Source organism: Amblyomma americanum, chromosome 2 (assembly GCF_052857255.1).
Source record: "Amblyomma americanum isolate KBUSLIRL-KWMA chromosome 2, ASM5285725v1, whole genome shotgun sequence".
Taxonomy (NCBI): Eukaryota; Metazoa; Arthropoda; class Arachnida; order Ixodida; family Ixodidae; genus Amblyomma; species Amblyomma americanum.
The window spans coordinates 102965102-103109280 of NC_135498.1; the positions used below are offsets into that span (position 1 = coordinate 102965102).

Genomic DNA, 144179 nt, shown 5'->3' on the forward strand with positions numbered 1-144179 from the left:
AAATCTGGAAAGTGGCACCAGCCTGTCGTTGCTCCCTCTGAACGGGCTTCAGCATCCCCCTCATACATCTACATTTCGTTAAGCCGGCCCGCTTCTCGGGACCCGTTGGTATGCCCCGTCCTCTGGCTTCGGCGTCTGCCAGCCACATCCGCGCTGACCGTGCATCACGCTTAATCATTCTCACGCGAGCGTCCAGTCCTGTCTTGCCCGGCGGTGATGACTCCTCAAACCTAGATGGGCGGGGGGGGGGGGGGGGGGAGGGGGGTGTGCGTATGGCGGCTACAACTGTCACTGCTCCTGTCTCCCACGCTCAGCTGCATTGTCGCCGCAAAACGGGGACCTCGGTGGCGTTCCGGGTGGCGTTCTCCCTCCTTCTCTCTAGCTTGGTCTGCCTTGGCCGGTCAACGCCCGCTTTCCTCGGCCTGCACGCTTCATGCCGACCTACTGACGGGGATTAACAGGGAAATCGCCGCATCTCAGCGCTGGGCCGCCAACAAAAAGATCGATGGTTCGAACGAAGCCGCAGGCATCCACAGATCCCTTAAATGCCCTTCCCAAGATTCTACCTGGGGCCCAAATGGCACCTGTAGAATTATAACACATTGAGGGATCCTTTTCGCCCATAAAACTGCTCTGAGGGCGACCTAAGTAGTGCAAGTACTACTGCAAACACATCACAAGATTGCAAAAACATTGCGACACTGCAAACACATTGTGACACCGCAAACACATGTTAACCAGCTGCACATATGCCATGGAAACATAGGGCGCATACATAACACGGCTAATTTGGTTGTGCTCATGCTGACAACCGACGCTGGCACATTCAGATTTGTGGAGTTCACCACAGTTCCTATTGCTGCCACATTTCACCTCACTGAGTTTCTTCTTTGGTACACATGTCCTCTCTTCTTTGCCCCTCGGCGTGATCATTGCTATCTGTCTCCCAGCTGTCGTTCGGCAACCTAGACGGTGCATCAGCATTACCGTGAGCGCTCCCTTTCCTGTGTTTTATCAACATATTATACCTCTGCAGGGCAAGAGCCCAACGCTTCAGCTTCGCTCCCTGAGGTGTGGTCAGGGTAAGAAAAGAGAGGGAGTTGTGGTCAGACACCATGGTAACCTGAGCGCCGAACAACCAGAGGTTGAACTTCCCCAGCCCCCAGATCACTGCGAATGCCTCTCTTTCTATGGTTGACCATTGAGCCTCCGATGGAGAAAATATGCGACTCGCGAATGCGATCGGCCACTCTGAGCCGTCCACGGAATATTGGGAGTGACAGGCTTCCACTGCAACCGCTGAGGTGTACAGCCAAAATGGCTTGCCAGCATCAGGTGTCCCAAGAGCTGTGGCTTCACAGAGTGCCGCCTTGAGTCGCTGAAACGCGCTTTCAGCTTCTGTGGGCCACGGAATTCTGTTAGGAATCCTCTTCCCCGTGAGCTCTGTCAGCGGCACTGCCACCTCCGCATAGTTGGGCACGTAGCCGCGGTAATAACCGCACAGCCAGAGCACGCTACGGAGCTCTTTATTCGTTTTCGGTGCCTTCAGTCCCCTAATGGCTTTCAATTTTTTGGGATTGGGTGCGTGATTTCCCGAGCCCATTATGTGTTCCAAGTAACAGGTTTGACCCTCTTGCCACCTGACACTTCTCCAGCTTAATTTTCAGGTTCGCCCTCTCTGACACTAAGAAGATGGCGTGCAAGTGTTGCATGTGATCAGGCAATGCCTCGCTGAACATCACGATGTCGTCCAAGTACGCACACGCATAGGCAGAATGTGGGAGTAAAAGCTCGTTCATGGCTCTCTGAAACGTCTGGGCCGAGTTCTTCAGTCCAAACGGCATTATCGTCCACGCAAACTGCCCCGTGGCAGACGAAAGCAGTGATTAGCTGTGCCGACTCTGCCAGAGGCACCACCTGCCAATACCCTCTTCTAAGGTCGAGGAGTGTAATGTAGTTAGCCCTTCCTATGCTCAGAATGAGCTCCTGCTGCAACGACATCGGGTAGGCATCCGCCACTGTCCCCGCATTGAGCTATCTAAAGTCCACACACATTCTCAGCGATCCGTCCTTTTTGGGGACACAGACCACGGGATGGGCGTGGGGGCTTTTGCAGAGAAAAATCAGACTCATCTCAAGCAGCTTGTCTACTTGCTTGCCCACTTCGCCTTTTAGGCTTGCGGGTATTCGATAAGGGTAACCTGACTTCGGTGTGAAGCCCTCCTCAATTATGATCCTGTGCTCTACTATTCTGGCTACCCCTGGCTTGTCGTCAAATAGGCTTCGGTGTTCGGCGAACTCTTTGCAAATGAGATCGCCCTCTTCCACCTTCAGATGAGCCGTCATGTCCTTGGGGAGGTCCGATACTGTAGCCCGTGACGACACCGATCGAGGTACGTATTCTACTTCTCCAAACGCCATGTCCTCATCAAATATCACCCCGACTGTCATTACACGCTTCTGATACGGCTGTAGTTTGCTGGCATGCACCAGCTTCTGAGCACCTCCTGGCATCTGCACAAAGTACGAGTGCTCGCAAAACTTTCCGTCAACACTTCCCGGCCCTTTCCACTGCAGGAACATTTTTCATGGGTGTTGCTCGTCAAACACCAGCACACTGTCTCCTATCTGAAAGGTTTTGTCCTTCGCCCACTTGTTATACTGGGTTGCGTACGCATTCTGCTGCTTCGAGCTCACTAATTCTGCCACCTCCGCTGCATGCTCCAAGCGCTCCTTCAGCTCCTGCATATACTGTGATGGGGATGGCCCCAGCACCGCTGGTACACTTACCTGTCCCGCCCAGCTGCGCTTTAAAACAGCTAGCGGACCGGTTGGCCCTCGCCCGTACAGCATCTGGAATGGGGCGACGCCCGTCGTGTCATATGGTACCTCGCGGTACGCCCATAACAGGAAGGGCACAAATTCGTCCCATTCCTTTCCTTCCTCCTGGATGATATTGTGATTAAGAAGACCAAGCTGGCAAGTGCGTGAACCAGGCGTACGTCCTTTTCAGTCAGAGCCCACTGCTTCTTGGAACTCGCATTTGATGGAGTACGAGTGCTCGCAAAACTTTCTGTCAGAGCTTCCCGGCCCTTTCCACTGCAGGAACATTTTTTTTGGGTGTTGCTCGTCAAACACCAGCACACTGTCTCCTATCTGAAAGGTTTTGTCCTTCGCCCACTTGTACTGGGTTGCGTACGCATTCTGCTGCTTCGAGCTCACTAATTCTGCCACCTCCGCTGCATGCTCCAAGCGCTCCTTCAGCTCCTGCATATACTGTGATGGGGATGGCCCCAGCACCTCTTGTACACTTACCTGTCCTGCCCAGCTGCGCACAAATTCGTCCCATTCCTTTCCTTCCTCCTGGATGATATTGTGACTAAGAAGACCAAGCTGGCAAGTACTTGAACCAGGCGTACGTCCTAAATAACTGAAGGCTGCACTTCACTTTGAAGTCACTGATTTCAGTTTTCACTGTTTCACGTCAGCTTTTGCACAGTAGCCTTGTCGTTACGTATTATGCAGTAGTTGTTTAACATTTTTGTCGAGCACTTGGCAATCATACTTGTTAACAAACATGGGCCGTGCCCATTTAACATGTCGTGAGGTCATCGAACTCTGGCAGCGATTCGCTAACCAGTTGTCTGATAACATTCCTCTGGTTTTGTTGCAGAAATTTTATGGCATTCTCTTCAATGCTCGGAATGCGGTTCAGCAGTACCCATGGAGACATGAGTACCGTCTTCCACATTTGTGGCAGCTAGAAATTAGGTGCTTTTACAGCGCATTTTCCACATTTGAAAAAATAACACAAGTGTCACGTATGTGGCACTTGGGATACAAAGGATTAATTGTGTACGTTGCTGGCTGTTGACTGCAAACACACTTTTATGTGCTGAAGTATGTACATGGCTTTTTATAACACTGGTGAAAGTAATTTTAGTGCACTAGCACTTAGAGTGGCCATTCTTCGCATTTCGCCATTGTTTGTTTGTCTGAAGCTGCTTTGTGCAGGCTGCCTACTTTGTGGTGGGCAACCTGCCATCTGCCCTCTGTATTGTGGGCAACCTGCCCAGGTGGCACGCACACACAAATCTTGGGACTTCATCGAGGTATAGGATGCTCTTGCACTAAAGAGGTGAACCGGTTGAGGTATTGTTATCAAAATATTCATCTTGGTAAAATAGTAGGATGTACAGGTGTTTGAAAATTTCGCATGACTAATTGAATATTCTTCTGTCCAATTCCACGCTGAAATTGAATTGTGGAAAACGGTGTCCGTTGTACTGTTGTTGACGAGTTTGCTTGGTGGTCCCACTGCAGTACTGAGAAGTGGGCTTTGGACTCTGCTGTTCTTATCCGCCTTTTTCACGACGCGGCTGCGCATGCGCCTATCCCCCGGCGGCGGTGTCGCGAAATGTATTGGAAGTATAAACAAACTGGCTTCCTGCGCGGGGTCAGCGCTGGCGGGGTGCGTTGCTGCAGCCGTCAGGCATTTTTTTTTTCATAGTTTACTCTCGCCCCTTCTGATTCCTCTTTCAAGCGATGCGGCAAGAAAAAAATGTTTTTTCGTGGTTCATGCATCATCCATCCTGCCTATCGATGTCTCAACTCTGTTCTTTTTTTGTGCTCCATGCTTTCCTTCTGTGAAGCCATCGCTTACCTACGCTCACTCGCTGTGGTGGCTTTGCCGTCTGGTCGCTGGTCTCAAGATCGCGGTTTCGATGCAGACCACGACAGCCGCATTTCAGTGGAGGGGAAATAATTCCAGGTCGCATATATTAATACGTAGCCCTTCACTGCAGCGTCCCACACAGCCAATGCGTCAGATGTTTAAGTCCACGTATCAATACCATGGCATGCACTTATCGCAGGCAACTGTTTTTCCAGCAACAAGCAAAGGCGCACTGCGGCGGTAGCCGAGCAGTATACTGCACCTCACACGCTTCCATTTCGTCACCAAAAATGGGTTTAGGTTTGTATCTCGGCAGGGCAAAAAACTGAATCGAGCATATTTAAGCTATCTCTAAAAGCTTTTCAGCGCGCACATCCGTACGGATCCATACGGACGGGCGGACGGTTGAACGGAAGAAGAAATAGTGGAGACTCGATGCAAAAATGTGGCCATTTCACCATTTCATCTGTTCCTACATTAAAACACTGCAAACTGGAATCGCGCAACAGCAAGCACATACGAGGCTGCACATTCAGTATTGCGACGACTGTATGCAGATTGGCCTCTATGCAACTAGGCTTGGCACGATTTGATAAAGCTAAACAGCACTACCGCCATCAAGCGCGAAATGATGCTAATAATGTAGAATGCAAGGGGGGGGGGTGCTATCCCGGAACGGTGCCGAAATTCAAGATCGCGGCGTCATTTTGCCACCAGAAAAAAAAAACGAATGCTGTTCTTCTCGAAGAACTCGAGCGCATCATACACACATTCTCTAAACACCGGCGCGCCGTTAATCAACTTTCTTTGATGTTTTGCTTTCCCATAGGTTTGCTGTAGCAACGTCTCGAAATTCTTGTCCTATTCCCGTATCCGTTTCTGGTTGAGCTTGAAGTAACGAGATGTTTGGTACATGTTCATTCAGTTTTGCTGATGCCATTGTATGCCCTCAATTTTCTTTGCCACTGTGTACGAATGCATTGCCGACTTGACAATGCCAAAACAAGACGACAAATGGCGCGTGCCGTACCGACATTCGAATGCATGGAGTTTTCCTTCCTCCATGTGCGAATGGCTTAAAAAGCAGGATTGGATTGGATTCTTGGACTCGATGGAGCAGGCCAGTGTTGCCTGGGCGTGGTGCGTGTTTGTTTGTTTATTCATTCATACTGTCAACCTAGGTAAGGGCCTTTACAGGAGTGGAAAAAAATACAACAAAGAAAAGATGTCTCGCTGCAAGTCGACAACAATGCAAAACACAATGACGATACAAAACAGCGGCAGTATCTATAAAAAGTGACATGCAGTGAACGCAGGCAAAAATACGCATTCATATCAGGGACGATGAGAGGCTCTAAACCAGCAGTAAAAGCACTGACAGGTGAAGATATGGCAACTGGATATGGTAGTTCATTCCAGTCTTTAATCACCCTGGGAAGAAAAGCTGTATTTGAAGGTATCATTCCATGTAACTGGTGGCTGTATGTATAAACTGCACGTATGTCTAGAGCGTTGATCTGGTGAAATTACACACAATTCAGGCGGAGCGGGCGTGGGGGGCGCTTTCCCGGAACGGCGCAGAAATGTGAAATTAACAGTGAGGTTAGGGGGGGCCCTTGCGTGGTGTGAGGGCGCTTGTTCGGAATTTCACGATATATATGGCACACCATGCAACTTGGCCGTTAAGACGCATGATTCCATCATTGAACAGTGCAGTTATACCACCTTTATGATAAGTAGCGACATGTAGGGAAAAATAGGAGGAATTTTATGGCAGCGGATAAGCACAAATAAAAGTGCTCATTTTCTTTGGTTCTGTGGCACAGTTCAATGCATTAGTGCTTCTTTGATCCTCTTCTTCAAAATAAGTTTTCCTTTCTTTTTGTATAGCTATGAAAAATACAGCAAGCAAACCGTTTACTATATCCCCTGGATGTGTACTACCTTTTAATTTGCAAAATGACATGCTTCACCCTTTTAGTCAATATATATGTTAAGCTTCTGGCCAAAATCCACATTTAAAAGTTGTGAAATGAGACTGGAGACGAAACTGGAAGTTTGGTGTATGGTACCACTGAGAGAATGGAATTAGCCTCTATAGATACAGCACATGCTTCTGCTTCAGAAACCGGACTTATGCCATATATCTGCTGTTTGTCTTGCAGGATGACTTTTGTTGCATGCGGGCCTATTCATAAAGGTTCATAATACGGTGTGTTACCTTTATTTGGCTATATTAATATTTGTAAGCTACTTGAACAAAGACGATGTTCCCATGAGTCTCGCACAGTATACTCTACTGCACAATGTGCCATGTATGATGAATGGCACAAACTCAGGTTTTCTAAGGATTTGAAAAATATTTTAGGCAAAGCTTTAGCCTTGCAATCTGCAGAACATTTTTGTCAAAAACTTTCATGTGGTATAGGGTTAAAGATGACAGAAGTAAAGCAAATGGGCAAAACTAATTTTCAAGCATTACACAGATATTAGGAGTCTCAGATGACAAAATGTGTCCATTATGACACTGTCAGTTGTGTTTTAACAGTCAGTTGTCAGCTGTGTTTTAGTTTGTTTTTTAAGGATAGCTGCTAAGGCTGCCTGGCCTTCTCTAAGGCTTTTTCCATTAGCCATTTCCAAATTTCTTCTCTGTTATTACTAGGCAGTACAATCTTTTTAGGCCATCTACACCATCGACGGTTTTTCATATTCCTAAACATTCTACAGGAAACCAGTTCTATACCTTGAGCTTGGCGCATGATTGCCTTAGCTGCCTATGTGCCATAAAACCCAACACAACACAACACAACAGTGTTTCATCTTATTTGTGTGATTGCTTGTAGCGGAAATCTGGACAAGCTGTGTGAACACAGCCAACAGTTGGCTGCTGCACAAGTGGCAACTTTGCTTGCGCCCGCATTTCCGCATTCAACTTTGCAGTGTGCAAACGTCCAAAAAACGTATATGGCTGCAGCCTCTGCTCTGTCGGTGCCATGGTAACCCGTATCCTGGCTACCCACTTGAGGCATGAGCTGGAGCCTTGCATGCCCTGCTGTACTGTCAGCGCTTGATACTTACGTGGCAGTTCATTCAGCACTGTGCTGAAAGTGTGATTAGGAACAGGCTCTGGGTTTTGCAGCCTCCGATGGCAGCGTGCCGGAGAATACAAAAAAAGGCAAAACAAGTGAGAAAGCTGTCCGTTACAGAAGAGGGCGCGCCGAGTCATTGCCATTTTCGGGGTTTCGGTGAGTGACACGGCGGTGCTGGTTGAGGGCGCTGCTGGTTGCGAACGCCTTGGGACAGGCAGTGCCGTACACGGTAGTGGTGGCAACTAAAGAGAGGCAGTGGCAGGTGTGGTGGCTGACTGCACAGCATGGCGATGTGGTCTCAGAGACACCGGAACTGATAGTGCGACCTGCAGTGATGCCAGCTCACAGGGCGCTCAGTGACTCGCATGTGTGCAGTCAGCATGCCCCTCTCTTTCTCTCTCCTACCCCTCCCCATTTTCTCCCCTTCTCTTTTTTCTTTTCTGTTCCTTCTTTTTTTCTTTGTAATGGCTAGGGGCAAAGACAGTCTCCCGCCTGATGCAAAGGGAATAGCTTCATAATCATTGTCATCATCTGCTGTCTGCTTTGGATGTCTGCGCCTGCTCCGCTCCGCGCATGTGAAACTGTTCTCGTCAGTATGGTGGCTAGAGGTGCAAAGTGTGCACATTGGAGCGCCGGAGAGAGTAACATCAGTTCAGGACAAGGCCTGAGCACTTTTTCACTAGAACCAAATCCACTCGTACTTTGCAGCGTAATATGCAGGCAGACTTGGAACTACCATAATTTTATGCTTTCGAATGTGCTCGTACAATCACGGACTCATGTGCATCACAATACATTTAAGTATCCAATCTTGCTGAATTTCATTCCATTTTGTTCTTTTTTTTGGAAGCCTAAAAACTTGCATTTGTTGTATTCTTAAGAAGCCATTCAATTTTGCTTCAAGACAAGTACTACTGACAGCTTCATTGTCCCGCTTCATTTTTCGAAGGTCTTCGATTGGAATGCTGATGCTATTTCTCTTGTCTGCGAAACTGCCTATTTTTTTTATCGGCTTGCATGGCACATCAGCACTGTACCAACTGGCCCAAAGGGGCTTATACCGCGTTCAGCGAGCAGTGGCACCTTGACCCGAAGAGACACGGACTCTTCATGACTTCAACCCTCGAGTCCAGGAAGGCCTCAGGGCCTCTCACACCATGACCAGCCATGCCGTCCAAGATCTGGCGGGCGCATACGGCCTGCTTGCTCCGGAAAAAGTCCTGGGTCTTGACGAATTCTACTGACCGGAGGAGTGGCGGGCCCAGCAGGGGCCCACCGGCGTTGTCTTCCTACATAGCTATGATGCAAACAACATCGAAGACATCGTGGGAGCCAGCACGGGGCCCTGTGCAAAAGTGCCCAGCCCACCCCCGGTGGCAACGGTTTCGCCGGCAGTGGTTGTGGTTTTGATCAGGTAGTGCTGCAGATAGTCATCAAGGCCGCAAGTAACGTCTTTGCCATGGGTGAGACGCATTGCCACCTTCTGTAGAGCCGCGGCCGAGGAAGCTGGGTCTGTTTGCTGTATGCTGTGTAGAAAGCTTGCGCACCAGTTTATGAAGTCTTTCTGGGAATTATTTTTATTAGCACTGGTGCTTGGTCTGTTGCAAGCGCTGGCTAGAGGGGACACACACTCTGATTCTTGTAGAACATTGCCCAATATATTTGGTGATGCGAGTTTATTTACATTCAGACAAGGACAATAAGCGTACTACAGAAATGAACACTATAAATAACTGAAGGCTGCACTTCACTTTGAAGTCACTGATTTCAGTTTTCACTGTTTCACGTCAGCTTTTGCACAGTAGCCACGTCGTTACGTTGTGTGCAGTAGTTGTTTAACATGTTTGTCGAGCACTTGGCAATCATACTTGTTAACAAACATGGGCCGTGCCCATTTAACATGTCGTGAGGTCATCGAACTCTGGCAGCGATTCGCTAACCAGTTGTCTGATAACATTCCTCTGGTTTTGTTGCAGAAATTTTATGGCATTCTCTTCAATGCTCGGAATGCGGTTCAGCAGTACACATGGAGACATGAGTACCGTCTTCCACATTTGTGGCAGCTAGAAATTAGGTGCTTTTACAGCGCATTTTCCACATTTGAAAAAATAACACAAAAGTGTCACGTATGTGGCACTTGGGATACAAAGGATTAATTGTGTACGTTGCTGGCTGTTGACTGCAAACACACTTTTATGTGCTGAAGTATGTACATGGCTTTTTATAACACTGGTGAAAGTAATTTTAGTGCACTAGCACTTAGAGTGGCCATTCTTCGCATTTCGCCATTGTTTGTTTGTCTGAAGCTGCTTTGTGCAGGCTGCCTACTTTGTGGTGGGCAACCTGCCATCTGCCCTCTGTATTGTGGGCAACCTGCCCAGGTGGCACGCACACACAAATCTTGGGACTTCATCGATGTATAGGATGCTCCTGCACTAAAGAGGTGAACCGGTTGAGGTACTGTTATCAAAATATTCATCTTGGTAAAATAGTAGGATGTACAGGTGTTTGAAAATTTCGCATGACTAATTGAATATTCTTTTGTCCAATTCCACGCTGAAATTGAATTGTGGAAAACGGTGTCCGTTGTGCTGTTGTTGACGAGTTTGCTTGGTGGTCCCACTGCAGTACTGAGAAGTAGGCTTTGGACTCTGCTGTTCTTATCCGCCTTTTTCACGACGCGGCTGCGCATGCGCCTATCCCCCGGCGGCGGTGTCGCGAAATATATTGGTAGTATAAACAAACTGGCTTCCTGCGCGGGGTCAGCGCTGGCGGGGTGCGTTGCTGCAGCCGTCAGGCATTTTTTTTTCATAGTTTACTCTCGCCCCTTCTGATTCCTCTCGGCGATGCGGCAAGAAAAAAATGTTTTTTCGTGGTTCATGCATCACCCATCCTGCCTATCGATGTCTCAACTCTGTTCTTTTTTTGTGCTCCATGCTTTCCTTCTGTGAAGCCATCGCTTACCTACGCTCACTCGCTGTGGTGGCTTTGCCGTCTGGTCGCTGGTCTCAAGATCGCGGTTTCGATGCAGACCACGACAGCCGCTTTTCAGTGGAGGCGAAATAATTCCAGGTCGCATATATTAATACGTAGCCCTCTACTGCAGCGTCCCACACAGCCAGTGCGTCAGATGTTTAAGTCCACGTATCAATACCATGGCATGCACTTATCGCAGGCAACTGTTTTTGCAGCAACAAGCAAAGGTGCACTGCGGCGGTAGCCCAGCAGTATACTGCGCCTCACACGCTTCCATTTCGTCACCAAAAATGGGTTTAGGTTTGTATCCCGGCAGGGCAAAAAACTGAATCGAGCATATTTAAGCTATCTCTAAAAGCTTTTCAGCGCGCACATCCGTACGGATTCATACGGACGGGCGGACGGTTGAACGGAAGAAGAAATAGTGGAGACTCGATGCAAAAATCTGGCCATTTCACCATTTCATCTGTTCCTACATTGAAACACTGCAAACTGGAATCGCACTACAGCAAGCACATACGAGGCTGCACATTCAGTATTGCGACGACTGTATGCAGATTGGCCTCTATGCAACTAGGCTTGGCATTATTTGATAAAGCTAAACAGCACTACCGCCATCAAGCGCGAAATGATGCTAATAATGTAGAATGCAAGTTAAGCAGAAGCAAATTCCTAGTCGTCAATGACCACACAATACCAAGAATATTCACTTACCCGGCCGGGCAATGGCAGTTAGTCGTTTTCACTGCTACGACGTGCACGATGTAGTATCCACCTTTCATGGATGGCAGGCATATACAGCGGAAGACGCCAACCTCACTGATGGGGGACATTTCATTGAACATTATGTTCCGAATGTAGCCTTCATCTTTGAAGTGGCAGCCCTTGCTTAGCTGGCGATCGCCTTGCGTGCCGGATGATCGGAGATACTGAAGAATTTGCTCTTTGGTGGGCACAGCAGCCTGCCTCGGGCTTTGCACCCAGCCATCAGTCAACCCTAGAAATCCTCCAGGTACCAGGTGCTGCTCAAGACACGCCATTGCCGACAGATTCGAACAAAACGTGCTCCGGAGCGGCACTCAGTCCGGCCGGGTTGGGCGCGCAGTACTTTTCCAGGGAGCTTCCAGTGTTGTACGTGAGGTGGCAGCACAGGAAAATGAAAAAGGCCAATTGCTGACAGTGCTCCAGTACAACTGTCAGTCTGAACAACTGCTGATGTGCGCACCTTCACACCGAAGTGCGACTTTGTGGCTGCATAAATTTTCTGCATCATTGAAGTGTAATCATCCGATCAACTCAGATATTCTTTTTTTTTATAAACGAGAGCATAGTAAAGCACCCCTACCGATTCTTGTCTTCTTTAAGCACTATCCTGGCTGCATTGTCTATTTCTCTTCTGATCGTAGAGAAGTAAATACAGTAAGCTCGGTATTTCTAACTTTGTTAATTTGAACTTATGGTTAATTCGAACTCATGTCCGGGTCCCGGCACAGCCCTGTGTATTTCAATGGGGGGAAGACTCCCGACAATTCGAACAAATCGGCATCCGCTAAGGTTAATTCGAACTAGGAGCCACTGGCTAACACTGCTCCTTGAAGATAGAAGTTGACCCATAGCGAGTTAAACACACTTCAAATTTACCACAAATGTAAAACAATTTAAAAGAAAAAAATCCCAGTGAACGAGGCTCACGGAGCCTGCGTTCCGGTGCATGCCGTAGCAGGTTTTCGCTGCCGGAGCACTCGCCCACGCCGCTGATGCTTCGGGGTGGGCTGTTCCAGGTTTTCGTTGTGCTGCGGTCGCTGGGTTTCAATCACTTGGTGTATACAGCACATTATGGCAGTTCAGGCGATGACAGCTTTTGTTGGTGCCACGAGAGCGAGCTACGCGGACAGCAGCGTGGAGACGTTGGAGTCCTTGAGTGACGCCGATGTAATTGAATCTGCATGCTCCCAGCAGACGTCACAGGGCTCACGTGCAATGAGAACAGCCGACAGTGACGATTCCAACGGCAGTGACAAGACAATGCCACCGCTGAGCGCACATGAAGTAGCGTCGGCGCTCGATGTTGCAACACGCCACTTCTGTGTCAATGAGAACTCTGACGTTGCACAGGAGCTTTGGGCAATCTGCAGATGATGCTGATGGAGTCTCGGCAGAAGAAATGCAAGCAAATGCACTTCGCTGATTACTTTTAATTTTGACAACCCTTCCCTGTAAATAAACATATTTTGGAGCATAAATAGCATCATATATTCCAGCACTAAAGCTCGCTGCTCACGTGAATGCATTCCAGTACTTGTTTCTGATGCATAACTGGCAGATCAATGTATTTCATTTGCAATTAGGACTAAGTTAGGGTTCGTTCTTCGGGCTCCATAACAGGTGCCCCACCGTCCGAGACGGTATAACAGACGAGATCAGGCAGCACTTGACTGAAGGAAGGCAGACTGAAACTTTATACAGGAATTCACATATTTACAACAGAATAAACGGCAAACATGATTACATGGAACTGGCTAAGGGAAAATCTTCCCTCCTTGGCATCATCGAAGATACAAGGGATCTAAATCTAGCTCAGGACAATTTTTCCAGGCTCCGGGCCCGGTTTCAAACACCTAGAAGCCTGGCCCACCCCTTGCATCACCCAATCACAACAAACTAACACATGATTGGTTTACAAATTGCATGGCATGCCTTCCAGTTTCGGCAAGGTTCAAAACCCTCTCCTTAATATACACAGCACGAAAAGAACATCAAAATTGCTATAAGAAAATTGAATTCCGGGAATTGACCCTCGAAATGATTGGGCCACCAGGTTTACGTGCCACGTTCTATACTTCCACAGTAGTACTCAAACTTTCTCTCTTACAAAGTAAAAAGAAAAACATGAAAATACACCGAAACATTCCCACGGGTCGCCAGCTCCTTGGGAACCTGTGTCCCTATCAACCGAGCCGCTACCGCCGCGAGTAGCAAATTACTTGTCTTTTTGTGACGGCTGTTGACAGGCGTCCCCACAAAATCTGGAAAGCGGCACCAGCCTGTCGTTGCTCCCTCTGAACGGGCTTCAGCATCCCCCTCATACATCTACATTTCGTTAAGCCGGCCCACTTCTCGGGACCCGTTGGTATGCCCCGTCCTCTGGCTTCGGCGTCCGCCAGCCACATCCGCGCTGACCGTGCACCACGCTTAATCATTCTCAAACGCGAGCGTCCAGTCCTGTCTTGCCCGGCGGTGATGACTCCTCAAACCTAGACGGGCGGGGGTGCGTATGGCGGCTACGACTGTCACTGCTCCTGTCTCCCACGCTCAGCTGCATTGTCGCCGCAAAACGGGGACCTCGGTGGCGTTCCGGGTGGCGTTCTCCCTCCTTCTCTCTAGCTCGGTCTGCCTTGGCCGGTCAACGCCCGCTTTCCTCGGCCTGCACGCTTCATGCCGACCTACTGACGGGGATTAACAGGGAAATCGCCGCATCTCAGCGCTGGGCCGCCAACAAAAAGATCGATGGTTCGAACGAAGCCGCAGGCATCCACAGATCCCTTAAATGCCCTTCCCAAGATTCTACCTGGGGCCCAAATGGCACCTGTAGAATTATAACACATTGAGGGATCCTTTTCGCCCATAAAACTGCTCTGAGGGCGACCTAAGTAGTGCAAGTACTACTGCAAACACATCACAAGATTGCAAAAACATTGCGACACTGCAAACACATTGTGACACCGCAAACACATGTTAACCAGCTGCACATATGCCATGGAAACATAGGGCGCATACATAACACGGCTTATTTGGTTGTGCTCATGCCGACAACCGACACTGGCACATTCAGATTTGTGGAGTTCACCACAGTTCCTATTACTGCCACATTTCACGTCACTGAGTTTCTTCTTTGGTACACATGTCCTCTCTTCTTTGCCCCTCGGTGTGATCATTGCTATCTGTCTCCCAGCTGTCGTTCGGCAACCTAGACGGTGCATCAGCATTACCGGGAGCGCTCCCTTTCCTGTGTTTTATCAACACATTATACCTCTGCAGGGCAAGAGCCCAACGCTTCAGCTTCGCTCCCTGAGGTGTGGTCAGGGTAAGAAAAGAGAGGGAGTTGTGGTCAGACACCATGGTAACCTGAGCGCCGAACAACCAGAGGTTGAACTTCCCCAGCCCCCAGATCACTGCGAATGCCTCTCTTTCTATGGTTGACCATTGAGCCTCCGATGGAGAAAATTTGCGACTCGCGAATGCGATCGGCTACTCTGAGCCGTCGACGGAATATTTTGAGTGACAGGCTTCCACTGCAACCGCTGAGGTGTACAGCCAAAATGGCTTGCCAGCATCAGGTGTCCCAAGAGCTGTGGCTTCACAGAGTGCCGCCTTGAGTCGCTGAAACGCGCTTTCAGCTTCTGTGGGCCACGGAATTCTGTTAGGAATCCTCTTCCCCGTGAGCTCTGTCAGCGGCACTGCCACCTCCGCATAGTTGGGCACGTAGCCGCGGTAATAACCGCACATCCTAATGGCTTTCAATTTTTTGGGATTGGGTGCGTGATTTCCCGAGCCCATTATGTGTTCCAAGTAACAGGTTTGACCCTCTTGCCACCTGACACTTCTCCAGCTTAACTTTCAGGTTCGCCCTCTCTGACACTAAGAAGATGGCGTGCAAGTGTTGCATGTGATCAGGCAATGCCTCGCTGAACATCACGATGTCGTCCAAGTACGCACACGCATAGGCAGAATGTGGGAGTAAAAGCTCGTTCATGGCTCTCTGAAACGTCTGGGCCGAGTTCTTCAGTCCAAACGGCATTATCGTCCACGCAAACTGCCCCAGATGGCAGACGAAAGCAGTGAGTAGCTGTGCCGACTCTGCCAGAGGCACCACCTGCCAATACCCTCTTCTAAGGTCGAGGAGTGTAATGTAGTTAGCCCTTCCTATGCTCAGAATGTGCTCCTGCTGCAACGACATCGGGTAGGCATCCGCCACTGTCCCCGCATTGAGCTATCTAAAGTCCACACACATTCTCAGCGATCCGTCCTTTTTGGGGACACAGACCACGGGATGGGTGTGGGGGCTTTTGCAGAGAAAAATCAGACTCATCTCAAGCAGCTTGTCTACTTGCTTGCCCACTTCGCCTTTTAGTCTTGCGGGTATTCGATAAGGGTAACCTGACTTCGGTGTGAAGCCCTCCTCAATTACGATCCTGTGCTCTACTATTCTGGCTACCCCTGGCTTGTCGTCAAATAGGCTTCGGTGTTCGGCGAACTCTTTGCAAATGAGATCGCCCTCTTCCACCTTCAGATGAGCCGTCATGTCCTTGGGGAGGTCCAATACTGTAGCTCGTGACGACACCGATCGAGGTACGTATTCTACTTCTCCAAACGCCATGTCCTCATCAAATATCACCCCGACTGTCATTACACGCTTCTGATACGGCTGTAGTTTGCTGGCATGCACCAGCTTCTGAGCACCTCCTGGCATCTGCACAAAGTACGAGTGCTCGCAAAACTTTCCGTCAACACTTCCCGGCCCTTTCCACTGCAGGAACATTTTTCATGGGTGTTGCTCGTCAAACACCAGCACACTGTCTCCTATCTGAAAGGTTTTGTCCTTCGCCCACTTGTTATACTGGGTTGCGTACGCATTCTGCTGCTTCGAGCTCACTAATTCTGCCACCTCCGCAGCATGCTCCTAGCGCTCCTTCAGCTCCTGCATATACTGTGATGGGGATGGCCCCAGCACCGCTGGTACACTTACCTGTCCCGCCCAGCTGCGCTTTAAAACAGCTAGCGGACCGGTTGGCCCTCGCCCGTACAGCATCTGGAATGGGGCGACGCCCGTCGTGTCATATGGTACCTCGCGGTACGCCCATAACAGGAAGGGCACAAATTCGTCCCATTCCTTTCCTTCCTCCTGGATGATATTGTGATTAAGAAGACCAAGCTGGCAAGTGCGTGAACCAGGCGTACGTCCTTTTCAGTCAGAGCCCACTGCTTCTTGGAACTCGCATTTGATGGAGTACGAGTGCTCGCAAAACTTTCCGTCAGAGCTTCCCGGCCCTTTCCACTGCAGGAACATTTTTTTTGGGTGTTGCTCGTCAAACACCAGCACACTGTCTCCTATCTGAAAGGTTTTGTCCTTCGCCCACTTGTACTGGGTTGCGTACGCATTCTGCTGCTTTGAGCTCACTAATTCTGCCACCTCCGCTGCATGCTCCAAGCGCTCCTTCAGCTCCTGCATATACTGTGATGGGGATGGCCCCAGCACCTCTTGTACACTTACCTGTCCTGCCCAGCTGCGCACAAATTCGTCCCATTCCTTTCCTTCCTCCTGGATGATATTGTGACTAAGAAGACCAAGCTGGCAAGTGCTTGAACCAGGCGTACGTCCTAAATAACTGAAGGCTGCACTTCACTTTGAAGTCACTGATTTCAGTTTTCACTGTTTCACGTCAGCTTTTGCACAGTAGCCACGTCGTTACGTTGTATGCAGTAGTTGTTTAACATGTTTGTCGAGCACTTGGCAATCATACTTGTTAACAAACATGGGCCGTGCCCATTTAACATGTCGTGAGGTCATCGAACTCTGGCAGCGATTCGCTAACCAGTTGTCTGATAACATTCCTCTGGTTTTGTTGCAGAAATTTTATGGCATTCTCTTCAATGCTCGGAATGCGGTTCAGCAGTACACATGGAGACTAGGTACACATGGAATCTAGGTCCACAACATATTAATATCCTGAAGCATTATTAAACTTTTCGATGCGATTGCAAGCAGGCAAATAGACTCTCGGGAGGCATCGCAGTTGTCATTCAAAGTGGCGTCCCTGCTTGAGAAATCAAAATCAGAGAAGACTTGAAGCCGTTGCAGTCAGCATCGTCAGCTATAAAACAACTACTATATGTTCTGTATATATTCCTCCACATTTTACATTAACAGTTCATGATCTACAAGAGTTCATCCATGAGCTTCCAGAACCATATCTAGTAGTTGGGAATTTTAACGCTCACTCCCGTTATTGGGGAAGCGAGCGCTGTTATTTTAGGGGCGAAATAATTGAAGATTTTATCCTCACAAGTAGTGTGTGTCTTTTAAATACGGAAAAGGCCACATACTGCTCTCCTACCTTCAAGGCAAATGACCTGTTTGGGTTTGTCGTTTACTTCACGTTCTGTTTTTAACGATTTTAAATGGGATGTCATTGACAACCCTTATGGTGGCGATCACTTCCCTATACTGATCACTTTAACATCTCTCTGATGCTGGAGTAGGGCAGGAAATATTTGTAGTGCGTCTTGCAATCGGGAAGTAACACCGAAGCATTTAATCACTATGCAGCACTATTTTTTTTTACTGCATACTGCACCATTTCACACAAGTGGTCGCATCACCACAGGCATTAGCAAAACATTTTGCATGGCATAACATGGACAGTAAATTCCATGTCTTGTCAAGTGAAGCACAAACTGTCATGCAGACATGATAAAAAACGATGTCAAGACTACAAGCTTGTGCAGACAGGAAGGTCACTTGTGCACATAAGCGTACAAACATGGTATGCAACTAGTGCAATGTTCAGTAAGTAGTGCATAATACATAGGCTGAACATTGACCCTGCAGTTCTTAACTGGATCTGTGGATTTCTTCTTGAATTTGTCAGCATTAATGATGCTGATTCCTCTACTGTTCTTGGTGCTCGGGTTCCTTAAGGGTGAGTACTTGTACCCTTACCTTTTATTTATCTTCTATACGGCAGTGAATTGCCATTCTTGTCCGGAATGTACACTGTGTCCTGAGAGTAAAATAAATATCTTTTGCCGAGGAGCATGCCTCGAGGAGGGGGGGAAAGCGAGTGAAAAAAATAGGATGCTAACTGGGCTCCACCCTCCCTGGTAGATTGAAAACTCGGTGCCTATGACATAATGCATTTTACAAAATACAACTGGAAATGTACAAAAATGTGAATGTTGGCCATAGTAGTGCAGTAGTTCCGATGAAAATGGTGCATGGCACCTAATGCAAGTCGCAGTACCTGCAATGATTGCAGCATGAGTAGAAAGTCCTCGTACATATATAGACATGTAAACATCACAGTTGCATCAGTGAGGTGGTGTGCGATTAGATGTTTGATGATGATAGCGAATTATTTTACACAAGGGCATCTCAGCCAAAGAGAACCATGCCACAAGGTGTTTTCATTTGCTCAAGGTGGGGTCAAACACTCGTTTCCCAAGCATTTCACCCTGAATAAACGGAGCACCAGGCCAGGGGAACCTTGTACCCGTTGTATCACCGGTGGGTACATGGAGGTGCGGGGATCGAACCCTGCATCTCCCGCATGTTAGGCGGATGTTCAACCAATAGGCCACCGCTGCGGTCACTAGACGTTTTCACTGAACAGCAAAACATGAAGCACAGTCATGCAGAGCTTTACAAAATCTGCAGGCAACACTGCATGAAAAGCCCCATTACAGCAGGCGTATGGTTTGGACACTAACACCTCTGCGTATTCAGAACGTCAAATGGTAACAAGAAAAATGCAGATACAGACTGACTAGATATTGTACATCTGCGTATTGCACTGTAAAAATGCATCATTAGAAATATGCATAAACATACAGACGAGAATATCACACACCTGCATGTCGCAGAGGGTAAAAAGGTACAGTAACAAAAACTACTAACCTTCTGCGACTTACAGAAGACTATAAAAAACAGAAACAAAAGCTACAAACCTTCTGCGACTTGCACAAGGCTATAAAACAACAAAAACGAACTACAAACCTTCTGCGTCTTGCAGAATGCTATAAAAAACTAACAACTACAAACCTGCGACTTGCAGAAGGCTATAAAGAACTAACAAGAACTTCAAACCTTGTGCAACTTGCAGAAGGCTATAAAAAAAAGTACGAACCTGCGACTTGCAGAAGGCTGTAAAAAACTAACAAGAACTAGAAACTTCCTGCGACTTGCAGAAGGCTCTACAACTAAAAAAAAAAACTGCAAGCCTTCTGTGACTTGCAGAAGGCTGTAAAAAAAAAAGGCTGCACAAACATGACGACAGAAAATTAGTGCGGTGGTGGGTGCATCTGGTAGTGTAGCTTCAGCACCAGGAAGGAGATAGTCACCACGAGCTGTTCGTGCAGGCGCACGGACTCCTTCCTGGTGTTCCGCACTGTTGCCACCAGGTCCAATACAGCGGCTGTTAATTGTCGCCTGTTGGCAGCACTGAGGTGCTGCACATACAAAAAGTGTCGATTGCGAAATCAAGGTCCATTTCTCTTTCATGTTATCTATGACATACTGAAATATGCTAGGCCACGTCCCACAAAAGGTGATCATACAGAGTTAAGCACAGATTTCAAGAGGTGAATATGGCAATATTATGTTGCATGGAGCTGCATCTGCTGTACAAAATGTGGTGCATGCTGTGAGCACATACCTCCAGGAGGCGTGCCTGAAATTCAGCATCCCTTATGTTGCATGCCTCAGCTAGGTTCGCTGTGCATCATGTCTCGCGAAGGAGTTCAGCCACCTCCTCGTCCCGCTGCCTCCTCCGCCGCACCGGACGGCCCGGAACTGGTGGTGAGGGCGGTGGGGGCAGTGCAGTCGGCTGCTGGGTGCCTGCCGTAGGGAAAACAGACTTAATGCGCACTTGCCATACAAAATACAGCACAATGTGCAATAAACAAACTGTTCGGTGCAATGTCGAAGGGAAGAAGAGGAGAGTACATACCTTTCAAAGCTAATAATACTCAATAACTCGTGGGAACAGCGTTGGTCAGATGCTTGAATTGAATAAGATATGCTACCTAGCATAACGCAAGAGGCACCCTCTTCAACCAGATTTTGCACCACCTGTCGAGTGGGATGCAATTCATGGCCTTCTCTGTGCTGTGATGGCTGGGAACATTGGGCTGACGATGCGTGGCATTCTGGGGGAGATACAAAGATCAATTAGCGCACTAAATCAATACTGGAAAGCATACTGGAAAGTATGCTTGCAGTGATTGCCAAGTGGTTGAGATCCGCCTCGCATGCAGGAGGTGCGAGGTTTGATCCCCAGTGCGGCCAGGTACCCACCTGATACAGTGGGTACAAGCTTTCCTCTTTTAATAAACTGCACATCTCCAACCAAAAACTTCAATTTGAAACCCAACGTTTCAAAGCCGGCTCGGCTCCACCATGGATGACTGGGGGCCTCATACAAGCCTAGCAGCAAAACAACAGGGTGGCAGACGGTCAAGTTGGTGATACATGCTTCTGGGAAAATAGTGCAAAAGACGAGGATAGCAAAGAAAGGAAACAACATTACAAGCGCTAGTCCTGTGAAATAGGAGTTGTCTTTTCAGCTCCTAAAAAACTTAAAAGGGTGTGTGCTATGCTGGAAAGAAAGGTTGAAAAACAAAATGAATTCCAAAGTACCTGTGGGATCAAACATAACACTAAGTATGTCCCGTGCTCTGAAGGAGTTGTTTATAAAATACCTTTATCCTGCATCCCCGCAGGGGGCTGTCTGCAGCTTGCAGGCTTTGGTGAGTGGCGACACCACGGGTTCCCGAGCATCCGCAGGGACATTCCCGCATGGGGATGATGGTGAACAGTGCATCACCACGGACCCGAGCACCCGCGCCTAGCCGTGCGTGGCATCGCCGTGTCCGGGGAGAAGGGGATCCTGGTGGTTGAGCCGATGCCAAGAGATGCCGATCACTGAATATACTCAGTCATTTCACATAAAATACTTACATAGAAAGCACTGTTCTGCCTGTAGAATTCGTGACAAAAAGTAGTAGTCATGGACATCAGTTAGTTCTACTCATTTCATATTCCTATATTGCATAGCGCACTCGAAAACTCGCCACGATGTCAGTCTACCTGACTAAAAGCATGAGTTGAAAAATAAGCAGCAGTTGTCATCAACAGCCCATGCTCCACAGTGCTGTACTGCTCTGCTAACCAACCACAGCAGTAAACAAAATCAGCCATAACCTTTTGTTCCACTTCATTAAACAGTTTATGGCTTCAGTGGCTGCCACACCTGTGATTCCATTGTCCAATATATTGCCACCTAGTGTTGCCAGGTGGCGCAAGCTGTCCGCGAAGACGATGAGGTTGCGATCGTGCTTTCGCGGATCGGCCGCCATTACCGTCTCCTCTTGCCGACTCCAGCTGTTGAAGCGTCTCTCCGTGAGAACTCCGTGACAATTTGGTGGAGGTGCTGGGTAAGAGCGCCTCGGTGAGGGTGAGCGCGACTGCCGCTGCGCTCGGGATGGATTGCGCTGGTCCGCAAGGAATTCTTCAATTTCAGGGGGTCGTTCACCTTGACGGGTTCTCGGTGAGTCGGTGCGGAAGCCTTGGATGCCGATGCGTCGGTAATAACAATTTCGATAAAGATGACCTGGCTCTCCGCAGTGAAAACAGAGCGGTCGTCGGTTAGGTGTACGCCAAACGTCGGCCTCTTCGTCGAAGTGTGCAAGAACGGGAGATGTCTGAAGGCGTTGGCGGAGCGAAGAGAAAGCCGTCTCTTGGTCTATTGTCCAAACGAAGGAGGTGTTGCTCCTGGTGAGGCGCGTCAACGGCTCTGCAATCTTTGCGAAGTCCGCAATAAACCGTCGGTAATATGCACAGAGACCCAGAAAACGCTGGACAGCTTTCTTGTCAGTCGGAGTAGGAAAATTGGCGACGGCGGCTGTCTTGTCGGGGTCGGGTCGAACTCCGTCGGCGCTCACAACGTGACCGAGGAACTTGAGCTCTGTGTAACCGAAGTGGCACTTCTGGGGCTTCAGCGTAAGGTCAGCGGAATGGAGGGCTCTGAGGACAGTTCGCAGGCGCACGAGATGCTGTTCAAAAGTTTCTGAAAAAACGACAACGTCGTCCAGGTATACAAGACAACTTTGCCACTTGAGGCCGGTGAGGACAGTGTCCATCATCCGTTGAAACGTCGCTGGCGCAGAGCACAAGCCAAAAGGCAGCACTTTGAATTCATAGAGGCCATCTGGTGTAACGAAGGCAGTTTTTTCGCGGTCCCGTTCGTCCACTTCAATTTGCCAATAACCGCTCTTCAGGTCAATGGATGAAAAGTACTTAGCACGCCGTAATCTGTCCAGGGAGTCATCAATGCGGGGCAACGGGTAGACGTCCTTTTTAGTCACATTGTTTAATTTACGGTAGTCCACGCAGAATCGAAGTGTTCCATCCTTCTTTTTAACAAGGACAACAGGCGAAGACCATGGGCTTTGGGAAGGTTGAACTACACCGTCGTCAATCATCTCCTGAACAAAATTTCTATAGTCAGGTCTCGGGAGAATGTATACAAGATATGGACAGATGAGATGAAGCGTGTGTGTAGGGATGGAAGGCGGTCTTGTAAAGTAATGATGAAACGTTCAGGGAACGTGTATTTTTGTGTGCCGATTCCAAATATGCCGTTTGATTTCACGTGTAACAAGTCCTTGTGCACTTATGAGACATGGTATGTGAATTTTTTGTGAACAGCTTATAAGAAATTTTGCTACAGATAACTCGCCAATATTCATGCCATTAGTTTTTGGAACATCAAGGAATGCAATATAAGGGTTATATTACCATCCTACCTATCATAAAACCTGAGTGACAAGGTTTTTAATTTGCTATTTCAGAAATGGGAATAAAAAATATACTTCACGTTTCTGAAGTGGCAACTTCAAAGCCCTATAACTCTAGTTCTTTGGTAGGCAGGATCATAATTTTACCCTTATTGCGTTCCTTGACACAGCCGCCGCGGTGGCTAAGTGGTTATGGTGCTCGGCTGCTAGCCCGAAAGATGCGGGTTCGATCCCAACCGCGGCGGTCGAATTTCGATGTAGGCGAAATTCTAGACGCCCGTGTACTGTGCGATGTCAGTGCACGTTAAAGAACCCCAGGCGGTCGAAATTTCCGGAGCCCTTCACTGCGGCGTCCCTCATGGCCCGAGTTGTTTTGGGAGGTTAAATCAACATAAACCGAACCATTCCTTGAATATATCTTTAAATGCTGTTGACAAATATTTACATAATATATTGCACAATGAACAAAATCCTCTTTTACAAGAAACCAAATGGTATATTTGGAGTCATCGCACAAAACTGCAGTGTGTTTGCAGAAAATTTGAAGTCGACTTTGTCAATAAAAATTCCACCAGCAGTTATATGTTTGCATGTACAGGGAGACAGTGATAAAAAAAAAGTCAGTCTGAGAACTGCACATACTTTGCTGCTGTCGCAAGCACATCGGCATGCATTTGTACACGCAGCCTTTTTGGGCACTGCCTGGCATTGGAAGCATTCCAAAATGCTCAGCCTCATCAGCTTCCGTAGCTATTATTTTTGAAAGGGCATTAATTTCATCGTCATAAACCTTTTTTGGCTTTCTTTTTGCGATGCCGCTAGGGCCAGCACCACATTCCAATTCCATAACTAACGGCTGTGGAGTCTGCATCACTAGTTGTGGAGCCTGCATTGCTGTCTCCAGCACCAGTGTCCGTGCATGTTGCATCGTCTGCATACATGCTTGCAAAAATCTGCTGTGGTGTTACACTGCCATTGGCACAGTCGTCAGCTGGCAGCGGCTCCAGGTTACCTGAAGTTCTGAAGACATACGAGGAAGCAAAGGTGCTCAACACTAAAGTAAACAATCTGTATGCCTTATGCTTCCTGACAGTATGATTTTGTGATGACCAACCGAACAGCTTCTTGATCGCAGTAGAGTAATAACTGTCCCAAATCTATAGCTATAGCTGTATCATGCAATATAGATGCCACTTCTTCATGACTGCAGTGTAAAAAGGAACAGGTATGAAAATGCACATAAAGGCTTTGAGTGATAAAAGCAGCTTACAGATTAATAACAAAATCTTTACATCACTGTCCAGCATCTTGTAGTTTGAAAAGTAAAACTCGGCATACTTACGGACGGCCAGTCACTGTGTCTCTTAGAAACAGCAGTCGGTCATAAAAAAACCATTTTGCAGCAGCGTCGTCGCCATCAAAACAGTCTTTGTCGTCATCTTCTGCAGGAGCACCACTCCTGAGTGTGGGGTTGCGGGCCTTATACAACCTCCGGAACGTATCTCGTAGGTTCTTCCAGCGGGCCTTCACGTCAGGAACTGCGAAGTGTAGATTATACTTATAACCATGCAAGTGTGCGCTAAACAGAGAATGCTTCAAGCATTAATTAGGAAGCAATGATTACAGTACAAGTCAGACGTTTCATATGGTTCGGAGCCGTAATTAACGCGTTTGTCCGGCCACGCGCAGTTCTCAGTCATGTTCACGATCCACAAACTAAACTCCAGGCTGTCAAGTTCTATGCCGTGACCGCGGGCGATAAGCACGCTACTCGCTGAAAAAGCACTCGCATACCATTCACATTTAAACGAAATGCCAGCAGCCGAAATATTCCATATCTTTGCATTCCACTGAGCATCATGAACCAAACACACTGACATTTCAGTTATGAATATAAATATAGACACATAATTACACAGGATCAACAAACGCCAGCGCACAAAGCGCATGTGTAAGAAGCGACAATGATAGCGGAAGGTTTGCGACTCACCAGTGGACCCAAGGGTCGCTGCGATGCGGCGCCAGGCGACATTCCTGCGCTGCTGCGATTTATAGTGCGTGTAGGACATATCCCACAGCACCCTTTTCTCTTGGACTTCATTAATAAGCCTTAATAAGCATACCTGCCATGGTGAGGGATGCATCGGCTGCTGCTCCGCTGAAAGCCCGCCGGAAGAAAAAAACTTTCGCACGCAAAATGGATCGGAAGGTACACACCCGCAAGGCCTACCATCATTGTCTAGACTCGCACGGCACTTCCGGGCAATGGGCGAAATTTTCTGAAAACCCAGAACCTTGGCGACGCGATGAGTTACAGCGCTTTGGCAGCCCTCAGCCCACGTGCGATGCCATCGCGCGGCGTGTCACCGCGAATTTTTGCCTCATGCGGCTACCGCTTTGGAGGATGTAAAAATGTTAGAACTTCTGTGCAGTGTTTTTATATGTTTCTTTTCCTCTGCTGAATCTAAAAGAATGGCAACCTGAAAACATCTACTTGCAAAAAATGAGCTTCCTCAGTCGGAGGGCGTGGAACACCTCCTTCCCCTTGGTTCCGAACATGCTGAAATGCGATGGTGCATGATCTGTCAAGATGTGCGCAGGCATTGTGGATGCAGTTGCCTTAATTGTGCGGGCCTCAAATGAGGTTAGTTCAACAACCTGGGAAGAGAAATGATTTGGACGCTTTACATTGAAGAGATGATACAGTAAAATTGTGAGGTAAAATCAACTCGTAAACAAACATAAGAAATAAAATAATATCCACACAAAATGTAACAATTTTAAGCACACAACAAGGGAAATGACCGTTTTTTAATATTTTGAGGCCTACAGATTACCAAAAAGGGTGGACAGTGAGCTGTCCTTGTGAATATGCTTGCAATCTAGACCATTGCACTGCTACAATCAAGGTCAACAGCCTTGGCACACAACGGCTAAATGTAGGTTAGCATTTACCGAAGTATCGCAGCAGTGGCCAAGTGGTTGAGCATCCGCCTTGCATGCGTGAGGTGCGGGGTTCGATCCCCAGCACCCCACGCATGCTGGTCTGGTGCTCGGTTTATTTAGGGTGAAATGTTTGGGAAATGGGTCTTTGACCCCACCTTGAGAAGTTGAAAATACCTTGCACCATGGCGCTCTTTGGCCGTAGATGCCCTTGCGCTATAAAAACCCACAATCATCAATCAATCATTTACCAAAGCTTCACTCATATCGTCCGTGCGCTCCGCATCAAAGGCTTGCACAGCCTCTGCTGAACTGAGAGGACTGTCCAATCCTGACGGACAGTTTTCAAATATGTGCACAGGGTTGGCCCTGTCCAGAAGTGCTGCAATACTATCCAAAATTTCTGACTGGGCATGCCGTAATCTATTTAACGAATTCAGCACTGCGCTGAAAATCTGCAAGAAAAATAAAGTCTCAACCTTTGAAAATTTGCTGCAAGTGAAATGGAACTCACCAGGACAGCTCAGACTTGTGCTGCAGCCTGAGCTGTCCAGGAGAAAGGACTGTGAACAAGAATTGGCACACACAGTGCTATGTGTGTGCCAATTCTTGTTCACAGTCCTTTCTCCTGTGATGCACTATAACTCGAAAACATGAACAAACAAGCCAAAGGCTCTCTGTTACGTGTTATGTCTTTTATTTCACATGCCAAAGCACAGTGTATAGCAGTATAAAAGTCATTAAAAGCAAAAAGACATGATACAGCGCCGCAAGTGCAACATTTATGTATTAAAATATTTACAAAGCATTTGAATAGCCACTACCATCACACTGCATACATGGCTGCAATGTTGATAAGCATGCGGCACCACCTGCAAATGGAGCGGCTGAACATTGCCGAGCAATACAGATAATGGCTGTATTCCATGCTTGTATTGTTGTACCATAAAACAACAAACATAAATGTATAACTGTTTTAGCTATGAAAAAAAGACTGAAGAAGTCATGCCAAACCATTGCCTTGCATGTCCTGCCACCTGTACAGTGGTGTGAATGTACTTAATCCTTCAATGCAGTGCCAAATTTGCACCAAAACATGTTTTTCTGAGATAAAATGCCCACTATCTCCCGCTGGTTGCCTATTGAATAAGAAAGCAATCCGAACTGTGCAATGGCTTGGGCCTTCCATGCATGCAAGATCTCTTGTAGAACTTTTGAAGGGGCTAGGATAAAAGCACAATGTGCCTTCGAAGACGACCTCCAGCAACAGTCGTGGAGATGATGAACAGGTCATGATTATACATAGTTCAAACAGAAGGTTACTTTCAAGTGAGGCTACTGGAACCCCCACACAAGCACAGCTACTGCGGCGAAGCAAGTTCAAGACAGGATCAGTAAAGAGATACTGCTAACAGAATTTGTAACTGCCATTTTCAAATAAAAGTTGCATATGCAGAGAAAGGGTGCCCGTGTGCTATCTTGGCCGTGGCAGTCGAATTTCAATGGAGGCGAAATGCTAGACAACCATGTGCTGCATGACATCAGTGCACGTTAAAGAACCCTAGGTGGTCGAAATTACTGGAGCTTTGCACTTGAGCGTTTCACATAGCCGCAGTCACTTTGGGACGTCAAACCCCATAAACCGAACTAACTGGTATACTATGCGACATCAGTTCACATAACGAACCCCAAGTAGCTGAAATGAATCCAGAGCCCTCCCCTATGGTGACTTTTAGCCGATATGCAGCTTATGAGAATTTTAACCCATATATGCCCAAACTTCATAAAATTAAATTTATGTTCAGAGTCGTCCTTTTATTGATAGAAATATTTTTCTCAATACGAACTTTTGAGCCATCTATGCAGACAGCGTAGTGTGGTAGAAACAAATGTACACAGCGTTCTTGAGCTGCCGTAGTGGGCTTCCTATTCTTAAGTTTACTAGTTTGCGTCTACAATCCTAGTACATAACACTGTAGCAGGCGAAGGAAAGAGGTCAGGGTACTAAGCAAATGTGCTATCTGTTGCGTTTAGTAATGTTTGAAACATTTGACGTCAGCTCAAATGTCACATTTCTCATCATATATGGTGGTTTTCCCATTACACTGTGCAAATCTTGTATGCTTTTCTTGCACTCACAATGTTGTCGGTGGGGTTGTCAGCTTGCTACTTTCAGAGAAGACTGGCGGCTCTCTCAGAATGCACACAATGTTACACTTGTGCGGGAAACTTTAGAGGCTCTTGAACATATACTAACGCTCAGTGGTTATGGTGCTCGGCTGCTGACCCAGAAGACACGGGTTCGATCCCGGCTGCAGTGGTCGATTTTTGATGGAGGCTAAATTCTAGAGGCGTGTGTACTATGCGATGTCAGTGCACGTTAAAGAACTCCAAGTGGTCGAAACTTCTGGAGCCCTTCACTACGGTGTTCCTCATAGCCTGAGTCCCCTTGGGACATCAAAACCTCATAAACCATAAATAAAACCAATGGGTACAAGCTTTTACACAATGAACCTTTAAGCTACTGTGCACAAAAAACTGTCCCACATGTAGCACCTCAGGCATATATGGGTTAACCCAACTTATACAATGCTGAAGATGGCACTCCACAGACCTTGCATTATGGCCGCAATCCAGCAGACGCACGCTGCCATGGTACAGCACCGGCAGCACTCGCAAAATACGAACAGAAAATATCCCGTGCTTTGGCAGCTGCCCTGGAGAAGTTGTGTCCAGCAGGAGGCAGCAGGCCAAGCATGGCTGAGCCTCCATCAGCTGCCAGGGTTGAGCGCCACTGCCCTTTGGTTACATTCCCAAAGTGGTCCTCTTGGTCCACATACTGCGCGTCCATGTAGCACTCATCTTCGGTGAGGAAGTTGTGCAATGCGCATGGCGCCAGCACCACAAAATCCGCATCTTCCAGCTTGAGGTTGATAACACGATGGAAAATGCGGAACCGTGAGGCCATCACTCCAAAGGCACTTTCGACGCACCTTTTGCAAATAAATAGCATAGATTAATACATGTTCTGAAAACAGAACTTCAGACGATAATTTACCTTGCCCGGCTCAGGCGATAATTGAAGATTCTTTTCTCTTCATCTTGGCACCTTCCAGAGTAGGGCCTGTGGAAATCGGGTTGAAGCTGAAATCGTCCCCAATAAATACATTGGGTGCAATAATTTTAGAACCGGGAAGCTGCTTGGGGGCTGGCAGGCCAAGAACGCCCTGCTCGAGGCACTTCCCAAACCGGCATGCACTTAGAGTGCCGCCGTCGCTCTGCCGACCATAGCCACCGACATCAACCATAACGAATTTAAGGTTGCTGTCGGCGACTGCCATCAGCACAATGGAGTATGTGCCCTGCAGGTAACCAAAACAATGAGGACTACTGGTGAAACTTAGCAGAGCACAGTTAGTACCTTGTAGTTGTAGTACAGGCTTCCAGAATTGGGTGGAGCCTGTATTTGTACACGTTTTCCATCCACTGCGCCGATGCAGTGGGGGAAATTCCACTTCTGGTGGAAGCCGTTGGCAATCTCTTGCCTCCTTTCAGTTGTTGGCATCTGGAATAAAAATTTGCCATGCCATGATATGCACATTTATGTGCAGAAGTGGTGTAAAAGAGATCAGCTTATCACATGGAGGCGGTGATGGTGGTGGTGGCATTTATAAACTCAAGTGCTAATCGAGATTCCAGCGGTTTCTTGAACTCAGATATCAAGGCAGTAAAGCCAGACTAAACATTTTTCTTGCACCACCTTATGACACTATTCAACTGAATTGTTTAACATTGTATTGTATTGTGTTGTGTATTGTAGTTCATTAACAAACAATGCTATTTTATGAAATCATTTTCAGTGTGTCTTATTATTCACATTTTTTTAAAACGTGAATAGTGATGCAATGCGTAAACACTCATATGAAGCTGCATAGTCTACTGTCACATTCCATAGCAATATTGTAGAATTGAAAACAAAAAAACTGCCATACAAAACTAGACAAAGGTGGAGTAGACAGGACGAGCGTTACATTCAGGTTTCCTACTTGAAAGTCTACGCTTGTCTCTTACTGGCACTGTTTAGTTTGTTTTTATTCAGGCCATGCCCACTGGCCTCTCATCACACGTTCTTGGGAGCCTGGATACAGCTGGAACCACTGACTTATGTCTACAGTCGGTGCATGCCAATTTCCTTACGAAATGAACGATGAAAGCATGGGTCATATAGCCATTACCTCTAAATTAAAAATGCACACATGATAACTAAAGCATGTACAGTCTTTAGGTAGGCATGCAATAAAGCATACCTTTAAGCAGAGAGGTTGCAACACCTTCCACAGGAGCCGACATGTAAAATGAATTATCCCGGCTACAGTGGAGATGCCTACCCTGAAGGCTAAGGCAACCCCCTGCATATGCATCCCCGATGCCAAGTATCTAAAGGCAAAAGTGGAAGAGATGGGGAAAGTTAATGCAAGATTTGTGGCACTGAGCAGTCCCTCCAAATACAGGACTTTCTACACACAAAACAATTCTTTTCCTCACAGCTGTGTCAGTTCAATGAAACAGTTGTGGGCCTACCGAAGCAGTTGCCACAAAAACACTTTTTGCCCCCATATTGTAGCTCAGTCTTACGAATGCCATGTAGCAACAAGGTAAAGGGACACGACCGTTTGTCCGTTCTAGTATGGGCGGCGACTTTCCAGACTTTGGTCCACTACTGATTGCAGGAATGGCAAAATTAGTGTGATGCGAACAAGAATCTGACGCAGACGAACAGACACCCCACGAACTTGCAAGCAGTCAAGCCACTGACTTGAGGGTGATCGCCAGCCTCATTCGTGAAGGGAGCGGCTCACGTGTGAGGTAACGTTTCATCAGTGGACCCTCCACCAGCGCGTGCAGCTGCTCAAAACAATCCGGCGTCATCCGGTAATATTTCCGGAAGTAGTCTGGGTCCCCCGATATCACTAGAGGCATCTGCACATCATGATTATGGGTAGGCTACTTCAGTAAGCAGCAAATATGTGAAAAAGCCCACCAGGCGACATTTAAGAAATTTCAACTTACGGCTGTGTAGAATTCGGATTCTGTGCTTCTATTCTTCCACAGCGGCCGCATCCACCAATGCCTCGGTGTCTGCATGTCTTCCAACAACTTCTCGAGGAGGAAGTACTCCTCGAGCAGCAGAAGCCGGTGGTTTCCACGTTCGAAGCAACCGGGAAGCGCTGGCGTGTCGATGTCTTCTTCACAGACGCTCTCTGGGTGCATGGCAAAGACTATCTTTTTTTTTCAAGGAGGTAGTACTCCTCGAGGATAAGAAGGCACACGCGTTCAGGATTGGAAGCACTAACTCCCGCCATTGCCAAAATGAACGAGCCGGAGATGTCGGATCGGAGACCCTGAGCTAACTTGACCGTTATATCGACGCACTGGTGGGCCGCGCTGTTTTCACGTCCAATGATTTCATTCAGCGCACCAACGTACTTTTTGAATAATTCAGAACTGTTTAATAAGAACATTCAAAATATTTTTTTGTGTCTAAAAGCACGCATGAATACAACACGACCACATTCCATGTTGCATTAATGCCGCGTTTATTCACGGGTTCCATGAGCAGTCATCTAGCAACCCTTCTGTCACACCGAACGAATTCGCAGGTCCTGCGTTGCATGTGAAACGACTGAGCGGCAATCACATTGCGGCGTCAACGGCGGGACCGAATTCGCAGTGCCGGTGTGGCAAAATTCGCAGCATGTGAAACGGGCCTTAGGCTGTACAGCTGGCGTGGGCAGGCCTTGCTTTCAAGTTCCTGTCCTATCCCCTAGTTGGGCTCCATGGTGGGCGGCTGGCACCATGACCGAAAAACTTAATTTTTTATGGCTTCCTTACATTGAAAACCTGGTCGCTCGCTGAAAAGAGGGTGGAACGAGGCAGAAGACTTTTTTCAGAAAAGAAAAGTAACCTTTCCCAATTCCCATGTGATTCATAGCGAAGTGGAACATAAACAGGCAAGAATACGATCCCCTTTCCTTGTGTCAAAGTGCCTGACAGAGACCTTGGGCATTGGATACAAGGTATCAGAAATGGCCAGCAACAATTTATTGCTCAAACTGCGCGACAATGTCCAACACTATGCTCTCAAACCTAGTGTCCATAGGGGAAATCTCTGTCTCACTGACTTCTCTTCGATCACTGAACACTGTCCGAGGCGTAATATCTGAAACTGATTTTGTACACATCACCGGAAAAGAAATGCTCGAAAGGCTCAGCGACCAAGACATCATAGATGTCCACCGAATCAAGATCCGGAAGGGCAATAAGGAAATAGGCACAAAACACTTGATCCTTATGTTCAACACCAGCACATTACCCGACAAAATCGACGTGGGATATTTGAAATTAAACAACATACATACCAAACCCTCGCAGATGTTTAATTTGTCAAAGGTTCGGCCACTGCTCAAAGTTGCTGCCGTAGCAAAACTTGTGCAAAATCTGCTTCGAAGGATCATCATTCTGATGAATATGACGCAGCCCCACGCAGCGCAAACTCTGAATGAGACCATGCTGCATACTCCAGGGCTTGTTTGTCTTGGAAGAAAGAGAAAGAGATAATCATCATAAAGACAAAGGAAAACATTTCATTTAAAGAAGCGAGAAGGCGTTTGGAGCTTACAAACACATTCTCTTTCACAGCAAAACAAAACTTCGCTTATGTGGTGCGCAGGGGCGTAGCACCACACAGCACGCCGGCACCTGCCGAGGCCACTTCCACCGAGCCTATGGCAGGGCCATCCACGTCCCAGGCAAGGACAGCGAAGGCTGCTCTGCCACCCCCAAAGCAGGGAGTGCTGGCACATGGGTCGGCGTTCCGAAGGACTCCCCCCCCCCCCGTTGGGGGAGGCATGAAACTAACAACCGTGACTTTGCGGTCCTTTAGCACCTCTGGCGAGGTGATGGATGTAACTCCCAGTCCGCCCGCTTTGCAGCGTCGGAACAGCTCTGTTGAGCGGAAAAGACAGAGCCCTCACAACTGGCCCAGAACATAAGTAAACACCTTAGTGTTCTCACCTTAAAGCATAAATATGGCTTTCTTAGTTCAGTGGAACTGTAGAGGTCTGTTAAAGAATAACAGTGGCATAACAGGTATTTTAGGGCCAGTGTTTCCCGTAGCCTTATGTCTTCAGGAAACCAATCTAGGTCCAAAACGTATAAATATCCTGAAACATTATAAAGCATTTAGACGCAATTGTGAGCAAGCAAATAGACTCTCGCAAGGCATCAGGATTATCATTCAAAGCGGCGTCCCTGCTTGATAAATCGAAATCAAAACAAAACTTGGAGCCGTTGCGGTCAGCATTGCCACCTATAAAACAATTACTGTCTGTTCTGTATATGTTCGTCTACATTTTACATTAACAGCTCATGATCTACAAGAACTCATCGATGAACTTCCAGAACCATATTTAGTAGTTGGGGATTTTAACGCTCACGCCCCTTTTTGGAAAGCGAGCGATGTGACTACAGGGGCCAAATAATTGAAGATTCTTTCGTCACAAATAATTTGTCTTTTAAATACGGAAAAGGCCACATACTGCTCCCCTACCTCGGGGAATATGACTTGTTTGGATTTGTCATTTACTTCACATTATGTTTTTAACGATTTTAAATGGTATGTCGTTGACAACCCTTATGGTAGCGATCACCTCCCTATACTGATCACTTTAACATCTCCACTGGAAATAATGTCAACAAAACCGTGACGCTGGAAGCTGCATCTAGCAGACTGGCAACTTTTTAGGGCAAAAGCCACTTTACAAAATATAGATTTAGAAAATCTGAACATTGATCAGGTAAGCGAAAAGTTCACCAAATATATCATAACTGCTGCTGAGTTAGCTATTCCACAGTCTTCTGGAGTGGTGCGACAAAACCAGAAAATGTGGTGGACAAAAGACTGCAAGGCAGCAAAAAAAAAGTAAAGCTTGGGGTAAATTTCGCTGGTATCTGACGCATGAGAAAATCTTAAAAAGGCAAAAGCTAAAGCTCGGTACGTCCGTCGCAGTGCCGAGAAAGCCTCATGGCAGAGTTATGTTTCATGCGAAAAACAGGGACCTTGGGATCATTAGCCGAAGGCCATAGCCACTGAGCCACCGTAGCGGGTTTGTTTTTGTCAATCCCTCGGTCACTTTTTTAGGGTGGTGGATATTCAAGGCTCCTTAATCGAGTTGGAGCCACTTTGTCCTCGCAGCCTTCCTAATCTCATGCACCTTCCTAATGCCTCCTGCCTTTTTGTTTCCCTTTGGCATCCACTCAGTTACCCAAAGGGACCATCAGATATGTTTCCTTTTAATTACGAGCCCTGCCCGTTTCCTCTCTTTGAATTCAGCTAGGGTATCAGTAACTTACATTTGTTCTCTTACCCACTTTACGCTCCTCCTGCTAAAGGTTAAATTGACGTCAGTGGGAAAAGTCCAGCCTTGTGCTTTTGTTTCTCTGCACATTGCCAAGAATGCAAGTTCAGTGAAATGTTTGCTTCAATAAAGTTTTTATTCCATAAAGTGTTTGTACAATAAAAGAAATGATGATTTATTGCATTCTGTAGCTTTTGTACGAAACATGTGTGCTCCTTTGCTGTTTTTAGCTCGCACTTTACAATCTTTAGAATTCTCAATGCCATGTGCTGAATAAATACAAAGGGTTTTTGTTCCGACAACAAAAATTCATGTATTTTGCTGGTTCTCAAGGGCGGGCAAAAACCACTTAAAGTAAGAATCTTCCAGGACGGGAATAGCCTGCTGGAGAAAAGTGTCGTCTCTGCTAACAGGAACACTGAGACTTTGTTTCCTAGAATAAACAAAGAAAAAACACTCCTTCGCGTTAAGTAGATACATGAGGATTTGCACCTGTGTGTGGTGTCTGTGGAACTTCTTGAGCATCAGCTGGCCTCCAGTGCACTGTAAATACTCAACAGCACTGTTTCCTGACGCATCTAGAATGTCCTTATCTCTGCACTTATGCGGGCATTTAATCTCTAGCAAGCAGGTCTCCTTGGATGTTTAAAAAATACCATCAGGACTTCCACAAAGCCATGGTTGCTCAGGATGGAGGGGCAGGCCCACCTGAAAAGAGAGCCCAGCAGTTCACCAATTGTTTGAATTCATAGCATTGGATCCTGCCTACTTTATAGAGGCCTCTGAACAATACTTGACCACTTTGTCAAAAAGGCGCCCTTTATTTGCTTATGACTGAAGTTACACAATATCTAAGCAAGGATGAAATGTTTGCTCCCCTCAGTGACTTCAACACCATGATGTTGCTCGAAGTCTCTCCTTGCTTGTGGCTTCATCTGCAGCCCTAAAACAAAGCAACACTCGAAAACAGAGCAGTAATGTCTTTTACATACCATATGATGTAGCTTCTGAAGAAAAATGCCTCTTCTGCAGTATGCTAGCAAGGACCTGTTCCGGACATCGTCAGGTACGAAAAATGGAGTGTGCCACCTGGAAGCATGTACAGAACCAAACAAGTAGGGAGTACAGTGTACAAGGTCATGCAGCATGTCCAACACAACGCAGCGGTAAAAGCAGGGGGACCCGGCCCACGGGTCAGCACCCCGCAGGACTTCCCTACAACGGGGAAGGCCTGAAATGGAGAACTCTGGAGTTATGGTATTACTGGGGCGCTGTGTCGTCAATATCGCGCTGCAGTTTTTCTTTTTCCTGTAGTGCATGTGTAAGCAACCGTTTCGCCGCTTTGTATTGGTACCTAAACTGGAAATTAGATTTTTATAAACATAAAGGGACAAAGTTTACATGCGTGGGACCCGTGAATATGTGAATTTTCCCCGTAGTGTGTAATTGAAAGCACAGTAAACAGTGGTGGATTTACTGAAAGAATTTCGTCTGTCGAGCCCAGCCTGAACGTCCAAGCAACTACACAGTGAGCCTCTTTATGACTCCCGCGGTAGCCAGGTGTTTCCAGCTGAATTCAGGTTGTTTATAATGTTAGGGCAGTTTCGTGCATGACCTTGCTTTTTCTGCAGTACTTTAAGTTTTTGGCCGTTTTTCCTGCCGGTACTGTGGCACAATCGCTGAACTAATTGCCCACTCCCACCTTTCTGTTCACTTCTTGCAAAGTACCTTGACGCATGGCACTGCATGTAACTGACTAAGTATTGCAAGTGCCCATTTTTAATGTGCCACTGTTTCCCTATTTCCAGACTATACTAGCCATTTTATTAAAAACAGGCCACCTACAATGTTCTCACCTTTTCACATACTTGAATATTTAAGTGCAATTGATTCGCCTTTCACTTAGGTGTTGCAACAAATGCAAAAGAGCGAGGCCGAAATCATTTGTTCGGAGATTGTTGACGATGCCCTGCAAGCAGGAGTCGCAATTTCACAGTGGAGGCGTATTGATGCAGCCGTCATGCAAACCGCTGCATATGCTTGAAGTGTCGGGCATCTTTTCGACTGTACGCATAGCGCCAAAAAACCACTTGCAACAGCTGACAGCCGAGGAAAGGGATTTTTAGAGAGCAGCCTTCCCTGTCCCCGCCTGGGGTGTGGATGGCCCTCTCTAAGGCTCGGTATAATGAAACACACATCCGTAGCTTCGCGGTCCTCCAGCACCTCTGGTGAGGTCATGGGTATACCTCTCACTCCGCCTGCTTTGCAGCGATGGAACAGCTCTCTCGAGTGAAAAAAAGACAGAGCCCTGATAACGGACCCAGAATAGTAAATTCCTTCCGTTCCATTTCTACCCAAAAACACAAACGTGGCTTTTGTGGTTCAATGGACCTGTCTAGTTCTATTCAGGAATTACAGTGACAACACGTATTCTATGGTCAATGTTGCCTCTAGCTTTGTGCCTTCAGAAGACTAATCTTGGCCCGCAACATGTGAATATCTTAAAACACTATAAAACCTTTCGATGCGATCGCGAGTAGGCAGACTCAGGAGGCGTCGCAATTGTATTCAAAGTGGCCTCCCTGCTCAAGAAACCAAACTTAATACAAAACTTGAGGCAGTTTCGGTTAGTGCCGTTACCTACAAACCAATAACAATATGCTGTGTATATCTTCCCCCACACATCACATTAACAATACAAGATTTAGAAGGCGTGATTAATTAACTGCCAGAGCCATATCAGGTAAATGGGGATTTTAATGCTCACCCCCTTTTTTGGGGAAGTGAACGCTGTGACTCTAGGGGCCAAATAATCGAAGATTTTATCCTCACAAATAATGTCTGTCTTTTAAATGTGGGAAAAGCCACATATTGTTGGCCAAACTCAGCAAAAATGAGCTTCCTTGATTTAGCTTTCGTATCACCATCTCTTTTTAACGATTTTACATGGGATGTATTAAATGACCCTATGGGAAGTGACCATTGTCATCAGGCTCTCATCTTCAACTCCAGTCATCCCCACAAGATCATGGCGCTGGAAAATTCACCTCACCGACTGGTCACTTGTTACAGAAAGTGCCACTCTAGAAAAGAAATTTCTGAAGACTTCAGCATAGGTGAAATTGATGAAAGGTTTACTACATGCATAATATCGGCTGCAACACTTGCTATACCACAAACGACAGGACTCATACGAGGAAACACGAGGTATGGTGGACACAAGAATAAACATTGACAAAAAAACAGCAAAACAAAGCATGGGGCACCCTCCGTCGGTACCCCACTGCAGAGAACTTACCTTTAAGAGGGCCAAAGCGAAGGTACGGTACGTGCGCAGGAATGCAGATAAAACCTCATGGCAGAAATATGTGTCCTCAATAAGTATTTCAATACGCTCAAAGAAAATGTGGGAAAAAGTTCGTAAATTCACTGGTGACCATACTCCTTTTACACTTCCGCTGTTGACAACACCCGGTACACAAACATCGTAAGAAGAACAGGTCAATTTATTGGGGAGCACTTTTCTGAAGTCTCAAGGTCATCCAACTACACAAACACATTCCAGAAACACTAAGCTGTATCTGAAAATCAAAAACTTCCATTTAGAGCAGGCATGCATGAAGACTACAACGAACCCATCACACTGCAAGAATTAAATAGGTTATTATGTACTTTCCATTTATATGTTTTATACGTACGTTTTAAAATTTAAATTGTTTTTCTAATCTGCGACATGGGAACGAAAAAAGCACGCATGCGCCATATATGCGAATATCCGAGAAATGTCCGGCAACGGACATCCGCAATTGGACGTCCATCGGCGAGACAAACGTATACCTTTGGACGCCTATTGGATGGCCGACGGACGTCCGCTGGCCGTTTCTAGATGTTCAGCGGATGTCCGGAACATCCGAAATGGACCTCCATCGGCTGTGCAATGGTACCTGTGGTTGCTTGGGAAGCGCCTTCGGATGCTTAGGATCTTAAATGAACTGCGTGTGTAGCTGCACTACACAACCACAAAGTGCACAAAACATCAGTAAAAATTACAGTGCTGAAAACGAAACTGAACAACCAAAAAAGTCCAATTCATAGCAGTCAACAGGCCACTTGCTGTCTATCTGGTGTGATGTCTTCCCGGCATGCCTCAGGCATCCATGATGGATGAAGTGAAAAGCAGCCAGCTTTCCCTCTAGTGTACAATAAGAAACATGTTTTTCCTAGACTGCATCCATTTCATCATCGCTACGCAACACGATGTTTCCGCGACTTTCTGTTTCCGGTTTTCACGGTACCCTGCCCAGCGCTATTTGGTCTTTATTATCCGGTGCTCTGTTCGGAAGTGTGTGAACTGCTTGCAGAATCTGTTCTGTTGCGTGCGCCGGAATGTGAGAGGCTGCGTGCTTTTGAATGCGAACAAAAAGCAATAGGGAAGCGCAGGCGGTCCTACACTGCAGGCTTCAAACTTCAAGTGGCAAAATATGCTGAGGAACACGGCAATTCGGGATGCAGCGCGCAACTTCGACGTCGACGAAAAGCGTGTTTGCTGCAGGTGTACGCAAATGCAAGACCTCGCCAAGACTACCTGAACCCGGAAGGCTTTCCGTGGGAAACTGCAAGCTCCACAGACACGTGTGATGTTTGCCATTTTCAGGTTCGTGCACGATATAGATAAGAAGTTGTATGTGATTCCTGCAAAGGCTGTTACGAATTTCAACCTGAAAAACAACACAGACTTCAATACGCGGTCTGTGTATACCGCGTTCTGGAGAGATCCGCTGGACGGAAAGGACAGCGGTCACTAGAGCGCCCAAGTCCTGATGCTAGGAAGTAATGGCTGAGCTTTGTGCACCTTAATTGCATGAGATTTTGCCATGAGAACTGGGTTACTATAATATATGTGTGTGTATGTCTGAATTTCTCACTGCAGAGTCTGAGAAAGAAATCCAGGAAAGGATGGAAAAAATGACTTGTGATGCCAAAAACTCCAGATTCACATGATTCGTCAAGTGAGACATGTGAAGAGGAAACAGCAGCCCAAAAGAAGAAGGTGTGCTTGTATTGTGCAGTATTATATCTTGTTTTATTGTGCAATCTCATGAAATTTTACCTGCGATGTGTTGTAGTGTATGCTTGTTGCAGCACATCCTGTGTTTTTTGTTTTTTCGTTCTTTAGAAGCAAAGGCGAACTCTGCTGGCATACAAAAAAAGCAGAGTATGAGACCATACTAAAAAAAAAACATGGACAATGCCAGAAGCAAAACACTGGTAGCTCAAAGCTGCGACAGCCGCCAAGTGGTAAGCAGTACGCCTGCTTAGCTATAAGCTGCCTTATAATTATCAGAAACCATTAATTGTCACAGATTAAATCTGAAACCGTGAATAATTCTTTATAGGCCAAGAAGCGAGCACGTCGTGCATCCATGGAGTCTCCGTCTGAAAGTGAAGATTCACTTTGCGCGGGAAGTGAGCTACGGGAAGCTATAAACCAGAAAAACTTCTGGAAGAAAAGGGTGAAAGAGCTAGAGCAGGAGAGATTATTTCTTCGGGAACAAGTCACGAGCCTGGAGTGGTGCCTGGAGAGAAAGATTTTTCAATGAATGATGCTTCGCTTCCATTTTACTTTGACAATTTACTACTTCAGTGCTTTTCATTATTGCATTTGCAGAAATGTGCAATTTAATGCAGTGGACACAAAACTGGACGGAGCCATGCAAGCAGCTGGCGAGAATGCAGCAGGTCTGGTGCAGTTTCAGCCTATCTTAATGATCTTTCACTCGGCTATCATGGGCACATATATGTCAGCCTTTCATGGAAATTGTGGCTAGCGTGATGATGTTACGATGTTGGAAATGCACTGTTCTGTGTCTTCCCTTTCTCTTCTGTCATCTCCTTTGCACTGTTGCTAACAGTATGTTTCGGCAACTAACCCAAGCTTTCACTCAAGTACCTGCTGAGAATTTTTTCGCACAAAGAAAAACGTGAAATGTTTTAACATATTCCGCCATTTTAAGGCTAAGTCTGCTCAATATTTTTGTCGCAGAATTATCTTCCAGTGTCCCGGAACATATGCTGCCACCTTCAGAGCAGGCCACAGCTGTTTGCACACGTAAGTACCCTATGCCTGCTTGAGTCACGAAAGCTAGCATTTCAAATATAGCAGGCTTATATTAACTGCAATGTGGTTCAACTGCAGAACCTACAGCCGTTGCAAGTACTTCACAGGATCAAGAGAAGGCTGCATGCTGTAAGTTTTTCTTATGCTACAATTTCTACTACAAAACATGACCTTTCATAACGACAAAATTCTATCCATCGCAGCTTCAAACCAAGCAGAAGATGCACAGCTGCCTCATTTACGTAAGTTTATTACTTCATATAGCATTTTATCGCTCAACACCTCAAAGAACAACGTTTAAAAATTCATTTGTAATTTCAGCAGCAAGGGAGGACTTCAACTATCTGGATGATGGATCTATGAGTGGCAGTACTTTTTGTTTCGGCTTCCAGAAATCATTCCTAGCAATGATATCTTTGCGAACGATGTGCATAGGTTATAAGCATGCATTTGCCTTTTTCTTTTTGTTCTCTCCTTCTGTTAAAGGTATTTATCGTCTCTCAGTTTTTTACATGAGAAATTCTGTAAGGCAGAAAAGGAAGGTGAACACTACAGTATGCGCTCCTTTTATTTTGAGCTGCATTCCGTGTCGCATGGTGAAAGCTTGTTTGTCATGTGCTTGCTTTTGTTGTCATATTTTTGTGCTAAAGGCACAATCTAAACTGTACCCTATGTTTCTCCTGTCCAAAGACATAATCATTAGTGCAGCTGAGGCTGCAAAAATACTGCAGAATAAAAAAGGCCCCTTAGTATGTAAAGATGCTGCCCACGCCATATGGGGTCCTGAAACCCTGGCAGTCCGCAGCGTGAGAGGGGTTGTCACATCCACAAAGAAGGCTTCGGGCGAAGAGCCCAAGCAACCCCTTACTCCAGAGAAGATTGGGGTCTCGTAGGTATGTTTCAGCCAAAGTTTTCAGCTAGTTGCTGCATCTTCATCGCAGTGCTTTCATTTTGGAAGAACATACAACCAGATATAACATCTGCACATTGCACGTCATCAAAATAATGAAGGTATAAGTAACTGTGAGAGATAGAGAAGCCCTTTAATGAAATGCAGAAAATTTTGCCCACGATATGCTACTCTGCATGGGGAAGGAATTGGGAAGAGAGACCCAGAAAATGGTAAAGTAGAAGTATAAAATGCTAAAAGGAAGGGAGACAAAATTGGTCATTGATTTTTTTACTGATGTGCAACAGTGGGTAATGTTAGTGAATATTGAATGAAGTGCGCGATCCTATTATAGGCTGACAAAGTTCACTGCGTGAAAAGTCCACGAGGGTAACATAACTATAAACTGTGCTGTACTGTACAGATATGTGTTTACCTGGGAAACTTGTTTTGCACCGTGTAAAGTGACACTGATTATTCATTATACAAATAGCTTGGTCTACCATAAATGACGCACATGAATTTTAACAGTTGGCTTAAGTTCTTTAGTTATTATAGCAAGTTGGGAATTATGTGCACTATGCCCCTGCAATCACCTGCTGGATCCTACTGTGTCACACCCCTCCTTCCTTTCATATGGCAGCTTTCTCTGCAGCACCTTATTAACAGTTGTAAATACTTTTTTGCAGCTAAGGTCAAGCACTAGGGTTTACAAAAGGGCGTGGACCTGGACCCCGTTGTAAAAAACATCAAAAGAATCCTCAGCGAGAAGATTCAAGATGTAAAATCCAAGAGGAAGGATATGCAGTGAACTGTCCATTCACTTGACAATAAACATGTTAAACTGCACAATACAAGTAGATGTTCTTGCCCAGTCCTGCTGTTGAGAACATGTAATGCATTAGTACGTGTCAAAGCAGCAATTGGGAACCTTGTCCAATGGGCTGTGTTTGCTCGGCAGTCTCGGATGAGCAGAACTGGCATGTTGGTTTAGCTTAGGTTCCTTAAAATCTGCGTGAAGGAACTAGAACAATAGAAGTGATACAAATACCAGCCAGCACTGTATTTGTGATATTTGGCTCGTTTCTACTGATGTTATTCTTTCACGAATTTCGAGAGGTCAAAGCTAATTTAAGTGCCTGCTGGTCCCAGCAGCACCTGCTGGGAATCTGCGAAAATCCCAGCAGTGTTGGGACCGGCAGATTCCCAGCAGGAAATTTTCACTTGGGTCCCAAAACACTGAAGAGGACTTCGTCGAGTACGTTGGCACTGCTAGGAGCAACGGCTTCGCTGTGTTTACGGAAATGATCCGCATGAAAGCAATCGCTACCGCTCGGCACATGAACATTCGACCTACGGACTTCAAAGCCAGTCGAGGGTGGCTTCAAAATTTTATGAAACGGCACCAACTCTGTCCGCCGTCGAACGACGTTGTGCCAGAAGCTGCCAGCTGAATACGAGGACCAAATCTTGAAGTTTCATCACTTTGTCAACGCACTTCGGAGGGGGCATGAGTACGACCTCTCACAGGTAGGCAGTGCTGATCAGACCCCTCTCTTGTTTGATGCCCGTGAAAATTGTACAGTGGAAGCGAAAGGGGCAAAAAGTGTCTTCATGCGCGCTACTGGCGCCGAACGGCAAATTTGCACGGTGATGCTTTGCACCACCGCTGATGGAAGGAAGCATTCGCCTACGTTGTCTTTAAGAGAATGACTGCCAAGAGAGAAGTTCCGCCAGGGTATCGTAGCCCGCGTGCAAGAAAAAGGTTGGACGTCCGACGAAATGGTCATAGACTGGCTGAAAACGAAGTGGCAGGACCGACCTGGAGGCCTACTACGCCGCAGAGCACTTCTTGTGCTCGACAGCTTTCGAGGGCACCTAACAGACCGAATCGACTCGGCTGACAGACTGCCGATCGGACTTGGCCGTATTTCCTGGTTGACAAGTGTGCTGCAGCCGCTCGATGTTTGCGTTGACCGACCATACAAGAAGGAATTTCGGCGGTGCTACACCGAGTGGATGGCCGCGGGCAGCCACGGAACAACTACGACAGGGCGGCTGAAGAGAGCGTCCCTCCAGTAAGTGCGCGCTTCGATTCGGCACGCGTGCAGCGGACACATCTCAAAGAGTTTTAGAGTCTTGGAGCTGTCAAAAGCCATGGACGGCACAGAGGACGACCATGTTTAGGCGCACGCAAATGAGGCGAGCTCGTCCGACACCGGTGAGGGTGCTGATGAGCTGAGCTTGTCCGACAGCGATTAGCGCGAAAGCGGCGATGAATGGCGAAATAAAATGTTCGTATCTATCGCCAGCTTTTTAATTATCTGACAGTAGTCGCAGTGGCACCTCAGTGCGTTAATGCATAGCTATATGCCTGATGCGTCTATAACCCGTACCTCATAAAATTTGATGAAAAAAGTACGGGCTGTACACGCGTATATACGTAGGTTTTGTCTATACGTTAATGGGAACAGCTAGTATCGAGAAAAAAATTCGAGGGGCCACTTAAGCTCCGTTTTAACAGTATAGCGCGATAGCGTAATGGATCAATTATGATATATGCAGAAGTTCATTCTCTGCTTTACATTCATTGAGCACTGGCAGTCCTGATGTCACTCCTGGCGCAGTGGTGCAGCAGTTAAGCGATGCGCCACGGCCCTTCGACGGTAGGTACTTCCAGCGCTGGGACTTGGGCGACCCAGGTTGCTCTTCCCGAGCGACCAATCATTAATTGAACTGCACCTGCCTCCGTGGCCAGGTTGTGATGACGCCGCATTGTCACGTGACCTAGGTGGCCCACCTGCCTCCTGGGTTCGTTTTTTTCTATTCAAAAAGTGTGCCATGAGGCATAAGTTGAAAAAATGGGGAGGAAGGCGGGAGATAGAAAGTTAAAAGAAGGAGTGAAGACCCGTTGCGCTCAGGTAGCCGCAGAGGTTGCCGATGAAATGATTGTTCATAGTCCACCTCACAAAGTCAAGTTCGCAGTTCCACCGCAGGCCCACCTTGCAGAGGAGCCGTTTTATAGCAGCCGTCGCTGGGCACGTCCACAAGTGCCGCACATCACAAATGTTCGGTGCAGCGCCACAGTGAGGGCATCTGACAGTTACTGGCAGATCTTTTGCACGCCACCGATGACGGACAGATGGTGTCAGAGCCGCCCCTGCCCGAATCCGGTGCACGGATACCTCCTCCCGCCGAGTAAGAGTAAGGGGGAGAGGGTGCGAACACGGAGGAATTAGTGCACGTGTTCGCTGGCGCAGAACTTCGGAATTGGAAACGGGACAGGAACGGATCAGGGGGAAGAGGGGAAGGTGGCGGGTTGTCTGATGTGTGAAGGTGAGTCATAGCATCCACTTGAACGTTATGTGGATCCTGAGCATGGCCGCGAATCCAGTGTATGTGCACAAGACATGGGTACTTTGCGCAGAGCACACCAATTGATTGTGTAATCTGGAATGTGCGTCGAACAGCCTTAAGCTGTTTAAGGGCGGCGAGGGAGTCGGTGTAAATGTGAACTGTATTGAATGCTGGAACGAGCGGAAGAGAATCAATGGCATTATAAATGGCTTGAAGTTTCTGCCGGGGGAGTGCACGTATCCGCGGCATACGTCGCGCGAGAGTTGAGATGCGGATGGAAGCGACTTTACCCCCCTACAGCAGTAACTCCTCTCTTGGCAGTATGTGATGCATCCGTGTAGAATATACACCCTCCAGGCAGGTACGCGGCTGATACCAACGGGGAATCAGTGGGGCTATTGTCTGTGAGCTGGCAGTATGACCACGGAGGAAGTGTCTTTAAACGATGAAGTTGGAGAGACTTTTCGAGCTATTTGCCACCCGTTGGTCGATGAGTTCACTGAGTATTAAGCTGTGCGAACTGCTGTAGCACAGGTCTGGGTGTGTTAAAAAAGATAGATATGTTATGGCGCGCATAGCCTCACGATTGATAGCTTCAAGGGTGTCCCACTGCCTGCGGGTGAGACGTTGAAATTGTGCCTGATATATTATCCGTCGCTGAAGGATAGAGCTTACTAGCCGGCGGGCTGTATGAGCACGTGCGCCACCATAGCGCATAGCTATGCGACGAATCAGACCTAGAGTAACGTGAGCCGATTTATGGCGGGGTGCCAGTCCCATATTTATGAACGAGAATGCCAAGAATGCGAACAGTTTCTACCTGAGAAATCAGAGAATTATCTATTTTGAAATTTAAAACGGGAGATTTCTTTCAGTCGGCTTTATTTCCAATCCGAATGACACATGAATTAGTAGGACAGATTGTTAGACCCGGAGGTGGGAGGCGAGATGTCAATACACCAAGCGCCTGCAGGAGGACCGACTGATAGACGCATCTGGATGACAGCTTCACAAGGTTATATCTTCGGCATATGCAAGCGCACGGATAGAACTGATGGTCTCTAGGGTTCAAACAAGAGGCATTAAAGACATATTGAATAATGTGGGGGCGAGAACGGAGCCCTGGCGCACTCCTCTATTGGAAGTGAAGTTACCAAAGGGCTTTCCGTGGACGCGCACACTCAAGGTTCGATTTGCTAAAAGGCGTGAGTGGAGAGGAGAAACCGGGGAGGGAGACCAAGAGTTTGAAGGTAGGCAGGAATGGCAGAGTGAAGGATGTTGTCATATGCCTTTGTTATGTCTGTAGCAATCGCGGTTCGAACAAGGTGCTCGGCGGAGAGTGGTCAAGCACGTCAGCAGCCGAAGTAGCAACGCCGTCCTCCGTTCCGATTTGTGAGCAGAAACCAATTTGGAATCTGGGTAACAATCATGGGATTCCAGCCACGACGACAAGCGTGCAGCGAGAATGTTTTCATAAAGCTTGCAGATGGTAGGTGGGAGGGAAATTGGACGAAGGGCTGGGAGAGATACTGGAGGCTGACCTGTCCTGGGTATTGGAGCCACAATAGAATGCTTCCACTCTCCCGGCATGACGCCAGAATGTTACACTTCATTTAAACTATCAAGTAGGGTTTGCAAAGCCGTCCCTTACAAGTTACGGAATAAGGAGTTAGGCATGCCGTCGTGTCCGGGAGTAGTGGTAGTTTTTAGGCGTTCAGTGGAGGCCAGCAGCTCTGCCATGGGGAGGTCAGAAGTAATCCCATCGGAGGGCTCTGTAATCTATAAGTCAGGACATAGAGGTGCAGTCATGATGTGGAAAAAAACTGACGGGCCGCTTGTTGGGCAAATGTTTCCTCATCCACGTTCAGCGCGAGACGAATGCTCTCTGTATAATCTGCAACCTGAGAAGGGCGCTCCATGGCGTGAAACACTCTCCAAAGATGTCGATTGCCCTGCGTAGAGGACAGGCGGGCACACCATGCAGCTCAGCGTTGCCTGCCTAGCCACTTTGCATAGAGCCGCGCACGTGCGATAGAGTGGGAAGAGCCGATTAGTCATCCCGGTGACGAGTAGCATAAAGATCCGCCTCGCGACGAAGAGCCCATAGATTCCGAAGGTGTATGTCCGGATTTGGGTCGTCTTCATTTACAGTAGTGTTAATAGTGTGAGTCGCGAGAGCAGCAGAGAGAGTAGAAAGTGCTGAAGATGGGTTGAATGTAGATTAACGATTGTCTGCGCGTACTGAGTCCCATAATGTTATGCCTACGCTGCGGCGTATTTTCCGTAGATGCGTAAGAGTGAGGGACACAAAAATAGGGCTGTGATCCATACCACAATTATCTGAATCAACAGCCCAACGATGGTTACCGGGGCTTAACCAACATGCCAAATCAGTTGAATACGGGCCACCTTGGCCGGTAAAGGTATTCGGGTGGTTTCAAAGTTGAAAGGAATGATCTGAAAAGCAGCCTTGGATGTGTGCGCCCCTTGAGGAATCCGATGGGTAACCTCACGAAGTGTGTGCGCCGTTGATGTCTACACCAACTAGAATAGAGATACCCGATTCAGTAGAATGTAGAAAACGAACTCACCCAAGATTTAGAGGTGTGGAGCCAGGACGGCCATAAAAAGAAACTATAATGAGGGGTGTGCGTGCAGGTTTAACAAGAAGGGCGACAACCTCTTGAAGTGTGTTGCACCACCGTGAAAGGTTGAGTGGCATATGCGGAACTGAACTGAGGATATAAATTGCAGATTTATATGGGCTGAGGTAGGAGGCGGTGCAACGACGATCAGGGATAGAGGGTGAATGGTATGCGCAGAATCCTGAAAGGTGTGGACGTGAGTCGCTCTTGCAGTAGGAACTCCCATGCCTTCAGCTTTCCGTCGCGAAGGCGGATGTTCACTTCAGAGGCCTTATTAGCGAAGCCTGTACAGTTCCATTGCGCAACCATGCATAGTTGATACGCTATCCATGACGCACTGTACCCCTGCTGCACTCTCCCGATCCAATCCAGAAATCACAGCCTGAATTGCCGTGCCACATCTCTCTCCCAGCCACCAATCCTTACAATGAAGAAGGGGATTTCACTCTCTCCACTTCGCCACCTCCCAACTAAAGATACATACGGACGGACACAATTTTCCGACATTCGGTTCTAAAGCTATCGCATTAAAACATTGAGCAGCTGACACACCGGGTGCAACGAGCCATCAGCGCTAGCCGGTGATAACCACCGCCACTGAACTCGTTTGCTCCTGCCAGATAACTACCGGGAACAAACACAAAAAGCTGCAGTAGCCAGCGAATGACTGGGCGGATTTGAGCCTGCGTTGAAGAGCATTATGACATTACGACCTGGGCAAGGCATTCCGAATCGAATTTGTTCCTCAGGTTGGCCTTCTACCCCAGACAATGGAGTCCAGGGCAGAGTGGCGCCGTAAGGTGCCCGTGCCAGAGCCTCTAAAATTGTACGGTTGTAATGGAAAGGAACGCGAGCAACGCAGAGCCTACGCGCTTCGGTGCTCGAATTTCTTTTCATTGCAGTTTTAACTGAGTGGTATGAAGATGTTAGAGTCATCCTGGAATGTGTAATGAATGACTAGCGTTTTTGTAGCGAAAACTACATTGGCCACGAATTCGCAGTTTCGCGGTGCTCGCAGTCCCACCGGACCACGTGACGAACCACGTGACCAGCCACGGCGCCGCGCCGCTGGCAGCTGCTCCGCACCACGTGACCGACCACGCGACCAACCACGTCCACCCCTGCACACTCACTGAATAAAAACAAACCCTGTGTAGAGGCTCTGAATCGAACCAGGGCCTTTGGCGTTTGTGGCGGAGACGATACCACTCCACCACGACAGCTTTTTTTCTTTAATGCATGAAAATACTACTGAAAAGAAAAGTCTAAGCACGCTGATTCCACAAAATACCAGGCCACCTTACCCGTGCAAGACCCCTCCTTCCAAAACATCAAAAGTCTGGGAGACACACATGCATCCAGATAGGGGAGCCAGCTAGGCGGCTCTTGCATTGCAGCATATACTCCCCGCACCAAAGTGCATTGTTCACGAAACCAAGGTTATGGCGATCGTGGTGATTCGGCGTGACAGTTCATCATGTGGCTCTCCCAGAGACTAAATAGTCCCAGCAACATGAATAGATCATTTGGCACAACACAGTTTTCCTCCACAGGCAATGAACGGGTACTGCAGGCTGTGATGTCAATGTCCTTCTTCACTGTTCGTTATAAAATGTCGCAGAATATAGCATCAATGCACAGAATAAATAAATGGTAAATTGTCTGTGGTGTATTGCACAGGTGGAAATCAACCGACCATAGTGCAAGCATCTCCTTAGCATGAAGCCATGTCTTCACAGGCAGCGTGGATGTGTGCAGTTTGAAAAATGTTTTTGCGCCACGACGGCTCAAGGTTTAATCTGAATAAGGCGCATCTACTGAATGCACGGGTTTCGTATATTACCTCTTCCGAACCAGATGTCGCCGCCACTTTTGGTACGTATTTCCAGGCCCAACAGAGCTAGGCCATCATCAATTTTTTTATAGCATCTAAGTAAAACCGTGATGAAAAGAAATGTGAATGGCGGTGAAGAACATTTTTAGGCTATTTTTCTAACGCCTTCGGACGGAATCCAGGTAGCTGCCGGCCGACCCAATGGGATATATGGATCCGCTAGTCCCTATTTCTGTTTCCGTGCAGGTCAGTGAAGTTCTACATGCCGATGCGTGCTTGGATAGCAGCTAAAGAAGCAGCAGGTCGGCCACAAAGTAAGAACCGCGCCCAGCTGCTTCTGAAACACCACAGCACGCTCGCAACCTCGGCGCGCAGTGGCACCGGCGCGGGAGTGCGCTGTGTTGCCAGACGCGTCTTCAGTTCTTTGCAGGCTGGCGGCAGCATAAAAAAAACCACCGAACTCTCCCGAATGGACTATATGGCTCTGACCAGCCCGTGCCTTTGTTTATGCTTCAGAGAAGCGCGTCCGCCCCGACTCTCGGGTCGACACCATTCGCTCAGCCACGGACCAGCGAGGCAGCGCGTGCTCCGGGACTGCCCCGGCGTGATCCTGCGGTCGGAGAACTGTAGCTGTGAGCGGTGAACAAATCGTGCTGTTTTGTTTGTCTCCCTCTCGTTTGTTAATGCACTTTAGGTTCAAGATCTCGCTTGCATTGCAGCCCATCTATAGTGTTACTCTGCTCGTGTTGCATTGTTTTGTAGATCACTTTGTGTGTGTGTTCTTACGAATGACTAGAAACTGGCCTGTATCGTCTCTTTCTATATAAACTTGGTTTTCCTCTTGAGAACCTTTGACTCCTGCCCATCTCTGGCTTGAGACCGGCGAAACATGGGCGCCAAACGACCACCCCCATTTTTCACTTGGTGGCTGGTTTCTGACTGACATGGGGAGCCGAGGGCATCGCGCTACCCTCACACTGTAAGGGTGTCTGGGAGCGCACGCAACAAGTACGCAAAGGTGACACGGAAGTAAGCTAAGAAGGAAAATATATGCTGTCAGCTTGTTATGTAAAAAAAGCCGATCAGTATACATTGCAGGAATTAACCCTTTTGAAGAAGACGGTTCACGCAGACCGTGGACCATCCGTTAAGAGGATGGTCCACGGAGGCAGTACGAAGCGAAGAGTCGTCAGTATACGGCATGGGAAACTTGTCCCTACAATACACGTGTTGTTCCCGTTGCCTTTCCCCAGTCTTGTCCCCGTGTGATTAATTCTTTATGATTTGGACCCCACATACTAAAAACAAGTTCAGTTACGGTTCACAACAATAGTTATGGCCCCGAACCCCGAGCCAAGAAGACGATGAAACGCGAAACGATCAGGAAGCACTCTCAAGGCTTCGCTGGAAAGAATATTACATGTATAGATTCAAGGCCAAGAGATGAAGGCAATGAGGCCTGTAAAGCGTCAGTATCAATGAGTTTGTGGACTGTATAGCTTGCTTCTCATTCCCATAGTAGATACCTTACGGCTTCCATAGAGATACAAATCTTTTGGAAGAGGAGGATGAGGGTTCCACATTACCTTACTGAGATCGAGAGTTTTGAGGCCTGGCACAGGGGCTGCACTAGACTGACAAGCAGACCTTGCAGCCTGGTTACTTTGGTCAAACACGGTACATTATCTACCGTCTCTGCTTGGCGCACATCCAGTTAACAGTGATGACCTGCGGAAGCTGCGCAGCGTATTTTTTAGGACCACCTGTCAGAGTAAGCTCCAGAGTCCGAATTCAGCGACGCAATTGATTATTATTACCCAAGCATGAGCGCCATCGGCCTACTCGAGGCGGAGAGCAGCTTCCAAAGCTACACCGCCTGCAGTGCATAGCGTCAAATCGGTTCAAGCGTTGCGTCGCTACCAGAACCAAGGCACACTAGTGCAAAGCTTAAGAATCTGCACCCTGAATCGTTCAGCAGTCAGCGCGCCAACCGGCAGCCCTGAAAATGTTTCCGCGAGACTGCACGAAATCAAACCTGTCGAAAGCGGACATGTTCCAATATTTGAAGTACTTCCTCAACGGGCCCGTCTTGTCTACTGCAAATGCAATAGAGAGGCCTCCTATTACTACGCAGTGCAAATACCGCAGAGCTGTTTCGGCGACAATGCCCGGATAGAACAAGAGCACATCGCGAAATTAATGACGCTGCCTTCAGTATCATATTGGCAAGATATAAGGGGATTATAACGCTTTTTACCCGTGGCAGTGGCTCAGTGGTTAAGGTGCTCGTTTACAGAGCCGGAGTATACCCGGGTACGAACCCGGCCGCGTTTCGATGAAGGCGAAGCGCAAAAGGTGTCCGTGTGCTGTGCGACGTCAGTGCACGCTAAATATCTCCTGGTGCACATGGTCGAAATTAAATGGAGACCTCCACTATGGCACCTCTTCCTCCTCTCCTCCTTTATCCGTTGCCTTACGGCAACGGTTCGGGTGTCCACCGGATAGGTGAAACAGTTACTGGGTCTTTCCTTTCCTCAAAAACTAATTCCCATATTTTAAACCTTTTATGAACATGTGCACGCGCACTTTGGTAGACTCAAAGGAGGAGTCAGTAGGCATTTTTACTGCGCTACACTTGGCGACACTGTCCTAGCGACACTACCTGTTAGACATTGTCGTGCAGTTTCATCCGCAGGCAAGCATAGCGACAAAATGTGCGTCGTGGTCGCCCGATACGCGACCCCACAACACTCATCGGCAGTCCTCCGCTGCGACGGCCACAGCAAAGAGATCCAATGGCAGGCTAAGTGAGGCTTTCTAATTCCTGCTATTCGAGATCGAATGCCGAGAGCGATGTAAGCAAAGACGATGTTTTGCGAGAAAACTCAGTTTACAAGGACAGCTTGGGCTCAAACCCGAAACATTGGGCTTCCAGTGCTTGTGCTCTATTGACGGTCAGATGCCGGAGATGCCGTAGTAATCGGAGCCAGTATAGCGACCAATAAACTATCGAGGTTCTCCAGGTACCGTTCATCTGCAGGGATGTCCGAGAAGTTTCCATGGAGCACAACTGTGTACAAAAGATGCAAATTAAAAGGAACTGATCGCCAATCAAATCCTCTTTCCGGTCATGTCATCTGTTCGAAGGATTGAACAATTGGAGGCGACCACCTCTGGAAGTTTTAAACTGAATAAGTGCAACCATGCGAAGAAAACTAGGGCTTTAAAGCTATTAAACAAAGTTTGGATGGACAGTCCAAGAACCTCGAAACCTCATACTATCAAACGATGATTTTGTATTGAAGGGACAGAACACTGAATTTTGAGCAGCCAGTGTTTATTTTTTTTGGCACAACGGAAAGCTTGCTGTCTAAGATGTTTCCGCAAGGGTTTTTTAGAAATGCATTAAACGATTTTTACCTAGAATTTTTTCGGTCAGCACGTGCGCCCGTTTTCAATTAGGCCGATGCTGAAAACAAAATCGGCGAAAGTGATGGCATTTGCACGTTGGCAGAAGTGTTGTACTAAAGAAGCATATAAATTTCAATTCCGAGGCAATAAATAGACATTTTTAATCTAGTGTAGCATCCGTTTCAGTTTCCGCACCCAAAGTCATTACGGCAGAGTGACGTAGGCCTCGTCGACGAATGTGAGGCCCCGGGATACGACCGCCTGTGGATCTTTGACAATATTATTATAGGACTTTCGAAACGTTCAGGGTAGTGCTGCGTCTGTGCTGTTGTCTCGTATGCTTCGCTTCTGTGCTGTTAGTATCTCGCATGAACTAGCAGTTGCCTAAATCGTCTGAGTTTAGGCATTGAAGTATGCTTCCCAAGGAAACAAAGCTCGAACTCAACCTATTTGCTGAGACTCGCTGAGATTAGCGAGGAACTGGGTTCACTGGGTCATAATTCTCTGTAGGAACTTGCGTTTGGTTGGTTTTGGGAGGGGGGGGGGGGCTTGGCACGTTCTGTCGGATCAACAATGTCAGTTTACCAGTATCCCCCAAGAAAAATTGTCCGCCAACACTGCCTGAGTGTTCAACATAAGAGCGTTAGCTACGGGAGCTTCAAGTGTTTACATCGGTGTGCTCAGCAAACGTGAAGACCAAATCTTAACATCCGCGAATGATCTCTTCCAAGTAGGGTGCCTCGATGCGCACGCCCCCTCCGCCGCTCCGTGGAGGGTGGGTACATCCTTTGAAAGGGTCAGTGCCGCTTCGGCGAGGGCACGCGCCATATTTGTGCCCACTCCCTGTCCGGCCTACGTCAGCTGAACGTGCGGTGGCCTGTTTCCGGTAGATTGATTGCAATTTTGCATGGCCGCAAGACGGGGAAGACATACCGGGGTGTTGGGTGAGTGCGTGCATAAATCACTCCAGAAATGGCTGGAGAATATTTGCATATCCAAAAGATTCGAAAGGAAGGCTCTTCTGGACTGTAAAGTTGAAACGTGACAAGTGTAAACACGCCGAAGACAACCATCTATGCTGTCGATGATTCGGAGTATCTGGTCGATCTAACAAATGGCAAGCGCGAGCTAGCTGAGCCAGACCCACATGAAATCGAAGACTGAGATACGATTCACCGAAGAGCTGACATCTATGGAATGTAGTGGAATGTAGCATCCTCTTTCATATTGGCGGATTCCTCGTGAAATGCATTATCAAAGAAATAAACACTTGCGAGCAGTGCAAAGCTGCTCTGCTAGGTTCCACAGGCACTCAGCATTCATACCTGACAAGGCTAAAGGAATACATCCACAACGGTGACAACCTACATTACTCCAGTGCTCAAGTAATGAGTATGTTAAAGCCTTGCGAGGAAATTTTCAAAAAGATTACGGAACGGACTGAAAGCCTTCTTACTGTACAATCTCCAGTGCAGGCTGTTGTAACCTAATTGAGTAAAATGGTAAAGTTCAATGTGAGGGCTCGCCAAATACGCAATCCAACCGTTCAGAAGCTTCTCATTTCCACCTATGCCCGAATGAGGTTACGTATTCACCTGCGTCAGCTTCAAAAAAGTGTCAACGGCCTCGGTAGCAAAACATGCGCTGGAGTCAACTTACACTGACACCATAATTTTGATAGTGCGCATAAAGCTTGTGCTTACTTTATATAACTTTTCTCTGGAGCAATTGCATATTTTTCGCAAATTGTGATAAATTGATGGAGTGGTGTCGCAAAGCTTTTTATCACTGCAATATACTTTTTGTGCATTCTTTCAGCAATTTACACATGCGCTTTTCTGTAATGGAAAAGTATATATTCAGTTAACGCGACGCGAACTTTTTGCCATGGTAACAAAAATAGGCTGGAATTGGTTGCTTGACTGGGGAGTTTTTAACGACGGCGCTTCCAGCAAACGTTTTTCGCAGGTTAAGAAAATCCTATTAAGCGCAGTCCAGCTGAAGTGGCACAGTGGTTAAGGCGCTCGGCTACAAATTTGGAGTACCTGGACTCGAACCCGACTCCGGCGGCAGCATTTCGATAGAGGCAAAGCGAAAATGCGGCTTTGTGCTCTGCGATGTCAGCGAACTTGAAATGTCCCCAGGCCGAAATTATTCCGAAGCCCTTCACTACGGCACTTCTCTCTCCCTATCTACTGCTTCGGCCACGGCGCGCCGGTTGAGTTGTCCTCCTAAAAGAGAGCGACAGTTACTGCGCCTTTCGTTTCCTATAACCGCAATTATTAATTTTAAAGCCCGATAAAATGCCGACTTTGCATGAACAGGTTCCGCAAAATATGGTATGATATTGGACGTCGCAAATACATTCCAAATACTGCACTTTAGCATAGTTTAAATGTGTGCGCGCGTGTGCTCCCGAAGAATAACTGCGTTATAAAAGGAAGCCACAGAGGTCCTTGTCTTCGCCAAATGTATGGCGCTTTACCATTTCAGTCATCTGCCTTCTGTATATATTGATACGTGTCGCTCCGCGAGCGAAACAGCTCATTTTCAAGGAAGCGCATTTGGGCCCAGTGCGCGCCCGAAGCGCGATGATAAGAGTGGGCACAAATATGTCAGACGCCATAGCAGACGACGCGGTTGTCCCCACCCCCCATGGAGCGGCGGCGGGGGAGCGCGCATCGAGGCACCCTACCTGGTTGGATGGATGGATTATCTGGAGGGATCATGGAGGGAACATCTGGTCTCATGCACAGGACCGGATTGCCGAAAGTCAGTCTAGGAACCATCACCCCCTTTCAGATCCCTCTTACCACTTCATACCTACTGTAATTCCACAGTGCCATATTTTTCATGACAGCTGCATTCCTACTAGCTTTTTTTCAAGCTCTGTCAGTTACTGAGCACTTATAAGACACGAGCAGCGCCATCTACCATAATGAATTTTGGACTACTATTGCGATTTACAGCCACCTTCACTATATCCGGTTTATTTCCTCGTTATATCTGTTAACAAATTTTATAAACGCTGCACCACAATACAGCGAATTGCTTGACATCAGGAAACCCTTGCGACTAACGGTTCCGCAGTAATGGTCGTCTGAAGGTCCTCGGAATGCATGGTTTGGGGGTGGAAAGGTCGTCGGTATAATCGCGCACATACTTCGGGCTTTATTTCAATTAGTAATCTTATCCTCAGGAACATGGCAAGTAATCTGACACCACTTCGATTGTTCTGCGACAAACCGGTGTCCCCAAAATTTAATCAAATGGTGGTCCCGAGCGGTACCTCTTTGGTGGCGGCTATAGTGGCGCATATAAAGCGGATCGAAAGTATAAATATCAGATGAGGTGCTACGCGCCCACTGTTGCTATGTGATATAGGGTGGTGACGTGTGAACTGTTTTGGTCAATTTGGCCTTCACTGCAGGCAGACGCGTGCTTGAGAAACGTAAGTAGTAAGAGCTTACGCTCTTAAAAAGTATATAAAAGCTGTATGTTACCGGTACTCACCTATGAGGAAGAAACGTGGAGGATAACGAAAAGGGTTAAGCTTAAATTGAGGACCGCCAGCGAGCTAGAGGAAGGAAGATGGTGTCCAGCCAGCTTTTGTTTAAAAATAGTTTTAGACGTATAGAACTGATATTTTCTGTGGTGTCCCACCTACATTGATAACCGCTTTATGCTCATTTCCCGGTCAGAAACAAAGCCATTTTTTTATTTTCGCCACCAACCAAAAGCTATGAGATGAAATTATAAGCGCAGTAGTTAGTTAATGAAATGAAGAATTTAAACGTTGGTTTCGTTTACTGCCGGAATTATTTAGCGGAGAAATACAGCACATTGCGGGCTATGAGTTGCTGCTTGCAACTGCTGTTGTTTATATTTATACCTGTTTTTCTATGGCGATAGTGGCGGCATTCCACGGCTATACGCGGGCACGTGGCAGGCCCGCGAGCCAGAAGAAAGAAGAAGAAAGAACATGAGCAGGTCGGCCGTGCCGTCTCAGCAGACCACGACCCTTGGGGGGACCGTAGGACCGACTTCGACGTGGGCGGTGTCGGCAGCGGTTACTGGCAAGCCTGGGAAACACGGCGGACAAGGCGGAGGCGGCGCGATGGGATTCACCGCCTCTGACATCACTCTATCGCGCACTCGCGTCGCTTTGCTGTCGCCGACCGAGCAGGACGAGCTGGCAGCACCTGGCATGCACTTCGCCTCCATGGCAGCTCCCTGGGCGGGTTCAGCCAGCGTCGGCGCTGCCATCGGGTACTCGCTGCCCGCTGGCCAGAGCCTCATGCGAACCAGGAACGAGGATGAGCACTTCCAAATCAGCGACCGAGAAATCTTCTGGTGAGGGTCTTCCGGTATCGCTGAGGGAGTTGCCTAGAGCTGTACTATATTTAGGCCAATATTTGTGAAATCCCTCAAAGTAGAGTTAGATTAGAAAAATCAAGTAATTACCCGTCAGTATCGACCCATACGGGTAGAAAGGGAAGCCATGCAGCCTTAACAGAAACATCTTATTTGAATGAAATTCGCCCTTGTCCGGCGATGGAGTCCGGCGCCACAGCTTTTACTGGACAGCCACTGCCAGCTTATTGAACTGTGCAGATCGCATAGCTTTCCTTTGTAGCCGTATGGCTACGGCCGGGGTAGATGCTGCTGACTAAATTACTCCCAAATTTCGGGGTTTATTCAGCCAAACTAACTGTATTGAAGGGACACTGAAGACAACGCGAAATTACCGCAGCGGTGGCCTATATTGGTCTAGCATCTACCTCGTAAACGGGAGGTGCGGGGTTCGGTCCCCAGTGCCGCCGGGTGCCCATCGGTGTTATGTGTACAAGCATTCCGCTGGTCAGGTGCTCTGCTTATTTAGGGTGAAATGCTTGGTAAGTGGGTCGTTGACCACACCTTGAGTAGAAGAAAATCTTGTACCATGGCGCTCTTTGGACACAGATGCCCATGCGACATAAAAATATATCGTCATCATCATCATCAGACAACGCAAAGTTTTTGTTGTTGGTAAAATCTGATAGTTATGCTTTCTTTGGCTGTGTTGGCATTTGCTGTGTAATAAAAGAGGCATTAACTGGTGAGGAATTGGCCGTTGTTGAAAATAGTAAAATTGGTTTTTTGGACAAAGTAAATGGCGCAGTATCTGTCTCACATCTCGGCGGAAACCTGAACCGCGCAATAAGAGAAGGGATAAAGGAGGGAATTAAAGAAAAAAGGAAGAAAGAGGTGCCGTAGTGGAGGTCTCCAGAATAGTTTCTACCACCTGGGGTTATTTAGCGTGCACTGACATCGCATAGCACACGAGCCCCTTTGCGTTTCGCTTCTATCGAAACGCCGCCGCCGTGGTCGGGTTTCAACCCGGGTACTTCGGATCAGTAGCCGAGCATCCTAACCACTGAGCCACCACAGCGGGTAGACGTTCGATTATATTTTAAAGCGATACCCTTAAGGTTCCCGTTATGCAGAAAATCCGACGCCGTCGGCGCGTTGAGGGAAAAATCGGCCGGGGCAGGGAGGCCCACGTGGCCACCCTAAGGCCAATCTGGGACTCAAAATTCTGCTCGGCCCTGCGAAATTCGCCGTGGTAAAAGAAATGGCCTGTCACATCACCTTGTCAGTCATCCGAAGTCAGGTGACCTTGTGGCGTCATCACAACCTGCCCACCAATTGGTGGCAGCTTAATGATTGGCGGTGAGAGGTTACAAGTTAACAAGCTCCACTGATGGCACCATCTGTCATCGCTTAACCGCTGCGCCACTGAGTAAGGAGTGGTATGAGGACTCCCAGAGACTTATGCATGTGAAGTAGAGGCCCAGTTCCGCTTATATGGGCATTAACCTATTAACGTCATACCCTTAAGGCGGAGCTTAAGTGTCTCCTCCAATTTTTTCTGTTGCTCCAGTTAAAACTCGCCATTTTGGTGTTGAGTTCACGTGCATCGATGACTTTGTAGTCGGGGCTAGAAAAAGGTCCTCGAGCGCAGTGATACAGGCTGACTGATCCACGACGAAATGGCACCTAGCGTCATGCACCATTGTGGCCTTCGGTGGGTATACCTGTCTTTCGTTTATTTGCTGCTTTGATGCTTATAAATGCTCTGTATACGGCGCAACTATGCTTTTTGTTATCCAGACACGGTACTCACCTACGGGGCAGAAAGGTGGAGGCTAGCGAAAAGGGTTCAGCTTAAGTTAAGGACAACGCAAGAGCCGTGGGAAGAAAAATGATAGGTGTAACTTGAGACAGGAAACGGGCAGAGTGGGTGAGGGAACAAACGCGGGTTAATGACATCTTAGTTGAAATCAAGAGGAAGAAATGGGCTAGAGAACGACACGTAATGCGCAGGCAAGATAACCGCTGGTCTTTAAGGGTAACCGAGTGGATTCCAAGAGGAGGCAAGCATAGATGGGGGCGGCAAAAAGTTAGGTGGGCGGATGAGGTTAAGAAATTGCGGGTGTACGATGGGCGCAGCTGGCAAAGGACAGGGTTAATTGGAGAGACATGCGACAGGCCTTTACCCTTCAGTTGGTGTAGTCTGGCTGATGATGATGATGATGAAAAGATCGAAACGGAAACATTATTCATTTGTTTTCCTGCCCAGGTTCGACTCGCTGCTTCTGCTGGGCGCCGTGTTCGGTTCCATGGTCGGATGCTTAGTGACATACTATATCGGGCGCCGACGCACACTGATGCTGGCCTGCGTGGGTTTGCTTGCATCGTGGCTCTCCATTGCCGGGGCCTATGCCGACTCGTGGCACTTGCTCACGGCAAGGGTGGTGGGCGGGCTCTGCACCGGCATGATATCGCTGGCGGCACCTGCGTACCTCGCTGAGACTGCAGGAGCCAAGGAAAGGGGAAAGATGGTGAGTGTGTGGACGGTTTGTATCTCAGCTTAGAAATTCAGACCGTGCGCATAGTCACTATTTATGAGAGTACGGAGAAGCTTGGATCAGAATCGTGAAATTGCTTCCGGTCGTGGTTAAGTCCAGTGGTTAAGTGGTAAAGAGGTACTGCGGACGAATTGGAATGAGCATGATTCTCTTGTTAACGATGCAAAGTTGGGCTGCAGTTGTTTGACAGAAAAGGAAGGTGTTAAAAAAGGAAATTTGGACACTTTATAAACTGCGTCTACGAATTGCAGATCATGTTTGGCTCCGAGTACATCCTTGGGTGCGTAGAATGGCTCGGATCAAGAAAAGCCTCATTTTCTTGTTGACATTGAAGTAGACCAGACGTACCCTATCGGATGTCTCCAAAGAATCGACTACTTTCTTGAACTAAAGCCTCCAAATGAACCAACCTAATGCAATAGATTTAAGAGATTACGTTAAGGTGGGTCCCCTGCAGCTTGAGGGATGCCCCTAAATATATTTGATTAACACCGTTTGCGCTTCGAGTTCGCCAGTCCAGCCTCGCCCTGCCTACTTCTGTCCTGGTTAACTTAAATGGTAGAGTGACAGCAGCGGGCAGGCAGTGGCTCTTAGTTTATATATCGTAGTAAGACGAATTGTTTTTAAGTGTGCATTTTGTGAAAAAGCTCTAAGTTTTTTGTAGTCTTATGGCTCCGTTCAGGTGAGCACTAATTAGTTATTACTGCCTTAGTTAACCAAAGCTGCGCTTATAGTCTTAGGTTATCACCATGCGATCGATCCAGCTATGAGAAGAGAATGGATTGCACCTAATTTGGCAGGTACTCTCGGGTCATGATTAACCGCCAACCAGTATCTGTTGTTCAAGAGGAAAGTGTACAGTGTTGTATCGTGCCTGTATTGTACTCTCAAATCAGGCAGAAACTTGGGTGAACAAATGATTGAGTCTAAAACTGCGGACGACACAGCGGCCTGTAAAAAGGAAAATGAGAGGGTTAACATTTAGGTTGGAAGAGATTGAACTTGTTTTGGGTACAAATTCGAGGTAATGATGTCCTACTTAGAATAAAAACGAGGAAGTTAGCATATGGGGAATATCTAGTGAGGAAAAATGGTAGCTAATGGTCCCTTAGTGTAATAGGGTCGATTCGAATGGAAGCTGGGCATAGAAGGGGTTGTAGGAAATCAGATTGGTAGATTATATTGGCAAGTTTGCAGGTATATAGTTGTCGCATCTGGCGCTGGGCTCGGTTATTTTGGGATCATCAACTTATAAAAATGGTGTAAACACTGTCCACAGATTTTATGCACTACTTAGTAGACCAGAGTCTACTAAAGTCATTGGCCATAGTAGTAATAGTAGTAGTGGTAGTGGCAGTGGTAGTGGTAGTGGTAGTAGTAGGAGTAGTACTACTAGTAGTAGTGGTAGTAGAAGAACATTTATCTGGGAAGAGAAAAGTTAGGGCATAGGGGGGAAGGAGATGTGCGCCACAAATGTATAGATTGTATATAGTGTCTATATTATGTGTATATAAAATGTATATAGAAAGTCTATATGCTTTAAAGACAGAAGTCTACGGATAGTCTATAAACTGTCTAATGAAATTGGTAGAGGGGTTTGGCCTGCAATGAACTAAAAGAGGCTGCCGCCGCCATCTATGATGTCGGTGCTGCGGTGATCGATTGTTGCGTCATAGACTTCATACCTGGTTAGTCACCTGCTCCGCTGTGGATGGCGGAGTCTACAAATGGCAGTAAGTTACAAGAACATTTCAGTTAGCATCGTGGCAAAGTGGGGCCTCTGACTCCTTATTTTATGCGCAGGACCGTTCGTTTCTGGAATTTATTTTGTCCTGAATTATGGGTTGGAGCTGGAGGAGGTAAAATTCGAGGTGATATTTTTGTGTTTTTATTTAGGTTGAAATCTGTCTATTCAGCAAATTATTCCAAGATTCGTAGTTTCCCTTTTTACGGCAGAAGGCAATCTTAATATGGTAAACATGATGCATTTTTGGTCATTATTGTCATAAACAACATGGAAATTGCAGGTTGCGCTGTAAAATTCACCAAAGCAAACATTTTATTTTCATTTATTACATATATTTTGCCGGGTTAATCACTTGCTGCGGGCCGCTTGCACGTCCTTGCAAGAGTTACATGCCTTTGTACGCTGCGGAAACATTCATTCAACTGCACAATGATCATTTGCGTGCATTACAATTGATAGAATGGTGCCAATAAGGCGTCTGATCAATGGCCGCGTTTTAGCTGCTCGCTTCTAAAACATCCTTTTGAAACTACTCAGAATATTAAACCACATATTTAATACAGGGTGTTAAACAAGGCTCCGGACTGTCAAGCAGTGCTGGGTACAATACTTCAGAAATGTAACTTCGGTACAGACACTCTCAAAAATTGTATTTCCGATGCCTATACAAGAATCAGAACCGAAGTTGATTTCCAATAGAGATTCTGCACACTGTATTTAGTTAAGACCTCGATACATCACTAAAATGCAAACATTAAGCTGATGATATGATTTTCTGAGCGAGTAAATTTCTCCGTGATCTCAGGAATTTTTAGCCTGTTTGATACAGCGTACTGTTTTTAAAAACGTTTAAACTTATTCACCGCACAGATTTATTTGAATTCTGCACTGTTGGCGCAGCTGGTTTCGTTAGAACTTATAGCTTAAATAAGTTACGTTGAAACAGTCACCTACATAAGCAGCCTAAGAAATTGCGTTTTTAAGCTAATGTGGTTCATGCGCACCTGTTTTTGAGCACTTTATTACATACGAATCAACTTGGAACTTTTTTCGATGCTTTGTGCTATAATATTCGGGCTTCATACGCTTGGCGAAAACCGAAGTCTTTTACCCAACACTGTTTAGCTGACGTTTTGAATTTGAACATTTTGCGTTAAAATCTAGGAGGAAAACCACAAAAATAAAAGGGCTGAAGTTTTTATGAGGCAAACATATCTCCCTATTCTCTGTTATTTGGATATTACTTTTAGAGGCATTACGTAAGAGAAGTTGCTCAAACCGCTGGTCCGAGAGAGCTCCGCGATGAGGCCGTGCTAAAAGCAAACTAAATGAAAAACGCCCCTCTACAGAAGGAGACTCCGTTTTGTATTTTATAAAGCTGCCTTTTATCAACAGATAACAGGGAAGCATACAGGGTGTACCTAAGACTTTATGCAATTTCAAAAATAGGGTTTTTGAGTTCGAAGAGCGCTTTTTCGGCATAGCATTATCATCGGTGAAGTACATCTGAATACAGGTCAGACGTGGTAACTACCAGGCTTTTTAACTAATATGGAATAGTTAACTTTTTAACTATTACTGTTACGCTCGTTAATTATTGAGAAGCATGTGACCCGCCGTAAGTAATATCCATATCAGTTCTTAGAATTTCCCATGCGCGAATACCCGCGGTGGTGTGGCCAAACAAATTGTAGCTATTTCGACGAGTTACGACCACTGGAGGGGTTGTTTTGCCGTCAAGCTTGTCGAAAGCACATGCGTTTTGGCGCGATGCAGCCAAAATTTGTTGGGCCACAGCGCCGAGGGTAACCGCGTTTTTGAAATTCTTAAATGTGACATGTGCTACACGCCTCTCGATAATTAAGGAGTCAAACGGTGATAGTTAAACAGTTAAATATTCAATATCAGTTAACCAGCTTGCTAGACAGAGACAGACAGACAGACGGACGGACGGACCGACGGATAGGTAAGGTGGATGGATGGATGGATGGATGGATGGATGGATGGATGGATGGATGGATGGATGGATGGATGGATGGACGGACGGACGGACGGACAGACGGACGGACGGACGGACGGACGGATGGATGAACGGACGGACGGGTGGATGGATGGATGTCACTTTTATTCGTGTCGATTTTCATACAGCATGAATCAGGCCTACCAAAGCCTCAAAGGCTTGAGTGGCAGCGCCTGGCACACAGCGAAATTGGCAAAAAATAGATACCTTGCAACGAACTTGACAACAACTAAACAACCTGAACACAGACAGACAAATATAGAGGCATAACTTATTACACCAGCAAGAGGGATGACAGTAATTTGAAAATAAGACAGTAACATTAGATGAAGTAATTATGGGGCAGGAAGCAAAGCAGGGACATACCGCAAATTTTTTTTTCAGGTTATATTTAGTTTTCATGCGGAATACACTGGGTGGAAAAGTATTGAAACAGGTAGGTACATAGTATTGACGTGTGTGCTTTCCGTACACGGTTGAGGAGCGAGGATAGCAGTAACGGTATTTTGGTCTTAAATCATGTGCAGCAACATATAGAATGGCGAACTGACTATACCAGAATTGTTTTAGCATAATAGTTTCTGTTAACAAAGCGTTAAAACTTGTAACCTTTAGTCTTCTAAAAATATGGACGTCATTACCAATAGACAAGTCGTAGGCAATATTCTTTAGAAGGGAACACAGAAGTGAATTCACTCTCTGCTGCCATTGAACCGTGCAGTGACTATAAACAGTGATGCCATATCTAAAACATTATAGGCTAGAACATGTGTAACACATTTCCGGACAGAAAAAGGCGCATAGTATCTAATATTATACAGCACGAAGTCTTTGGCAAACAAAAGAAAGCTGGCTGAATTCTGATGTACTTCACTGCTGGCAAGCGCTTGTTTCTGCTAAGAACAGGAATGCTTCAGCTTATGCATTTGACGATGTCGGCGCATATGGCCCCATTGACCCGCGTGTGGAAGAGTGTGTGACCTTTGTCGGAGTGACAAAGTAAACAAATGTTGTGCACTCCCTGAGCATAACGGAAAAATTCGTAAAATTCTGCTGAAAACCACCGCAGCTTGAAATTGGGGAGAAGGGTTGTTCTTTCTACCTTAACGGAGAGCCTGTCTCCTCATTCCTTCTGCCACCGAGTGCGCAGAAGCTCAATGTATACGACATCTAGGAAAAATGAAAACTGACAGCTCTAACGGCCAGTCATTGTTTCTTTCTAATTGCACCTCATCCTTGTTTTTCTCAAAACTTCCTTCGCATCCCAGTGTGGCGCCCACCAGACAGCCATTGCCGCGGGTGTGCTGTTCATCTACGTACTGGGCCGCTACGTCGAGTGGCCAGGGCTCGCAGTTTTCTGCGCGCTGCCACCGGCAGTTGCGGTGCTCCTGCTGTCTCTGGCGGTCGATTCTCCACGCTGGCTGATTCTGCACGACAAACGCGAGGAGGCTCTGAAGACGCTGAGGATTCTGCGCGACACCACAGCGCAGGCTGACGCTGAGTTTGAGGCGAGCACGCAATCCACAGTGACGTCTAGAAAAAATCGGCACGCGGCCGTGTCAGCATGGAGAAATACAGCATAGCGCGTACCGCTACCGTTTACCGTGTACCCCCCCCCCCCCTCCACACACACACAGCGCGCATGCGCTGATTTGTCTCGACCACTGATCTCCACTAGGTGGCTGAATGCCGCGATCCAGCTTTCGGAAGTGGGCGCTAGTGCAGCCACTGGAAGTTGGGCGACATGTACCGGAAGTTCGGTGTCTGCTGTGTATTTCAGTGCAAAAAGTCGCGTCTTAAGCTCTTCCGTCCTCAGTTTTTCGCGTTGTTTCCGTGTTATGTTTACTGTGATATCAATGGAATGAGCAAGCTCAACGCGAGAAATGTGAGCATTGTTTGGGAACCGAAGAAAGCAGGCATGCAGGCCTCACCTTACCTTGGCAAAAGGGTACGTGCATTAAACGTTGTGTCCTCATCTCGTTCTTGTCTTCCGAGCGTAATTAGGAGTAGTGGAATGATTATTAGGCTAGGTCATATTAAAACCGAATTTTCGTCTTGCAAAGAGAAGGCGGACGATGGCGCGGAAATTGTGACACTGGAAGAGCCACTCGTTATACAGCTGCCGCAGTTTCAGTTTCGAGTTTGTGGCAGACGATGTCTCTTCTCATCGATGGCAGGTGATGGTTATCGGTTTAGGGTGTCATTTACCTTCCAGACGTGCATTTAACCGAACTCCATAGCACAGACATGTTTCAGCTGCACAGCGTGAGAGAAACGACTGAGGAGAAAGACGAATGCTGCAGCGTGCGTGACAAGCGCTGCTAGAAGTCAACTGCACAATCTTCTGCATTACAAAACAGTACATGATACACTCCGTCGAAAAAGGAGTACCATGCCATTTGGAGGCGCTAATACCCACCTGCAGAACACCGTTGAACCTCACCAGATAGTAGCCTCGCCCTCGCTCCGGTTCGGTCTAAACATAATTCAGTAAAATGGTCACTGCAAGGTCGGCTGCCTGGTGAAGGTTTCCACCTATTGTTTCTTAAATTTATACGCCATTGATGGTATAACTTGGGCTTAGAGTGCGACAACATGCATCACAACAAAGAGCAGAGTTGGCGATGCTAACGCAATGGAACGACACAGAGCTGAGCAGAGGTGGCTCCGTACATGCTCTGTGTAGCGATGTCCTGTCGTCTGCTAGTGTCATCCCATTGCGATGCAATGGACCCTTATTTTTTAAACGTCTCTCCCGAAGACTTTGCTGGTCTCCTCATGCAGTTGAGGGTGCAACAGGCAGGCATTGTCGTAGAAAAAGACGAGAACGGCAAAAAGACGAAATGCTAAGTACAAAACGAAAAACTGAAAAAGCGTGCTCAAGGTCAGATTTCGTGCACTGCCAAAGGATGACTTCCGGCAAAAGGTCGCTTACTTCCGGTGGCTTCGCTTTCGAGCGCCATCCAGCCTTCTATAGTCGGGTACAACTTAAGAAGGCAGCGGCATTTGCCCCTCAAAGGCGGATGCACACGAGCCTCCGCCAATAGGCGCGCACTTCAGGTGACGTCATGAGCCGGACGGCCGGTGACCCGGCCGACGGAGAACATGCCTAACATGGCCGCCCTCGCTTCGAACTGTGCCGGGCCGCGTCAGCTGTGTGCGTCTCCCTTCGTCAGAGCGACATCGAATTGTTTGTGGGCGTCTGTCATGCCGGAAATATTATTGCAAGCTTACTATGCACAACTTGTGCCGCGTGCGTTTGTTCTGAGCCGTGAGGCGAAAAAAAGGTTACAGCGAACATCGGTGACTGCGCTGCGCTGCGCTTCGTCTGGAAACAGGATCCCGCAGCGGCACACCGCTGCAAACAAATATCGTGCGTGTTTGTTCTATGGTGTCTTGTTTTGCTCCTAAGTGAAGTTACGACGAAGAGAATTTGCCAAAGTCTGGTACCTACTGTGAGCGGCGGGTGTGTTTGTGTACTGTGCCGCTGGGTTTCTCGTCGGACGTGACGAAGTGATGGAGCAAAACCATTTTTAGGATAAATAGTCGAGATCAGTGGCCAGCACGCAGTTGACGGGAGCGTGTTGCCACCCCCCCCCCCCCCCCCCCCCCCAGGACGGCCTACGCATGTATAGTGGTGGGGCGTGGTAGGCTATAAGAGGTAGCGGTGGCCTGACGCGCTTTGATAAAATATCTTAAGCAAGGTGTATTTTTATACCGCTGTCAAGCGTACAAGTTAATTGCACTTCGGCATCCCGAGTGAAACTTTAGGCTACGTGGTTTTAACAGAAAGGCAAACCCATGAAACACAGTAAGAGCTAATAGAGGTCTAAAAAATGTCTTGGGGAAAAAAAAGCCTTACATCTAAAATAAGTTTAACCTAAGCAGTTTTTTAGACTTAGACCTTTACTAGCCCTTTATTAGCTTTGCTAATGCTACCCTTGTATATGGCTAGAAAACATCTTAGGCAGAAATCTTCAAGAACTGTCTTAGACATTTCATTTTTTATTCCTAAATTGGTGCTTGGATTATTTTACACATTTTTAAGACTGATTTTAATGCGGCTTTTAAACCCTCTAAAGCTTTAAAAATATTAGATCATTCTCCTGAAAGAGTCCGCTTAAAAAGAGCTCAAAGCTGATTTGCAATGACCGGAACAATGAGCCTACATTACAAGTGACGGCTGCAATAGTGAGCCATAAATGCATGAGCTAACATGTAAAGCGAACACACTTTTCAGTCACTGCATTAATTCTTCCTTGAACCCAGTGCACATACCCACAAAAAAAAATGGGGGGGGGGGGTTAGCTTTGGTTAAACCTGGAGTGACGCGATAACTGCAGCTGGCCGAGTGGAACTTGGTCACGTGACCAACCACGTGACGAACCACGTGATCAGCCACGGCGCCGTGCCGCCTGCAGCTGCTGCGCACGACGTGACCAACCACGTACAGCGTGGCGGCGCAGCCACAGTGTAGCAGCACCGCCACCGCCACGTTGAAGGCTCGAAATACGCATTTGCTTAATGTCTCCCACACCAAGTACTTGGGTGTAGTCTTTGAATCAGACATGCACTGGAAGCAGCAAATTAAAAAGTGTTTGTTCTAAATTAGCTTATGGCTGTCATATTTTATTAAGGGCGAGGGAATGTTTTCGTGCACCGATTTTACGCATATTGTACTTCGCGTTTGCCATAGTCACTTATTTTACTGCCTAGAGACATGGGGCGGTACCTATAAAACGTATTTAGAATCAATCTTACGCTTGCAGAAGCGTGCTGTTCGTACCATAAGTTTCGCAAAGACAATAGATCCTAGCCGACCACTCTTTCAAGAACTGCAAATATTACCGGTATCAGTTGCATACAAACTGAAGATAGCTCAAATAATAAACATAGTAATCAGAACTAATGATCCAAATCCTCTTAGACTGTGTAGATCGCCGCTGAGACAAACAAGAGCCGCCACTAATAATAGATTTAACCTACCGCCTTGTCATAACACTTACAGTCAAAGGCTATTAGAGTACAATGGTGCCCAGATATGGAATGAGATTCCCGATGCCATCAAACTCAAACATAATTTTTTGGCCTTACTGAAAAACATTTTTCATGTCTGTCCAGAACTGTGGGACTAATACGTTTGTGCTTGGTTTTGTACATTTATAAACCTAATTTTTTTGTTTTTCAGAATATGTATGTGCTTAAAATATTTGCAATGCCGCTATTGTAGCATCTCACGTCTATTTGTACGTGTATTTTGATTGTCTGCCGTTTCTTTAGTGAATATTATGTATTTGGACCTTTCACTAGCCGAGCTGGCTATGGGTCCAATCAAGTTTTGATGTATTGGTGCTATCTAAATGGTAACACGGGTAGGTCAAATAAGGCTCTGTTCAGCGCCCTGCGGAAGTGAAAAATATTTGGTGAACCTCACGCACAGCACAGTTAGGTGCAACCTGGATAGCCAACTTGAAGCCAAAGCAGGTAAGACAAGTCAATGGCAAGGAGTGACAGCACAGGCAAGAAAATAAGCAAACTAAGAACATAGATGCGTACGATGTCACTGTCAGCGGCATTTGAGCACAGTGCAATGGCTCACCATGAATTCAAGAAGTCACTGTGGAGGTCCTTAACTGAAGCAAAAATTCAAATAGCCTGCATAGACATAGAAAGCCAAGCAACCAATAGCAAGTGCACTGCCTTGCTGTAACCATAGACCTCTGGCAAATAACAAAGTTTGCACAATCTTTAGCAGCTAGGCATACAAATGCACATAGCATAAGAAATCGCTCAGAGAATCACAGTACAATTTAACTAAAATCAGGCAATAGCGGTTATTCTACAAAGTATTCTTCCATATTTTCATCATGACCTGCAACAAACAAGTCAGCAACTGTATACTATAGCTTGAGTGGTTTGCTTGGTTTAGATATGCAGTCATTGAATTTCATGAAACCAATATTTTCACTTGTAAACTGGGGGGTTTAACATTTCGAAGCGACACATTGACTTTGAGAAACGGTGTAGTTGAAGTCTGCGGGTTAATTTGGACTACCAGGAGTTCAAGATATGCTGACTTCGCAGAGCATACGTGCGTTTTTGTATTCCGTTTCTATCGACATATGGCGGCCACTGCCGGCATCGAATAACCCGCAACCTTGGGTTCAGCAGCAGAACGCCAATGCCACACAGCCATCGCGACGGGTTTCATGATTACTTAATAAAAATTAATATTACAGATTCTATTCCACAACTGTAAGTTAACCAGACTTTTTAACGAGAGGTGAATTAGACCACTCAGGCGGCCAGAAGGATAAAATCCTGCCAGAATGCAATCGAGCATCGATTTCAGTTTGTAGGTAAAAATTTCGCGCCTTTCTTACCTACATTTAAAGAAAGCTGATTGCTCTGAAGCTTTGTCACGTTGCCAGCACAAATGGTGACAGGATTTTACTACCATATTTCTTGACTGCCTTCGTAAAGAAAGCAGCGCTTGTACGCGAGAGCAACTTAACCGTACCCACTTAAGGCGGCTAAGCCACGCAAGAAAAAATGGAAGGGGACTTACTTTTTCGGAAAACCAACTTCGCATCTTAGCGCAGCGCTGGTAGTAAGATATATCGCGAGGAAACTGCAGACAGCAGCGTGAAGCGCCAACCAGCACGGAACAAAGGACACAGAGGGTAGTTCGCAGAGTTCGCTTCACGCGCGTAGCAAGCAGCCGCTAGCGACTGCAACGCCAAATGGCCATATCAAGTACTAGATTCTTAAACTTGAAAATAAACACGGAAAAATAAAAGAATAACAAACTGCATCTGATATTTTCATATCAAAATAAACACAGCTTGCATACAGTTTATTTTCGCTTGAAACGGTTTAAACCACTTTGACATAGGCTGTAGACTGTATCGTCACCGTGCTCAGCGACACCAAGCAGCAAGCTGCGGCGCGCAGGACACGAGGAAGATCGCGCGTGAGCGGGCTGGGCGAAGCAGCCCCTCCATGACGCTCATGCAGAGGCGCTATGGAGGGGTTATGGAGGAGCGCCGGTCCTGCCGGGCGCTGCCGCCGGCTAGCCGAGGCGGAGCGAAAAGGCGTTCGCGACATGAAGCAAATTTTTTGCTCGCATACAGCGTCGGCTTTCAGGGCCAGTATATGATACCTAAATCTATCCAGAGTGGTGGGTTGGCTGCAGTCGATGTGGACGTGTGACTATAGCGTGATTTCGAGCTCCGCAGGAGAAAGCGGGCTTTCAGAGTTTAGTGCAAAGAGCGGTCCTTGCGTCGACGCGCCTGCTCTTTGAAACATCAAGCAAGAACACCGGAATAACGCAGAACCATCTAATTTATCTGCCGTCATTGCTGTGACCTACGTTCGCCGTGATCTACAGACTTTTGCTAATTGCTGGAGCGAATAGGCGCGTCTTCTTGACGTGGCCTGAAGTTGTACGTGTTAAAAACAATTTTAAGAAAACGTCTTACTACGGACGTTTCAGAGAGGTTTCTGAGCAAACGTTTTGGCTTTTGTGGGAAAGTGCACTCGTACTAAAAAAAATGGCGACATGAAATGAGCGGAATTTTTAAGAGGTTGACGTAAAATAAAAGTAACTTTAAGGTTAACTGTTTGACGTGATAGCGCCAATAAAACGAGCTTAAACGGTTTTCAACAATAAAAAATAGGAAGAAAAAAGCCAGGACCACCAAAGACTATCCAGATATTTGACAACAAACAGGATGGCGGCGTACAGCGGAGCGGGGTTTCATATGATCGCGTTCCTTTGTTGTGTTGCTTCGCTTGTAGCTAAAATGAAGAAGTACTTAAAAAGTGTTATAGCACGTAAAATAAACTTGCGAGTGCTTTTTATGCACCGTCCACACCTTCAAAGTCGCTGCCGTCGAGGTTACCGCACTAGGCCCTCTAAGTGGTTTTCCTGAACTCACTCCAACCGGAGTGTACTCTTCTGCGAGTGGCACTCCACTTGCGACTTCACAAAGTGCACTTATAGCGAGTGGCACTCTTCGTAAGTGCACTTATCTTGCCCATTTGACAGGGGTGTTAATTTTTAGGCTATTTCATTGTTTGCTTGCTGAAACGAAGTTTGGGCGCGACATGCGGCGAGGTCGTGAAGGAGTGGACAGACAGGAGGGGCGCATAGTTATGTCGACCTTGCCTTTTGTTCCAACAAGCAGTAGAGAATGGCTGCGCCTCTATCTCTCACGCAGCGCTTTTATTTTTCCGCTGCCGGAACCATCGTACGCATCACCTAAACCTACACGATTTGGCGAAAACGCATATGGAATGTGTACTCAGCCAATGCGCCACTGCACCAGGTCAATTTGCACCTTACGGGTAAATGGACGCTCCCTGAGTGTTACGCAGAACTGTAATGTCGTCTTTACGTTGAACCTGACTGAAGAACCTTCAAAATGAATTTGCAAATACCAAAATAAAGGGCAAAAATCCAGAAAAGGAAGGTAATTCAAATGCTAACGCGCTTGCAAAGCAGGTGCACACGCTCGATGATAGGTGCGAGAGATGGTAACGAATTGAGCTACGCGAAACGTAACGAACGCGAATAATTAGCAATCTTGATTCGAAGTTTTAACGTGTCCGCGCTCCAAAATGGTGGTCGCTGTTTTCTTCGTACACATGTTCTCAATTACTCGCTTAGGGCGGTTGTTATGTTTCATTACAAAATTCCACACTTGCTTCATTGCTTAGACGTGAGGACCAACTCCCTTTAACTGAAACTGCCGTGCTCTGGTCCGGCAGCTGTCATATACAGTTTCTATTCTGATCGAGGGTCGCGGGATATAATACAGACCCTAACGACTGCATGCTGGTGGAGATGAATTGCTAAAACGCCGGTGCGGTGGGCGATGCCAGTTCCCACTAACGATCCAGATTTGACCGATAGAAATGCGGAGCGTACCACTAAATATCCCTCATAACCAATGGGAGCTTTGGTCTTGGTGATTGTTGGTCATCCGCCCACCTCCCGAACGCCCTTTGGCCGCACGCATCGTCAACAATTAGGCGAGGACGATGTAAAGGAGTCGAAAATGCTCAAAACGATGCGTTAATTTGCTTTTTTAAGCCCCATAAGCCAGGCAGAATAGGATGCCTAATTGATGCAGCAGTCATATATTCCTTTACGTCCTGCCGTCATTGCGTTTACTGTGCAACCCAGCCTAGCGGATCCTTACCCACTCGACCCATACGCCAATCCTGCGCATGCGTTTAGTCACCATGACCTTTGCGACGTTCACAGGAGATAGAGGCGATCTTCAGGAACACACCGACGCCCCTCAATCACTACGTGTTGGCCGTGTTGGTAATGGTGATCCAGCAGTTTTCCGGCGTCAACACGGTTCTTCTTTTCGGCAGCGGGCCGGTCTACGTTGGCATCGCATCCACATCATACGAAGGACTCGTCTTACTCGCCTCTATACAGGTGAGGCGTGAGCTCTGCACGAAGGTATATAATGGTCGGATATGCTGTAGCTGAACAGTGCAACAAACTTTACTCGTAGAGTGCGGGCAGCAGGTAAGCGATGGCGAACGAAGTGGATTTCAAGGCAAGGCAAATGTAACAGGACCAGCGTGAGGTTTGTGAATAAAATTTGAGGGTATAGGGTAGCGGTAGGTATAGGGTAGATCAATGGAAGAGGCCTTTGTCGCGCTGTGGACGTACGTACGATCGTGATGATACAGTTGTGGAGTAGCGCGTTTTAACCAAGATACAGCTGGTGTTTATCACTGCACTGAAGTGACGTAGAATTGAAGTCTAGCACTCTTTTTATGCCAGCCAGCTTAGACTCTTTTCCGCATGCTATGCCCGCATGTGCCAAAAATAAACACTGTACTAAAGCAATTCTCAGTGGTTAGGGCGCTCGACTAGTGATCCGGAGTTCCCGGGTTCGAACCCGACTGCGGCGGCTGCGTTTTTATGGAGGAAAAACGCTAAGGCGCCCGTGTGCTGTGCGATGTCAGTGCACGTTAAAGATCCCCAGGTGGTCGAAATTATTCCGGAGCCCTCCACTACGGCACCTATTTCTTCCTTTCTTCCTTCACTCCCTCCCTTATCCCTTCCGATACGGCGCGGTTCAGGTGTCCAACGATATATGAGACAGATACTGCGCCATTTCCTTTCCCCAAAAACCAATTATTATTATTATTATTATTACTAAAGCAATCGTTGAATTTTATTGTACTCTCCTAGCCTAAGGTCGTAACCTTTCTCCTTAATCGGAAGCGTGTTCTCGCCGTTTATGTATCACGAAAACTACACAAGCTGATTTATATGGCCATGGTACCTTGAGTTTTTCCGGCACCATTCTGCTCCACCTTCCTGAAGTCAGCGCAGGGTGAATGTTGCCGGGGGTGCCAGCAGATCAACTTGCCGCGTGACTGGTCGTAAGAGTTCACATAGAAGTGGGGCCGAATGGACCTTGTCACTGTATAACGCGCACATTTTCGCACGGATGGTGGCACATTATATATGTAGCACAGTGAAAAAGATGTGTCCCATCTTCTTCAAGTGCCAACGCATTCACAACGATGCTCCTATCTACTATATATTTGCATGATGAAAACCACCGAACTATCCAACGATCAATTCAACGAGTTTTTATCTTTCGGTAATAGGCGTCCCTAGTGTTCTGTGCGTTTTTACTAGCCCACGTGCACAGACCGACGCGGACAATTTCGGCTGTAAAAAATTTCGCAGTTTCGAGCTTTTTAGCCAGTTCCATCAATCAGTTGCCTCATAAAACTTGTTAAAGCCATTTTAGTGCTACTTAAAGTTTTTAAACGCTGAAAGAACTGAGGTACGGACATGTTCCACATTTTCTGTTTTTTACGAAGTCATTGATGCAAGTGCGTACCCCTTTTTTTTCTACAAAACCAGTGGTTGAAACGGATTGAAAGAGGCACTGAGATACATCTTGAGTGAACTTTTACGATTTGTATGCACGTTAGTCACAGTACAATTTCATGCCTCACAAAGGGCTAACGACGAAGATTTGGAGACAAGGGGACGTAAAACTCTTGTCAAAATTGTGCACACCAAATGCTTTGCAAAGTATGCGCCGTGCATCCTCAGTGTTCCAAATCTACTGAAGGCGGGGGGCCTCCGTCGTCAGCCCTCTGAAAGATAGCACTTCCGCGGATTCTACAGGAGCCGCGCACAACACGGACTAGGACCAAGCTCCTTAGGCTCTTACTTATGACAGTGACTATACTTAACAAATACCGGGTTCTGGGAAAGTTTCCGAAGCGAGGCGCCTGAGTCGTTAGCGAACGCGTGGCCGTACTGCAACGCAGTGACCGCTTCCAGTAGTCAATATTGCTATAAATTACGTCGCGGAGGACTTCTTACTCTCCCGAAATAAGGAACGCAGGCGTTCCATCAGCGTACGTTAGCGAACGCAGTAATGCCACGGCAACGTTAGCATGCAGGATTTTCTCAAATCGTGGCGCCTCGCAGTTAAACCCTTTTAGCGTTGTTTTGTGCATGATGGTTCAGTTGGTGGTGACGGCGACGGCAGCTCATATGCTAGACGCCCTGGGCCGGCTAAAGCCACTGGCCGTGTCCGTTGTCGTCAGCACGGGAAGCGTGATGGCCCTGGCAAGCGTGTACTACGGTGTCTCGCCTGGGGCCCCGTCCGGGGATATGCACTTCGCTGCCTGGCTCGCCTCATTCTGCAAGGTGCGCGAGCTTGCACGTTTAATTATATCCGATACCAACAAGTCCTATCAGCGATACCTCTCCCGCGCGGTTATGTTCGCTTTGTCGCCCCAACTAGCTCGAAAGTGCATCGTTAGACTATTAAAATAGCTTTAGGTTTCATTTACATAATTGCTGCGGACCGAACAGGAAGAAGAAAAGGGAAAGATTTTAAATCACGCCATACGATTGGTGCGGTTTTAATTTGTGGTATTCATCGATGGGAGATTAGTGGGTTAATTATTTAAAGGTAAATGATAAGCACAAGAAAAAACAACCGCATGCCGCCGGTGGGATTTGAACCGATGACCTCCGGATTTCGTTTCCAGGGCACTGCAGCGGTGGCCGAGTGGTTGAGCATGCGCATCGCATGTGGGAGGTGCGGGGTTCGATCCCCAGTGCCGCCCTGTACCCACCGGTGATACAATGAGTAGAAGCTTTCCCCTGCCTGTTGCTCGGCTGCTTTAGGGTGAAATGCTTGGGAAATGTTCCTTTGAACCCCACTTTGAGCAGAATAAAAAAAAACATTGTTTCGTGGCGCTCTTTGGCCACCGATGCCCTTGAGCCATTAAAATTCATCATCATCATCATCATCATCATCATCAAAATTTTCCATCCTGTGCTCTACCAACTCAGCTACGGTGACGGCTGTCCAATCATCTGCTTGCAGGGATATTTGTGTGCAGTGTAACCTAGCCTTCGGTGTTCAGCATCGGCATCCTCATCTATAGCGGCGGACGTTGTGCGTCCTGTATTAGCTCGAGTGTCACGTGAAAAGTGACCGAATGGTAATGGGGGAAGCTGTGCGATAGCCCTCATATCCTACTCATGGCATCAGCACTGCCAGAAGTCTTGATGGCATGTCTGTTTTTGATGCCATGGGTAGCATAGGAGGGTTATCAGCACATGTTCCCCCTCAACGTTCCATCACGTTTCACACAACACTTGCGCTAATACAGGACGTATTACATCCGCCGCTATGAACGAGGTTAGCGCTGGTGAACACGCAAGGTTAGGTTACACCGTACGTAAATACCGCCGCAAGCAGAAGATTTGACAGCCGTAGCCGTAGATCAGTTGACAGAGCACCGGACGGAAAATTCGGAGGTCGTGGATCACACCAGCGGAATGTGATTGTTCTTTATGCTTTCTAATAAATTAATTTTAAATAATTACCCTATTTATCTCCCACTGATAAACTCCGCAAATAGAAGAAAACATCCCCTATGCACCTTGATGTCGGTGACTGTTAGCTTCCGTCATGTAGATCTGTTCAGCAAACGTACGGAATTATTTCGTGTTACGCTGTTATGAACTTAACGCTATAACATGAGGCGGTAAAAAAAAGAACGTAGTAAAGTGAATGCAAAATGTATTGATTTTTTTTTTACATGTACTGTTCAGCTACCTTTCGCTTCAGGTAATAAATCAGGCTTATTTATGATTAGGCTGCGACTCTTGGCTCCACAGCTACGTAATGTTCAGTGCCCGTTATCGTAATATGTATATGCAATGACGCGCTGCGTGCACGGCCGGTCGCAGATGGTCTTCATGATCGGCTTCTCCGCCGGTCTCGGTCCCGCTCCCTGGTGTCTCGCAGCCGAATTGTCCCCGCTGCGCGGAAAGGGATTCGAGTTCGGCAGCGTGTGCGCCTTCCACTGGGCATCGGCGTTGGCCATCACGAGCATGTTCAGCATCCTCGGAACCACGACGACGCGGCTAGCGCTGCTCATACTCCTTTCCAGCGCCTTCTCCTTTGCCGGAGGCGTCATCGCTTTCAACAGGCTCCCTGATACGCGGCGCGTCAGTCTGGAGTTCATCCTAGTCTCCGGGCAAGGGCAGAGGTCGAGGAGGCCGTCGGGAACTCGACATTCGGCCGGCTCCCGCGCATCACCTGCGGCGCAAGGAGTCTCGCGCAAGGACTCGACCCGCGGCGAGCAGAAAGAATGAAGTGGAAGCAAGCAGTAGAGAAGTCCGAGCCCACAGCGAACTGCTCCAAAGGCTAAAGGTCAAACTAAAGTGAAAGCAGTGTCCAAGGCGCAAACTGAGTGAAAGACTGAGGATGAAGGGAAAGACAATGTGAAGCGGTGGCGGTGGATACCGCAGCGTGTGCCAGAGTTCGAGCGCACGCACTTACTCGAAAGGCTCACGCAGAGTGGAGAGCGCCGCCTGAAAAACTATCTTTTGATCGATGTTCATAAACTGTTCTTTTTCCTTTCCTTCCTCTATGTTCCGTCCCTCGCCATACCATTATAGACCACCAGCAACCAGCACTGTTTTTTGTTGTACGCGTGGGACGTCGCGTTCGCGTGGTGACAAATGCAATGATGAGTGTTCAAGAACGCCGCGTTTGTTTACCACGGCCGTCACTCTGTTTTTTTTCTGTTCTATGCACAGATGAGTTGAAGTCTCACTTACGCGTTATCTGTGTCTGAACTTCTTGGTTTCACGTATGACTGGAAGCCTGCGGCCGCCGTCCTGTATGGTCTTCCTCACAGGCCTTTTTTTGCTGAAATTTCTTACCAGTGCTTTTAACTGATTAGAGAAAATGCGTTCTGTATTGTGGGTGTAGCTGATTTTCAGTATTCGCCTTTCAGAGCCATAGGAAGCGGTTGAAAACGTCACTTCCGTTTTGAACATTGTCAGTTGTGTTAACTCGACGTCTTTGACGAAACATATGTAGCGTCTCCTGGGCAGTTACTATCGTTGTCGGTTGCCCTCTTGAGAATGCATTCTGGGTCAGGCATGCAAGTTTGCCGGACCGCATGGCAATGAGAATTAAAATGTGTGGGCAGCGCGCTGTGGTGTCCAGCGTGTTTTATTCTACTGAAAATTTTTGGGCCGCTAAGATGCACTTAAAACAATTCCTGAACCGGCCGTCATCACCGTTCGGAAGGCATTGGTGGAGCATACATTTTAAGGTGATAAAAGTTATTTGTTAGGTTAGGCTGATGATTTTTCTAACTTTAGAAACAAAACAAGGGCTGCTCCAGGTAGTTTTTTGCACAGTGTACGACCAAAATATATCCGAGAAACGTCCACACTTTGGATCATCGTACACAATAAATACACATAAATACACCTAAGAAGCTGTAATAGGTATCCCGGACCTAAATCTCGTCACTATGATGCTGGTTATGGTTGCTATTTGCAACTGTATTACTTTCACGCGCTGGTAGTACATTTCGAAGTCTTAGAAAGCTTGATATGCTGCTACAGGGCTGCCGGCTGCCTTTGTTGAAGTTCAGCTTCCTTATTTACCTTAATTAGCTGGTATCTTGTTTCTGGAAACCCTTGCGCGGCTTGTCTCTAAAAACTGCCGCGAACTCAATTTTAACCTACGTATATATAGCTCGGGAATGGCTGACTAGGAAAGAAGTTGCTAAACTAAAACGACTGGGTACAGGCACCCGATGTTTTGCAGTAATTTTGACGTCCAGTTTAGAAAGGAGAAAAATAGAAATCTGAAATGATCAGCCAGTTATAAGAAACATGTATGCTGCGCAGAATGACAAGAAAATATACTTCTTTTGAATACAGGTGCAAACAGTACTTGCTTAGTGAAAGACCTAGGTAGAACGGGCAACCGAAACAAATGAGAGCCTCACTTCTGCTATAGATGTAGCACTACAAAAGATTATAATATATATACTTATGAATGCTCCGGAGCCAACAGTCCCCGAAACAAAGGAGCATAGGGGAAAGTAATTCTTTTTTGAATGTGTAGTGGGATAATAATACTTCGATTAATCTATCGCGTAAAGAAAATCAGTTATAAAGCAGCAGAAAAAAAGCTACCATGCCGCCGGTGGGATTCGAACCCACGACCTCCGAATATTCCGTCTGGTGCTCTACCAACTGAGCTACGGCGACGGGTGTTCAATCTGCTGCTCTCGTGGGTATTTGCGTTTATTGGGTGTAAGAGAACCTTGAGAGTGTTCACCAGCGCCACCCTCGTCCATGGCGGTGGACGTAGCACGACGTGTAATACTGCGGGTGTGACGTGGAACGTCATCTAACGGCGAGGGCGGAAACTGCGAGAGCCCTCTTATGCTAACTATGACATCAAGACTGCCAGAACCGAGACCCTTGTTAACTATTAGCAGACAAGGTAAAGGAAATGGGGGGCTCGTTTGACAAACTTATAAAGGGAGCCAACAGTCACGGAAACCAAGGTGTAAAGGGGAATGTTTTTTTAATGTGTAATGCTAATCAGTGGGATAATAATACTTACATTAATCTATCGCTGAAAGAAAATTACTTATAAAGCAGCAGAAGAAACAACCATGCCGCTGGTGGGATCCGAACCCACGACCTCCGAATATCGCGTCCGGTCCTTTACCAACTGAGCTACGGCGACGGCTGTGCAATCTGCTGCTCTCGTAGGTATTTATGTTTTTTGGGTGTAAGAGAACCTTGAGAGTGTTCACCAGCGCCACCCTCGTCCATAGCGGCGGACGTAGCACGTCCTGTACTATCGCGTCCTGTATTAACCGATAAATAACCACGAGAGTAGCAGATTGGACAGCCGTCGCCGTAGCTCAGTTGGTAGAGCACCGGACGCGATATTCGGATGTCGTGGGTTCGGATCCCATCGGCGGCATGGTTGTTGTTCTGGTGCTTTATAAATAATTTTCTTTAAGCGATAGATTAATATAAGTATTATTATACCACTACACATGAAAAAAAAATTAAACATTGACCTATGCACCTTGGTTTCGGTGACTGTTGGCCCCGTTCATAAGTAAGGTGTGGGTGCGGCCTAGTTGGTAATGCATTGTAAGACGAAAAGCGCGAAACAAACACACGAACGCAAAGAAAGACGAAGGACAAGCGATTGTCCTTCGTCTTGCTTTTGCATCCGTGTGTTTTTTTCGCGCTTTTCGTCTTTACACTCGCTTCATAAGTTTGTCAAACGAGCCCCTGATTTCCTGCTATATATATATTGTAGAATAAGACGTCAACTGGCCTTCAACCAAGAGGTCCTTCAGAAACCAGGAACTCGGTACGGCACGACACAGGAACGTTTTTTAGCGTTCGGCACGTCGTCGGCTTCTTCTGCAACAACACCCACACTGTGTCGTCGTCTTCTTTTATCACCGGCCGCTGGCGCTTCCCAAGCCTCAGTTCTGTACAACAACTACCCCCCAGGCGAAAAGGCGCCATCCTGGGGACTGGGAGAATACGGACGGGCGACTTATGAAGAGGCGAGGATGAGAGGATTGTAGTACAATTTAAGGCGATAGACGTGGACAATTTCGCGGCCACGGTGACGGTGATCCGGGGATGGTTGGAGGGGCTCGATGAGGTAATTTACAGGAGAGGTTTGCTGGATGATGCAATAAGGCCCTTGATACTGGCTTAAGAGCTTCGAAGAGAGGCCGGGACTGGAAGACGGGACCCACAGCCAGACCAAGGAGTCGGTAGGGTAAGGCGGAACAAGAGCAGATGGGTCACGGATGCTTTTCTGGTGCTGCTGGGCTTCAGACGTGAAGGAACGGGCAAGTTGACATTCTTCGGCGTATTTGGCTGCTTGAGAAAGGGTTGTAAACTCAGAAGAATCAGGACGGTACGGAAGAATAATGTCCAGTGTGCAAGAAGGCTCACGGCCGTAAAGAAGAAAGTAGGGAGAAAATCCGGTGGTCGACTGCGTAGCGGTATTATAAGCATAAGTCACGAAGTGTAGAATGCGGTCCCAGTTGCCATGGTCCGAATCAACATACATGGCCAGCATGTCGCCCAAGGTGTGAATAAAGCGTTCAACCATACCGTTCGTTTGTGGATGGTGTGCAGAGGTGGTGCGTTGAACGATGTTGCTTTCCTGAAGAAGAGCGCGCACAACTTCAGAGAGGAAGACACGGCCTCGATCACTCAGCAGCTCGTTTGGAGCGCCATGGCGGAGAATATGATGAAGGATAAAGGAGGCAACGTCTGCGGCTGTAGCGGAAGATAAGGGTGATGTTTCGGCGTAGCGGGTAAGGTGATCAAGGGCAACAATGATCCAGCGATTGCCAGTTGATGTGGTGGGAAGAGGACCGTACAGATCGATACCAACACGCTAGAATGGTCGAACAGGGCTAGGCAGCGGCTGCAAAGGAGCTGCGGGGCGGCGAGGTGGTTGTTTTCGGCGCTGACACTCGCGGCATGACTGGACGTATCGGCGAACATAACGATACATCCCGCGCCGGTAGTACCGACTGCGAAGGCGGGTGAAGGTCTTCAACACGCCGGCGTGGGCGCACTGGGGGTCATCGTGGAAGTGGGAGCAAATGGCGGAACGCATATGGGTCTGGATGACGAGCAGCCATTTGCGTCCATCCGGCAGGTAATTGCGGCGGTAAAGAAGGTATTCTCTGATGGCAAAATGGTGCGATTGACGGCGGAGGGCGCGAGCAGGAGAAGAGCGTGGCGATGGGTTGGATAATAAATCTAAAAGGGCAGCGATCCATGCGTCCCGATGCTGTTCATCAGCCATATCGGTCATTCGATCGACGAAGGTTCTAGGCCAGAGACAGTGGAAGTGTCATCCGGCGGCAAAGGGAAGCGGGAGAGCATCAGAATAGGCATGTTTACGTCCGGATCGATAGACAACGCGAATGTCGTACTCTTGGAGAAGCAAAGCCCAACGCGCCAGCCGGCCAGAGGGATCTTTCAAAGGCGACAGCCTGCAGAGTGCGCGCTGATCGGTGACAACGTCGAAAGGGCGCCCGTGCAATTAAGGGCGAAATTCTGAAATTGCCCAAAGGATCGCTAAACACTCCTTCTCTGTGACGGAATAATTCGCTTCAGCTATTGTGAGCGTCCGGCTGGCGTAAGCGAAGATGTATTCGGTAAAGCCAGGCCTGCGCTGAGCGAGAACGGCTCCGAGGCCGACACCGCTGGTATCGGTGTGGATTTCGGTTGGCGACTCAGGGCCCAAGTGACGCAGGATCGGCGGAGATGTCAGAAGGTGGCGTAGCGTGGTAAAGGCATCATCCCAGGCTTTCGACCATGCCGACAGGTCGTGGTGGGAAAGAAGCTTGGTTAGTGGGGCGATGACAGTTGCGAAATTGCGCACGCAGCGGCGGAAGTAGGAGCAAACGCCGATGAAACTGCGAAGTTCTTTCATTGAAGTTGGTGTCGGAAATTCTGCGACAGCACGCAGTTTCACCGGGTCCGAGAGAACGCCATCCTTTGAGACGACGTGTCCAAGGATGGTTAGCTGTCGAGCTCCGAAGCGGCACTTCTTCAGGTTGAGTTAGAGACCAGCGTCGGCCAGGCAGCGGAGGACAGTCTCCAGGCGTTGAAGATGGGATGGAAAATCTCAAGAAAAGATGACAATGTTGTCCAGATAACAAAGGCAGGTGTGCCACTTGAGCCCACGAAGGAGGTTGTCCATCATACGCTCGAAAGTGGCAGGAGCGTTGCAGAGGCCAAAGGGCATGACGTTAAATTCATAGAGCCCATCGGGTGTAACGAAGGCGGTTTTCGGGCGATCGGCCTCCGCTATCGGCACCTGCCAGTAACCAGAGCGCAGGTCCAATGAAGAAATGAATTCAGCTCCCTGCAGACAGTCCAGAGTGTCTTCGATACGTGGGAGATGGTAAACGTCCTTGCAAGTTATCTTGTTCAGGCGGCGGTAGTCCACGCAAAAGCGAATCGACCCATCTCTTTTCTTCACCAGCACAGCTGGGGATGCCCATGGGCTGTTGGAAGGATGGATAACCTGTCGTTGGTGCATATCGCTGACCTGTTCATCTATGATGCGGCGTTCAGCGGCTGAGACGCGGTAGGGGCGCTGCCGCAAAGGGATATGTGCTCCGGTGTCAATAGAGTAAGTAACGGATGTCGTGCGGCCCAAGGAAGGTTGCTTGTAGTCAAATGAAGCGGTAAAGCGCTGAAGAATGGCGATAAGTTGAGCGCGTTGTGTAGGGGACAAATAAGCGTCAATGGAGCGTTGGAAAACATCAAGAGATCACGGGTCGACAAGGAGTAGGTGTAATGGCGCTGATTGGAAGAGCGGCAGAGGTACCGGTATCGTCGAGAGGGTAGGCATCGGCAGGGTCGAGCAACCCGACCCTGCCAAGCGACTGTCCACGGAGTAAAGTTGTAGGGCAGGAAAACGGGTTGCGAACGTAAAATAGCGCTTGAACCATCACAAATCGTGAGAAGGGCGTGCGGCAGTAAAATAGAGTTCATGGTGGCACTATGTGACAAGGGAGCGTAAACAACGGTTGCGTCGGAGAGGGCGGCACAAGAAAGCGGCACAAGGGAGCAGGAGAAAGGCGGAACGTCGATGTCTTCGGCGACAATCACTGTAGCGTCAGCGGGAGGCGGCACGGCAAAGGGACCGTCAGTCAATGGCGACAACTCAAGTTCGGCACGAGCGCAATTGGTGACAGCTTGATGGGTGGATAGGAAGTCCCAACCAAGTATATATAACGTCGTGCGAAGCGCGGGCGAGGACGATGAATTCGATGATATACGAAACGCCGTTGATAAAGAGACGGGCGGTGCAAGCTGCTATGGGCCGGATATCTTGAGCGGAGGCGGTGCTAGGGAAACGGAAGGAAGCGGCATCGTCACTTTTTTCAGTCTACGGCAGAGGTCGTAACTTATGACAGAAACTGCGGCACCAGTGTCAATAAGCGCGTTGATGGCTATGCCCTCCACGAACACCGCAATGGCATTGGCAGGTACAGAAAAAGGGCTTTGATGATACACTGGTGTCGCAGTTCTTGCCTCTGGAACTGCGGCCTTCAGTTTTCCGGTTGGACGGCCGGTGGGCGGCGGGTCATCAACGAACGAGAACGATGGCGAGCGGCTGGAACGGATTTCATAGCGGGAAGAGTCGCGAGGAGGCTCGTCATGGAACGCAGGCAGCGGAGATGTCGCAATCCCGTAGGCTGGCTCACGACGATATGCTTAGGGATGGGGACCGCGACTGCGGCACAATCGGGCCACGTGACCAGCCACGCCACAGGCGTAGCATATGGGCCGATTGTCTGTCGTGCGCCATGGGTTTACAGGCATTGGCTGGCGCCGTGAAACAGGCCGAGGAGCTGGAGGGGAAGGCCGCTTCTGCGCGCAGAGATTGTGGAGCGGCCTGTAGGCAGGGGCAACAGGCTGGGGCCTTGGCAGGGTCACGGCATCAGCGTATGTGAGAGGCGCCGCAACGAGAGGTTGCTGATGTTGAGCGGGCAGCACCTCAGCGACCTGCTCCTGGATGACGCGTTGAAGGCAGGGCGCCAGCGATGGGGTAGGCGGAGGCGGGCACGTGGAGACCGACAGCAGGCGTGCGACTTCCTCACGAACAAAGGTTTGGATGTGTTAAAGTAGGGACTGGCAGTCCATGGCATCATTCCCGGTTAATGCCAAGCTTGAGAGAGTGGCGTCCTGCAGGCCGGAACGCCGTGTGGAAAGGCGATTTTTGCGGAGCTCATCAAAGCTTTGGCAGAAGCTGACGACGTCGGAGACACACTGGGGATCCTTGGCGACGAGCATTTGAAAGGCATCGTCGTCAATTCCTTTCATAATGTGTCTGATCTTGTCAGTCTCGCTCATGGAGGAATTGACACGTTTGCACAGGTCCACGACGTCTTCTATGTAACTGGTGAAGTTTTCACCAGTGAGTTGGGCCCGGTTTCGTAAGCGTTGCTCTGCGCGGAGCTTACGGACAGCGGGACGCCCAAAGACTTCGCTTAGGCTGGATTTGAGAGCTGCCGAGGTGAAGATGTCGGCCTCGTGGTTACGAAGTCACAGATTTGCCACGTCGGTCAAATAGAAAATGGCGTTCGTAAGCTTAACAGTATCGTCCCAACGGTTGTAAGCGCTTACGCGTTCGTAGGACGCCTATACCAATCTTTTACGTCGGTGTCATCCGTGCCACTGAAAATGGCGGGATCTCGGTCATGATGGAAGTGGGAGGTAAGACACGGCTGCGGAGCTCCAGGGTGAAGAGGTCGTCGCACCTCCACCACTTGTAGTATAAGACGTCAACTGGCCTTCAACCAAGAAGTCCTTCAGAAACCAGGAACCCGGTACGGCACGACACAGGAGCGTTTTTCCTATGCACCTTTGCACTTTGGTTGGCTCCCTTAATGAGTGTATATATATATATATATATATATATATATATATATATATATATATATATATATATATATATATATATATATCTACAAGATATATAGATGCTATAACTAATGCGATCGGCTGTCCGCTAGGCGTTTGCTAGGCGTTGTAAGGAACTGTAAAGCCGATTTACAGTAGACGGTACGCGCAAGACTTTTTGAGGTTGAAAATTATGAAGCCCTAATCAATATGAGGTATAAGGTTTCCAGTTGTTACGCGTTGTACCGCGTCTTTATACTTTTTTTTGGTGTTGACTATTGCGAATGCATAAGTGAACATGGTTCCCAAGTCTAAAGTAAAGGAAATCTTATTCAGCGGTTTTTTAGTGATTGTGTTTTAGGCTTTCGTGAAAAACTGCGGGGCTCTTCAAAATTTAATGGCCGCTGCCACGCGTTCAGGCTGAACAGCCATTTTCATTTCTAGCGAAACAAAAGGCAACAGCACCAGAAGCCAATGTAGGCATCATTTCCAGTTTAGCCACATTATGAATTTTCTAAGCTATACTGCTTTCTTATTGTACTACGAATAAAGAAACGGAATTTTCAAATCTGCGACCCTGAGCAGCTCTCTGATTCCGCGAAGGAGCAAGATATGAAGGACGAAGGAGCTGACGTCACCTATACTGAACTTGGACGTGACAATGCTCGTTCGGCTGTTAGATGAACGAATCTGCTTAGATTCGTAGCGCGAGGGCCAAAAGTAAGTGATTTTTTTATAAGAAAACGGAAATAGCGTGAAGAGACCATGGCACGCAAAAAAGAATGGGTCCGAAAAGAGCGCTCTCATATCACAGCAATAAGTCCACATTTCAATAATTTTTTAAACTTTGCGAGTTGGTCACCTTTGGAATATAAGTTGCTCTTTGAATGCGTACTTTCATGCTCTATATACGGCGCATTTTGTCGTGCGAAGCATTCAGTAACCAAGTGCATGTGCAGTATGCGCCAAATCATAAAAGAGACTAAAGCCACTAACAATAGACTCGCGTGTCCAACTGTAAAAAAGCAGGTTCTCGCAGAAATGGCCCGTCATGAATGTTTAATTCTTCTCTGTCTGTATGACTCAACTGGATCTTTGAAGCCTTGAGTCGAGGTAAGATGCAATTCTCTGCCTAAAGAATATTATAATTTATTATTAAAAATAGAATCGACGAACGCTAAAAAATCGGCGCACTGACATAGCAACGCAGAGTAGCGTATACGGTAGCTTCTGACATTGATGAGGCTACATGGTGCACAGCTAAAAGGTGCTTTCTTCCCTGATGTATCTTTCGCAAAGCCTAGTCAACCATGCGGCAGTCATATGGTCTATTATTAGCCCTGTGGCAGCACCAGTGAAGACGCCAAAGCTGCAAGCGAACATGGACAGAACAAGTAATTGGCGTTCATACCCAGCAATTCTGGACAAAAGCATTTTGGAGCGGGATACCATTTATGAGCGAAATTTTTTCATATAATGTAAGATTTTTCTATAGCAATCAATATATCCGCAGCTCACCCGACGGCAGTCTTGTATTTTTTTTCCATTCACGTTTTTGCCATCGTCAAAAGATTTCCCCATTTGTCTTCTATGGCAGTCTTAACTGTTCGATACAATCGCTGCATACACTTTAAATGAAATATTTTGCCACATATGAGAATAAGGGACGATTACCTTCAATATTTCTATAAAGGTGTCTTATAATGTTCTAGTTTTCAAAATTTTTGACCAAGGAAGCTGGACTTGAATGCTACAACGGTTCTTAGGCTCTCGTGAAGAAAACAAGAACAGAAAAGAGGCCACCCAAGTTGATGACAGTGTATCTTCCGGTAGTGAATGATAGCCATTATTGAATGTGTTCACGATAATTTGTTTGTATTCGAATACAGAGATGACCAGAGGAGCAGTAGATAGACATTGTAAACCAGAAAATAGAGAGAAGCTCTAGCTGGCCATTATTGCTGCCACTTAGTACGCGTCCAAGTAGCATTGCTTCCACAATCTGTCGACTTTCAACAGGTTAGCGTCTATGGAATAATGTGTACGAAATCGAGGAGCCATTGCGGTGCATAACCTGGTGATATTTTGGGCTGAACCTCCCAAAGGTGCTTCGGGCTATGAGCTTCGCACTTATGGAGGGCTTGTATTTAATTTTGACCACCCGCAGTTCTTTATTGTGCACTCCCACTGCACAGTACAAGGATGATTTTGCATGTCTCTCTCAGCCAAATGCAACCGCCGAGGCCACGATTCAATCCTGCGTGCATGAACCAGTCGAATAATACAGTTAATACGACACTGCACCAGGTCACTTTGCGCATTACGCGCAAGTGGATGCGCCCTGAACATTACGCAGAACTGTAATGCCATTTTTACATTGAACTTGACTGAAGAAGGGTCAGGGTTCGGGCTAGTGGGTAATCAGCATGAGGATTCATAGCGCACAGAATACACAGGACACAACACAAGCGCTTGTGTTGTGTCCTGTGTATTCTGTGCGCTATGAATCCTCATGTTGACTGAAGAACCTTCCAAGTGAATTTGCAAACACCAAAGGAAAAGGAAAAAAAATCATAAATGAAAGTAAATTCAAATGCTAGCATGCTTGAATTGGAGGAACACGCACTCGATATTTGCGAGAGATGGTAACGAATTGAGCTAAGCGAGTATATCTCACTAAGAGACATATACAATTATGGCTAGAACATTACGGTGAATAAACAAAACAAACGAGATTGCAGAACAATTCAACCATAAGTAAGTTACGAGGAATGCATGATGCTGAGCGCGAGATCCCATGTCGTCTACTACAGTGATAGATTAGATATCAAGATAAAAAAAAAGTTAGCTGTAAACGGCTGAAAGTCAGCCAGGGAAACGAAGCTAAAGGCTAATGGGTTTGCTGGAGCATAACAGCTGTGCTTGACGCAAAGCAGGGGCAATTTAAGTCCGTTCAGCAGTTGATCTACGCGGCTTACGTTGCTGCTGCTGATGGCTATTATGAAACGAAGTTTCAGCCACTTGTGGGACTGCGCAAACGAAAAGATGAAACTCGCTCGGCTGTTGCTAGAAATATGGGCATTAGTGATTAAGCGAGCCATGCACGGTGAAAGAGGCAATCAAGGGTTGTCCGCTATAGCGTGGCCGTATTGGAAGGCAACTACATACTGTGCGCGTTAACGCGCGTTTGCCTGCTGATTAATGTTGCTATTACGAGAGGTCACGACTCCCGCTTGCTCAGAGGGCATCTGTTGAGTGTAAGCCTCAGGCAGCCGTTTTGGCATTTTTGTTTCGTTCTGTAGCTTTGGCAGCTGCTCTTGGATTTAAGGCAGTGGGTGCGGACGCATGTTAGCGAGGGTCTGGGGCGCATCCTAGAAGCAAGAGCGCTGTGCAACCTTCTATCGTAGGCAGTCCTCCGCGAAGGCGCAGGTAAGTACAACATGCAGTTACTTTAAATGTGCTTCGACTGGAACTTCCACAACACAGAAGCTCACCGCTCTTGACACTTCTTAACTCTGGTAGAAGCAAGTTTTGGATCTGTATAAAACCTGGAAAACTGCAAATACTAAGCATAAAGAAGAACTCTAACTGACCATTCGACGAGGTCCTAAATACTGTAGGCTCAACGCGTGACTAGCTGCGAATTAGAAGCTTGTTGTGTACCGTTACTTCGCTGTTATATTTTGAAGTTTGGCGATTTTATTGTAAGAGAAATCGTAACGCGCAGCATCCGTTGAAAGAGGTCTGTCGTCGTAGTAAGCTCTCTCTTACCTACTTTTAGAGCCTGTGCTGGTATGTAGTGAGCACGGGCAAAGCCATTTTGTTTCCCTTCTCTTCAAGCGCAACTCAAAAACATGGGAATCAGTGTTTGCACTGACTCCAGTCTGACGTTTAACAAGCACATTTTATGGAAGAAAAAATAAAAAAATGTGGACAGGCGTGTTCCAACAGGTGCTAAAACACTTTTAAGAGCTTATTATAAGCACTTCAACATTTCATCAAGCGCACATAGGCGCGCATTTCAAGCAAACCGGCGACTTTAACTATCTCTGTGCTGCGAAAATGTGTCGATTTTTTCCGCATTTAACATTTTCCAGCGTGCAGCAGAATTTATTTCAGTCATGTTCTGGACCGAATTTTCGTATCCTAAGCGTCTGAACAAAATCGGGGGCAAAAATTTTCTCTACAGGTCTGAGGTGGACATTGTGTTACCCAAATCAACCTTTTATACCCTACTGAAGGCGCGTTAAATTATTCACATTTCACGTCTCGTTAACGACCATTCAAGAGCCAACGCAGCCAACATTTCTCTCTTAATCTAAGTGTAGAAAACATTCGGATTAAAAGGAAGTCGGAAAGTGCAGGAGAGGCATGTTTTCAGGCTGCTTCTGTTTCTTTCCTTACAGGAAGAAAATCATGGGCCTAACAACGCTAGTTGCAATTCTTATCCTGGTTGTCGCCATAACAGGAAAGAGTAAGTTCCCCTGTTTTACTATATCGATGCAGCAAAAACAGCACGCTAGCAGAATGTTTACAGCGTTCTGGCATATTTACAAAAATACTTGATAATTGCAAATAAATGACTAAAATTATAACCCAAGTAGGCAGGCAGAAAGAAACACCAGGAAATAGAGAAAAAAGTAGTGTATGACAAAGAAGCGGTCCTGGAGGCAATAACGATACGTAGGAAGAAGCATTAGCGCAATAAATTATTCGATTGGCAGCTGCAGTTAGCCGGTTAAGCGAGCTCTTATAAAAGCAACCCTGCTAGATATTCACTTTCCCTCTCTCTCTCCCCCCACCTTTAATGCTGCTAGCTTGGAGTGTCTCAGGAAGAGCACGAGATGGCTCAATTTATTCTCAATCGAAGACTATTCTCAAAAATTTGGCCTGGCACCTTAATATACTACTTTAGAGAGCTTTAGCATAACGTTATTGCGCATCTACTCACCCCCCCCCCTTTTTTTTTCCTCCTCCGATCCTTACAAGCGCACAGCACTCCAAACCGGGCCCACGTGAGGCCAAAGCCCTGTCGATGCCACGAGCAACAGCGCATTTTAATGAAAATAGTTTCGCAAGTAATTAATTACTTTTTATGTAAAAATGCTACCGCAATGTAATCCTGTTTATGGTTTAATCCTGTTTAATACTGTTTATGGGTGTTTAAGGTCCCAAAGCGACTCAGGCTATGACTGACGCCGTAGTGAAGGACTCCGGAAATTTCGACCACCTGAAGTTGTCTAACGTGCACTGACATCGCGCAGTACACGGGCCTCTAGAATGTCGCCTCCATCGAAATTCGGCCACCGTGGCCGGGATCGAACCCGCGTCTTTCTGGTCAGCAGCCGAGCGTCATAACCACTAAGCCACCGTGGCGGCACAGTAATCCGGTAATGTAATCCGTTACATTACTAAATTACTAAGCGGTGAAGGTAATTCATTACATTGTAAATTGCTGGGAAACTAATTAAAAAACAGCACTTTCATTACAGTAATCCAATTACTGTCAAGTGTTCTCTGCGAGTTCTCATGGCATGTATATACTTTGGTTTGTTATACATTATGCAGCTCCGACCTTGGCGGCAGCACTTCGAAGGTGGCAAAACTAAACAAAAATGTGTACTGCTCGATATCGGTGCACATTAAAAACTCCAGGTGGTCGAAATCGGTTCGAAGCCCTCCATACGGTGACTCGCACTGCCCATGAGCTGTTTCGGGACGTGCAATCGTTCATACCTAAACCTCGATTTTTTTTTTGCCACTTTGCTCTTGGCAAGTCGTCAGAATTAAAACACCTGTTTTATACCTTGCTTCCTTTTGCGGCGCCAGGATTAACAGTCCTTTTTATTCCATCCGGAATGTCACTCTGCGCCTGTGAATATGAGAGCTTCGACCAGATTAGGAGAGATTTAATGCTGACAAAAAGGCATGTGGATCCCATGCTATGAAGGCGCAGCGTGACTAAGCACAGTGATTATGCAAAAAAGCTTTTTAAATCAGAAATAGTTGTAAAATAGGCATTAACTATTGGCTATCGCGTTATGAATGCAAGAATATAATTTTAAAGAACGTAGCAACCAAATAACTTGCAGGAAAGCTGCAGGCCAGGCGTTGTTCGCGTGCTAGCTATGAGCGAAGTAGGCACAGTGGGCTGGTACCTCCTTCATACTTTTCTTATGTCCTGAATAAACAGTACCAACAATGCTGATAAAAAGTTTCATTTAAGTGGTCGTCTGAGTCGAGGGTTATTAATAAAAAGTGGGCGGGAAGGAGCGGCCTCTCATTACACGAAAATACATGGTTTGCCATGACATCCCCTTCTTCTTTCGCCCCCTTGTCAGCACTTGTTTAAAATCAGGCATTTCCACATTTGCTCTTCACGACTGGCTCTAAAGAGACGCCACACAAACGACAATAGCCGATGCGTTGCGTCACAACGATATGCGCTGCGGCGCTGCTAGCAGTATTCGTAAAGCTTTTTCTCTGGCAGTTGCGAATAAAGTGAACAACGGTGAACTGATACAAGTCGCACGGTACTGCGGTCGGGGAGTGAGAGAAGACGTTATAACATGCCCCAGGCTTGAGCTGCTAGATTAAATAGGCCGCTTCAGGATACTGTCCGGTGCTGATACTATTCAGAACCAGGCAGTTTCGACAATTGCATTATCAACAGCCGTCACTTAGATCCTGCGCGGAAAACTATAATTGGTAAGGAACGCAACTTTACAGCCAGGATAGTCTCAAACGTAACATTGTGTTTCAGGTGGCATGGCGGACGATGATGAGGATGCAAGGTCTTTCGGTGACTCGATGGTAAGTTTCGTGAAATGTTCATGCGGTAAATAAACGTTGTTGGTGCTTCCCGTGTGGTAAGTTACTTCTAGCATGGAGTACCTGACGGTGAGACCCTGCAGTGTTAGTAAATGCTCGTTAGTCGTTCACTAGGCAACTGCTTTCTATCGGTCATTTAGCGGACTTGTGCTGGTTTGTCGAATGGTGGGGACTTTAGAATTGTTATACAGAAATTGAGGCAAGTGACATACAGCGCGATTGCGTACAGAAATAGGTACAGAAGGGGAATTGAACTGTTTGTTTGTGTGGCTTAAGACACTACGATGCAGTCTATTCGTGTCTCAGCGGGATGAGTGAGGAAGAAATTGTAACGATTTGTATGTAACGGGCTTCATACGATAGACTTTCTCACCACGGCCCTGTGGGGTGAGAAAATAATTTTAACGGACCCTTTTGCTGCGTAGTATATTATCACTAGTGTCTACCGTTTGCCTCGGTAATAATTTATTAGTGGTGGAGCGTTTTCAATTGGAGTAGAGGTGAATACCGTAACCGCCATCTTATTAAGTGAAGTTCTGCGCATAACGAATTAGTTCCGATGCCATAAACTATCCACGTGACATGCTAGATATTGCTGTCAATTTTAGAGTACGGCAGAGCACACGGTATATTGAAAATTAGCAATGAGGGCGCAAGGCGGCATGAAATACCCGGTAGCTTGAGCGATCTGTCGTTTTTGGGCTGTCGCCTTTGAAGAATCAAATTGTTTTATGCTCCACAGAGTAGTACCAAGAATATGCCCTAGCAGATAAGTTGATTACTCTACCTGGAAGCGGTTGTTATCGAGCAAAAATGTAATTAAATCTGCACAGGAAACGTGTCTACAAGTGAACTGCAGTGATTAGTGAAATGTTATGACGCTATAAAAGGTGCCTTCGATATTCTTTGAAACTGTTACGCTGGCGTAATAGTTAAAAAATATAGGTGAAAATCAGTGATATCAGACGTACGCTTTTTTGACAAAAATATAAGTCTGCGAAGAACCACCGTGTTGAGAAGAAAATCATTTACGGAGCCAATGGTAGCGTGTAGCGGACTAAGACTGATGGCTTAGTCCGTTGTTCATATTTATTCACGAATTTTGGAAATCTGTGAGTATATTAGCTTTTGAGTTGGTAGCTAGCGCTGGCGCAATGGCTGCCTTCTCTGCGTGAGCGGGGTTGGACATGCGCACTGATGGGCAGTTGATAGGTTTTCCCTCGGGATTCTTAATGGAGATCGTCATCCGGCCTTGGCTTGGACCGGCTGCATCCACGTAGAGCGTGTCCTGGCGGCTATGCCATTTCTTACGCACGCTTTCGGTCCCGTCGCTTCGGAAAAACCCATGTAACCAAGAAATGAAAATCAAGAATAAAAGATTAACCGTTAGAGCGTCTCACTGTTAAAAGTGTAAAAAAATGCAGTTATTCGCTAAATTACTATTACTGTATCGTAACCATGAGCCAATCATGAGAATTTCTAAACGTCTAGAGACTACAAAACACCACAGTTATATCAGAACAGCTGCAATAAATAAATAACAAAGTTCTATATTATTCTGCCATCTCCTGCTGTAACATTGGGCTTTTAAAAGTATCAGGTTCTTTTTCTGGCAAGAGTTTTCGCATTGAATGGTTCTACATCAGCCCTTCAAAACCAAGAAAAGGTAGGTGATGTGTTCGCGTGTCATGCTGTGACAGTTTAGTACCCTTTGGCGTGACAAGCGAAAAATTTGCGTATTCGCAATCTCTATCGTTTGAGCTACCTTATGCGTTGCGGGGTTAACATAACATTGTGACAACTACGTATCCAAGTACTCCTCTTATGTGCTGCTATAAAAAATTAGGTTGCCTAGACTACTGTTTAATTTTCTCTGCTTCGGCGAAGTATAGACGGAGACCATATCAAAATTTAGTGTTTGTCTCACGTTACCGAACGCTCCTTTCACAGTCATCTCTTACCTGTTTGAATGGCAGTGGGCGGTAGTGAGTCCAGGGTGTAAGCTTGAGTTACAGCATTGCGCACTGCTTGCGTTCTCCCTTAGAGTCGGAGTGAATCTGAAGTTGCGGAACGTGGTGCGTCTGGTTACGAGAATGAGAGGGCGAACCCTGGTGTTAGACTGTCAAGAGGACGTTCGAAACGCGGCCCTGTACCCTGAATACAAGGTGAGCAATACTGCTACGGTATTCTAATATCTTCGACGTGAAGAAAGTACATTTAACGACAGCCTTCGTTAAAAAACAAAGTTTCGCAGCCTATAAAGTTGCATTACTGTAGCTGACGTTTTATGAGACTTACACGCATGCACTGAGTGTAACGCCGTCTAGACTAGTCCTTTCAAAATTTTGAAAGCGCAGTCAGGCTCGCTGCAGGCTCAACCACTAAGGTGAGTTGCATTCGTCTCTTCTTCATGGTTTCTGCCCTGGGATTGACGAATGCCTCGTGGCTCCTGTTGCATATTTGCAGCATTTAGCGTCACCCAACGAAAAATATGTGTCGCGCCCCCAGTGGGTTCCCGCCGCGCGAACATCGTTTAGTCGGCACGTATGGCGACGGTATTAAGGCTCAGGTTAATCTGTGATCGAGGCTTGGCTGTTCTGATCTTTTCGGACTGCAGATGGAAGTTGATGAAGACGACAATGTGCAGACGATAATGCGGACGTGCGCATACAGCTTCATGTGTGCAACTTTGGTGCATTATCACTCATTACGTTTACCGCAATGGATTTCCTGTAGAGTGTCGTCTATTTCAACGCTTTGTGGTACCTTACAGGTGCGCTATACATGCAGCGACGGTGTTTACCTTGTGTTAGCGATTCACTGAAACATTAGTCTTATTACTCGACAAAGCGAAGTTGGCTGCAAAAATTTTTAAACGGTAAGAACTGAGAGAATATGGGCAATGAAGTTTTGGGACACCTTCAGGAAGTGATCACTTGCAAGTGTTGCACAGAAAAAAAAAAATTTAACGATTTCGCCTGGCTGAAATGTTTCGCTGCCCAAAGCCGGGAAATGAATTTTCAGTCAAGTTTGTGACAGAGTGCGTCATCTACTGCCCTTGACAGGATGGCGTTTGCTGAGTCCACAGTGGAGGAGACAGCGCCGAAACCGTCAGAAGTCTATGTGGAAAAGTGGAGACGTGAAATAACTTCCTGGGGCACCTCGCTACGTCTTAATGCGGACATTCCAGAAGAAAAAGACTGACGCAGTAAAAAAAAGAACCAATACATCTTGAACTTTTCTGAACATTACTTCGTTTGGGGAGTTTGGCTTTTGGTTAGAGTGCATTGATATCCTACCTGAGATGTGTCGAGTTCACGTCGAGCTGCAGGACTCGACCAACACCTGGTTTGCGAATCGCGGTGCTTTGTTCACCAAATGAGAAGATTCTCGTCGCAAGTTGTTAGCTATCTTCAGTTCCAGTGAGCGTACTGAATTCATCTTCAGTACTGTTCAGCCAGGCTTACTCTGCGTGGCCCAATCATCGACTGGCAACGGCGGTTACTCACTCCGCCATATGCCGCAATGTATAAAAGGAGCTGCAAGGCCTCTTCGTTAGTCAGGTAATACGCGTCACGTAGACGCACTTTGGCAATAAACGTCAGTTCCTTTTTTTTTCGCTAGTCCGAAGTGCCAGGCTGCAGTCTTCCCCGACTGCGAAAGCGCAACTACGAAATGTGCATACTGCATACAGCAAGTGATGTGAATACCACTCAGTAGTGACGTCACGACACATGTATAAGGAGCGGTGTGAGTAATCACTGACATCAGAGCGCGCTGCGCGCTAACTTTCAATTAGGAATCATTGTCAAAAATTTTCATGTATTCATACTGACGCAGTATCGATACTGCATGGAGGCGACGAACTAGATGGCTTGCTAATGAATACAAATGTCAAAAGGAAGAAAGCTATAGTAAGACAGCCTTGAGACAGAAAGTACTGTCGTCAGAAAATACTCACTGCCGAACGAAATTGCTGTATATTCCGACTTTCGAGCTCTATAGGACGGCTAAATATAAGATTAAAAGTGAAAACTTGTGATGATTCCAAAGGTAGTGGTTTACTTTTCGAGGCCAGAGCTGGGTGCTTGAAGGTGAAGTGTGAAACATTTGACACCATGGATGACGTTTGCTGGGGCTGCATGCATGAGAGGGAAATGACAGAACATATTCTTATCCAGTGCAAAATGTTGGAAGCCTCCAATCCTCAGTGCACGATGGCGCCGCAGGAATCCGCGAAACACTGGGTCTTGAGAAGAGCCAGGACATGCTCAATTTTCATTTTCAAACCGTAGAAACAAGTAAGAGACGACTAGAGGATTGCTGGAGAAATTCAAGTGAGCAGTTAAGAAATGACAAGAAAATTGGCAGTTGGTTCGAAGATACTGAGCACGCTAGGAATTAATGGCTAGGTGACACTTGTCACCACTCTGATGCTAAGGGGAGGCTAATATCTTTCTAGCACTCAGTTTACTGATTCACACAGCATGGCATAAACGTTTCGTAGCTTTCATCTTTCTCTAGGATTCATCACCCATACATCACTCCTTTCACTTTTCGCATGCATACTTCCAACCTTTCAGCCGCCGCGGTGGCTGAGCGGTTATGGCGATCGGCTGCTGATCCGAAAGACGCAGGTGAAATATGCCGGCCGCAGCGGTCGTAGCTTTATGGAGGCTAAATTATAGAGGCCCGTGTACTGTGCGCTTATTCTTTGGTGCCGGGAAAAAATATTCATTTGGTTCCGGTTGAGTTACGGTTAGAATTATGAACCCTGATTGACATACGTCTTCGACATGGTGAGTAAATTTGCAAACGTTATGCCATCTAAAGATTATAATCTAAATCAAATACACCCTTTACATGCAGCTAAAGAGAGCCTTAATCTTGACTCAAAATTTGTTTCATTTTATGTTTTTTGTTTATTTAACATCCCTGCCTTCCCATTCGTCTTTATCTCGCTCTTGTTTAATTTTATGCGCCATTTCGCATCCCCGCGCCCGTTCGTCTTGGTGCTATAACAAGTGAGATTCACGCAGGAGCAGATGAGGACTCAAGAACGCATTCCCGCTCTATTTTGCTGCTGTGTTAAAGGACGCCAGTGAAAGCTTGCAATATTTGATCAGAGACACTGATATGGAAGCATACGGCGGCGGTAGCAGTCAGACACTGAGATAACCAGAGATCAAAGCACACTTTATTTTACTCTTCTTCCTTTGTTAATAGGGCTTTGCAAATACCAGCTATGTAAAGTGAGGTTAGTGGAGTCGTATATCCCTCTATATTTAATGACCGCACCGATTTGTTGTGCTGTCAACAGGATGCAGTAGTAGTGTCCTCCTTCGTTGAGGATAACGGAGCATCCGACGATTCACCTCCAGAAGAACTACTTTAACTGCCACTCGACGCAGTAGTGTTTCCAGACGACGACGACCCGCCATCCGAAGATCCGCCTCCGGAAGTACTGTTCGAACTGCCATTGGACTCAGTAGTGTTGCCAGACGAAGACGACCCGCCATCCGAGGATCCACCTCCGGAAGTAGTGTTCGAACTGCCACTGGACTCAGTAGTGTTGCCAGACGAGGGCGACCCGCCATCCGAAGATCCGCCTTCGGAAGTACTGTCCGAAATGCCAATAGACTCCGTAGAGTTGCCTGATGAGGACGACCCGCCATCCGAAATTCCACCTCCGGAAGTACTGTCCGAACTGCCGCTCGAGCCAGTAGTGTTGCCTGATGAGGACGATCCGCCGTCCGATGAACCGCTTTCGGACGTACTGGGCATTGTCGTGTTAATGCCAGAAGGTGAGGTTGAGTTATCACTTCCGCTTGGTTCAGTTGTACTTCCGCCTCCACCACTTGGAGTAGTATTGCAGTCCATGGATCCTCCAGGGGGCTTCAAGGCACGAAAAGGAAAGGCTCACTATGGACAGGCTCGTGTTATTGCAACCATCAAAAAGCTTTAACATAGCGGAGGCGTGTTAGCGTAAATATATACTGGATTGCCGCCTCGCCGGCTGCGCATTTGTTATGCCGGCGGCGGGGCCACTGACCTTGCGCAGCCGACATAGGCTTCCGCAATGCTAAAGCTCTCTGTTAACTCCGCGCAATGAAAGTTGTCTTCCAAAATACCTGCCCATATCTGTAGACATACACACCATAGTTTCCACGTTTAAAATGTCATCATTTTAAGGCACTCGGGTTTTACGGAAAGTCGTAAAAACATGCAGAAAAAGGCACATCGAGACTAGTATCATTGGAACTCTTCGTGAGGAGATATGAAAACTCAACAAAAAGAGCCTGTTATTCAAAAAATTTGAAATTTACCATAGCGGCTGTTATTCACAAGAAGAAACAGTTTTGCTATATTTGGACCCATTAGTTTTCTTTACGATTTCTGAAAATCGCTGGAAGTAAGTTAATGGTGCACAAACATGTCAAAAATATTTGAACTAGTTGAGATAATGTGCTGGCTCTCGAAACGGTTCACTCAACACCGGTTTAGATTTCTGCGTTTGAAAAAAAATATATTAACATGGAGAAGCGACATGTTGAGAGTCTATATACATCACTGAGCAATTACAGCGCGTAATTCAATATTTTGTTCCATAAGATTGAATGTTAAGGAAGGAGAGGTAAGGTAGAGAATAATTAAACCGTCTTTGTTAGACCGTCAGTGCTATGATTAAACCAAAGATTAACAGTCGACCATTAAATTATTAGCTGCAGCGCTTTTGTAAGGAGCATCGTAGAGCCCCTAATGCACCATTGTTCGGCATGACATCGGCCACATTAAGTATAAATCTTTATTCATGTTTACGTTGATAACACTGCTTAGTTTATGAGTGATAATATGGGGAAGAGCTTAGCCAGTTTGCATAATATGCATAGCCGAAAGCGAATTAGCTTTAGGGTATTCGGGTGAAATATCGATCACTACTCTTCATTGTCGGAGTAAAAACTTGGCTAACGTTATGGCGCATTTTGTGCCTGAAATTTATTTTTAAGGCGATCGTAATTGCGATGGAGTAATGAATATTAATATAAACCTGCACGTATTTATTTTATTTATTTATTTATGGCAGTTACCCTTCCGGCCTAGTGAGCATTATAGAGAGGAGTTGAGCTCGAGAAAAAAAAATGGAGGGTGTAGGGGAAGAGCAGGGGCACATGAAATTATATGTGATGGAGGAAATTTTGAATCAAACAATAAACAACAACAATAGCACACGAAACAAAGAATACACACGTAAGTAGCAAATTATTCATGCCAGAAGCACAGGGCGAGGCGGAATCAGGAAGCTGAATAAAAAGCAAGGACGCTTTCATATAGCATTCAGGAACTAACACTCGATATTTTGTGGTTAAATAAAGCAAGAAAGGAAGCAGAAATGAATTCGCGTACCACGCACAACATGATTGCTAGTGGGTAAATGTACAGAACTAGAATGTTCTGTCGCAAAGTACAAAGTTGTCATGAACCAGCCTTTATTTCCTCCAATGTGTCCCAGTTTATCATAGTACTGGACACCACAAAGATAATGTTCAAAAACCGGCGAATAATGAGAAACCACATTATCCCACAGAATGCAATTGGTCGAACAGACACGCAAGCAGACAACTTTTTTCAATCTAAGAATTATAAAAAAACACGAATACTTACTGATTCCCGACAAGTTCGACGATAAACTAAGACAGTGACCCGCCATATTCAACTTTGCTTAGTGCGGTAACGTGAGGTAAAACGTTCATATTTCACTGGAGCTCATCGGACATCACCAGAGCTCAGAAGAAGCGACTGATATGAAATGCTAATGCTTGACATATCAGCTGTCAGCCTTGGAAACATAAACTCGCGAACACGACATTAAAAACGTCAGTAACTATTCCTTCTCATGCTCACTGTGTTCCGGTCGCTCCTCTAAATGCGCCCTTATATCTACAATGATTACGAGTTTATGAACGTGGTGGAGTATAGGCGACTGGTTTCTTGATAGCTGCGCTCGCCTGTAGTAGTAGTAGTAAGTTTTTGTTAATAATATTAAAAAAAGGCAGGAAAAGATTTTTGTCAGCCCCGGCATCTGCCATCGATGGTGAAGCACCTGATCTGGGGCAGCGAATGTGCAGATTTTCTTTCTGGAATAAGCGATTTTTTTTCTTTTCCTGCCAGTCGAAAACGCGTTCGGTTGATAATTCGCGGCTTAGTGTTCATGTAGTACGGGCGCTACCCCTTCATGAGGCTTTTTGCATGGGTTGCTGGGACCTTTGGGGCAGTGGTGGTGTTTCTGTACTGGCGGGATTAGCCGTACACCAGATCTGTCGGCGATTGCTCAACCTGGCTCACTTGACTGAATGGTGCCTCTACCACTGTCCCATAAAGCCATCGTCCTCTAAGAACTTCAAGAACATTTCTGCCACTGCTCGCCGCTCGTGTCGTGAGCGTCGCGTCGAGCGTTTCTGTCGGGGGACAGTTACCTGTATTCCACCTCTTGCCTTCGTATCTAATGAAATGAGAACTGTTATTATCTCCATTATTGTTCTGATTGCTGGTTTTATTATTATTCTCAAGGACCGCTCTCTTCAGAGTTTCTCGAGATACTCCTAGCACCTGGCCTAGCACCTGGGTTCTTATTAGAGATACAGAGTTAAATACCGAACTGTCAATTCTACACACTCATGATGACACGGCCAGGATTATTGGTTGTAAAAATACTCAAACTTCCCCAGAACAAAATCATCTTTTCTACTTGTTTTCACTCACATACGTGGACAGAACAAAGAATGAAATAGAAAGTGTTGTGCTTGCAACGATTGACTCCATAAGCAAAGAAAAAAGTCATTTCTGATGAAAACAATCCTTTCGTTAGATTTTCATCGACCTAAAGCCAAAAGAGATGTTTCGCTGAGTTATACTGACTGGGCCATGGTGCCCCCCGCCGCCGTGGTGTCTCCAGCCCCCGTGGTGTCGCCAGCCAAAATGGTGTCTCCATCCTCCGTCGTCGTGGTGTTGCGCGGCGGCAACTGTGAAGAGTCACAAGCGACCGAAGGCTCCCAGAAAATACATCCACCGCACAGTGTTGATTTCTAGTAAGCATGCCTCACTAGCCCTCGGAAACGTAATAAGTGCTGGTGCTGGAAGCTAATAATTCCAGCAGACAACTCCGCAACCAGCGCGAAAACACTTTTCACATAGAAAGGACGCGGAATTACGCTCTTAAAGGCAGGGAAGGTAGTTTTATGGATGTTAAATTACTTGCGCATATATGGCTTGCAAACCTCCCGAGAAAATTCGCGCCTGTCGCCACGGTTACATGTCTTTCGCATTCTGAAAGTGTGCTAGTGTTTCTGATTTGTCTCAGAATTGGAGGCCACATTTTAATGCCATGTGAATCGGAAAAAATTCAGCAGAGTCAATTAAGACTGATTACATGCGTCAATGCGAAAGCATTACTGTCTCCCGTTCTATTTACACCGCTTCGACTCTTCACCCTCATTTGTAAATGTGGAGAAAGCATCACGAGTTCCGATCACTACTTAGAAAGGTGTCCACAAACAAGGAATCGCAGAAAATAGCGTGCAAAAATCTTCAGTTCAAACTTACACAAAAAAACGGAAATAATAAAGATCTCTGAAAGATAGGAAATACTAAATGATATCATAAAGGGCATTTTGGAGAAATGCTACTAGTAGAATCTTTTATAGCCATAGCGGGTGCATCAACAGAGAACAAGTCACAGTGTAACCTCGGTCATTGTTACACAGAAAAACATGAGACATAAACACAGTCTTTGTGGTACACCATAGGGGACCCTCGAGCCATGTGTGGTGGGGGTTAAACGCCCACGCATATTTGGGCAAAAAAAGAAAAAAATAACGAAGCAGGAAAACAAGAAGAATAACAGATCAGGGACAGGTCCGGGAAGAAGAAAGAAGCAAAGAGAAAGCAGAAGACGATAAGATCCAGAAGATGGAGAAAAAAAAGTGAATAAATAAATGCTCCTGGTGAGCCGGCTTGCTCCCTTGGCTGCGGTGGCTGATGGTGATGCACTCTACCTTCCGTCCTCTTTATACCCTCCGTTCCCTTCCCCCTTCCTCTGCAAAACTGTTGTTCTATTTTTCTTCCGTAAACACCTTTTGGTACTAGACCATTTTTGTTACATTATTGGTGGCTTTTTCTAGCCCGCGATAGAATAGTGGTCTGGGAGAGGTCTGCTTAGATCTCGCTCTACATTATGCCACTGGGTGCATTGTTTACGTGTAATGCTACGTAATGTTACACGTAATGTTGCATGCATTAAAGTTATTTTTTTCGACTTTGTGTACGACATCACCGGGAAAGCTTTGTACGACAAACGTTTTCGTCAACTTTGGTACGAATGTCGGGAAAACTGGCACCACATGAAAGTCGGCCAGTGACGAGTTTATATAGAATAACGACATGTATAGGATTGTCTGAAGTGGCGGTGCTCGGCTTGCTGTGTGCGTCATGCGGACGCTTGATGACGTCACCATATTTTTCTTGCTGTCGCTGGGATTTTCTATACCATCTGCGCGCGCGCGCGCGCGCACACACACACACACACACACACACACACACACACACACACACACACACACACACACACACACACACACACACACACACACACACACACACACACACACACACACACACACACACACACACACACACACACACACACACACACACACACACACACACACACACACACACACACACACACGCACGCACGCACGCACGCACACACACACACACACACACACACACACACACACACACACACACACACACACACACACACACACACACACACACACGCACGCACGCACGCACGCACGCACTCACACACACACACACTCTGCCGTCTTCTCATAATTCGACAAGTAAATGCATTAGTTAAAAGTAAACAGGTTATTTCACTCATTTTTGCCGACGATGTGTCGTAGATTGTTGGCAGTATGCCAGCAGTAACATCTATGCACCCAAGCCATGCCACTGGTTTTGTTTTGACGGGGCTGCAAGCTGCGCCGCTCCACGAAACAACGTACTATGCAGCGGTGGCGCCTCCATCCGCTTTACCAGATGGCGCTTACATGCGAATGCGATTCGGGCTGCCTTCGCGTACTTTTCGTACGCGCAGGCGCGGACATCGGCAAATACGATGCCGCGTTAGCTTTTGGGTGCCGCTACTTTATGATTTTAGGTTTCAAAGGGCGGAAATTCATTCCTCGACATTACCAATTTCTAGATTTAACGAAATAATTAGCGGATGCTCACTACTTTGTTAAATCGAGTTTTAACCGCATTGTAAAATCCACAAGATCTTTGAATTGAGCTGGAATATCCTTCGCTACTGCGACCTGCCCCTTATCGGATGTTTGTGTGGCGCAATCAAATTGTGTTTCTACTTCACAATCACAGCGTGCTGTAAAACGTCACTAAATAATGCTTGCGCTTTATTTCGAAGTGTTATATGGTGACTAGTAAAAAAAAAAAAACGGATGGAGCAGAGAAAGACATTTGAAAGGCCATATGTGCCTGAAGAGTATGCTCAAATGAAAACTGAGATTCCTAATGTTGTAGAACAACATAAGTTCGCATTCGTACAGATATCTGTGATAACTATCGCGCATAAAAAAACACGTATTCTGCAACTAGAAGCGTGCGAAAAAGAATCTTGAAATACTTGCCTACGATGACGAATATGAGGACACAAAGCGTCTTCATGGCGCAGGACAGCTGAGCTGAGCTAGGCTTCAACCGCAAGTGCCAGCCGCAAGAATAGCCTGGGCTTGTGGCGCGAGCCGTTGCTTTTGCACACGCTTCATGATAGGGCCACGACATCATCACACTGCTGCTCGTCTGCGCATGCGCAAGGCACGGCGAATATGCATAGGCATATTCGCTTCCAATAAGAGATAACATCTAAATTCACTAAAATAGAATACATAGGGCGTACCTCGTCTACCACGGCAACAACACATTTCCACTGCGTTTTTACTATTCGCCGTGCGCACCGGTAGCGAGAACTTTTTTCCGGCAATAAAGGTACATAGACTAAAGGTATGATAAAAGTAAAACAAAACCACGTGTGCGATGTTTATTTCAGCTAAAAGGGTAGAAGTCGTGGCTCGGAGCAGATAAGCTGTGATGCGTAGTGCAGCTGAAATATACATGCAGAAAATGCGCTTACCCCGACAGCAGCTGGCATGTGCGCTAACGTCACGACGCTCAAAGTGGCGCCTAAAACTTGTTACTCCTTCATGCAGCGTATTAATCAAGCATTACGGTAATCAATGACGACCTCAAAGAATAATGTCTACAGTAGGAGGTGCTGCTGCCTTGACTCAAGTGACAGCGAACTTGTCGAGCAAAACAGGGGGTAAGATTAGATGGGGAGCTAGCAGTCAAACTCCTGAAGAAAAATTCAAGGGGCCACTCTGTTGACCTACAGCGCATTGAGGCGAAAGCCTTTAGCGCGGAGTTGCTGCTTGCGTCACTGATGTGTTAAGATGTTAAATAGGTACACAATTGTTCGTGAATCTTAAATACTAGAGCCACTGGGGGGCGTTTGGGAGGCATTCGTTTGACTCGACGCCTTTCCGCAAACAGGCTCCAGCGTCCTTACGCTAGACATATATTAGGTTGGGGCAACCTTACAAAATTGAGAAATAATAAGCCGTTGACAAGAACTGCATACGTGTTGGCAGGAAGTAGCTTAGTCGTTAGCACGCTCGGCTGCGGAACGGAAGGATGTTGGTTGGAATACCGTTGTGCACAAGGATGTTTTTTTTTATCGAGTTGACGTCATTTGAGAGCTATAGTGTGACAGATTTTTCGGGTGACGGACGAGTAACGATGAGCCATTGAAGGCTTTCGTCTTAAACCTTCAGCTCCACATGATTAATTTTACGTGAACCGTCGCTCGACGATCTAGCTTTTCAGGCCATAAGTAGACAAAATGTCAACTGAAAACCTAAAAGAAAAGTAAGCTCCGCCTTTCATTTTCCTTAGTGGCATCTTAAGCCAGTTGCCGCCCGAGGCGCTGTTTGCGAAACTATAGCTTCAAATGATCTTTTATCCAGGTTTAATCATGACTAAATACGACTTCGTACAAATAATTCTTAAAGCAATAGTGGTCCCAGTAAAGGTAAACTGACGTCAAAGTAGCGAAATTAGCAATGCATTTGAACACAACTCTCCAAAGCTTATTGGTAGAGCTGAAATGAAACAGAATAATGCAGCACAGCTTTCCTAACTGCGGATAATTCGTCTGTTTTCCCACAGTTATTTGGCTACTGTAAACAAGTATCTTGTTATTTTCTGCATCGCCTGGTCCTGGTCTGTTAAAACTCCTGACAATCACTGATCTTGTTTCCCCTTTCCAGTAAAAAGTTTTCGAAGACAGCATAGAATAGGTGCTAGCCACATAAATTCGCTCTTGACAGTGCGCTAAGGCTACTTACTGTACGGAGAGAACAGAAAGTTTTGTCATAGCGGCTTTTGCGTGACTACGTACTTAGGGGAATGGTGGGACAAGAGTGGGCATACGGAGAACGCAACGGGGAAAATAGTGTGAGCGTACGCGCCCAACTGTCGGAAGTTAGCGCTGCGGATTTTGCGCGCTTTACGTGAAAACATGGCGCCGCTCACCGAAGTGAGAGCCACCCGCTTCTGCTAAATACGCAATCCTTGGGGTTCTGCTCGACGCATATTTCACGGTAACAAGTGGTGACTTCGGCTTTCGCTACGTCTGACCTTGCATCGACGGATAAGCTGTTTTCAAAATACGCTCTCAATTCTGGATCCATACGCCCAATGCGATCTCCAGTTGCCTAGGAAGTACAGTGATTAATAATGAAGCGGTCCATAGTGCGACAGAAATGGGTTTCGAGGTTTGTGTAGGGTTTTATGTATTTCAGTAATTTAAGACGCAAATTTATATTAAATTGACGAACGCCTTTTGAGCGTTGCGCAAAATGTGATCAAAATCAAAATTCTTGACAGAGTAGGTTGTGATAACATATTTCATAACTTGATCGTGTCACAGTGTTTACGGCTTTCGGCGACACCTGTTAGGGGCCCGTTGTCTTGCCTGCCTGCAAGTATCTGGAGAACCACGTGGCCAACTTGACAGAGTCTGGGAGAAGGGTCTTCGCCGGGATCCAAATATGCCTCTGGTCAATCACGAGACCAATGTACTTCACATGGATCTTTAAGGGAAGACTGGTCTTATTGAGATGCAAGGTGGTGACTCGTGATCTGGCTCCTCTGGGATCGATCAGTAGGATCTCCGCTTTCGTTGCCGAGGCAGTGAGCCCAATAGAGGCCAGGATGTAGTGGACCGCATCGAGGGCCTTGTGCCGGGACTTCCTTGCTATGATAAGCCTTCTCAGTGGGCCATGGATCCACCGGAACCCATCGTAGGCGTAGATGGAACACTGTATCTAGACGTGGGTGCAGGAGATTGTATCTGAGGGACGGTCTAGGCCCAGGTTTAATAGGAGGCTAAAGTTGAGCCCTGCGCGACGTCCCACGTGGCTAGCCCCGGTTAGCTTATGTGTTTCCGATGCGGACCTTCGTGGTGTGTCTACTGAGGAAGGCGGTAATGAACTGACACAGGCAGCCATCCACTCCTACAGATACGAGTGCACTCTGCAAGGTGGCGTGAGGGAGGCTGTGGGAGGCAGCCTGAACGTCCCGCATGAGCACGAAGGCCACCTCACCATTTTGCTTGGCCTCCTCCAGGGAACCAACCTCGTCAGCAGTGTAGTTGGCTGTTGCATGGCGCCTGCGGAGGCCCTTCTGCCGTTCGGAGGTGAATCCTCTAACCTGTATGATCTAGGTTAGCCGGTGCAGTGTCACCGCCTCTTGCCTCTTACAAAACAACGGATGTGAGTGACACCGGTCTGTAAGAACTGAGATGCTGCGCCAAATTCTTTGCATTGAGGGCCAGAATGATGACGGCCGTCACCAAGGTAGTGCACAGGTCGTCTGTCGTTCAAACGGCGTTCAGGTACTCCACGAGCGGTTCCTTCTCGGGGTGGACGAGAGAGCGGAGAATCTGGGAGTTACGTCATCAGCTCCAGCGGCTCTAGTCCGCTTGGAGCGATTCAGCACTGCGCGGTCACCATGTGGAGTGTGAAGGCTGCGTTGAACAACAGTTGTGCACCGTGGTTTTGTCTGGAGGCCTTCCATTGGTTCGCTGCGAGGAGCTTGCCTGCCTTAGTATCAGCTGGAAGGGAAGGGAGGAGCACAGGGGAGATACGGCCACCGCGAAGAAGTGGTCGGCCAGCTGTTTGCCAGGAGCTGACAGGACTTAAAGTCGGGCCTTGCAGGGCTGTAGAGGTGCTCTGAATAGCCACCACGCCCTAAAGAATTGCCCTGAAGTCCGGATGTAGCTGCAGAATATTTGCCCACTATCACATTGATGGCTCTTGGCGTAAAGCCGACAGGCGGCGTCATTCCTCCTGTGGGTAGTCCAATCTTTGAAGCGATCCATCCTGAGGGCTCTCCTGTCTGGTCGGTGGCTTGCTGCTCTTAACTTCAGGTGTCGAAGGTGGGAGGCTTTGGATTGTGGCATTGAGGGTACATTCTGCTCGTTTGGAGACGGCACGGAAGTTGGTCCACCTCATCACTTGGTACTTGGGGCGCACCTTGTTACCAAGTTGTCTCTTCGCGGTGAGTGCGAGGAAAATTGGGAGGAGGTCCGATCCCAATCTGTCCGCTGTCTTCTCCCACATGTATCGGCTTGAGCCTGACAAGATTGCCATGTGAATCGTGGAGGGTGTACCTCTGAGAAAGATGAGCAGAGAGGGCTGGAGAGGGAGGGGAAGGGAGAACAGTCATGACAATGGTGGCGGAGCGTTAAAGTCCACGTCGATTGCTTGTGGCGCATCCTCAGTTCTTGTGGTGTGCAGTGAAGTCGCTTAACAATCACGACCCGTTTCTCAAACCTATAGGTCTTTGCGTCCGCACCTCCGGATCTCAGCGGGAACTTCCCTGCAAGACAAAGCACCAAACGAAGTTTACAAAGTGTGCTGGGGGGGGGGGGGGGGAGGAGTATATTCTATCTCTAACTCATGTGGATAATTTTACACAGGCCAGACGGGGCAGTGCTTGAACGAGCGCCTCAGGGAACACAGCAGAACGTTGCGTTCTGTACAGGGAGCAACCTGACCATACATTTGAAAGAGTTCAAAACTGCTCAGGTTGGCTTCACAGGGCTTTCATATCAGCCGCGGAAAGTCTATGCACGAGCGCGAACTCTTAGAAGCGTTTTTAATCAAAAAGAACGAACGCGTTTGCATAAGTGACCCGTCACTTTTTTGACTGACAAAGAGTGGCAATTTTTATCCGGGTTGTAATGACGTCCGGGCTTTGATAAATGTAGCATGTATGTGCGCTTGCTCAAGTATGTGGCTTTAAATGCATGGTGGGAACAATAATAAATCGGTTATAAGTCCGGCGACACTCTGTGTATGTTCTCCTGGTCCTGCGTTCTTAGTAACCTTTTCCTGGTCCAGCGTAACCATGGTAGACGTGGTCAAGCAACAAGAGGAGTGAAGACCAGCGACCCTTGATTACCCACTTCAAACAGAACAACCTTAGTATTCTACAGGTGGATAAGGAAGGTGGGTCGTTGTACTTCCATCTTCCTTGTTTGAGTAAAAGGCGAACGAAGCGACCCAGAAGAATTTTAAGCCGTCATATTTAAAACCAGCTCAATTTGACTAGACTAGAAAATTAGATGCACAAAATCTCAACAAATGTCTTGCGTGTATTTTTCGCGGAGAAGACTCACAGGCTGACAATCCTTTTACTGCCTTTGGAAGAAGATGGTTTCAGGTTTCTTTCAACGTGCCTTAGGAGGACTTGTTCCGCCTGTTCCTTTTGCAGTTCGGAAGTCGACATCCCATGTGGAGAATCTCAGCGATGTTTGATGTTTTTCACAGCGGCAATTGCACTTTTCGTTCGACATAGAGGACTTGTTTTATTCAATACCGTAGGATGACCTTCTACAAGCAGTGCGCGAAACGATTGAGGCCAACGGGGCTGTTGCATTCCAGAACAAATGCGGAGTAGCACTTGATTCCTTCCTGGAATCGCTGAGTGTGTACCGTAGGTCTACTATTGTACAGCACTGTGACAACTGTGTTGTACAAAAGCAAGGCATTTGCATAGGTTCAAGTGTTGCGCCTGTGCTGCGCAACGTTTTTTGGCCAAGTTTGATTCGTTGCTGCGGTAAGCACTTCACGACATGCGTTTGTAAAAGTTTTTAGATAGGTAGTCGACTTTTAATCATTTTAAACTTATCATCAACTGACCAGCTAAGTCCAGTGGCGGACCAGATTTTAAATGTTTTTAGAGCCTGTTCCAAGAACATGATTTTCACCAAAGACTTACCTTCAGACAACATCATTATGTCTCCAGATTTACAACTCAGGTTTTCAGCTGACGGTCACGTTTGTTGGAAGTAAGCTCATTGGTCTCAAAAGGCGCCTTTCCCTTATGTTTCTGCTCACTCCCCAAGCAGCACAATTTGTCGGCCCAATATTGGATATATATTGGCAAATGCCGGTCCTACATAGGTCCAAAGTGAAACCATTCATTTCGAATATTGGGCCGGTTACCTGTGCTGCTTGGATCCAGCTCGTTAAGCGTGTTATTGCCAACCTGCGTTTCTCAAATGCGCCGAGGAAAAGTTGCCCGCATGCTATGCAGGTTGTCCGACTGGAGGCTTCTGATTTTCCTTCCTCGTTGCTCTTGGCGGTCGCTGAAACTTTGGGGGATAAAAATGAGGAAGCCTTCTGCCAAGACCGCGCACTCAACAGATAGTACAAGAAACTTTGAGGTAATCCCTCATCACCATGGATTTTCGCATGGGCTGAAAAGTATTTCTCAGAAATTTGGTGCGAATTTCGGGTTTTCGGGCCACCGCAATGTTTCCAGTCTTTGCGTCCGCATCTCTGGCTCTCAGCGAGAACCTGCCTGCAAAGCAAAGCACCATACGAAGTTTACAAAGTGTGCTGTGGGGGTGGTACATTCTATCCCTAGCTCTTGCGGGAAAATTTACATAAAGCAGACGGGCAGTGCTTGAACGAGCGCCTCAGGGAACACGGCAGAACGCTGCCTTCTGGCAGGAGCAACATGGCCATACATGTGAAAGAGTGTCAAAACTGCTCAGCTTTGCTTTGCAGCACCTCCATTATCGGCCGAGGAAAGTCCAGGCACGAGCGCGGACTGTTAGAAGCGTTTTCAATCAAAAAGAATGAAAGTGTTTGCATTAGTGACCCGTCTCTTACTATCACTTACAAAGAGAGGCATTTTTATCCGGGTTAGTACGACGTCCGGACGTTGATAAATGTAGCATGTATGTGCGCATGCGCAGGTAAGTGGCTTTAAAAACGTGGTAGAAACAATAATAAATTAGTTGTAAGTCCGGCGACAGTCTGTGCGTGTCTTCTCCTGGTCCTGCGTCCTTTTCGCTGGTTTTTTTCTCTTATCATTACATAGAATTTGTGACTTTTCTGGGCAGCACTCAAAAGGAGCCTATGCGCCAGCATAATTTTTTGTTGCCTTGATAGAGTGTGGTGAAGCTGTCGTGCACTTTTTGTCCATCAACTTGTTTCAGGATTTTTATTTCTGAAAACCCAAACTACCCCTTCAAGGCAGCTCTGTTTATTAGGCGACTAAGTGTCCATCTATCTTTTTTGGACATGGCTCGTGCTGATAGATTCCGTTTTTTTGCTCTTCTCTTTTCCTTAGAATTCCTGTACAGCCTTCTCTCCAGGAGGAGTACAGTGAATGTAGATTCAATCGGCCGCAGAAACCCTTTTTAGACTCCTTACGTAGACCTTCCGCGTTACGCCTCCTTTCCCAAAATAATAAGAGAGACAGAGGGAGTATGCGTGTGTAATCTTCACCCTGAAGCACACTTCGGTGAGCGCTTATCCGAGAACTCACTGGTGAAAACCGCATCTCCTAACTACGGACCTTCAACCACCATCCACCCACATTCACCCCCCAGGCACATCAAGCCTCCAGAAGCTTCAAACACTACCAACCCCACACCCTCCACCACCTCTAGTTCCCAGTGAGCCTCAAGCCACTAACCACCCACCATCACCCTCTATCCTCTGGAAGCAGCTTCTGATTCGTCCCCTTCCGGACACCGACTGTTAAAAATGCATCCTGAAGCTGCGAGCCTTCACCTATAATCCACCCACCTCGACCATAGGTTTTCGGAGGCCTTTAATGAGAAGGCATCCAAAATCCGCCTTTCCATACGCCTTTATCCACCAGAAGACCTACACCCACTACCCACCACCATTCTCCGGAAACATCCAACGTTGGATGCACCCTCGGACCCACCGATAAAAATGCATCCCCCACCTACGAACCTGAACACACAACCTACCCACCTCCATTGTATAGAACGCCTTCATATGCAGCCCTCTGGAGGCACCACCCTGTCCGCACACCTTCGGGCGCCCAGGGTAAAAGTACATCTCTCTCTAAATCTCTTACAACCCCCTACAACCTTCAGAAATGTCCTCCTGCACAGGAGGTATGGTGAGGAGTGCATGTTGTTGGGCGAGTCGGTCGTACATCGTTGTGTAAAGGTACTGCGAAAAATAATACAAACATAGACGAGAAGGGCACAAGGACGGGCGCAGACTCGCGATTGGGTTTATTCAGAACAACACATACTTATAACTTCCACACCACCATGTCAGTCACTGAGCTGAAGCCAGAAATCTGCATTCTGTCTGATAAAGTCTTATCGAGGTATCTCTCACGCAATAATCTCTTTTGTTCCTAATGAAAAAAGCCTCAGCAAGTTCACGCGCCATCTGGTCACGGTTATGCCTCAAAATCCTCGTTTTCGGCAGCAAAGGCAGGCATGGGTTATCACGCGTAGCCGAAGGGCATGCGCTACAGTGTAAGGGCAGATTAGATCCTTTTCCAGTCTTAATTGAAAGCTGGTGGAAGTTATAAGTATGTGTTGTTCTGAATAAACCCAGTCGCGAGTCTGCGCCCGTCCTTGTGCCCTTCTCGTCCATGTTTGTATTATTTTGCGCAGTACCTTTACTCAACGAGGTATGGTGAAATCAAATTCGGCGACGCAATGGGAAGCGATAGTGTGCAAAAGCGAAATGTAAGTACAATTATACTGCGAACGCATATTTGTCGCGTCACATTACATTGTACTGTTTTTTTTTCTTTTCGGATAACAGTCTGGATAAATGTTTTGGGATGTTTCGGGCAAATTCTGATTCATGTCCAGCTTTTTTCCATCATGTTCTGCATCATGTTTACCGTGGTTTCCAGACGATTTTCGCATCGTTTGTCGAGAATGGGTGCTAAAAATGTTTGATCCAATGCAGCCGTGGCGGGCTGTAAACGCTCCACGTATGCCGTCGCCTAAGCGTTCTAGAAAAGAACGCCAGTAAGCGTAAGTCGCTCGTCTCGGACACTGAGAACCCGACGTGTGCAAGCGAGAGGCATATTTAAGCTGCCCGACGGAGAATTAAATATTCAGTTCGAGAACAGCGGGACGATGCCGCCAGCACGTGTTTTGCGTGCGTTATTTTATAGCCAGAACCATTTCAGCGCGTCGGAATAACACAAAATTATTTCAACACAGTTACATTTCATTGCAAAACATCTCTCTGTAATCAGTCGTTATCGCAAGTGCCGGCGAGCGCATGCATTTTCGCATTACTCGGTTGTTGTTGTTGTTGTTGCCTCAAATATGATGGCACATACCCACGGTGGGGGAATGGCCAAGGTTTGGTGCAGATCCAAACAGGAAAAAGCTCATTCAGGATTATTTCAAGCGGCTCATAAATATAGGGGAATCTGAGGGTAAAAGAAAATCATGAATTTTGAGAGATCTTGAGGAAATCAGAATGGAAATCGAGGAGACCAAGCAGTGTGGGTGGAGTAACGAAATTTTAAAGAATTAATTTGAAAGAAAATAAGTTTTCTCTGCGTAATCGCTATTTAATTTATCGTCTTTCATTGCTTATTCCCATCGCGTGCAGCGAAGAATGTCCATATTCTGAAAAATAAACTGCCGGAATGTATGCTGCCTCTATTTTGCATTAATAGTAATAATATTTGGGGATCAACATGTTCAAGCGACACGGGGGTTTTTAGGGACGCTTTGTCGAGGCCTCAAGATTAACTTAGGTGAGCTGGGGTTCTGCTACGTGCGCCGAGCTCGAACACACGCACGTTTTTGCACGCCACAATCAAAATGAGACCACCACGGCCGGGATTGAACCCGCAACATTCGGGTCAGCAGCCGAGCGCCACAGGCACTGGGCCAACGTGGTGGCTCTTATTTTGTGTCTGCGGTCTGAGACGGCGACTGCCTCCGAAAAAAAATGTTGCACAACGTCGTTGGGTCGTTGCGCTTGTTGCACATATGTTTCGCATATTGCATGCTACATTACAAAGAAAAGGAAGCTGTTCTCGCTCGGCGATTTATGAGTTAGAGCGGTACTAACAATTTGAAACTATGTGAAGACATGGGCATACCCAACGATTCTGGACAACAGGATTTTTGAACGGGAAAGAATTTATAAACCCAATTTTTTTCCATATATTGTAAGATTTCGCTATAACAATCAACATATCGGCATATCTTCGATCAACAGGCTCGCATTTTTTTGCTATTAACCTTTTTGCGATAATCAAAAGCGTTCCCCATTGGCTTTCTATGGCAGTCTTAACTGCTCCATGCTCTTTATTTTAAAGATTTTACTGCCCATCGGAAGTATGGACCATTACCTTGAATATTTCAATTACAGTACCTTACAATCTTCTAATATTCAAATTTTTGGAGATGAATTAACAAACTGAAGATTACACATCACCCTGGCGTAACATGCTTTAGAATTTACGAAAGCACATTAGAGAAGGACCAATTAGGTTACTATCGTAGACACCAGGATTACGAGAGCTTTGTTATCGCGCACTGATAGACATTTTCGCCCTGCCTAGCGCAGACAGCGCTTAGTCGCTAAATCTGTGTGGTTGCGCATCTCATTTTGTCTGAGAAAAAAAAAGTATCCCATGTTGCAAGAAAGGGAGTCCGGAACGGTTCCTTTGAATTGTTCTGGCTCGTGTTCAGTTCCAAGATGGCGCAAAGAATATGGGTTCGGTTCTGGTTTCGGGTAAAAATACGGGTTCGGTGCCGGTTTCGGTTTCGATTCAACACCTTAGTCGTGGTTCTTCTGAAATGCTACTGCAAATGCTGGGCGCAGCTTCCTAAGCTTATTGGAAGATGAAAAAAAAAAAACAACTAGCCCATCGTGCCTGCCTGCGACATTTTGAAGATGTGTGATAATTAGCAAACCTTTGGCACTACCTCAGTCCTTCCAGCCTCCCTGTTCCTTTTTGTTCCGTCATTAAAAGCGGAACCAGTCGTTCCAGTTCACAGCTCCCGTGTGTGTGTCCTATTGTGGTGTGCCGGTGTTCGCGGTAACGATCAGTAGATTTAGATGTACGATCTCACCCAAAAAGCAGTTGGAATTTTAATGTTCACAACGGCTGAAGTTACATAGCTTCAACAGCTTGAAATATCTCTGAGTTTCATTTACAGAAGTTTTGGAGTGTCAAAAGAGTCGTGAGTTAGTACTTGTCAATATGGCGCATGCATAGACACTTGGTCCTGCCTTACGAATGAAGTGGGGGGATGGGGGATATATTTTGGTCTTCCGCGCACTCTATGACGATATGGTTGGTATAGTGTGTTTGGTATTATGGAATTAAAACGGCTCTCGTCATTGCACAGTTTGCGGGTGCTCAATGACACAATTTCTGCTTCGAAACTACCTTTCAGAATACTACGCACCTGTGCTTAGTTTAAACTGCTCACATTTTTATTGCTAGGTAAAAACAGGTGGCGCTTGTTGTTTTCCATGCGCCTATAACAGCGAAGAGTGTTATCAGCATCCTGCGTTCCTTTTTTTCAACTGGGGCTGGAGACACGCCTTACTCTCCGTCGCAGCGCTACGAATAACACGTTTAATGCGCATTTAAACCCAACCTTGACGAAGTGCAGTGGATCATATTCCACCCGCCGACCCGGAAGCTGAATTGCGCGGTGTGTTTCTTGTTTTGGGATCTGTAATTTAGCTGGACTAGAGGATGGCTGTGGCTTGGTTTGAGGGGTCCGAACATGTGGCTCCGTTAAGCTGAAGGCCACTTCGAGAAGAACTAACAACACGGTATATAGCAAAAGGCTGTTCTCCCCGCAATATAACGATATTCGTTTGCATTGGAGCGACAGAACATGACGTTAGAACTTGAAAGATGTGTTTTGTCGCAGTTTTCTCAGAAGTTATTTAATTCAAAAGCAGCGAATTTTGTTTCGTCACGTGTTCCACTTGAATGTGGCACAAAATGCGGATTTACATCGCTACAATTGTGATGTACACGTGTATGGTGCACGGCAGCTATTAAAAGCAAGCAGAAATAGGGCAAGCAATATTTAACGCAAATAATTTTGCACGTCCAAGCAAAAAGAAATAACCAGTTCAGCTCGGCGCAGGCAGTGCTCTTTGCGCAGTGCACACTATCAGTGAATGTGGGCAAATCAGTGAGCAAGATCTAACTGCACGGTAGATCCGTCGTGATAATAACTTACCTTTATTTGACAGGCAGGAAGCTCTGAAGGGGCAGCCGTGGAAAGTTCTCCCAAGACCCGCTCTTAGGATGGAGTTAATCGTATGTTCTATACGGCGTGTCAGTGATGCTGAATCACTCTTGGCGCTGCATTTAGGGGCACGTTCTTCGAGATTGGTTATACCCGCTCGTGTGCAGCCACATTACGCTGCTGCTGGAGAGCAGCCGAGTGTTCCTCTGCGACGGCGCAAACCCTTGTTCCAGTGCTATTATGAAGACGGTCGCTTGGTCTCGAGTATTCCTACCCATTTAGCCACTTTCTTCACTGGAGCCTCTGGCCAGATCAAGGCGGTTAATGTGCACAAATATCGACTAGATGTTTCGATAACATTAATGAAGATTAGGACAATAATGCCTTTTATCCCTTTACAGATTCTTCGAACGCTCACATTGTGTTGTGTTCGAGCTGCTTTGCAATTATGGGCAAGGGCTGTGCCAATTTTTCGTTGTTGCCGTTACAAATTCTGCCGAGGTGTGGTGACCTGCTGCTTTACCTCTAATGCGCTCGTCTTGTGATCGTTTTTTTTTTGCTGCTAGATTTTCTAATTTTATAGCACAAGAGGGGAGGTCGCTGAAAAATGCTCTTTGGAAATTTCCTTGTAGCCCATAATAGAATTTACTGCTTTTGATGATGTTTTCGGTGCGAAAGTGGTGGCCTGAGGTATAAAGTTGTGCTTCTCTCTAGGAATATAATCAGTTGGAATTCAGGGCCAGATGTGTTAATAACTGTTACTTACTCATTCTGCATGTTTCGCACTATTTAAAAAAGATCTAGGAGAAGAGTCATCTGACGCGTCAGCTGAGCAGGCCTATCTCCCCGCGTTGGCGTGGATTCGAATCCCGCTCGAAACCAACAAAAAGTGTTTTTTTCTCGTACTGGAAAACACCGTCTCCTTTCACGTTCGCTGAGAACATGTTGGCTCACCGTAATAGCGTGGCTGGCTGCTGCGTATTATAGGTGTCCATACTGCAGCTGCGCACTCAGAAATTGTATCCATCTGTGAGCGCCATTCCATTTTCCTGTATCGCTGCGTCGCGCCGCTATCACTATGAGATGCTGTGGCTGTGCGCTTTGATGGCCGGCGTATGTTCGAAAAAGTGTAGGCTATGCATCCATCGGTGTGAAACGTACGGCAGTGGAACTTGTACCGCTGTCTCTAGAGATGTTCGATTGGAAGAATTGCTCCTTTTTCAGGAAATTATCAGTCTAAAATTCGCTCAGAAAGGAAATAGGACTGTCTAAAAGTTCTAAGAAAATTAAAAGAATCAGCAGGGAAGTCAGGACTATTTTCTGAGCGTGAAATGCTATTAGATCCTATTTTCGTCAAACTTAGGTGAACCTAGTTCGAACCTGTAGAAGAACACGATGCTGAACTTATCCGAAGCGTTCCGAACTTTCCAGCCCGAATGTGAGGCAGCACCAGCAAGCTTAATATGTTGAAAGCACCAAGCGGGATTCGAACCAGCCTCGGCGCCATACAAAGCAGCTTAGTCTTTTCATACCTGAGACCAGTCGGCCGTCGCAACAAACATTATGGTACGCATGGCAAGAATACTTTTGAAAAATCATTAAACATGAATTCCTAATTAATGTATTGTAAATCTCTCAAACGTAATAAATTCTATTAAAATGAATTCTCGAGAAAAGCAATCATATTACATTACAGTAACTCCTGTAAAATAATCCAGTCACCCTGAAATCACTTTTTGTATAGCACGCATGCACAGAACCAAAGCAAACATAGCAAAACTAATGCGAGCTTCTCCAGACTCGACGCACACATTATTTGGTCTTGTAGCCAGATTTGCCCCAGGGAAGTACTCTCCCATCGCTTTGCTTTTCTTTAGCACAGACCATTAGAAAGACAACATAACGCGAACAAAATCACGAAAACAGAAGCATGAACCAACACTCGTGTCTTTATAGCGGTCAAGATAGAAACGAGACCAGAATGTTTGGCGCCCGGAGCTGTCTCCGCCGTTTGAAACCTCCAGAGCAGGTCATTTATTGCCTTGGTGGTCCCAAAAATCGACCACGAGTGCCTGCGCTCGGTAATGTTCGCTCCTTGCGCGTTTCGGCCCGGCGGTGCGGGAAGGGCACTTTATTTTTCTTTATTTTTTCCTGCCCAGCCTAATCTCTGTCTCTCCCCGCACCTAGTGGCAATGATTAACCTTGGGAGTGCCTCTGCGCGCTGATGACGAGTTTTTAACTGCAACATGCACCATCTGTCCCTTCGGTGCCCCTACCACAACCTTAGCACATCTCGTTGTTTGGAGGATGCTTGCGACAGGTGCAATACCGCCTGCCCGTTTAATACCGGCAGGTAGCAGCGCGAAAACAGTGGACACCAGTGGTCTCGGACACAGTCCTACTCAATTCTAACGTCCTTCATCTTTTCGAAGCGCCTTGATGGGTATAGGAAAGCGACACAAAGGGCAGTGTAGAATCGTAAGAAAAGTAATTCCGGAAATAATTAATCACGTTCACTGTCACATTATTCATGCAATGTAATTCATTAAAATACTAATATACCAGCCATCCACAGTAAATCAGCATGTTAGAAAGTATTGGACAAAGGCTTTTAATTAATCCAATTTGATGACAGTAATTCAATTACTGCCACGTCTGAGCCTGAGGAGAACGTAACGTCCTCAAAATGGTGTTCCTAGGACAGCTTGATACAGTATAGGAGCCCTGTCTTGCTTACTTGAGATTACGGTAATAAAGCGCAATACCAATATTTACGAAGCCTGTAACCATGCCAACAAACGTTAGCTCTTAATTTATGGGGTCTCTCGATTTCGCGAAGCTTATGGGGAGGAGATATAAAGCAAAGCTGCCTTGGCACCTAAGCGCTGCGGTTCAAGATGCAGCCATAACCCCTCAGTGCAAGACGCGCATGACCGCGTGTGCTCTCCTGAAGATTCTTGTCCTTGGAAGTTAAGAAATTCGCAGAAAATAGTTGCACTGTAGGAGGATGTGGATAAAGTGTACGATGTACACAGTTGAAAGAAACAACGGCCACTTAATTGTCACTCAGTCGTCGCTGAGAGAGAAAACTTCAAGCGTCAAAGTGTTCTAGGAAAGAAAAAAGGCTCTTCACTGTCCGAATACAGACCGCCACTTACCTTTTAGTCCATAATGAACCCTTGGACACAATCTTATTAGAGCCGAAGGAGGTTTCACATTTTACTACATTGTGCCGGAACCCCCAGAGGTATCTCCAGAAAGCATTGAAAGGGGAGGCAGAGAGGCGCATCATTTCTGAATATTTTTGCATGCCCTGCTCAAGCGACGCAGTTTCAATAATATTAAGCGCTGGCGAGGGCTAAGGATGGTGGGCCCGGCTGCTGCTGCAAAAAAGAAAGGTAGCCCGTTTAATTCTTCAGGAGCTAAAATATTGGCTTGAAGTATTCTTCACTACACACGCGTAAGCTGCGCGAGAAGCCTTTAAGCCTAAAGTGCCGTCTGCGGCTAAAGTTATGAGAAATCGCGAGTTGGCGCTCAGAATGGCAATGTCGGCCCCCTAGATTACTCCACCTAAGGGGAAGGCAGAGAGCATTAAGATGTCAGCCTGAAAGCGGAGGTAAGTGAAATGATGTCAGCATGTCGCAAGGAACTTATTCTCGCTGAGCGTTAAGGAGCTCGTCAGGTGGAAAAGCTGGCGTTGTCGTCTCTGTCGGCTGCTGCGGTTCCACCGCGTCGTTAGTACCTGAAAAATCCCAGGAGCACCAGCCGCGGAAGCCTTGCGCAGCTTGAAAGAACGGAAGCTTTCCACTTCTCGCGGAGCCCGCCAGGAGCGATGTGAGTGAGTGTGAGGTCATCGTTCATCTCTGAAGAAGCGGTGTCGAAAGCTTCCATTGCGCATGGGGGCCTCTAGGAGCAGTACAGAGTGATGCCATGTGGATGGAATAAAGAGCGGGTCCTATCAAGTTTTACTCTTAAGGCGGAGCATAAGCGTCTCCCAAGTTTTTGATATAGCGTTCCGAAAACGTTACAGGCAATCTGCCTCACGGTGATGCAGAAGGCCTTTTAAAATTGTCGCCACAGTGGCTATGTAACCACATGAATTTTTATTAGGCCCCTTTTACAGCCGATTTTTGCAGTCAGGCTTATTTAGCTAGCAAGATGCCCAGAGAATTTTTCTGGTAAATAAGTAGGTGAAATAAAAACTGCAGGCACTGTGACACCATCTAGGTAATAGAATGGTAAGTACAAATCGACTGATCAGATTAATTTTCACCGTATGATATGCAATGCTCTGAATGCGTTTGTAAATTTAATTTAAATTGGCGTGTTTAACAATCGAACAAATGAAAACGCTGCGAAAAAGCTGGAAACGTATTTCGGTCGCAGACTTAGCAATTTATTTATACCTACGGTTTGACGGAACCCCTTCTCGTCGGGAATGTTCATGACCGGAAAGTATCGAGCGCCGATCAATCCTGTTAAAATAAAAGCAGCAGTTCCTTTAATGGCCAGCGTTGTTTCGTCGAAAAGGAAGATCCTATTTGGCTTAGGAGCGCCAGAATCCGACGCTTATTTGCACATAATGCGAGCAAAAGCTCCGCCCAGGCAGGAGGGGCACTCTAATTAAAAAAATGGCAATAAAACCGGACAGCGAAACAAATGCGGCAATACCAGCAGCCGTAACATACATTCTAAAACTCCTTCACAAAATGCTTCAATTCAACTACATTTAAAGGAAGGGACTTTACGGTGCGCATTTGGTTGTGCTCGGCACCGTGAAGTGTGCCCACCAGAGACGCAACAATTGCGGTAGTGGCAGAAGTGCGCAGCTCTTGCTATGGAGGACGTCGGCTTGTTTGTACGCAAAACGCGCAAAAGCTGCAGCGCTAACTCCTGAATATATCGTGCGTAGGCTCACACTCTTTCCCCAGCAGCATTCTCTGTACGCGCAATCTGGGCCGGGCTAACCATGCAATCACGCAGTCTGCTACATTAATTTTTTCTTCTATCTCCGTCCAGTAAATCGCCTCAGCAGATGGTCCTGAGTGTGAGGTATGTGGCTGGGACTTAATCTGTCTTGTCCTTGAAAGCTTTTTTACTGCTAAGGACAAAAAAAAAATAGACCCTCTCAGCAGTTTTAACGGTGCCGAGCCTGCAAGTGGAGAAAATACCAAGATATTTTTTTACGCCTGTCAAGCAGCTGTGAAATAAGGGATTTATTATTCGATCAGGGGAAGCTATCGCAATTTTATGTAGTTTTTATTTGCACTTAAAACCATGTTTTTGAGCATTGCGTTCTATGAAATGCATGGATAATTACTCTATTTTGACTTGTGTTTGGTTTAATCTCAATTTGCACGAACTCGTGCAGAAATATTCACCGAGTTTAGAAAAACGATGGATAAAGGCCACAATTTTTCTAATGGCGCCTCGGGATTTTTTATTTGCTTAAGATGCCAGTAAGGAAAAAAAAAAGCTCAGCTCACATTTATCTCCGTCTATCGTGTAACTTTTGTTCCATTTTTAGCCGAGAAAAATTGTTTGTCATGCGGCTACTCACGTGAAACTCCACACGTAGCACTGCAGCCTTATTAAGGAATTCGACTACTAGCTTCCGCATCTGTTCTGACCGCTTTCTTCTGGTTTGCGAGTTATTTACGGGATATAAATTTCAACCCAGTATCGCAAGCAATACACCTTATGTAGCACATTGAGATCATTGATTACCTAGTGCTGTTTGACAACGTGGGGTGATTGACTTATCAGTTTTGGTACCCACCTTGTGCATTCCACTTTGGCGCACGTACCAACTGCTAATGCGGTAGGCATGTTTTCTGCATGTGTATTTCAGCTCCGCTATGCATAACAGCTTATCTGCGTCGAGCAGCGACTTTACTCTTTTCACTTGAATAATTGCCGAACTTGCGGTTTTATTTTACTGTTATCATACCGTTTCTCCATGTAGTTTTATTAACGACAAAAAAAACGTTCTCGTGAGCTGGGCGATCCGCGAATCGTATAAGGACTGTGTAAATATGCTGCTGCCGTGGTTCACGTGGCGTCCGCCACCAGGTGTTCCGGTTCGTGTATTTAACTCTTATTGCAAGAGTAGTAGCCATTGTATATTCGCAGCAGTCTGCGCATGTGCGGACGAGCGGCAGCATGGTGAGGACTTGGCCTCACCATGAAACGCGTACAAAAATAACCGTTGGCACCACATATCCAGGCTATTCTTCTAGATTGCCCGTGCAGTTCAAGCCTAGCTCAATTCGGCTATCCCATACCATGAAGGCATTTGGTGTTCTGATAGTCGTCTTCGTTCGCAAATATTTCAAGATTCTTTTCCACGGGCTATTAGTTCGGGAATACGTCTTTTTTTATTGGCGATAGCTCTTATATACGAGTTATAAGATTTTGAACGTATTTTGTTCTGAATGAGTATGAATTGTAATTTCCATGTTTAGCGTAGCCTTCACGCATTTCTAGGCCTTTCGAACGCCGTTCTTTGCTCCATCCGACTTTTTTTCTAAGTACCCGTTCTCATTTCATAATCTAGCGCACGCATTATTTAGTGACGTTCTAAAACAGGTCGTGAGGGTGAAACAGGAAGAAAACAAATAGGCTGTGCGGCGCTACGCCACCACCATCACCACGGCGTCGGGGGAGGTCATCGCCCCGGTAAACATGACTCAGCAGATCACCCATTTCGGCTTTAGCTGGATGAAATTTTAACAAAATGACATTTAATCAGAAATGACGTTCGTTTTGTTTCTGGTTTGGCTGGGTTAGCCGTAGGAATATTCCATACTTTGTTGCGTCGACATATGTTCCACTCTAGATGCATTTGCTTGTATCGACTCATTACAGCCTTTATATCTGGACGTGTTGTATTCTGGGCATTCTTCTGGCCAATGATGAAAGAAAAAATATATCATGAACATAAAATGGTTTATGGTTTATGGGGGTTTAACGTCCTAAAGCGACTCCGGCTATGAGAGACGCCGTAGTGAAGGGCTCCGGAAATTTCGACTACTTGGGGTTCTTTAACGTTCACTGACATCGCACAGTACACGGGCCTCTAGAATTTCGCCTCCATCGAAATTCGAGCGCCGCGGCCGGGATCGAACCCGCGTCTTTCGGGCTAGCAGCCGAGCACCATAACCACTCAGCCACCGCGGTGGCCGAACATAAAATGGAGCTGTGAAGTTTTCAGTTGCACTTTCGACTAGCTCTGTATGCCTTATAAAAATTACTTATCTGCCAGGAGATTTCCAAGGTGGTTGGAGGACAGTGGTCCTGGTAAAAATAAAAACAGTCATAACAATATTAATAACTCCCATTTCATTAGATAGTAGGAAGAGATAGGAATGAGGCACATATTCCGGGACAGTAATGATCGACACGACGCTCGCTAGCGAGCGACGAGCATGGGCAAATATATTTATCGGCTTTAGGGGGCAGTGATTGAAACACTTTAATTCAATTAAGCGACTCATGTGAAGCCCTTGCCTACAAACCAATGTAATGCTAATCCCATCTGTTCGTAAACGCTACCAGCACCACACCAGCAACGTCGAAACAACCCGTGCAGTTGGTGCCATGAAGAAAAGGCGTCCGTGACGCTTAAACTTAGGACCGTGAATCGAAAAAAGTCGCATCTTGTCTACTAGTACGAAAAAAAGTCGCTTATTCTGAAAAAAATACGCATGCACGCATGAGTGCTGTCATAAAAAAAGTTGTCCATACTTCGCCATGCCAATAAACTAATCATCTAAAGTACTGACAAGCTCTCAGGTAAGAGCGCTACAAAAGGAGTAACAGAAGAACCATAAACTGCCGTTTTTAACTTCATTTGCACAGTTCAATTTCTTCAAGGCTGACAGCGAATATTCCTGACTTTAGTATGTAGTGCCGTAGCTGGTTCTGATTTCCAGTAATACCCAGATTGCTTTAGCACGATGTGGACTGGATGGTTCAAATTACGGCACCAAGCAGATATGGATATTCTAGCTCAATGTGCTTTAGTTCAGCGAGAGAACTGCTCGAAAATTAGTAACCATACTCATCTGATAGTAACCTATTATTTATAGTTCTGAAGTTGAGAACAACTCCCTAGTTGTGTGCCAGTTCTGAAACTTGGCACTTGCGCTGTAAAAGCAGAAGGGAAAGTGTCGTGTCTGAGAAGTAAGGACAAGGCGAGTTTAATCTAACTGCGTTTATTCGAGACTTTACATCCCAGCCACTGCGACATACGTCTCCCGCGTATCGGCGTCGGTGGGGTCAGATGCGCGTCCCCGCTGCGCGCGCAAGTGGCGCCATCTGTCAGTCCTGCCGCTCACTACACCCTCCCTTCTTTACGAGAGTTGCTAGATCGAAATGTACAGCGAAAATTTGCGCTGTACATTTCCATCATGAATCACCTACATGCCCAGATTGCCACCCTAGAGTGTTGCCAGGTTACATGTCCAGGAGACTTGTAGGTTTCACGACGCGTCCGTTTCTTGCCGTGACCGTCCCTGGTTGAAGAGGCTGGAAGTCACTGCTGGTGCGACGAGTTATCCCGCTTGTGGTTCGTACCACATATGAACGCGGAGAGGGAGCCGGTGCAACCACAGTCCTTCTTGCAGCCGCACTGTAGAGGATGCGGACTGCTGTGCTCGCCAGTACGCGTTCTCTTTCACAGACCCTGTGTCGGCGGTCATAATAGGTGCGTTGCTTTGCCCTGTGCACACCTGGTTTCTGTTCCGGTAAGGGCAAGTGTCCCAACGCGGTCGAAACTCCGTCGACACAGCTGGCACGTCGGTTCTTACGCGGCGTCCCATGAGAAGCTCAGCCGGAGAATAACCTTCGCGAGCTGGCGTGTCGCCGTGAGCTAACAGCGATTTGTTAATGTTGGGTGATTTTCTGAGGATCCGTTTTGCAGTCTGTACAGTTCTGTCGGCCGCCCCGTTGCTCTGGGGATAGTACGGTTTTTAATATTTAGTCGGGAAGTCTTCTGCCTTTCGGTCTTCTGGCTCAGTGGTCCCCATAAGGTTTTGCAGAACATTCAGGGATTTGATTGCCGGTCTTCCCAGAAGTCCCCAATGTAAGCTGTCTACCACAAACAATTGCTGCCGGGTGGACTGTCCATTTCACTGTATGGTTGCCTCAAGTTGTCCCGCAATGGAAATCTTGACCTGGCTAGGTCCCAAAAAAATTTTTGGTTGGTTGCCGCAAAGGTTCCTTGTGCGGTTTCTAGGCATTAAAGGGAACAGCCGGCACGTCAGCCCCTGTATCACATTTAAAAGTACAGACTGGCCGTTCACTGTCGCTGTGATGGTCCATTGTTCGGAACCGGCTCTGTGTGTGACTTCTCCCAAGTGTACCTCTTCGCGGGTGGCTTGGTGGGTCTTCTTCGCATTCGTAATCTTCGTGGAAAAGCACACAGATGCATAGTGTCCCTGTCTGCCGCACTTCCAGCACGTTTTATCAGCGGCTGGACAGTTGGCGGGGTAGTGCGGACGCGTGGGTACTCCGGAGGCGTGGGTTCGAATCCCACCGCTGTCACCATGTCGTGTTCAAGCAGTAAGGACAAGGTGGGCTTTAACTAACTGGGTTTATCGGCGAGTTTACGCAGTGGATGTAAGCCATCGCGGCATACATCCACTGCGTATCGGCGTCGGTCGAGTCAGATGCGCGTTCCCGCTGAGCGCATGTGGCGACATCTGTCAGTCCTTCTGCTCACAACAGAAATCACAAAAATCAATCACGCATTAGATATTGCTCACCATCACCAACTAGACAAATATAAACGGAAGCACAACACATTTTCTTGTTCCAAATTAAACGCCAATGCGCTGAAGAAATGTCTGTGAGCACTGCGTACATTTTACTACAAAATGAGCAAGTCAATTTTTTTTTGGCACAAAGGCACACAAAGACAATTTAATCTGAAGACTTTGTAGCTTTCACAGTCCTAGGTTTCAGTAATATCGAGCTACTATTCTCACAAGAATTGCAAGTCTTTGCCCCGCAGTGCATGGAACCACTGACTTCACGGTCTGCGTCTTCCGTGCTGTTATAAATTGTGTCGTATCAACCCGTTCAGTCATGTGCGCTAATGAACTTTAGCTATCAGCGCATCTTGCTGTAAAATTCAATTAGTTCATGGCTGTCTCCTCTCTCAAATACAAGAAAACAGTGAAGTAGTACGTAACTTACAACGCCCTGCCGCATTTTTTAACAATTAAGAAGGTAAACTCATGTCAAAAGTCCCCGCAGGGGGCGTCTGCAGCTTGCAGGCGTCGGTGTGTGGCGGCACCACGGGTTCCCGAGCATCCGCAGGGACATCCTCGTAAGGGGATGATGGTGAGCAGTGCATCACCACGGACCCGAGCACCCGCGCTTCGCCGTACGCGGCATCGCCGTGTCCGGGGAAAGAGGGATCCTGGTGGTTGAGCCGATGCCGAGCGTTTGGACCTTTAAGGCCCTCGGCGGAGGCAACACACCACTTTGGCTCCCGCTTCCTGTAGACGGCACCTCCGGCCTGACCCGACCGGGGGAAATCGGCAGTCGCCTTTTCCTGTCCTCCTCTCCATCTGTTTCTTTCCTATCTCCTTTCTGACTATTGTCCTGTGTCCTCGTTTCCCGGTTTTTTCCTTCCGTCATGGGCGGCTAGGGTTAGCCCTGCGTCGAGTAGCTACCCTCAGTTGCCCCATATTTGGCTATAGTCGCAGTGTGCAGCTGGCGAGGACAGGACTTGGTAAGAAGTTCCTGTCCCGTCCACTCGTTGGGCTCCGTGGTGGGTGGCTGCCACTTGCGGCTGAATAGACAAGTATTTTATGGCCACATTTTTTCTTGCAACTGATCACCCTCTGAAACGAGGGCGCACCGAACTCACTTCAAATATTTTTCAAAAATAACGCAAACAACTTTCCGAGGTTCCACGTGGTCCACAGGGAGCACGCGGACATAGCTGCACGACTAGTGTCGCCCTTTATCGTTACAAGAACCCTAACTGAAAGCATTGGACAAGGCTACAAAATGAAGAAACTTGCAAATGGCGATATCCTGTTGGAAGTCTTTTATAATAACCAGTATGAGAAGTTGTCAGGAGTAACAGGATTTGGTGACATACCACTGACAATCAGCCAGCATCGATCATTGAACACTGTTCGCGGAGTAATTTCAGATGATGACTTGAAATTCCTAACAGAACTCCTTGATGGACTTAAAGAACAAAACGTAACATTTGTCTACATAATCAAAATAAGGCGCGACAACATCGAAACCCCAACAAAGCACATTGCTCTCACATTCGCCTCTAGCATACTACCCGATTTTGTCCAAGTAGGCTATACCATAAAGCTCAAACATAGACCATACATACCAATTCCACGTCGATGCTTGAAATGTCAGAGGTACGGCCAGGGTTCGCATAGCTGCCGGGACAAACATATCTGTGCGAAATGTGCTTCCCACGACCACCCCGCTGACAACTGTGAAGTTCAACCCAACCATTTCATAAACTGTGAGGGCAGCCATCCGGCTTACTCACGGTCATGCCCAGCCTGAAAAAAAAATATTTCACTTAAGGTTCAAGAGAATATATTGTTACGACGAAGTGGCAGTGGAAGATGAAGTGGCTTCTCGCGTGAAAGGACGAACGAAGAAGAGGAGGTTAATGCAGCTCCCTGTTCGTGCTGATGCTCCCTGCTAGGAACTCTTTATTCTAACCCCAAACACTTGTGAATAAATGGAAATAGTATTTCCCCGTAACATCCTTGGTGTAGGTGCGGCAGGACGGAACTACGTAGCGGACGATACCTACCACGGCCGACAATAACGGAAGCATTTCCCCAAGATTTGGCAGCTTCGGTGTTCTCTGTTGTCCTCACTCACCCTCGTGATCCTGGACCCTTCTCTGGGGACGCCGACGTCGAGACTTGGCTTCGCATGTATGAACGGTGCAGCGTTAACAACCGCTGGGACCAAACTTTCATGCTTGCGAACATAGCTTTTTACCTTAAAAGCACGGCGTTCAAGTGGTATGATACCAACGAAGAGACACTGACCAGTTGGGCTGACTGCAAGCAGAAGCTTATCGATTTTTTCGGCAAATCACTCGGCCGGCAGCTTGCCGCTAAAAGAGATCTTGCCAGTCGCGCCCTGTCATCCACGGAGTCCTACGTCTCTTATATTCAAAATGTGCTGTCTCTGTGCTACACAGTGGATACAAAGATGAACGAGGCTGACAAAGTCGGACATGGGCTCAATGGCATCGGAGACGACGCCTTCAATCTGCTCACCTACAAAAACTGCGACAAGATCGCCGACATCATAAAAAAGAATGCCGCCGCTTCGAGGACGCCAAAAGCCGGCGGATCACCCAGCATATCGCACGCCTGCCCAACACGGCTGCGTCCTCCTCCTGCCAAGATCTTTGTTCTCGGAACCAGCCGACCTCACCTGAGAACGTGACCCATATTGTGCGCCGTGAGCTTGAAGCAATTGGTCCGGCACCCTTTGCAACTCCTGTGGCCGACCAGCCGTTGAACCTTCCTCTTATTCAAGCCGTCGTGCTACAAAAAATTGCTAACTTGGGTTTCAACTCAGTCGCCGCTATTCATTACCCCCCCCCAAGTACCCGAAGTCCCTCCTCTTTGTCATGCCCGGCCTGTTAACGCCACTCCTTGACCGCGCAATCCCTCCGAGTGGCGTACGCCTGACGACAGGTCCATATGTTTCAATTGTTCCCGTGTAGGCCACATCGCCCGTCATTGCCGTAGTCCATGGTACTCCTCCCTGCGTACCCGTTCCTCAACTCCCCCTTATCGCCCCGACGCTGCCCGCTCAAGCTCTTTCTCGCGATCCATGGACCCGTCAAGCCCCACCATCGACGTCTCGCCGCCCCGCTTCAGCCGCTCACCATCCCCACAGCGCCGCCAGTCCCTTTCCCCGCAACGACCACGCGCTACCTCTCCTAGCCCCTACGGACGATCACGGACGGAAAACTAGCTTCTGCAGCGTATAGAGGTGATGCTGCAGTGACGACCCGGCCCCAAAATCCTCGTTTAGTTCTTCGTGCCCCGCGGAATTCACTGACCATACAAGTCGATGGAGTTGCCGTCTCTGCTCTGGTTGACACGGGCGCCCACACTTCTGTGGTGAGTTCCGACCTACGTCGCCGCCTCCGCGAAGTACTGACGTTTGCTCCTACAGCCGTTGTTCGAGTTGCCGATGGCACAACGTCCCCAGTCCTCGGCCTGTGTGCAGCTCGTGTGACGATTTCTGATCGCCAAACCACCGTGCTCTTTACCGTTCTCAGCCACTGCCCTCATGAAATCATAATCGGCCTTGATTTCCTTAGTGAGCTCGCATCTCTTATTGACTGTGCTACAAGTGTTGTTGAGTTGGACCTACCGTTCCTCTTAGAACCACCTTCCCCAGTTGTGCACCGTCTCTGTACTGCCGAGTTCACCCGCTTACCACCTGCAGCCGCTACTTACGTTTTGTTTAAATCAGTATGTCATCACTCCTGACCTTGATTTGCCCGTCACAAATAATGCTGCCCTTGCACACACAGATGTCACAGTATCGGTAAACAGCGCATTTCTACCTGTTATCAACTTGAGTACGCACGTCCAGACGCTTCCTAAAGGCATATGCCTCACCACGCTGTCCCCGACCGACGAGTACGTGATCTCCGCAGTCACAAACTGTGATCGCCCTCTTCGGACGGTCATTTCACAGCTATTTCGAGACCTGACCATTATGCAAATATGATCGCTTCCGATCTCTTCGCAGACCAAGCACAGGCGCTTACCCATTTAATGGCATCCTTTCAGGAGGTATTTGATTTCAATCACCGCCCTTTAGTGCGTACGACTATTTTGCAGCATCGTATCAACACCGGTGACGCCGCTCCTCTGCACCGCCGCCCTTACAGGGTGTCCAGTTCCGAGCGCCAAGTGATACAAAAGGAAGTCGAAAAGATGCTCGCTGAGGACATCATCGAACCGTCCTCCAGTCCTTAGTCGTCACCCGTCGTCCTTGTTAAAAAGAAGACGGCAGTTGGCGTTTCTGCGCTGATTACCGCCACGTGAACCGCATCACAAGAAGAGACGTGTACCCGCTCTTAATGATCGATGACGCTCTCGACTGCCTCCACGGATCTCAATCCTTTTCTTCCATTGATCTTCGTTCCGGTTATTGTCAAATCGCTGTTGATGAACAGGACCGCGAAAAAACAGCTTTTGTCACACCTGACGATTTATTCCAGTTCAAAGTCATGCCGTTCGGACTTTGTAATGCACCAGCTACCTTCGAAAGGATGATGGACTCGCTCCTTCGCGGATTTAAGTGGACTACGTGTATGTGCTACCTCGACGATGTTGTTGCCTTCTCGTCCACCTTTCCCTCGCACCTTGGACGTCTCAGCAGTATCCTGACTGTATTTCGTAATGCTGGGCTACAGCTCAACTCGTCCAAATGCCAATTCCGCCGCCGGCAACTCACCGGCGTACGTCCTGATCTCGCTAAAATTGAAGCGGTGCAACACTTGCCTCGTCCACAGTCCCAGAAGGACGTGCGCAGTTTTCTTGGGCTGTGTTCCTACTTTCACCGTTTTATTCAAGATTTTGCCCTTATCGCTCGCCCCTCACTGACCTACTGAAGACCGACACCGAGTTTACCTGGGGCCCTGATCAACAAAATGCGTTTTCCACGCTTGTCCGCCTGCTGACGTCATCACCGATTCTGGTACATTTTGATCCCGCGGCCCCTACTGAACTCCGCACAGACGCCTGCGGCTACAAGATCGGAGCATGGCGCTCGCACAACGCTCCCGGGGTTCAGACCGCGTCGTTGCGTATGCTAGCCGTCTGCTTTCTCCTGCCGAGCAAAATTACTCGATTACCGAACGGGAGTGCCTCGCCCTAGTTTGGGCTGTAGCTAAATTCCGGCCATACTTGTTCGGGTGTGCTTTTTCTGTTGTCTCCAACCACCATGTCCTTTGCTGGCTGTCCTCGCTGAAAGACCCCTCCGGGCGTGTTAACCACTGGGCGCTACGCCTTCAGGAGTATTCGTACACTATTGTGTACAAGTCTGGACGTGTTCATCAAGACGCTGACGCCTGTCTCGGTACCCTGTCGAGCCACCTGATCCCAGTGACACTGACGATATCCCTTCCCTGTTTGGAATTTCTGATCTGCACAACATCGCCGAGGGGCAGCGCAAGGACCCATATTTGCAAATCATCATCGAGGGCCTCAGGAGGTTTGGGATCCCCCGCGACCTAGGCGACCTAGGTATCCGCGGCAAGATGTTGAACTGCCTGAATGACTTCCTTTCCGACCGCTTATTTCAAGTACGCCTGGGTCCAACCCTGTCCAGAAGCTTCGTTCAAGAGAAGGGGGCTCCTCGGGGGTGTATATTAAGCACGACCCTCGTTATTATAAAAATTAATTCCATAGCTAAAATAATCCCAGAGTCCATCATGTATTCACTCTTCGTCGACGATCTTCAAATAGCCTGCACATCCTCAAGCATAACAACATGCGAGAGACAAATACAACTGACAGTAAACAAACTAACGACATGGGCAGATAAAAACGGTTTCAAGTTTTCCACACAAAAGTCAGTAGCTGTTCTGTTCTCGCTGAAAAGAGGACTGCGCACTGACCCCACCCTTTATCTGAATGAAGTCATAATACCAGTAAAAGTTGAGCACAAATTTTTGGGAATAACTCTTGATATAAACTCACATTCCTGCCACACATTAACACCCTCAAAAAGAAAGCTTCTAAATTCTTTGAATATACTAAAAATACTCTCACGGAATTACTGGGGCTCTGATAGGACATGCCTGTTACAAATTTATTGCTCAGAAGTACGCTCCACGTTAGATAATGGTTGCATTGTTAATGGGTCAGCGCGACCATCGTACCTTAGGCGACTGGATCTAGTGCATAATTTCGGCTTGCGTCTTTCCACTGGTGCATACTGAACGTCACCCATAAATAGTCTGTAGGTAGAAACTAATGAACCATCACTTACAGACAGAAGAGCCATGCTCACATGCTCGTATATTTTAAAAATGAGTTCACTGCACAAACATATTTATTATCCAATCGTTACACAGTGCCCATCTACAATACTCTTTAACAATAAACTACAAGCTACCAGGCCACTGCTCCTGCGATTTGAAGAGATGTCCCAGAACCTCGCCGTACTAGACATATTGCCAAGCATTGCTCGAAGGCGAGGTCCACTGCCACCATGGTATAATTTCCCTGAAATCTGTGATTTCGCTCTCACACAGTTTCGCAAAAAAAAACAAATTCCAGAAGAAGCTATAATGAAAGAATTTCTTACACTCGAGGAAAAATACATGGCGCAAAATCTTCAAGCGCCGACCGATCGTTAAAAAGATGACGTTTCAGGGCCCGGCTTACGGTGGCCTTGTTCACAATCAAGCAAAATTGTGAACAAGGCCACCGTAAGCCGGGGCCGAAACGTCATCTCTTTAACGATTGGTCGGTGGTTGAAGATTTTCCGCCATGAACATACCCGACCAGACGGGTTTCCGTCAAACCCTGGATTTTATTTCGAGGAAAAATACAGTACTTTCACAGCATATTATACAGATGGGTCAAAAACAGAGGCGTACGTTGGAAGCGCAGTTGTACAATGGAATTGGAATAAAATAGTAAGGCTTCCACAGTGTGCATCCATCTTCACCGTCGAATGCTACGCCATCTGTGTAGGCATAGAAAAAATAGTAAAGGAGGACCTCGCCAACAGTATTATTTACACAGACTCGCTAAGTGTACTTACAGCCCTCCATTCTGGAAATGCAATAACGCCGCTGCTTGGCGACCTCATACACAACATTACAACAGCCATAGCCCAAGGACAAAACATAAGACTCTGCTGTGTACCTAGTCATGTCGGCATAAAAAGCAAATAAAGAACTGATTTATGCGCTGCTAAAGCTTGTGGCAAGCAAATTAAAATTGTAAACACGCCCTATAAAGATTGCATAAAATTTCTACAATTAAATGCAAGAAAACAATGGCAGTCTGCTTGGAACAACGAAATAGATAACTACACGTAATAAAACCAGTTTTAGGCCAATGGAAGTCATCTGTGCACCAAAAGCGTTCCAAGGAAGTTTTATTTGCCATCTCCGTATAAGCCACATACACATTAAACACAAACGATAGGGCTGAATCGTTGTATTGACTGGTACAATGCTACAAACACACGGTAAAATGCTTCTCTCGCCTAAACCGCCCGCATATTCGCTCTGAAATTTCACGAAGAGATGGCATATTAAAAAGAAAATTGGTTTTTAGGAAAGAAAATTACGCAGTAGCGGTCTCACATATCTCGGTGGACACCCGTATCTCGCTGTAAGCGAAGGGATAAAGGAGGGAGTGAAATAAGAAAGGAAGGAAGACGTGCCCTAGTGGAGGTCTCCGGAAATTTTTTTGACCACCTGGGGATATTTAACACGCACTGACGTCGCATAGCACACGGGTGCCTTTTAAGTTTCGCCTCCATAGAAACGCGGCCGCCCCATCCTGCTTTTCCAATACCAGGCTTGGACGATGTACTTGCGAGGTTAGGTCAAAATCAGTTAGAAATTCGCGTCGTCGGCAGCATCAGAGACCCAAAATGAGCAGCTTTCGCATAATATTGGCGGCGCTGTCCGATGCCTGTCGGAGGTAAAGCTGCTTTACTTTTGCAGCTGGTATTAGAGCGGGGGGAGGAGGAAGGGGTAAGGGGCCTATTTGAAGATGCTTTCTCGACCGCTTTAACAATACTGAGCATAGAAAATTTTGCTTGCACAAACTGCCTCAAAGTTTAATAGGTTTGTTTAGTGCCTGCCGGAATAAAATAACCGTTCCTCGAATGGCAGTAAATGGCGCCTACGGTATCAATTATGCGAAAGCTGCTTGATTCTGGTCACCGATACTGCTAACGACGCGGATTTGTAATTAATTCTGCTCGAATCAGGTAAGTGCATGATGCAAACTTCTATTTAAGAAAGAAGACCATCGTATGCCATCTTAGTATCAAATTTCAGCGCGAATCAGCAAGCGGTGTAAGCGAGAGAAGCATTTTACGTTGCGTTTTAGCGTTGCGACTGTCAGCATTCCGGTTCTCTTCTCTGGTGGAAGCGCCAGGGGACGCGCCCTGAAGCTAGTGTGGGATTCTCACCGTGATTAAATAAATTCGTAAGAGAGGATTCCTGTGTTAGTTGCAATTTTCTGAATTACGCTATTTCTAACTCAAAAGACAACCAGTGACTGCCTAACAGCTAATTAAATGTGTTTCTCCTGTTTCAGTTTACAACATATCCTGGTCAATCCCCTACCAGGATATCTGCCACTCCAACCGAGGCCAATAACATCAACGACGAGCCTATTTACAGTCCTTGACAGAAGTATACAGCCCAAGGGGTCTGCTTCTGAGCCCTGCAGCGCGGCTAATCTTCCTTACTCAAGGAACCTAATCCCACGAAGGCGCCGCGGGAGGAAATTAAGTCCTCGACCGTTCCAAACTTAGGACTCACAAATGTGCGCTTAAGAGCCCCGCTAAACGGCTTGGAAGCGAACACCTTGGGTTGTATATTTTCGACAAAGACTGTACCTTCGTTTATTGCTTGTTTGTCGTTGTTTTGAGCTTCATCTGCTTCCTGCTGGACACATACTTCACAAACAGTGTTGTTTTAGAAGTTAGTTTCTGCAAAGCCGCCTTTTGAAGAAAGAATTCAGTGGGCGCAAAAGCGCCTGCAATGCGAAGTACTGTTCTCTTTTCGAGCTTTGTACAGCCGTCCTTCCTGCAAACTCCTACAGCAAAAGGAAAGGGAAAGCAGTGGGACAAGTGCAAAAGTTGCTATGAGCTTCTAAATATGATTACAGGTTGAGCGCTGTCGGAATGAAGGAACTGGCCACACCTAAAATGCCACTGTGTGGGAGAGGTGCCCTCTTGGTGTGCCATGACAGGAGCCTATATAGCGGCAGGCAATCAGCGGACGGTCTTTCAAATGAATCATCCTCTCTCTTAACCTTACACACCTAAAATCATCATTTGAGGCCACAGACGCCGGCCAGTGGATTCATATTCTTTATGGGACGCAGAGCGCTCAATAATAAGAATAAAGCAACGACTTAATTCCGAAACCACAGGACAAATTCCAGAAGAAGCACTCGTCCGCCAAATGTTCGCAACGGGAACTCAGAGGGCGTGCCCCGGCCGCTACGCCCATGCCATGAAAAGTTACGCAGAAAGAGTGACTAAGAAACCTTTACTGTTTTTTCTTGCTTCCTTTACTGCGGTCTTGGGAGCCTTTCCAGGCTTATTTTCATAGCCTGCAGTAGCACATATCTCGATCTCGCCAAAAAAGAATGTTCGAGAGAGAGAGAGAAATAAGTAACTTTATTGGCACCCGTCAGAGAACATGACGGGGAGTCAGGTCGTTTTAACTACCATTCACTCTGCGCGTAGCCGTCGGCCGGGGTATCTTGGATTGCGCCTGCAGCCATGGCCAGACTGATGACTTGACGATGGTCTTGTTCTTCCCGGTTGAGCAGCAGTGGCTTCCAGGAATCTCTACTTCTGTTCGGCTCTTCAAAGCTAGGGCAAGTCAACACTACGTGCACCAAGTTTGCAATTCCATCGCATTTCTTGCACCGACGGGTAAAACCTCGGGGTGCCATCTGCTTAAAAGCTGCGGATTCGGAGAGACTCCCGTTTGCAGTTTCGCCCACGTTAGCTTAGAATCTTCCTGATACGTATCTCTCTCCTGATACATATCACTCTTCTCCGATTTGTAGGGGCTCCTCGCACGAGACACCACTGGGATCCCGGAAAGTAACACCTCGGTCCAGCGTGTGCGCGTTCTCCTTGCCTCGTAATCTGATGCACCACACCAACGTGACATACTCGGTCGGAGCTTGGCCGACTGCAAGAATTGACGCTTCTAGAGCTCATCGAGAGTGCTGGATACGCCGGGGCCCAGAGTCTGATTAGTGGACGTGTCTGGGTGGGGGGGGGGGGGGGGGGGAGCATTTTAATCACTTTTCTACTGATAATGTGCAGCTTCTCCTTCTCTGCCCTGTAAATATTTAGGCATGGTGTGACGTGCACAATTTCACTAATCACGAAAGATTGCACCAGTCTAAGAAGATCGGCTTGCCTTATGCCAGTGTGCTTGTTGGCTATTCTTTTCAGATGCACGTTTCGCTCGCGCTGGGCTCGAGTTTTTGAATCAATTCGTAATTCTTGCCATTCGCCTGAAATTTGAATCCCAGGACGCGATGTCAATTTTTAGAACGTTTAGTTTATGGGTTCTTCCTTGGACGATGATTGATTTCGAATGCGAAGGCTGCACAACGCACGCAGATCATCGCACCACTGTCTTACATTTGGGTTTTACGTGGCACAGAAATAGAAAACAGTCGCTACTGTGTGCTTTACAAATTAGTGCAGTTGCAATAATTACAATATAAGTTTCTGCAAGATGTGAAAGAGGCAGGCTCTGATTAACTTTCGGTTTCCAGTCGTTGTGGCGCAAAAACTTCTCGAATTGCCGAATGCGTATTCTGGAAGCAGGTAGCTGTTTCTTACGCACCACTACACTTGTTTTCACTTATTACTGCTGATTAAAGGGACCTAGAAATGACTTCGATGGGCATATTCTAGTGCAACAGTTCTGTATAGGTAGCCGCCGCGGTGGCTGAGTGGTTATGGCGCTCGGCTGCTGACCCGAAAGACGCGGGTTCGATCCTGGCCGCGGCGGTCGAATTTCGATGGAGGCGAAATTCTAGAGGCCCGTGTACTGTGCGATGTCAGTGCACGTTAAAGAACCCCAGGTGGTCGAAATTCCCGGAGCCCTTCACTACGGCGTCTCTCATAGCCCGAGTTGCTTTGGGACGTTAAACCCCCATAAATAAAGTTCTGTATAGGTGGTCTTTGTGGGTATTCAGATCAAATTTGAAAGCTCTGCGTGTGCCGTTATTTTGAAAAAAAAAATTAAAAAATCGCTGCTCGCAGTAGCTCGCTATCGAGTAGGGCGACGTCTCAGAGCCACGCGTTTCCTTCTTTGATGATGTCAGGGGGCAGACGGGGCGAGCTTGAAGGCTGGCTCTTCTGCCCACTGACGTCATCGGGGTAGCAGAAACTTTAAAAACCATTTCTAAATAACAGAGTCCATGTAGAGCTCTCAAATTTGAATCGAATACCCACAAAGCCTGCCTCTATAGATTTCTTGCAATAGAATATTCCCATCAAAATTATTTCAAGGTCCCTTTAAAGATGTGTTCAATTTGGCTTTATTTCTTCACGTGTTCACAGAGTGCAGCATTTTCGTACTCGTTTTTCCAGAGCCACATGCGATCGCAGCACTTCAGAATTCGTTTTTCAAAAGTGCGGGCCAGGTGCAGCGCGAGTTCATAACTGCCTTCCACTCGTAGAAGTGGGAGCGCAGGTAAAGTTGAGCAAGTGGGCGGCTCTCATGCTTGTGCAGGAAAAAAAAAATATGACCGTTGTTTTAGAACAGTTGCAGACATTGCACTACAATATTTTGCTAATATGCGAAAGAGACAGGTTCTATTAACACAAGGATTTGAACCGCTCTGGAGTAAAATCCTTGCGAATTACCAAATGCGCACATTGTGAACACGAATATAGTTTCCTAAGAGTCACTGCACTCACTTTTGTTGCCTCTAACGAATAAAGGGGACATTGTTTTGGCTGCACTTACTGCAGCACATACAGAGTGCCGTGCTTTTGTGTTCATGTCTCCAATACCGCGTGCGCACACTCTTTGGAGGAGGTCGCGCTTACCTCTTGCCAATGAGGAAGTGCAGCTGAAGTGCAGCTATTGAGGGAGGCTTCCACGCGTAGGTAGAAGATATAACCGCCATGCGTAGGTTGCACTTCTTTTGTAGAAGGAGGAGATAGATTCCGGATTGTTCCGCCACGGGGTCTCACTAGTCAAATCTAGTCTTACAAGTAGCATCTCAGAAAATATTCGTAAATTTTATACGTGTAATACATGCAACGACCTTGCTCTCACCAAATACTGTTTCCTGTGGCTGACTGATGACAGCACGTGACCGCGATTTTCTGTGTGAAACTCCACGCGGTTCGAACTGTTTGTGGTCTTTGATAAGGGGGGAACTCAGATAGATGCAATCTGGAGCCGACGCCATGGCGAGCATAATAAAAGGCCTTCACTCAACCATTCGTTTCGGAAGTGGATGAAACCGAGGTCCACTTCAAGTGCCTCAAACTGTACTGCACATCCTCGCAGTGCCGCGGAACTTGACGCAACTGGTACAGCGGGTAAAGCCGTATTGAACAGACTTGAGGTGCAAATTTTGCAATGAGAGGCGCTGCTTTCCGGTGCCTAAATATCTGCTGAAAGGCCCCTGAATTAGTCTAAAAACGGAATGTGTATTTCATTGTGCGGCAATTGTGGGGCTGAACCATGCTCCGAACCTGTTCGGAACGGCGCCTCCAATTCGTTCCGGTTGAGATTCAGTTCCAAGAAAACTGGTCGTCCGCTTTGTTTTTGTTTGGAATAAAAATATTTATTTACTTTCGGTTGAGTTCCGCTTGCGCTTAGAACCCTGCTCGTCGTACGTCTTCGCCATGGTAAGTAAGCTCGGTCACGTTAGGTCACATCGCGGTGGTAGTATCAACGGAATGTATCTGCTACGTGTAACATAGAGATCTAATCTTGACAAAATTATTTTCTTTCATGCGGCATATCGCGTTACGTTCCTTTTGTTGCCCTTGCTGCTATAACAAAAGGGTCTCGCGCAGGAGCAGGTGAGGGCCCACCAACGTGAGTGTGTTTATATTCAGCGATGTGTAGTGAGTCATTACGGAGAAGAATGCCTCAATGCTAGATTGTTTCTTTGTCAGAGAAGAATGCCAGAGAAAGCTCTCAATTTTATAAGGTAGAGCTGGACCGTTTCCATTTGGACGCTACCATTATATTGGACAAGAGGCTCCGACAAGTGAGCATGCGGGGGAAGTAGGAATTGCACGCATAAGTAGCGGTCAAAACACAGTTTATTTTACTGCATGTTTTCATTAAAGGGCTTTCGAAAGACCTGCTATATAACGTCAGGTTCCTGGAGTCGCATATCCCTTAACATTTCACGGCTGCGTCGACTACTAGTGCCGTCAAGCGGATGACATTGCAGAGGACGCCTCTGTTGAGTTCATCCCACCGTCTGACGATTGCCCTTCAGACGACGTTGTGTTACCGCCGGAAGGAGAGGTTGAGCTCCCACTCCCGCTTGAGTCAGTCATATTTTCGCCTCCGCTACTTTCGGTGGTGTTGCAGCCCATGGGTCCACCAGGAGGCTTGAAGACACCAAAGACAAACAATCAGAATTGATGGGCGTGTATTATTGCAAGCAGTAGAGCCTCAGCACGACAGAGACGTATTAGCGTAGGCGTACTACTGGGGACAAAAACTTCCGGGACGCGCGTTTTAGGAAAAAACGTTTATTGTAGCTCCACCTCGCAATCAAGTCGCCTGATATTGTATGAAAGCATTTAAGGCCTAAATGCTTTTTCATGTCCTCACAATATCAGGTGACTGGGTTGCGAGGTGCAGCTGCAATAAGTGTTTTTCTTAGAACTCGCGTCCTGGAAACCTTGGTCCCCCGGTAGTACATCGGAGTACCTCACACCAGCTGCGCAGACGTAGTGGCTCCGCCTCTCTCACTGCCTGTGCAATGGAGACGTCTAGTAATACAGTAAACGCCAGCGCTAATACGTTTCTGCTATGCTAAAACTCACCGTTAATTCCTTGCTATTGCAGTACTTTGCAAATTGCCCCTTCCATATCTGTAAACATGCAATTTTTTCTTCCGCCATTGTTCCTGCGTTTGAAGTGTCAGCACTTTAATCGTCATCAGCCGGACTACACCCACTGCAGGGCAAATGCCTCTCCCATGTCTCTTCATTAAACACTGTCCTTTGCCAGCTGCGGCCACCGTATTGCCGCAAACTTCTAATCTCATCCGCCCACCTATGTCTGTGCCGCCACTGTTACGATTAACTTCTCTTGGAATCCACTCCGCTACCCTTAAGGACCAGCGGTTATCTTGCCTTCGCACAACACGTGCTTTAAGCCACTCGTTTATCACCGCAATTAATAAAAACACCCGGATAGTCCTCTGAAATATGCCATTAGTATCATAGGGATTCTTCGCGAATAGATAGGAAGACGGCAAAAATGCCATCAATTTTTCTTCGAAAAAAAAAAGCCATAGCGGCGCTTATTCACAAATAAAAAAAACCATTTTGCCATATTTAGACCCACTAATGCTCTTTCGAAATTTTGGAAAGCGCTATAAGCTATGGTACTCAAACGACGTCACAAGATTTTGTATTATTTGAAGATTATGATTTATTTGAAGATTTTGAACTAGATGACCTGCTGACTTCTGATGCTGTTAGATGAGCACTGGTAAAAGCTAAAATCTTGGTGTGAAACAGATGTACATTAACGTGCAAAAACTCACGTTTTGTTTAGTCCATGTTCCTTTTAGTCTCCATATGTACATGGTAGAGTACAGAAACCTGTTTTTTTTGTGCTTTCACTCCATTACGTGTATTAGTTTTCGTGAAAAAGAGGTTTTTCTTCTGCTGCCAGTTGAGAACATGGGCTTTTTTTTAAACTTCATAATCTAATGTTCATGATGGCTGTGGCATTAATTGTTCAAACCTCGCTGGGCAGGCTGGAGCAGTCTTACAATGCTCTTTCGGCAAATGCTCCACCTCAGTCACACTAGTGAATGTGTACCACGCCTCCATAAATCCACTCCTCGACGCTGAGTTCGTGAGCGTCGTGTCCAGCGTTCGTGGAGAACGACAATTGTCTTTATTCCATCATTTTCCTTCCTATGCAATAAAATAGGAGTCATTATTTTTGTTGCTACTGTTTTTAACAGTCCTCCATCGACATCGGCATTCTCCTGATCAGCACTTGGGTGTTTTTTTTAATACAATTTCAGAGATTTATTTTATGCTCATGATACGTATATTTCTCTCATCTGTGGCAAGAGGCACCCTTTGAATACAACCTGTCGAAAAATTATTGTTGTAATGAGTCTAGACGCAAAGTTCCCCACAGTAGAACGACCATTTCTGCTGGTCTTCACGGGCGTACGTTGACGGAGCGAAATATAAAATATGAACTTTTCTTACTGGCAACTCATTTAGTCCAGTAGCAAAAGAGAAAAAAGAACGTTATTTCTGTTGAAAACCACCACTTTGTTCGCATTTCATCAAGCTAAAAGCGACAGATGTGGTTTACTGGGTCATACTTACGGGGAGAGGGCCTCCCCCGCCTCCATGGGGGCCACCGCCGCCGTGGTGGTGTGCGGCGGCAACTGTGAGGAGTCGAAAGCGAGCGAAGGTTCTCAGAGAAGACATAAAGAGCACAGTACTGACTTTCAGCGAACGCGCTTCAACTTATAATCCTCGTAAACGAACGATGTGCTGACGCTCGAAGCTAATTGCACCCCTAGGCAACCCTATAACCAACCGCTTCTTTAGCACCAGCTTGCAACTCCCGAGAGACTTATTCGTGCCCCTCGTGAAGATACTGTCTTTTGCATTCTGAAACTGCGGCAGCGTTCCTGGATTGTCCTAATATAGAAGGGCGCATTTTTCATACGAGATGAAGTGAAAAACCTTCCGCGTGCTTATTTGTTGGGAGAAGATTGCAGAACTACAAGACATTTGAATTATTAAGGCATCCATCGCTTATTTCGCCTACCTCTTACCGGATATTGCTTCGTCTCGCGATGTAACTTTTTGTTCTTATTTCGTAACATGACTAAAAGTAGTAACGCGTGCGATTTATGCGAAATTCTTTAACCAAGAGACTGCCAAAACAAACATGGACAATGTAAGGTAGACTTGCCTAGCAACGTGCACTAGTGAAATAAGCTGACTTGATAGCGAAGACAAGTATCAAGATCAGCTGGTGAAGAGAAAGACGTTAGTAAGACTAGAAAAGACTTGAAGATTTTGCGAAAGATAGTAATTACTATACAAACTGATGTAGGATAATATACGTTCACCTTCATCAGATATTAAGCAGCCTTTTTGCGTATAAAATACAAGCATTCTCAAACTAATAGCCAGAGAAAAGAAGGTGTTTAAATACTTGCCTACAATCACGACTATGAGAACACCAAGAGTCTTCATGGCGTAGAATAACTGGACTAAGCAAGGCTTCAACTGCCCGTGCCAAGCGCAAGATCAGCCCGTCTTTATATCTGGCGCGAGCGGCTCGTTTTGCACATGTTTCATGCTGGGGCCACGTGATCATGACGCTGATGCTCGTCCGTCCATGCGCATGCTACCGCGAATATGCATTGGCATCTCCAGTTGCAATTAGAGAATGAACGTCAGTTCCAGAAACTCGAACACCTATTGGCGTACCACGTATACCATGACAACAACATATTTGCACAGCCCTTATACGATTCGCGGAGCGCACAGCTTGCGAGAACTTTTTTGCTTGCAATAAAACAGTATAGAATAAGGGCACGATAAATGTAAAAAAAACGCGTACGCGATGTTGTTTCCAGCGGAAAAGGTGTGTGTATGTCGGAGCTCGGCGCAAATAAGCTGGTCGGCATAATGTAGATAAAATATTCGTGTAGAAAATGCGCCTGCATTCGACAGCAGATGGCATGTACGGCAGCGTCGGTGCTGTATGGTAGGAAGTGCTGGTGCCAAGAATTACATGGCCTAGGAAACTTATTTACCGAAAGAGGGCGGTAAGAATAGATGCGGGAGCTAGCATTCAAATTCATAAGCAAGACTTTAGCGCCAAGTGTTGAGTACCACTTGAATTGTTGCATGATGAACGAACTTTATAGGCTAAACAGGGAACAAATAATGATACGAAAACCGGAAATAAAAGAGAGCTCAGTGATCTCCAGACGCATTGTGGCCTTCACCCATCTTTTTCAATGGTTGGGTTGGTTGAGTAAGAATTTATGCAGGAATTTGTGGAACGCCAAAAGAGGTGCCTGCTGGCTCATATTTACTGGGTAATGCCTCCCCCCCCCCCCCCCCCCGCCTTCGTGGGGGCCACCGCCGCCGTGATGGTGCGCGGTGGCAACTGTAAGGAGTCGCAAGCGAGCGAAAGTTCTCACACAAGATATAAAAAGTACACTACTGATAATGAAGTTGACAGAAGTCCTAAATAAGATAAACAGAAGTTAAAATATCACAACCAACAATGAATTTGATTGACCTGAATGATCTAAAACCTGGTTTTGCTGCTTAACTCATAAACTAAATGAAAGAGCGGTAGTTTTCTAGCATAAGGCATTCGTTCTCTTATGCAGCTGATAGGCTGGTGAAAACAGATCTATTTTTATTTTGTGCATCCGCTGGTTCTGCTCCGCTAAAACTGCTGTCAAGAACTGATATTATTGGTCCTTACCAGTAAAAGGCCCAAAAAGACAGCGCAGGTCACACCGGGGCCACATACATCGCGCTCATGACAGTCCGTTTAGCCGATATACTGGTCGGAGACACTAAAGAGTTGTAGTACTGCGGGTTTTTCGTGATTGCGTGCTGAGTGAAATAGTTTGACCAGAGTTCGCATACGCATAACTCCACGCGGGAAATTAACTGTAGATACGTAGGCAATTTTTGGAAATTAGGCCTGCCAGTTTGGAGCGCTCTGCATGAAAACATGGCGGCGCCCTTCGCCGCCAGAGACCTCCGCTTGTAACAAATGCGCAGCCATTGTGGTTATGTTCTACAATTTTCTCGGTAACAAACTATCAGTTTCGCTTTCGCTCTGTCTGACGTTGCTTTGACGACAAAGCGTCAGCTGGAACTTGACTCCTAATTCTGGCACTCATAGGCCTGACGGGATCTCCAGTTATGACCAACGGCTTTAGATGACTGAATTACGATGACTAGCAATGGAATTGCTGTACGTGTTACCGTAATACTTGTAGAGTTCTGTGGCAGGGTTTTGTGCATTTTCGCAATTTAAACGCCAATTTATATCGAATTTTGGAACGTATTCAGAGCATTGAACTTAATGTGACGGAAATAACTCTTAGCATTTATTTATAACACTTAGAATTTAGTTATAACACTTATAACACTTAGGATTTATTTAACTAGATGGCGCCACAGCGACTGAGTTTTTAAATTATAATACTTTTTTTGCCGAGTC

General features: G+C 46.9%; 3 protein-coding genes, 3 long non-coding RNA genes, 1 other non-coding gene and 1 pseudogene across 10 annotated transcripts; 4 read left to right on the plus strand and 4 right to left on the minus strand.

The window, feature by feature from the left end:
- Positions 1-18737: 18737 nt before the first annotated feature.
- On the minus strand, positions 18738-31527 carry LOC144119945 (uncharacterized; annotated as a pseudogene). Its single transcript, XR_013312416.1, has 3 exons — positions 31327-31527; positions 30564-30773; positions 18738-29821 (listed from the first exon to the last, which is right to left on the minus strand). The product of XR_013312416.1 is annotated as an uncharacterized LOC144119945 (transcript).
- A 2836-nt stretch (positions 31528-34363) lies between these two features.
- LOC144121689 (uncharacterized) lies at positions 34364-42510 on the plus strand. 3 transcript variants are annotated; one of them, XR_013312667.1, is made up of 7 exons: positions 34364-39723; positions 39850-39971; positions 40070-40412; positions 40717-40782; positions 40870-40920; positions 40995-41033; positions 42370-42510. It is a non-coding gene; the product is annotated as an uncharacterized LOC144121689 (long non-coding RNA). The 3 variants fall into 3 exon arrangements; XR_013312669.1 differs by having other exon boundaries at positions 39853-39971; XR_013312668.1 differs by lacking the exon at positions 42370-42510 and adding an exon at positions 41116-42349.
- A 14397-nt stretch (positions 42511-56907) lies between these two features.
- LOC144119947 (solute carrier family 2, facilitated glucose transporter member 8-like) lies at positions 56908-65188 on the plus strand. The gene is made up of 3 exons (XM_077652445.1): positions 56908-57280; positions 59550-59811; positions 64874-65188. Exons 1-3 carry the CDS (start codon positions 56910-56912, stop codon positions 65186-65188), a joined length of 948 nt encoding a protein of 315 aa, XP_077508571.1. The 5' UTR covers positions 56908-56909.
- Positions 65189-72900: 7712 nt separating this feature from the next.
- LOC144118889 (solute carrier family 2, facilitated glucose transporter member 8-like) lies at positions 72901-77823 on the plus strand. The gene is made up of 3 exons (XM_077651675.1): positions 72901-73059; positions 75133-75315; positions 76876-77823. Exons 1-3 carry the CDS (start codon positions 72943-72945, stop codon positions 77281-77283), a joined length of 708 nt encoding a protein of 235 aa, XP_077507801.1. The 5' UTR covers positions 72901-72942; the 3' UTR covers positions 77284-77823.
- A 1310-nt stretch (positions 77824-79133) lies between these two features.
- Positions 79134-79206, minus strand: TRNAF-GAA (transfer RNA phenylalanine (anticodon GAA)). The gene has a single exon. It is a non-coding gene; the product is annotated as a tRNA-Phe (tRNA).
- Positions 79207-88748: 9542 nt separating this feature from the next.
- On the plus strand, positions 88749-95507 carry LOC144118890 (uncharacterized). The gene is made up of 5 exons (XR_013312177.1): positions 88749-88854; positions 89832-89899; positions 92189-92238; positions 94301-94421; positions 95322-95507. It is a non-coding gene; the product is annotated as an uncharacterized LOC144118890 (long non-coding RNA).
- Positions 95508-97491: 1984 nt separating this feature from the next.
- On the minus strand, positions 97492-104151 carry LOC144118891 (uncharacterized). Its single transcript, XM_077651676.1, has 3 exons — positions 103968-104151; positions 101173-101276; positions 97492-98151 (listed from the first exon to the last, which is right to left on the minus strand). The coding sequence occupies exons 1-3, from the start codon at positions 104122-104124 to the stop codon at positions 97648-97650; spliced, it is 765 nt and encodes a 254-aa protein (XP_077507802.1). The 5' UTR covers positions 104125-104151; the 3' UTR covers positions 97492-97647.
- A 34849-nt stretch (positions 104152-139000) lies between these two features.
- Positions 139001-142262, minus strand: LOC144121690 (uncharacterized). The gene is made up of 3 exons (XR_013312670.1): positions 142141-142262; positions 141293-141354; positions 139001-139315 (listed from the first exon to the last, which is right to left on the minus strand). It is a non-coding gene; the product is annotated as an uncharacterized LOC144121690 (long non-coding RNA).
- Positions 142263-144179: the final 1917 nt, after the last annotated feature.

Excerpts from the sequence above, each read along its gene's own strand:
- LOC144118889 (XM_077651675.1), top strand. The coding sequence starts at position 72,943 with ATGGTGATCCAGCAGTTTTCCGGCGTCAACACGGTTCTTCTTTTCGGC. Across the intron at positions 73,060-75,132 it reads TCTTACTCGCCTCTATACAG|TTGGTGGTGACGGCGACGGC; the intron begins GTGAGGCGTGAG and ends ATGATGGTTCAG. Across the intron at positions 75,316-76,875 it reads GGCTCGCCTCATTCTGCAAG|ATGGTCTTCATGATCGGCTT; the intron begins GTGCGCGAGCTT and ends GGCCGGTCGCAG.
- LOC144119947 (XM_077652445.1), top strand. The coding sequence starts at position 56,910 with ATGAGCAGGTCGGCCGTGCCGTCTCAGCAGACCACGACCCTTGGGGGG. Across the intron at positions 57,281-59,549 it reads AGCGACCGAGAAATCTTCTG|GTTCGACTCGCTGCTTCTGC; the intron begins GTGAGGGTCTTC and ends TTTCCTGCCCAG. Across the intron at positions 59,812-64,873 it reads CCAAGGAAAGGGGAAAGATG|TGTGGCGCCCACCAGACAGC; the intron begins GTGAGTGTGTGG and ends TTCGCATCCCAG.
- LOC144118891 (XM_077651676.1), bottom strand. The coding sequence starts at position 104,124 with ATGATGTCGTGGCCCTATCATGAAGCGTGTGCAAAAGCAACGGCTCGC. Across the intron at positions 101,277-103,967 it reads CCTCATATTCGTCATCGTAG|TTGCCGCCGCGCAACACCAC; the intron begins GCAAGTATTTCA and ends GACTCTTCACAG. Across the intron at positions 98,152-101,172 it reads GCGGGGGGCACCATGGCCCA|CCCCCTGGAGGATCCATGGA; the intron begins GTCAGTATAACT and ends CGTGCCTTGAAG.